Here is a 144,179-nt window from a genome sequence, read left to right as displayed (position 1 = left end):
AACAGCGAATTACATTATTTTGCTACTACTGTCACTTGCAAAAAAGAAGAGGTAAAAAGTTCAAGAGAATAGAAAAATAAGATGACAACCTTTTAGTACACTTGCTGATGATGATGATGCAGCACAAATAGGTTGTACTACTACTAAGACTACTACTACTACTGAAGTGCTCAGTAGCCTATGCCACTTCCAATATTTATTTGTTTATTTTATTTGTTTGTTTGGATCCCCATTAGTTCCAGCAAAGCTCCAGCTATTCTTCCTGGGGTCCACACAAGTCCACAAACACAATACACATAAATCAAAAATGCATTCATATATATATATATATATATATATATATATATATATATATATATATATATATATATATATATATATATATACACGAGGTCTGTTAGAAAAGTATCCAAGCTTTTTATTTTTTTCAAAAACCATATGGATTTGAATCACGTGTGATTGCATCAGCCAAGCTTGAACCTTTGTGCGCATGCGTGAGTTTTTTCACGCCTGTCGGTTGCGTCATTCGCCTGTGAGCAGGCTTTGAGTGAGGTGTGGTCCACCCCTCTCGTCTATTTTTTATTGTGAATAAATGTCTGAACAATTTGGAGCTTTGCTGCATCAATTTTTTCCAGAAACTGTGAGAGACCTCCAGGTGGACACCGTTCGGAAAATTAATATGGCTTTCAGGCACGATTTTATGTGGATTACACAGTTTAAGGAGTGATCCAGACGGTTTAAAGACCGCCCACAACTGCTGAGAGCGCGGCGCTCCCAGCCCCCATCGACAGGCTGACACCCCGCTGGAACAACCAGATCATTTCCAACGTGGCTTTGTTGATCCGGGACCTATAAACTATAAAAAACTATAACTATATGGTTAATCATTCATGAAAATTGTAAATAATAATGGACCTTAGGCAACTCCCTTGTGGCACTCCATATACTACACTCCTGGTGTTAGAGAAGCTGCCATTAAAAAACACTGTCTGTGTTCTGTTAGATAGGTAACTAGAACCAAGTCAGAGCTGATAGCTCAAAACAGTAACAAGCAAGTTTTTCCAATAACAAATCATGGTCAATGATATCAATGATATCATATATAAAGTATATGTGTGCCATGTTTGGCTCAGTTTTGCAGCACAAACATGTCTCTCCCTTTAACAACAACAACAACTACTACTACTACTACTACTACTACAGTGCTCAATAGCCTTGCTCATTCCCATTATGTCAGACAATATATGCACCAAGTTTGGCTCAGTTCTGCAGCACAAAAGTGCCTCTCCCCTTTACTAATACTACTACTTCTATTACTAGTACTACTGCTAAAGTGCTCAACAACCTATGTCACTCCCATTATGTCAGAGTATATGTGTGCCACAAACAAAGTTATCATGCAAAAATTGTATATTTTGGGACATTTAGAATGATCATACATTAATTACAATAATTATTGTACATTTGGCGAACTTCTGAAAACATACTTCACTTACAGAATTAAATTTGGGCTTTTTTAAGATTTTCTCCCCACTTTATCCAAAATCTAGTGTTCTGCATGTCAAATGTATTTTAAAAAATTGCAGCACTATAGATACTTAGTCCATACCTCATAGTCACTCTGATGAACTGAGCAATTTAAGCATCAGACCTATGTCCCCACCAAGTGGTGCTAAAATACGATTTGTTCAAGATCTAAAGTTATTAAAGTGGAGGGAGTTTGGTGAAATTCCCATTGTGACATAAACATATTCATTACTGGAGGCTGTTTTTCTTAAGAGACTAATTTATTGTTATGTTTGCAGAATGTGATCCTAAAAATAGTTTTGTGATGGGTATCATCATCACAGACTTTGACAAACCATTGACAAAAACTTCATTTGTCCCGGGATCCACAAATGTAACGATGTGTTCACATTATTGGTTGATGGTGACTGAATCTTATGACATAATGACCATGTGGTACGGTTCCCTGATGATGATCCAGCATGCAGATGCCTCAGTACTGAGGACATTGTTCTTCAACCCTAATCTTTGTAATTTAGCATGAAAATTTGAGATTTGATGGAAATCATCTTCTTCCTAGTATAATGTTAAAATTGGAGTAGAGGAGGATATGGGTGAGGATTTCATTAAATTTCTTATCACATACTGTAATGATAATACCCTTATTTCCTGAACAGCTATAAGCTTGTTATTAAGTTATTTCTGTGTCATATTCATGCGCACAGGATTGTCATAATAAAAATATTAGTATTTTTTCCAAACGCCAAATTTGAAAATGAAATATTTTCACTGTCAATTTGACACAAGCTCTTTCTAATGATTAATCAGAATTGTTCATGTTCCTACCAGATCATTCTGGTCTTATTTCTGGTAGGTTGTCGGGGTTCTATTACATTTCACAGAAGAAATAAATGAATGTTACAATTTTTTTAAGAAGACTTTTTCAAAATTGATATTTAATTTTTGTTTTTGAGACCTCCAGCATCTGGATTCCCCAAGAACCTACGCCAGGATTCTGTTTGAGGACTTCAGCTCTGCTTTTGACACGATCATCCCGGCCTTGCTGCAGGACAAGCTCTTTCAACTTCGTGTGCCCGACTCTACTTGCAGGTGGATCACTGACTTCCTGTCCAAAAGGAGGCAACATGTGAAGCTGGGAGGGCACATCTCCAACACATGGTCCATCAGTACCAGATCTCCCCAAGGCCGCATTCTTTCTCCTCTACTCTTCTCCCTGTACACCAACAGCTGCACCTCCAGCCACCAGTCTGTAAAGCTCCTGAAGTTTGTTGACGATACAACCATCATCCGTTCATCTCTGATGGGGACGAGAAGGTCTACAGATGGGAGATCGAGCAGCTGGTGTTTTGGTGCAGACAGAACAACCTGGAGGAGCTCAATGCCCTCAAGACAGTGGAGATGGTGGTTGACTTTAGAAAGAACCCAGTCCAACTTCCTTTGATGTCCTAGTCACAGACAATGAAATAAATCTGGATCACCTCATCCACATTGTCCACACAGGAGAAGCCCGCTGTCGCTGTGTGCATGGGTCATTGCAGGCCTGGCAGCATTAGACTTATTTCCACATCGGTCCTCATAAAAATAAATAAAGACAAAAATTTAAAAAAAAATCCAGTTCATATGACAACTTTGTGGCCAAACAGGACACATCCAGCCAGCCCATGCATAAAACTTAATTCCATTGGATGGAGCAGCTCCTCTGTGGTTGAACAGGACATGTTCTGCATGTGTGCACAGCTGGACTGTGCATGGACAGTATGTTCCACACGTTAAAGCTTAATTCCATTAGATGATGCTGCATCTCCATGGCCTGTCAGGATGCACAGGCAAAATTCTGTTTAATCCATAACATAGGGTATCAGTTAAAGCTCACAAACCTAGGACATAACACCACTCTTGAAGTCACTCTTGAGTCTTGAAATATTGGGGCAACATACCAAGCAGTCGGCGGGAAAATAAAAAAAAAATGTCCAGGGGAAATTTTTTCATTGAGCCAGCAATTTTTAGAGCAGTCGGCAAATCCGTAAACCAATTAATCCAATAACTATGGCGTCAGAGCTCCAGCAGTGGTCTTCTGAACTAAATGAAGACATCTAATCATAGTTTGTTACAAGGCTGAAAACAAAACATCACTACAATGACCAATTCTACATTAAACATAAGCGTGAATCATTTTTCTATATTATCCAAAGATAAAATAGGCTGAATTTTTGCAATATTCCATAAAATAATATAATAAGTGGGGCCAAAGATCATTCATTCATTTTCTAAACCCGCTTACTCCAAATAAGGGACATGGGGAACCTGAACAGGACACCAGTCTGTCGCAGGACGGGATCAAAGATCACCAAGATTTTTCCTATTATCAGTATTTATATAATGGCTGAGTGGATCCTTGTCATTTGACTGTTGCATTTGTGTTGCATTGTATTTAGAGTGCGGCTTGGTTCCATTTAAAGCGCAAGTTTGGTTCCATACATTTGGTACCATTGCACTCTGCACACACAAGCACGCGTGCACATCCTCATGCATTGGTGCATTACAGATGTCAAACGTTTCCTGTAGTTTTTCACCAGGTTTTCACACACTGCAGCAGGGATTTTGGTCCACTCCTCCATACAGATCTTCTCCAAATCTTTCAGGTTTGGAGTTTCAGCTCCCTCCAAAGATTTTCTATTGAGTTCAGGTCTGGAGACTGGCCAGGCCACTCCAGGACCTTGAAATGCTTCTTACGGAGCCCCTCCTTAGTTGCCCTGGCTGTGTGTTTGGGGTCATTGTCATGCTGGAAGACCCAGCCATGACCCATCTTCAATGCTCTTACTGAGGGAAGGAGGTTTTTTGTCAAAATCTCACAATACATGACCCCATCCATCCTCCCTTTAATACAGTGCAGTCACCCTGTCCCCTTTGCAGAAGAGCACCTCCCAGAGTATGATGTTTCCACCCCCATGCTCCACGGTTCGGACGGTGTTCTTGGGGTTGTTCTCATCCTTCAAACACGGCAAGTGTAGTTGATACCAAAAAGCTCTATTTTGGTCTCATCTGACCATATGACCTTCCCCCATGCCTCCTCTGGATCATCTAGATGGTCACTGGTGAACTTCAAATGGGCCCGAACATGTGCTGGCGTGAGCAGGGGGACCTTGTGTGCCCTGCAGGATTTTAAACCATGACGGTGTCGTGTGTTACTAATGTAATGTTTGTGACTCTGGTCCCAGCTCTCTTCAGGTCATTGACATGAATCATCCTTACCCCATGAGGTCAAATCTTGCATGGAGCCCCAGACTGAGGAAAACTGACTGTCATCTTCTGTTTCTTCCATTTTCTAATAATTACACCAACAGTTGTTGCCTTCTCACCAGGCTGCTTGCCTGTTGTCCTGTAGTCCATCCCAGCCTTGTGTAGGTCTACAGTTTTGTCCCTGGTGTCCTTAGACAGCAGAGTGTGTATGTGTGTGTGTGTGTGTGTATATACCTTCGAACACAGAGAAACTGGGGAGAGCTGACATTTTCCGTTTGGTATGCTTATGTATTTTGGGTCAAGGATGAACGATGCCAAAACTGAACATTGATAGGACAAATATTTTTGGAGTAATTATGGATGTTATGTAACAACAGTGAACAATGGATGTTGATAATTACATTCTGGACTCCAAATCATTATAGAAACTTTGCAGAATTTATTACCACCCTTAAAAAATGTCAGCTACCGATTTTATAAACACTGCCCAATCTAGAGCCCATGGATCCCCACAGGCAATGCGCTTGTTTCATATATAATGGGGTATATTTGGTTGACACCAGAAAATGTTTGAGATCTAATTTTAGAAAACTGGAAATTAGAGTAAACATGCTGACACCGAGCACCTGCTGCCTGCTGTCCAACACAGACCGAAACAGCATCACTCCGAAGTCCAGATCCTGTCAGAACTACTCAAACTATGAGCTTACCACACTACCGACTGACCTCCTCTTTGGAGAATAAATATTCTATTTGTGCTGTAACACTATTCTCGTCACAGGAGACAAAGCTGTGTGTTTTATAATCATTTCTTCAGCTCTTACTCGAAGCCCCCTCCTGTGACTGTGATAAAGTGAACAATGTGGCTGAAACTGTCGGTGCTGATTTGTTGTGAACCGTCTTATCTCGGTGCCTGCTACAGTCACAGCAGCATGGAGGTCGGCTGACACATGAGATGTGGCCCTTTTAAGGCTCTGGGGTTGGATATCGGGGAAGACTCAATTGGAGTAGCTCAAAAGAGGAAAGTATAAGTTTAGCTTTGTGACAAAACCGTGCCGTGACCTCAGCAGGCTATAGAACTCCTGTTCATTTCCAGTTCAGGTTTTTAGGCTCTGAACACTTACCTGAAGGTGAAAGCGGCTGTTGACAGTACTGGATAGGCTGCAAAGTAAACAACAGCTAGGTGTAAGGGCGGGGGGGAGTCGGCGTGGAGCATTTAAAAAATAAAAAGTCCACGAAAAGGAACACAGATAATTGCTGGTGTGCTTTTTTTATTAAACAGTAACTCAAGCTGGCAGTATTTAAAAAAAATGTGCACCAACAGCACAGTTAAGTCACATTTCACACTATTAATCTGTGGAATCTAAGACCTCATAAGCATCATGCATTTGAGAGCTGCGGTTGGGTGCAGCAGTATGTGCAGGTTAGCAGCCGCTGGAATGTCAGGAACATGCTGCAGTGTCGCCAGCCTATCAGTCAACAGACACTGAGTTTGACCGCTTTACCTTCAGCGAGCTGCCGTTGGGACAAACTGCTGCCTGCTTGTTAATCCCAGCTCAGAGTGCCACGGGGCCGTCTCATCTTGAAGTGAACCGGACCCTTAGGGAACGAGCCTCAGCGCCTGCGGCAAGTCCAAAAATAAAACGGTTGGCGTTCAAGACAGGGTTGGTGCAGCACATGGGGGTTTCCACGCCACCTGAGAGGACTGAGCTGCAGCTCCACAGGGAGGACGCTGTCTTCTCAACCACCTGCTGATAGTCACCACAGGGGACGCATCCGGTATCTAATGTTTGGCTTCGTCATATCTACAAGTTCAGCAAGCTGTTTTCATTGCAACGTGAAAATGGTGATAAAGGACCAACAGAACATCACCAACGTGTTCCACGTGAAGACACAAGTTACTTACTCAGCTTCTCAGTGGACTTAAACTCAGTCTAAACCAATGGCTGCTGGGACCTTTATAAACAATAAAACTTACATTTAGAGGAGTGCAGATGTCTTGAGCCTTCAGACTTTTTTTGAAATGTTCTGACAAATAACCCAACAGTCAGAGTAGCAACAAATGAAAGCAACAAGCAGTTGCCGTTTGTCACTTGATGGGTGCTCCTGGGATGTGACCAGCTAGTGCTTACTTGGCATTACCTGCACACACACACACACACCCCCCGTGACCCTTAGCATGCCCTGTTTGACTGTAAGGTGATATACACTTTGGATGATGCTGGTTTACGACACTCTTATTGGACTGGTTCCGACTTAGTTATCCAGTTTACTTGAGAGATTGAAAAGGCGTTACGCTCTGCGTTTGAACGACAAGTTTCCATGTACCTCGTGTCCGCACTGAAACGGGACAGAAAGCTTTCATTTTTTTCTGCTCCCTCTGATTGGAATGTCCTCCAGTCTGAACTGAAACTGTCTGGGTTAACTTCTGTGAATGCCTTCCGCTCTGTTTAAAGAGATGACAAATGGGATACTTTTGCACAATGCCTGTGTCTTTCAATCTGTTTTTTCCCGCACATCGTTACAACCCACAGTGACCAAGATGATTGTATTTTATTTGTTATTGATGTTCTCTTTATGATGTTAACCTGTCTATTATGACATGTGCTGCTGCCTTTCTTGACCAGCTCACCCTTGCAAGAGAGGTGTCGATCTCAGCGGGATTTTATCTGGTTCAATAAAGGTTATTATTATTATTATTATTATTATTATAACTGAAGTAAGCGGTTGAAGTTGAGTGAGTGAGTAGACATGCATTAATGTATGTGTAAGGTATATAAATTATATGCATAGTGTGATATGAATAATGACATTTGTGATAGAGTGAATAAATGCAAGAAGTCGCATCAGTGTCACACAGCCTCCAAAGTACAGGTGGATCCCCACATACACAGGAAGCACACAGCCACAAGAAAGCACTCCAGTGACCACAGCAGAGGACCACCAGGAGATAAGAAGTGACCCGGAGGAATGCAACCATGACCAGGTACGCTCGACTACCCAGCATGCTGGAGTAGACCAGCCCAACAAGCACAAGATACAGGAAACAGACACCAAATCCTGACAACAGACAAGTCCCCCAACTCCACAGAGATGGTGTACCTGAGAGCTGGCACCACTAAGCAGCTTTTTTAACTGGGTGCCATTTTTATAGGTGAAACGTGGGAGTTGTGACCCTTTGGAGCAAATAATTACAATTGAAATGACATGTTAGTTCCACCTAAAAACAACTCTGTATTCTGGTTTTATGCAAGTGTGCTCCCTGGTAAAAATAAATAAATAAAACAATCAAACTTTGTTCCACATTGTTCAGTGACTCTTTTGGTTTTGATACCTCCACATTCCTTCACAATGTTTACAGATGTTGTTCTGTAAGCTGTCACTGTACCAACTCACATAAACACGCAGGAATATGGAGTTACAATGTCTTTGCAAAACTGAGAAACAACCACCTCGTGGAGACAGGACACAATGGGTTTCAAAAGAGTAACAAAGGGAAGTTGTCAGTGTTGTCATAGTCATGATCTGCTTGTGAGAGAAACGATGTCAAGGTATTGAGGATGAACCAATATTTGGAGACAACATCTCTACAAACGACATTGACCTCCGTTAGCAGAAAAAAAGAGTACCTGGGATATCCACAAGTATTTTTTTTATTACAATATATATTACATTACAGCAGTATATGCTCTTGCACAGATAACAATGAAGAAATGGATCTCGTGTGGTGACACAGGAGAGATAGCTGCAAAGTGTAAATATATACTCAACAAAAATATAAACGCAACACTTTTGGTTTTGCTCCCATTTTGTATGAGATGAACTCAAAGATCTAAAACTTTTTCCACATACACAATATCACCATTTCCCTCAAATATTGTTCACAAACCAGTCTAAATCTGTGACCCAGCTATCTTAGCTAATTATAGGCCAATCTCCAACCTTCCTTTTCTCTCAGAAATTCTTGAAAGGGTAGTTGTAAAACAGCTAACTGATCATCTGCAGAGGAATGGTCTATTTGAAGAGTTTCAGTCAGGTTTTTAGAATTCATCATAGTACAGAAACAGCATTAGTGAAGGTTACAAATGATCTTCTTATGGCCTCGGACAGTGGACTCATCTCTGTGCTTGTTCTGTTAGACCTCAGTGCTGCTTTTGATACTGTTGACCATAAAATTTTATTACAGAGATTAGAGCATGCCATAGGTATTAAAGGCACTGCGCTGCGGTGGTTTGAATCATATTTGTCTAATAGATTACAATTTGTTCATGTAAATGGGGAATCTTCTTCACAGACTAAAGTTAATTATGGAGTTCCACAAGGTTCTGTGCTAGGACCAATTTTATTCACTTTATACATGCTTCCCTTAGGCAGTATTATTAGACGGTATTGCTTAAATTTTCATTGTTACGCAGATGATACCCAGCTTTATCTATCCATGAAGCCAGAGGACACACACCAATTAGCTAAACTGCAGGATTGTCTTACAGACATAAAGACATGGATGACCTCTAATTTCCTGCTTTTAAACTCAGATAAAACTGAAGTTATTGTACTTGGCCCCACAAATCTTAGAAACATGGTGTCTAACCAGATCCTTACTCTGGATGGCATTACCCTGACCTCTAGTAATACTGTGAGAAATCTTGGAGTCATTTTTGATCAGGATATGTCATTCAAAGTGCATATTAAACAAATATGTAGAACTGCTTTTTTGCATTTACGCAATATCTCTAAAATCAGAAAGGTCTTGTCTCAGAGTGATGCTGAAAAACTAATTCATGCATTTATTTCCTCTAGGCTGGACTATTGTAATTCATTATTACCAGGTTGTCCTAAAAGTTCCCTAAAAAGCCTTCAGTTAATTCAAAATGCTGCAGCTAGAATACTGACGGGGACTAAAAGGAGAGAGCATATCTCACCCATATTGGCCTCTCTTCATTGGCTTCCTGTTAATTCTAGAATAGAATTTAAAATTCTTCTTCTTACTTATAAGGTTTTGAATAATCAGGTCCCATCTTATCTTAGGGACCTCGTAGTACCATATCACCCCAATAGAGCGCTTCGCTCTCAGACTGCAGGCTTACTTGTAGTTCCTAGGGTTTGTAAGAGTAGAATGGGAGGCAGAGCCTTCAGCTTTCGGGCTCCTCTCCTGTGGAACCAGCTCCCAATTCAGATCAGGGAGACAGACACCCTCTCTACTTTTAAGATTAGGCTTAAAACTTTCCTTTTTGCTAAAGCTTATAGTTAGGGCTGGATCAGGTGACCCTGAACCATCCCTTAGTTATGCTGCTATAGACGTAGACTGCTGGGGGGTTCCCATGATGCATTGTTTCTTTCTCTTTTTGCTCTGTATGCACCACTCTGCATTTAATCATTAGTGATCGATCTCTGCTCCCCTCCACAGCATGTCTTTTTCCTGGTTCTCTCCCTCATGTTGTGAAAGTGTAGGAACACGGACCCACAACAGGGGGCGCAAATGAACGGACAATGGAGAAGGTAAATAACAAGTTTTACTGTTGTGAAACGAGCACAACCAATACAACAATCAACAATTTGGGATTAAGCCGAATTCTGCTGGTGTCGTGTGGGCAGGCTCGAAGGTAGGAGACGTCCGTCCGAGTCGAACCGGAACCACCCAGATCTCCTCTGCCACCGAACCCTGGAAATACTGGAACCGCCAAGTCCCGAAGTCCCAGGTGGCCACTGCCTCTGCTCGTCGGATCCGGTACTGCTGGCAAGAGAGAGCAACAAACACACAGGTGTGGATGCGGCTGCACCCAGTAACACGGAGAGGGAAGAAGCCGCCTCCACCTCTTGTCACGTTAAAACAGGAAGGTGAGTACTTATCCAAGCAATTGGCTTTCGGTAGTCAGCTGTCCTGAAAGGTTTAACACGTATTATCAAATATACAGAATATGCTGCAGAGTAGTTTACCTCTATCTCAAGGCGATATCTCGGCACTGAGGTGGAGACGCAGTCCTGCTGATATACCTCCGTGCTGAGTGGAACAGCTGTGTCCAGTGATGGGTGACAGCTGTCACCCTGGCTGCTCTCATGAGGCGGCAGCGCCCTCTGGTGCCTGGAGCCCACACTCCAGGCAGGGCGCCCTCTGGTGGTGGTGGGCCAGCAGTACCTCCTCTTCAGCGGCCCACACAACACCTCAGCCCCAACCAGTCCCAGCAGAAGACTGCCCCTCCCTGAGCCTGGTTCTGCTGGAGGTTTCTGTTGGGTATTTTCTCCTCCAAACATTCTTAAAACCTTTAACAAGACAAACAGAGTCAAAAAACACCAGTGAGACAGAAAGTCAAATTTAGCTCGCGAGGAGTGCAAACAGTCCGTACACGTAGTACCACTGAAAGCACTAAGGACTGTTGCGCCTGCTCACTCTTTTTATTAGGAAAACCTACCCACAGCGTGAAACTTGTCCTAAGGGGGGGGAGAACGCATGACAAGTTTCTTCAAGTAAAACAAACACATGCGTCAATAAGTGCAGCTGCGTGGAGAAACAGTTTCTTTCCTTTAATCTTATCATCAAAGGTCAGCACATCCCGTTCTTGCAGGCTCTTCTGTTGCACTTATCATCTGTTCTGCATCATAAATTCACAACAGTCAAGACTGACCTCAGCATACTTAAGACAAAGTTGAATAACAAGTACATTATCAGGGTTATTTTAAAGACAGACAGGTACAAAGCAGCACAATAACATTTTCATCAGAAAGAAGACAAAGGTACAAATGTTTAACAGTGATAACATATATATATATATATATAAAATCTTTAACAGTTTCTTCCTGTTAAAAGGGAGTTTTTCCTTCCCACTGTAGCCAAGTGCTTGCTCACAGGGGGTCGTTTTGACCATTGGGGTTTTACATAATTATTGTATGGCCTTGCCTTACAATATAAAGCACCTTGGGGCAACTGTTTGTTGTGATTTGGCGCTATATAAAAAAAATTGATTGATTGATTGATTGACTGATAGTGAGCACTTCTCCTTTGCTGAGATAATCCATCCCACCTCACAGGTGTGCCATACCAAGATGCTGATTAGACACCATGATTAGTGCACAGGTGTGCCTTAGACTGTCCACAGTAAAAGGCCACTCTGAAAGGTGCAGTTTTATCACACAGCACAATGCCACAGATGTCGCAAGATTTGAGGGAGCGTGCAATTGGCATGCTGACAGCAGGAATGTCAACCAGAGCTGTTGCTCGTGTATTGAATGTTCATTTCTCTACCATAAGCCGTCTCCAAAGGCGTTTCAGAGAATTTGGCAGTACATCCAACCAGCCTCACAACCGCAGACCACGTGTAACCACACCAGCCCAGGACCTCTACATCCAGCATGTTCACCTCCAAGATCGTCTGAGACCAGCCACTCGGACAGCTGCTGAAACAATCGGTTTGCTTAACCAAAGAATTTCTGCACAAACTGTCAGAAACCGTCTCAGGGAAGCTCATCTGCATGCTCGTCGTCCTCATCGGGGTCTCGACCTGACTCCAGTTCGTCGTCGTAACCGACTTGAGTGTCACGAAAAGTGCAAAATTTTCATCATGGCAGCATAAATTCATTTTAATTAACTCTGTGACGGGTGCACATAATTAATAGTGCAGCAGTGGGGTCGGGGTGGTTATGGTTAGGGTTGGGGGAAGGAGTAGTGTTAGGTTATGGTTAAGGTTAGGGTTGGGGGTAGGAGTAGGGTTAGTAATAGTGAGTTTAAAAAAAACCCCGTCACGAAAATTTTAATCATTTTGTGACGGGGGGACAAAAAAAAACACACAAAAAAAACGTGAGACTGGGCTAGAAATATTACTGTGCTGTTGATGAGATTCTGTGGTCTGACTAAGACCAGAGATGGGATGTGCCTTTTTTCATTGCTGTCCAGTACATTGATCAGGATATTATACAATATTGTAAAATACATTTTAAAAAATTTTAACGTGCAAATTTCTATATTTGTCATTGAAGCTGTATAAAGAGGTTGTTATGGGAGAAAACCTTCAACAGTAGTGTTCATTCCAGTTTTTTATGGTAATGTTTTGAATTTATCTCACCAGTGTGTCAGGACGGTGATGATTTTTGTCTCCAACTTGTGTCCCGATTCCAAAACTGAGGAAATCATGGCCAATTGATTAAAATAACAAGTAAAAATTGTGTTAGTTGCTATTATATGACCGCTTACAAACAACTGTAACTGATGAATGCAGAGTGTTGCTGGTTATTTCTAAAAATACACTGTTCACATTACATAAGTGTCCCATTACATAAGAGTTTGTGCGCACACACTGGCACTACTCCTGCTATGTGACCTTACTTTTGCACAATAGACGAGGTCAGTTTTGAAAAAAAAAAGTTAATCCTGGAGGCATTTTCTGTTTATTTATGGCATACAGGTTTTTTAGGGGTAATGAAGTGTGAAAAATCCAAATCTGCTGTATGCCAGGCTGAATTTTGAGTCACAATGTGTCAAAATTGAAAAAAATGCAAGATGGCAGCTAAAAATCATGAAATTATTGACAGGCACAACTCCTACACTGATTAACTTAGGCAAATAAGTTGATGGCATTTCTATCTTTAGTTCTATGTGTTTGTGACCTAAATCCATTGGTTGAGTTCTTCCATCATCTGTTTTTGGATATGGTGTATACATGGAAGACCTAAATGGATAGAAAAACGATGTCAAGCAGCGCTATATGACGCATTCCTTTTTGTTGTGATCGACGATGTGGGGGTCAGCTGTCGTTCCCATTTCTAATGCATTTGACTGAGGATAAATTGCAGATAGAAAAGTCAGTACTGTGGGTGACTTCAAAAGACAGTTCATGTCAGATATCATGTGACAAACTTGCATCTTTTGTCAAATGTAATCTGATCGACGCTTCAACCAGGTTTCAGCAGGCCAAAGTAACTGAATGGCTGAATGCAACTGGAAAGAAGAGCGGAGGCCTCATACAGTGAGGAAAATAAGTATTTGAACACCCTGTGATTTTGCAAGTTCTCCCACTTAGAAATCATGGAGGGGTCTGGAATTTTCATCTTAGGTGCATGTCCACTGTGAGAGACATAATCTAAAAAAAAAAAAAAATCCAGGAATCACAATGTATGATTTTTTAATAATTTATTTGTATGTTACTGCTGCAAATAAGTATTTGAACACCTACCAACCAGCAAGAATTCTGGCTCACACAGACCTGTCAATTTTTCTTTAAGAAGCCCTCTTATTCTGCACTCTACCTGTATTAATTGCACCTGTTTGAACCTGTTACCAGTATAAAAGACACCTGTTCACACACTCAATCAATCACACTCCAACCTGTCCATCATAGCCAAGCTGCAGTCATACTGGTATTTTGATTTCACTTTACACGTTATGAGGATCAGTTCACAGAAGTGAAATATTCTTTGGAGTATTCCACACTCTTAAACAAATTATTTGCTCAGTTTAAAAACAAAACAAAACAAACCCCTAAAATAGCAATTTACATGTTTTTTAAAGAAATTCTAACTTAGCCACTGAGTTCACACAAGACACTTATAGTCAGACAAACCCAAGTTTAGCAACGCATTTAATTAAGTGGGTTTGTATACTTCATTTGCTTTGTCCTCTACACTCTTAATTAATTTTAACAAATTTAATTTAAAGGTTTTGGTGTTATTAGTTAGTCAAGTTATTTAAGTTTTTCAAGCTTCTTTAGTTTGCCTCCATTCCACTCAGTAATGTTCATGCAAAACATTGCCTTCATTTTCTCTCTCTCTCTCTCTCTCTCTCTCACACACACACACACACACACACACTCTCTCTCTCTCTCTCTCTCTCTCTCTCTCTCTCTCTCTCTCTCTCTCTCTCTCTCTCTCTCTCTCTCTCTCACACACACACACACACACTCTCCCCCTCTCTCTCTCTCTCTCCCTCTGAAGGTGGTGTGAACATTGTAGTATGTACATAATGTTCTTTTGTCAATTGAAGAATTTTTCCATATTTTGAAAGAGTGTAAATTTGCTGATATTTTCTATTTTGTTAAGGTCAGTGTCATTGTGAACCCCAGGATCTGTTTGTCTGAAGATAATGGCAGTGCAGTACAGTTTGGTGTACTATGTGTGTAATTGGTGTCAAATGGTGAAATGTTCTTTGCTCAAGAACTTGAGTGTTGTATTTGATCCTGTTCCTTTCCAAAGTAGAAATGGGGCATAATATAGCTGTAAATGGTTAACTTTATCTGTAAAACTGCCGATTTTGAGAAGGACATGAAATGATTATTGTGGAATTGTAGTAATTTTCCGACTGTTCACTTGAATGCCTGTACTGGACAAGGCAAGGGAATCTATTTGCACAGCAGCCCCACCAAGACTGTTTTTCATCAGCCGCCAGTGGTCAGTTGCCTTCAAGGGGTCAGAAATTTGTTTGTCTCCAACTATCAACATGGATTGGTATAGCAGGAGGTGGTAAAATCACAAGTCAGAATTTCAATAGATCCACTTGGGAAATGATTCACAATATTAATACCAGCATTTTGGCATCAAAATTAATCCTATATCTTGAAAATAACCCCCCACCCCTTGAATGTAACAAAGTATGGTCTATTTTCAATTATTTGGCTATTCCACTATGTGTAAAGTTTGTCCATGCTCTTCAAAAACTTTATAAACACAAGTCTTTCACAAAGGTTTTATTTCAGTAACACTGTGCGAATAACAGAACTTAGGAGGAGGCCATGCTCTTCAAAAACCTTAAAAACATAAACCATTGTCAAAGGTTTTATTTCAGTCACACTGTGTGAATAACAGAACTTAGGAGGAGGTCATGCGCTTCAAAAACTTTCAAAACATAAACTATTGACAAAGGTTTTATCAAATTCTTTAGCCTGAGATCTTGGTTTTGGCTTGGCCATGACACTTGATTTACTACAACTTGCCATGCTGTGACTTGAAATTACATGTGTAATTGCATGATCACTGTAATAATATCAGTACTTAGTATGTAGCTTTTGTGACTTCTCTAAAACAAGTACTACCAAGTCAGGAGCATTATACGAGGTCTGTTAGAAAAGTATCTGACCTTATTATTTTTTTTAAAAAACCATATGGATTTGAATCACGTGTGATTGCGTCAGACAAGCTTGAACCCTCGTGCGCATGCGTGAGTTTTTTCATGCCTGTCGGTTGCATCATTCGCCTGTGAGCAGGCTTTGAGTGAGGTGTGGTCCACCCCTCTCAGCAGATTTTTATTGCGAATAAATGTCTGAATGATTTAGAACTTTGCTGCATCAATTTTTTTCCAGAAACTGTGAGAGACCTCCAGCTGGACACCGTTCGAAAAATTAATATGGCTTTCAGGGACGATTTTATGGGGATTAAACAGATTACGGAGTGTTACTGCCGCTTTAAGGACGGCCCACAACTGCTGAGAGCGCGGCGCGCTCCCAGCCCCCATTGACAGGCTGACACCCCGCTGGAACAACCAGATCATTTCCAGCGTGAAAGCTTTGTTGATCCAGGACCTCGTCTGACTTTCACAAAAAGGCAGAAGATGGCGGACATCAGCACTTATGTTTTGTACTTAGTCAGTTTAATGTACAATGGTTCATTTCAGGTCAGTTTGGTGTATAAATCTCATCGTTCCAGGCAGTGAGAGTTGTCAGTTGGCTGTTAGAGACAAAACAAAAACAGCTGATTTCAATAGACAATCAATGCAGCCAGAGTTAGTTATCATCAGGTGGCCAGTCGCCAAGGTACAAATTCTCGCCTTCAGTTTGGCCACTTCACCAGAAGTGACTGTATCTGCACCAACCCATAGTGTTATATGTTTGTTTTAGTTTAACTGTGATGTTGTATTGTGGTCAAGGTGATATCAAGTACAACATTGTAAGCCACGAATAAAGTCTGCTTCATGTCATCAGTGAAAGAACTCTTTTTTGACATTAAGAAGAGGCAGAAGTGATATCTTTATTGTCAATGAACATATTGAACAATGACTTATTGAAAGCAACTTCTGTAAAGTGTACAAGTTAAAAAAAAAAAAAGATGCAGACAATCAAACAAAGGCATATTGCACATGAAGTGCATGGGCATTCATGTCAACTATACTAAAGGTGCATATTAAGACTTTGAGCAGCCCACAAGAAGAAATTATATCTGAGTCTGTTGGTTAAAACATTACACATTTATAAGAACAAGTAAGACTGAGCATAAAATCCAAGTAAAACATACAAACCAGCAAGAAAATCTAAATTTCAATATAAGCAGTAAAAAATAAATAGGTTTAAAATTTGTTTTAAAACACTTAACTGGAGTGGACTTTTTAATGTCAGCCAGAAAACAAGCCATCACTGCAAAAGCTGATATCTAAGAAAGTTAAAAAAAAAAAAAAAAAAAAGTCTTGTTTAAAGAAAATTTGATGTAGGTTTTTTTCTAAATAGAAAAAAAAAATCTTGTCAAGCATTTTTATACATAAGAAAAAAATGCCTTATTTTAGGAAAATGCATCTCACTTTTTCTTAAGACGTTTTTCCAGCTAATATCAAGCTGTATTTAACCAGTAACAAGGAAAGGCAATGGATTTCAAATCATCCAAGCAAAGGACCAAGATTGTTTTCCTTATTTTAAGACTGAGGCTAATCTGAAAATAAGAATTCTGTCTAGTTTTAAGGCACATTTAGATTATTCTGTGACTAGACATTTTGCTAGTTTTGAGAAATCTAATCAAGTAAATTTTTCTTACCCCACTGGCAGATTTTTTGCTTGATACAAGACAATTTAACTAGATTTCAAATTATTTGTCTTATTTTGAGAGGAACAGATTTTGCAGTGCATTGGAATCTCTCTCTTCATTAAACCTCAAATAATCTGATCCCAGTGTTTCACCTGGGGTAAAGCGGCATACAGAATGACACAAGTGTCATTGGTACCGTGGGGGAAAAATTTAGTCAGCCCCTGATTGTGAAAATTCTCCTACTTAGAAAGATGAGAGAGGTCTGTAATTTTCAACATACGTACACTTCAACTGTGAGAGACAAAATGAAAATATCCAGGAAATCAATTGTAGGATTTTTACCTCTGTCAAGGAGGTTATGTTTTCGGTCGCGTCCGTTTGTTTGTTGGTTGGCTTGTTAGCAGGATTACTCAAAAATCCTCAACAGATTTCAAGGAAATTTTTTACCAGGGGTGTATCTTGGCCTAACTTAGAAGTCATTCAATTTTGGTAATGATCCGGATCCAATAATTTTTTAAAGATTCTTTATCATTGCAGGATAGGGCCAATTTCAACAGTTTTGCATCTAACTTCATGAAGATGGGTCACAAAGGCTGAACAAAAACTAAGTTATGACACAACAATAATTTAGCATTTGTTTCTCCTCATTGAATAAACTTATTAGAAAATTAAAAAAAAAACTTGTGTGGTTCATGCAGTTTCTCTTTATAAAAATACATTTGCTGAAGATCTAAGGGTTTAACCCTCTGGGGCCGACGCCATCATATACAATGGGTGAGACCAAGCTTTGCTAAATTATAAATAACTTTTTAATGATATGAGATAGAAACTTACTTTTTTGCTGAAAAGTTAACGCCGCAGACCTTCGAGCCACTGTCCACCATCTTTGTACTCCTTATAAAAGCTGTGTGATGACGTGAGCAATGTGAGTGTCCAATTGGAATTGGTTTACCATCATATGGTTTTATAAAATCCAATCGTAGGGCAGATTCACCTCATGTGACACACCAAAGATTGTTTTTTTTCGGAGTAATGTGTTACTAGTTGGCCCGTTTGAATAGCCCCCTGGCTGCACCAATGTGGCCTGCGCCATTACACACAGCAAAAGTGAACGTGAGCAGACGGAGAGCCTCTCATACAATCTCACATGCTCAAACAGTGTGTGAGTATCAGGATTGCTCGACTAGTTTTCCTGTGAATTTTACTGGATAAGCCTGTGGCAAGCTCTCTCGCTCCGGCGTAAAGCACTGTTTACCATATCAATGGAGCGAGGGGGGAGGTGCTCATCAAACTGAATGAGCCTCGAAGTTTGAAAGCTGCTTTCAGAGCAGGAGAGAACAAACACACAGTCAACTTCATAGTAGAAGTTTGTGACGTGACCTTTGTGTAATTGAAATTGTAACAGAAATTGCTTTGAGATGAAGACAAACAAAATAGACCATAGACCATTTTGAATATATTGTTCAAAATGGGCACTTGTGTTTATTGTTTGAAACTTTTTGTTGTACAGTCTTTCACACAAGAGCACAAATTACCTTTATAAGTGTCACAACAGTTGTTTATTGTAGTTTGCTGTGTGTTTTGAATAAATGTGTGTGGAAAATTATTTTTCGCTTTACTTTTTCCTTTTTTATTTCTGATTGTAAACCTTTATTACACTTATAAAACACAACTATAGCATATATATTTTGAAAGTACAGGTTGTCCTGAAAAAAGAGACATAAAACTTGATTGTGGGATGCAGGGAGAGCTGTTAACAGCAATAATAAAACATTTGTGCCAGGCGAGTGAACTGTCCAACAAATGCCCTCGGACCCCAGAGGGTTAACCACTGAATTTGAAACATGACGGTAGATGCGTGAAACGACGTGGAATAAGTCTCTTTGTCAAAGGTATTCCATGTGACTTCAGTGACCCTATGGCCTTGGTGGAGGTTTGCGCTCGCCGAGTGCTTATAGTTAAAGAATTTAATTGTAAATTATGGTGGAAAATAAGTATTTGGTCAATAACAAAAGTTCAACTCAATACTTTGTAACATACTTGTAATCTTTGTTGGCAATGACAAAGATTAGAAATGTAAGTCTTCACAACCTGGTGAAGACTTATGTTTCCTGTAAGTCTTCACTAGGTTTGCACACACTGTAGCTGGTATTTTGGCCCATTCCTGCATGCAGATCTCCTCTAGAGCAGTGATGTTTTTGGGGCTGTTGCTGGGCAACACGGACTTTCAACTCCCTCCACAAATTTTCTATGGGGTTGAAGTCTGGAGACTGGCTTGGCCACTCCAGGACCTTGAAATGCTTCTTACGGAGCCACTCCTTCATTGCCCGAGTGGTATGTTTGGGATCATTGTCATGCTGGAAGACCCAGCCACGTTGCATCTTCAATGCTCTCACTGATGGAAGGAGGTTTTAGCTTAAAATCTCACGATACATGGCCCCATTTATTCTTCCCTTAACACAGATCAGTTGTCCTGTCCCCTTTGCAGAAAAACAGCCCCAAAGCATGATGTTTCCACCCCCATGCTTCACAGTAGATATGGTGTTCTTGGAATGCAACTCAGCATTCTTCTTCCTCCAAACACGACGAGTTGCGTTTTTACCAAAAAGTTCTATTTTGGTTTCATTTGACCACATGATATTCTCCCAGTTCTTTTCTGGATCATCCATATGCTCTCTGGCAAACTTCAGACAGGCCTGGGCATGTACTGGCTTAAGCAGGGGGACACGCCTGGCACGGCAGGATTTGAGTCCCTCTCTGCGTAGTGTGTAGCCTTTGTCACTTTGGTCCCAGCTCTCAGCAGGTCCTTCTGTGTAGTTCTGGGATTTTTGTTTACCGTTCTCATGATCATTTTGACCCCACAGGATGACAGCTTGCATGGAGCCCCAGATCAAGGGAGATTATCAATGGTCTTGTATGTCTTACAATTGCTCCCACAGTTGATTTATTCACACCAACGTGCTTGACTATTGTAGATTCACTCTTCCCAGCCTGGTACACATCTACAATTTTCTTCCTGGTGTCCTTCGACAGCTCTTTGGTCTTGGCCATGGTTGAGTTTGGAGTCTGACTGTTTGATGCTGTAGATAGGTGTCTTTTATACAGATAACGAGTTCCAACAGATTCCACCATAGTTTACAAATAAATTCTTTAAAAATCCTACAATGTCTTTTTCTGGATTTTTTTTTTTCTCATTTTGTCTCTCACAGTTGAAGTGTACCTATGTTGAAAATTACAGACCTCTCTCATCTTTCTAAGTAGAACTTGCACAATTAGGGGCTGACTAAATACTTTTTTACCCCAATGTAAGTGGAAGAAGCTTAATGATAACAATGTCTAAGTCATGAAATAATAAAATTAAATAACGAATTCCCTTCAGCTGCTCCCTTGTTTTTCACTTGGGGTTGCCACAGCAGATCCAAAGTGCATCTGCATGTTAAATTGGCACATATTTTACACCAGATGCCCTTCTGACACAGCTCCACATTACATGGAGAGGGGTGGCAGGGGTAGGGTTTGAACTGGGATTCTTTAGCACTGAAAACAAGTACACTAACCACTTGGTCACCACTCCCATAAAATAATAAAATAAAATTAAAAAAATATCAAATTCATAAAATAATGAATACACATCAGAGGCTACAAATACGTTTTGCCCCACTGTAGTTTCCATCAATAATACCCAGTGCCCACATCCTTTAAATCACACGTCAACGTGTGCGCATCTGTGCACCTGGGAGCATGTTGGTCTTAAAACTAAGATGTAGTCAGTCAAGTGGTGTATTGTATGCAACTGGAATTGCATCAGGAAGGCATTCGGCATAAAACTTGTGCCTAATCCCAATGCAGAGTTGTGTTTGATCCGCTGTGGCAAGCCCATTCAAACTGGAGCAGCCGAAAGGCCAACAACAGCATTCTTTAACAGCTCAGCCATATTTACACCCATATGGCTTTGATTCACCGACTCTAGATTTTAAAACCCAGTGGTCATTGTCACTCTCCCCCCACTAAACCACCTGTGTAATTGCTGGCTCACGTATGTGACTGGCTTGATGTTTGGATTGTTAAAACATTTATACACACCTCGTCCTGATGCATGGGCACATGTACACTGGCTGTGCTGCACTAATGCACCTCGTTCTTGTGTCAGAATAATGAAAGCATGAACCTGTATGGTGATAATGGCAATTTTTTGCTGCACTGCTGATTTGCTGAGGCTTTAAACTGCACAGATCTTGGCACATACCATCTGCTGTCATCCTGTGTACCCACATTTTCATGTGATGGCGAAAACACGCCTGTGACTAATTAAGAAGGCAAATCTGCACTATGCACCCTATTGTGCACCCGGTTTATGCACATATGAGTTGGACACACCTAAAATGAATTTGTGCTCTCTGTAGTTCAGAGCCGTACTCCATTCTTTAAGATTCCTCTCCTTCTTCCCGTTTCATGCTACACAACATGAGGTTGTCTGAAAACAGTACACGCCGGAGACACTGGCCTTCAAACTCAGCCAACGGTTATGTCATTAGTGGAAATAAACTTTTCAAATGATTCATCTTACAGGGATTTTGGATTGGATGTTATTGGAGGTTCTTGTCTTGGTGTGTCATTATTGGGTACAGTGTAAGGCATTGTACCCCAAAGTGCAGGACTACTTAGTGTCCCTAGGGTGAATAAGAAGTCTGCTGGTCATAGAGCTTTCTCTTATCGTGCCCCTGTTCTGTGGAATGATCTCCCTGCGTCAGTAAAACAGATTCTGTGGAGACTTTCAAATCCAGACTTAAGATGCACTTATTTTCCCTTTCGTATGGCTAGCTGGCATAGTATAGTTCTACGCTTTTTACTCTTTTAATTCATTTTACTAAGAAATGGAGCGTGCCACTGCCTCAACTTTACCTAAATTCTGGGTCTTTTAGTGAAACTTAGGGCTAGTGGCTGGGGATCAACTTAGTATTTCCTGTTTTTCTTGTTGTTTAATGCTGACAAATTATACTGTACGTGGTGTGTCCATAAAGTAACAGTCCTTTTTATTTTTTTAAAAAACTATATGGATTTCATTCATATGCTTTTACGTCAGACATGCTTGAACCCTCGTGCGCATGCGTGTTTTTCCACGGCTGTCGGTGACGTCATTCGCCTGTGAGCACGCCTTGTGGAAGGAGTGGTCCCGCCCCCTCGTCGGATTTTCATTGTCTGGAAATGGCGGAATGAAAAGGACTTTTTTCCATCAGAATTTTTTCAGAAGCTGTTAGAGACTGGCACCTGGAAACCATTCGAAAAAGTTATCTGGCTTTTGGTGAAAATTTTACGGGCTTCACAGAGTATAAGGACTTTAACTACAGCTTTAAGGACCCCTTTAAGGACCCCTTTAAGGACGGTCGGTGCGCTGCGCCCCGAGCTGCGACGTCGCAGCACAAACCACTGGATCATTTCTAAGCTGATGGCTCTGTGGATACGAGACCGTCGTGTGCTCTTTCTCTGGTTATCACAAGAGCTGGACATCAGCCATTTTCCAGCAGATTTCACTTTTAACAAGAGATTTTGTCATGGAAAGCCGCGCGGAGGCTTTGCGCGTCACGACCGATTCGCTGATGAAGTGAGACAAAGGAACACCTCCGTTTCGGCGTGTTAGAGGACAAGTTTGGATATGTCCAGCTCTCCACAAGTTCTCTTATACTCACTCGACTGGTAAGCACTGAAAGCCAAGATAGACATGTCCAAACTTGTCCTCTGGTACGCCGAAACGGAGGTGTTCCTTTGTCTCGGTTCATCAGCAAATCGGTCGTGACGCGTGAAGCCTCCGCGCGGCTTTCCATGATAAAATCTCTTGTTAAAAGTGAAATCTGCTAGAAAATGGCTGATGTCCAGCTCTTGTGATAACCAGAGAAAGAGCACACGACGGTCTCGTATCCACAGAGCCATCAGCTTAGAAATGATCCAGTGATTTGTGCCGCGACGTCGCAGCTCGGAGCGCGGCGCACCGACCGTCCTTAAAGGGGTTCTTAAAGCTGTAGTTAAAGTCCTTATTCTCTGTGAAGCCTGTAAAATTTTCACCAAAAGCCAGATAACTTTTTCGAATGGTTTCCAGGTGCCAGTCTCTAACAGCTTCTGAAAAAATTCTGATGAAAAAAAAGTCCTTTTGGACACACCACGTATTTCTTGTCTTTCTGATGCCTGATTCTGTTTTTTCTCTGTGTTTAAGGTGCAGCTCCATCCAGAGATGGGTGTGGTATTTGTGCTGGAGACCCTCCTGTCCTGTGCACCAACAGCATTTCCTGTATATTCGTTTTGAATTGTTCTGTAATTTTTGTCTGTAGCATGCCCCAAGCAGAGGGTCACTCCTTTGAGTCTGGTCTGCTTGAGGTTTCTTCCTCAGGGGGAATTTTTCCTCATCACTGCTGCTCTGGGGGTTGTGAAGCGCCTTGAGGCAACTCTGTTGTGATTTGTCGCTATATAAATTTTTAAAAATTGAAAAATTATTTAATTTAAAGCACAATGTATCGTAAGTGACCACAAAACTTTGTTAAAGGGAAACTACGTACAGCATCAAGATAGAAAATCCGACTGCAATCTTGAAGGAACAAGGTGTTGTCTTTCCGTTCAGACGTTTGCCAGTACTTTGTAACGTGCTGAAAACCACAGCAAATCTTGAACGTCTGCTGTGGACACACCATTGACTGCTTGATGAAGTAGATTATACATACAGGCACACACACACACACATACAGAGTTTCCATTGTCTGGATGCAAAGCTGATGTGTAATACCCTCCCCATCCCCCCTCAACCTTCAATAGCCATAAATTTAGCAACAGAACCTTCTCAGCTGCTCCTTTCTAAAATCCGAGCCCTCCTCTTTCATCCACAGCATTTCATCCATCTCCTTCTCCAGGGTCATCGGTGTCCCCCACACCCCCTACACACACACACACACACACACATGCACGTACACTTTGCTGTCATCCTACAGCCAATAAAGGCCTGATGAGCTCAAATATCACTGGAACACAAGGACTTATTCTCTGAGCAGAGCGTGCAGATTCTTACAGACCTTCATCTTCACCGTCTGAGGAGCTTCTCTCCCTCTCTGAGGTAAGTCAACCACAGGCCGGCAGTGAGCCCCAAATCAGTCATCAGTCCTAAACAGCCTGTTTCTAACAGGATCTGTTTCTGACTTTAAGGCCAAATCAGATCTGGCTGCAGATTTATTGTGTTGGTGAATCTGGAGAAGAGCCTGAGGTGTTTTATGTCTGTAGACTCTGATCTCAGAAGGGATGTTCGGAATACGTGAACATGTTCTACAGCAGTTGTTGGACATTTGGGATGTCAAACATTTGGGATGGTTAGGTCTGGCTGAACAGGAGTCCAATTTCCTGAGCCTCGTTTGGTTGATTCATTCCTGCAATTTTTTTTTTTTTTTTTTAGGATGGAGCTCATTATTTGAAAGATGCAGTGAAACTGTAGAACTCTGGAGAACACAAATAATTTTATTTTAGCAGCGACATAAAATATCATCTGACACCGTAAAGCACTCCATGAAATTGGAGACACGACGTGCTTGACTCACACTGTTCAAATCCAAGGACACTGTGAATTCCAGCTATAAATGGAAATGAGATCAGTTTTGATCTCTTAAACTTATTTTTTATTATGTTTAAACCTCCATGGACTAATATTTTATTTAAATATTCATAAGGCCAGTTTACCAAACATCATGAATCTGCTCACCTTGAAATGGCATGCCGGTCCATAAGTATTTGAGCAGTGACACAATTGCTATAAGGTAGATTAACCAGTCATTTTTAAACATAATCCTTCCATTTTCAGAGTCTGTAATTTACTGGACAAACTAAATGTACAGATTACTGTTACCACAAACCATCAGTTTTGCAACCATTTGTTTTGTTTTTCACAAGTTAGGAGACCCCAAGGGAAAACAAAGGAACAGCCAAAGGGACTTACTATACTGAAAAAAACAAACCAACTTAAAAAAGTGTTAAAATTGGTAAAAACCTGAATTAATTAAGTTGTTTGAACCTAAGTTAGCAGGTTAGATCAACTCTAACTTAAGTTCAAGTAACTTAATTCATTCAGCTTTTAAAATTTGTAACGCTTTTTAAGGTGGTTCAACTATTGTCTTTTTTCGGTGTAGGAGGTGGATACATGAACATCTCCAAATCACTATATACAGCGAGGAAAATAAGTATTTGAACACCCTGCGATTTTGCAAGTTCTCTCACTTAGAAATCATGGAGGGGTCTGAAATTTTCATCTTAGGTGCATGTCCACTGTGAGAGACATAATCTAAAAAAAAAAAAAAAAAAAAAATCTGGAAATCACAATGTATGATTTTTTTAAATAATTTATTTGTATGTTATTACTGCAAATAAGTATTTGAACACCTGTGAAAATCAATGTTAATATTTGGTACTGTAGTCTTTGTTTGCAGTTACAGAGGTCAAACATTTCCTGTAGTTTTTCACCAGGTTTGCATACACATTTTGGTCCACTCCTCCATACAGATCTTCTCTAGATCTTTCGGGTTTGGAGTTTCAGCTCCCTCCAAAGATTTTCTATTGAGTCCAGGTCTGGAGACTGGCCAGGCCACTCCAGGACCTTGAAATGCTTCTTACGGAGCCCCTCCTTAGTTGCCCTGGCTGTGTGTTTGGGGTCATTGTCATGCATATTTCCACCCCCATGCTTCACGGTTGGGATGATTTTCTTGGGGTTGTTCTCATCCTCTAAACATGGTAAGTGGAGTTGATTCCAAAAAGCTCTATTTCTGGTCTCATCTGACCACATGCCTTTCTCCCATGCCTCCTCTGGATCATCCAGATGGTCACTGGTGAACTTCAAATGGGCCTGGACATGTGCTGTCTTGAGCAGGGGGACCTTGCTGCCCTGCAGGATTTTAAACCACGACAGCATCATGTGTTACTAATGTAATCTTTGTGACTTTGGTCCCAGCTCTCTTCAGGTCATTGACCAGGTCCTCCTGTGTAGTTCTCAGCTTTCTCAGAATCATCCTTACCCCACAAAGTGAGATCGTGCATGGAATCCCAGCCTGAGGACAGCATGCACATGCACGTGCCTCAGGGTGGAGTGTTGTATGGTCATGTCCGTCATAACACCGTACAGTTCTCTGGCTGTGACTTGCGGGTCCACAGAGCCCAACAGTTGCTGCTTGCAGCACCATGCCCACCTTTTTGAGTGGCACAAAGCACAAAGTGTCACTCTCTGTTTCTTTGTTCTGTGATTATTTATTTTATGTATTTGCTATGTAATTATGTATGTACTTATAGTAGTATTTATTTATATACTTGTCCTGGCTGTGGTCTCTGTGTTTTTAATTTAACACGTCATGTGCAGAGTCATCATTTCCACCTGTCAATGAGTTGCTGGCCGGTGATCAGCCGAGAGGTGCCTTGCCGTGCCATGCACGCTCAGACGTGGCTGGCCGGTCCGCATGTGATCTTGTCTGTACATAATTATCAGCATGTCATGCAGGTGGGCGACACACTCGCATGTCACATGTGTTGGGAGGGGGTGGGGGGTGTGACACACAGGCATGCCACATGTGTTATGGGGGAGGCACACTTCCATGACCATATCCCACATCTTTTTTGCCAACCTCTTTCTCCTTGTGCTTTTTTGGACATCTTTGTTCCACCACCAAGTCTCCTTGTCTTCCTTCCGCTATCCAGATGTCACACCCAGTAGCTTCCTAGCTGTCTCCCTCACCACATCTGCAGTATTTTTCCAGTTGTTCAAAATTGCTTCTTCTCCATTCAGTGTCTCACTCACCTGCTCACTGAATTTCACACAAGAGTCTTCTTCCTTTAGCTTCCACCATCTGATCCTTTGCTGAGCTCTCACTCAGTTCTTCTTCTTCACTTCTAAAATCATCCTGTCTATCTACACTCTCTCTTGCCACCACCTTACAGTCTCTAATTTCTTTTAGCTTGCATCTCCTCCACAGAATGCAGTCCACCTGGGTGCACCTTCCTCCACTCTTATATGTCACCCTGTGCTCTTCCTTTTTCTTAAAGTAGGTGTTCACCAGAGCCATTTTCATTGTTTTTGCAAAATCAGCTACAGTTGTATGCAAAAGTTTTGGCACCCCTGATAATTTTCATGATTTTCCTTTATAAATCATTGGTTGTCTGGTTCAGAAATTTCAGTTAAATATATCATATACCAGATGAAAACACTGATATTTGATTACAGAAAGTGTGCAATAATTATTTAAACAAAATTGGGCAGGTGCATAAATTTGGGCACCCTTGTCATTTTATTGATTTGAATACATGTAGCACTAATTACTCAAACACAAATTGATTTGTAAGCTCACTGACCCTTGACCTCCTTACGCAGGTGAATTCAATCATGAGAAAGGATATTTAAGGTGGCCATTTGCAAATGTTTCCCCTCTTTGTCTCTCTTCTAATGCAACATGGGAGCCTCTAAACAACTCTCAAATGACCTGACAACAACGATTGTTCAACATTATGGTTTAGGGGAAGGATACAAAAAAGCTATCTCAGAGATTTCAGATGTCAGTTTCCACTGTGAGGAACATAGTGAGGAAATGGAAGACCACAGGCACAGTACTAGTTTAGGCCCGAAGTGGCAGGCCAAGAAAAATCTCAGATAAGCTGAAGCAAAGGATGGTGAGAACAGTCATAGTCAACCCACAGACCTGCTCCAAAGACCTACAACATGATCTTACTGCAGATAGTGTCTCTGTGCATCGTTCAACTATACAGCACACTTTGCACAAGCAGATGCTGTAATGCAAAGGAAGTCTTTTCTGCGTACACACCACAAGCAGAGTCGCTTGAGGTATGCTAAAGCAGATTTAGACAAGCCAGCTTCATTTTGGAATAAGGTGCTGTGGACTGATGAAACTAAAATTGAGTTATTTGGACATAACAAGGGGCGGTATGCATGGCTGAAAAAGAACAGGAAAAACAGGATTTACTAAATATTGATGTATTTTTTTCTGTTGGGGTACCCACATTTATGTACCTACCTAATTTTGTTCAAAGAATTATTGCACACTTTCTGTAAATCCTATCAACTTCATTTCACATCTCAAATATCAGTGTGTTTGTCTGCTATATGATATATTTGACTGAAATTTCTGATCCAGATAACCAATAATTTATAAAGGAAAATCATGAAAATTATCAAGGGGGCCCAAATTTTTGCATACAACTGTACCATCCCACCCTGTTTGAAGTCCTCCACCATTGTTCCTTTGCCTAAACAGAACATCACCAGCCTCAATGACTACCGGCCAGTAGCACTCACCCCCATCATTATGAAGTGCTTCGAGAAACTGGTATGGAGTCATATCATTTCACGTCTGCCCTCCACACTCGACCCCCACCAGTTTGCCTACAGAGCCAACTGGTCCACAGAGGATGCCATTGCCACCGCTCTGCACATAACGCTGACCCATGTGGAGCAGCGGGGGAGCTACACTAGGCTGCTCTTCCTGGACTTCAGCTCGGCCTTTAACACCATTATCCCGAGCAGGCTGGTGAGCAAACTGAGGGATCTGGGTCTCCCCGACAGCACCTGTTTTTGGATTATGGACTTCCTGACGGTCTGCTCCCAGAGGGTGAGAGTAGGCCACCACCTGTCCTCATCACTGAGGACCAGCACCGGCTCTCCTCAGGGCTGTGTGCTGAGCCCCCTGCTCTACACCCTCTACACCCATGACTGCACCAACATGTCCATTAAGGTCCAGTCCTATCACCACTCTTTCAGGGTTGGGCACACTTTCCACCACCTCATCTAAATCACTTCAGAAATCTTCTTTATCCATCTCACAACCAACCTGTAGGGCATATGTGCTGATGATATTCATCACTCTTTCAATTTCCAACTTCACACTCATCACCCTGTCAGACACTCGCTTCACCTCCAACACACTCTCAACATACTCTTCCTTTAAAATGACCCCAGCACCATTTCTCTTCTTATCCTCACCATGAAACAACAACTTAAACCCACCGCCTATGCCCCTGGTCTAACTTCCCTTCCACTAGGTCTCCTGCACACACAATATGTCTACCTTTCTCCTGTTCATCATGTCAGCCAGTGCTCTGCTTCTACCAGTCATGCAGCCAACATTCAAAGTCCAGACTCTCATTTCCATCCATCCTTCTAGCTTTTCTCTTCTCCCACTTTGTCTGAACATGTTTTCCTCCTCTTATTCTTCTTTGCCCAGCAGTATCCCAATTTCCACCGGCACCCTGTTGGGCAACAGCAATGGTGGTGGAGGCTGTTAACCCAGGCCTAGACCGATCCAGTGTGAAAATTCAATTTGTTATCTGCATCTTTAATTTTGGCACTTTTTACACCAGATGTCCTTCCTGGCGCAACCCTCCTCATTTATCTGGACTTGGGACCAGCACTCAGAATGTCCTGGCTGCACACTCCATGTGGCTGAGTTTTAATGTATATTTTACATTATATCTTAAACAAATATGTCCCAGTCACTCTCATATTTGAAACTGAGGTGCAGACTGGCACTCACTATCGCCTGACAAAGTTTGATCCAGATCTGATCCGGATTACGGATTTTGTGGACATTTGAATTTAATATTGAAAAGTCCATTTGGTGTACATTTTGCATTATATTGCAATACAAAATGCCTCAATCACTCTCATTTGTGACAGTGCAAACTGGCACTCTCAATGAATAGACATAGTTTGATCCACATCTGATCCGCATTGTGGATTTAGTGGCTATTTAATTTTAACATTGACAAGGCCTTTTGATCTATATTTTGTATTACATTTTACCTTATGAAAAGTCACCTCTAACAGGACTTTCATCTTGAAAATTTTTTCCAAGGTAAAAATTTGTGGAATTGGAAACTAATGTTGGCGGAGATTTGCACTCTATGAACATGATGCTATAGTTTATTTATTTATTGTTGTTATTATTATTATTTCAGCTCCATTGTGGTAATGTACAGAGGAGAAATCAATCAATCAATTCAATCAATCAATTTTTTTATATAGCGCCAAATCACAACAAACAGTTGCCCCAAGGCGCTTTATATTGTAAGGCAAGGCCATACAATAATTATGTAAAACCCCAACGGTCAAAACGACCCCCTGTGAGCAAGCACTTGGCTACAGTGGGAAGGAAAAACTCCCTTTTAACAGGAAGAAACCTCCAGCAGAACCAGGCTCAGGGAGGGGCAGTCTTCTGCTGGGACTGGTTGGGGCTGAGGGAGAGAACCAGGAAAAAGACATGCTGTGGAGGGGAGCAGAGATCGATCACTAATGATTCAATGCAGAGTGGTGCATACAGAGCAAAAAGAGAAAGAAACAGTGCATCATGGGAACCCCCCAGCAGTCTACGTCTATAGCAGCATATCTAAGGGATGGTTCAGGGTCACCTGATCCAGCCCTATAAACTATAAGCTTTAGCAAAAAGGAAAGTTTTAAGCCTAATCTTAAAAGTAGAGAGGGTGTCTGTCTCCCTGATCTGAATTGGGAGCTGGTTCCACAGGACAGGAGCCTGAAAGCTGAAGGCTCTGCCTCCCATTCTACTCTTACAAACCCTACGAACTACAAGTAAGCCTGCAGTCTGAGAGCGAAGCGCTCTATTGGGGTGATATTGTTGTGTGGGCCGCTGAAGAGGAGGTACTGCTGGCCCACCACCACCAGAGGGCGCCCTGCCTGGAGTGCGGGCTCCAGGCACCAGAGGGCGCTGCCGCCGACGAGAGCAGCCAGGGTGACAGCTGTCACCCATTACTGGACACAGCTGACTGCACTCAGCACGGAGGTATATCAGCAGGACAGCGTCTCCACCTCAGTGCCGAGATATCGCCTTGAGTTTAAGGTAATCGCCTCTGCAGCATATTCTGTGTTTTTGACAATACTTGATAAACCTTTCAGGACAGCGGACTATTGGAGACCAAGTGTTTGGATAAGTACTCCCCTTTCCTGCTTCAGTGTAACAAGAGGTGGAGGCGGCTTCGCCCCTCTCCATCTACTGGGTGCGGTCGCATCCCTACCTGTGTGTTTGTGCTCTTTTCCGCCAGCAGTACCGGATCCGACGAGCGAAGGCAGTGGCCACCTGGGAATTCGGGACTTGGCGGTTCCAGTACTTCTGGGTTTCGGTGGCAGAGGAGATCTGGGTGGTTCCGGTTCGACTAGGACGGACGTCTCCTACCTTCGGGCCTGCCCACACGACACCAGCAGATTTCGGCTTACACCTCCAAATTGTTAATTGTTGTATTAGTTGTGCTCATCTCACAACAGTAAAACTTGTTCTTTACCTTTCTCCATTGTCCGTTCATTGCGCCCCCTGTTGTGGGTCCGTGTACCTACACTTTCACAACAGATATGGTACTACGAGGTCCCTAAGATAAGATGGGACCTGATTATTCAAAACCTTATAAGTAAGAAGAAGAATTTTAAATTCTATTCTAGAATTAATAGGAAGCCAATGAAGAGAGGCCAATATGGGTGAGATATGCTCTCTCCTTCTAGTCCCCGTCAGTACTCTAGCTGCAGCATTTTGAATTAACTGAAGGCTTTTTAGGGAACTTTTAGGACAACCTGATAATAATGAATTACAATAGTCCAGCCTAGAGGAAATAAATGCATGAATTAGTTTTTCAGTATCACTCTGAGACAAGACCTTTCTGATTTTAGAGATATTGCGTAAATGCAAAAAAGCAGTCCTACATATTTGTTTAATATGCGCTTTGAATGACATATCCTGATCAAAAATGACTCCAAGATTTCTCACAGTATTACTAGAGGTCAGGGTAATGCCATCCACAGTAAGGATCTGGTTAGACACCATGTTTCTAAGATTTGTGGGGCCAAGTACAATAACTTCAGTTTTATCTGAGTTTAAAAGCAGGAAATTAGAGGTCATCCATGTCTTTATGTCTGTAAGACAATCCTGCAGTTTAGCTAATTGGTGTGTGTCCTCTGGCTTCATGGATAGATAAAGCTGGGTATCATCTGCGTAACAATGAAAATTTAAGCAATACCGTCTAATAATACTGCCTAAGTGTAGCATGTATAAAGTGAATAAAATTGGTCCTAGCACAGAACCTTGTGGAACTCCATAATTAACTTTAGTCTGTGAAGAAGATTCCCCATTTACATGAACAAATTGTAATCTATTAGACAAATATGATTCAAACCACCGCAGCGCAGTGCCTTTAATACCTATGGCATGCTCTAATCTCTGTAATAAAATTTGATGGTCAACAGTATCAAAAGCAGCACTGAGGTCTAACAGAACAAGCACAGAGATGAGTCCACTGTCCGAGGCCATAAGAAGATCATTTGTAACCTTCACTAATGCTGTTTCTGTACTATGATGAATTCTAAAACCTGACTGAAACTCTTCAAATAGACCATTCCTCTGCAGATGATCAGTTAGCTGTTTTACAACTACCCTTTCAAGAATTTTTGAGAGAAAAGGAAGGTTGGAGATTGGCCTATAATTAGCTAAGATAGCTGGGTCAAGTGATGGCTTTTTAAGTAATGGTTTAATTACTGCCACCTTAAAAGCCTGTGGTACATAGCCAACTAACAAAGATAGATTGATCATATTTAAGATCGAAGCATTAAATAATGGTAGGGCTTCCTTGAGCAGCCTGGTAGGAATGGGGTCTAATAAACAAAATGACAAGAAAAGTGTAACTGTCCAACTACTTCTGGACCTGACTGAATATAAATAAGTCCTACCTTTATGTCACCTGTCAGTGTGGGCAGCGACACATATTCCATCGTCCATCTTCTATATCCGCTTACCCCAATTAAGTGTCACGGAGGGCTGAAGCCTATCCCAGCCGACACAGGGCGTGAGGCGGGGTACACCCTAGACAGGCCACATATAGACAGACAAACACATTCACACCCGCACGCACACCTATGAACAATTTAAAATTACCAATCCACCTAACCTGCCTGTCTTTGGATGTGGGAGGAAGTCAGATCACCTGGAGGGAACCCATGCAAACATGGGGAGAACACACAAACTCCACACAGAAAGACCCCAGGTGGCAAGAAATCATATGGCCTTCTTGCTGTGAGGCAACAGTGCTAACCACTAAGTCACCATGCTGATATGGCATCATGTTTCAGAATTTACCTTAGAGTGTCTGATTTTGAAATAACTTCTGTTGTGCCTTTGTACATTTCCCAAGTATGCAATTATATGTGCCAAAGTATGTCAAAAAAATTTTGGATGTAATTTTAGTTTGAGGGTTTTCAGAGGAATAGCATGTAGTTGATGTGTTGCTGTTCTGAGTCACGCTTAACGTATCATCAGCTATTCTTCTTAGTACATGAAAAGTAGACACTGAATTTTTGAGGTGTGGGTTTCACAGGTCAGTGACCACTTCAGCTGACCATAAAATAAACCCAGCTAACAAAATAAAGTGCCCAAAACCTTAGAAGAACATTTGTCAAATGTTATCAGAGCATTAGCTGTAAGGTTCTCAGAACATTTCAAAGGAAAGTTTCTTTTGGTTCCCAGAGCGTTTGATAGTAATGTTAGCACAAATATTTTGAGAGTGTTAGGCCAAATACTCTAGAACATTTTTAAGGAAAGTTTCTTTTTGGTTTCCAGAACATTTCACAATAATGTTAGCACAAACATTCCCAGAACGTTAGGCTTAATGTTCTTAAAATGTTTGTGCTTGGACTATATAAAAGCAAAGTCCCTACAACTGCTCTCTTGTATTCATTAGGGATCGGTACAGCAGATCTAAGGTGGGTCTACATTTTGATTTGGCACAAGTTTTACACTGGATACCCTTCCTGATGCAACTCTGCATTACATGGAGAAATGTGGCAGGGGTGAAGTTTGAACCAAGAACCTTCCGTACTGAAGCCAAGCACACTAACACTAACGTTTGATAGTAACGTTAGCACAAATGTTTTGAGAATGTTAGTTCTAACATCTTAGGAATGTTTTTAAGGGAAGTTTCTTTTTGGTTTCCAGAACGTTTGACAATAACGTTAGCACAGACGTTCCCAGAACATTAGGTCTAATGTTCTCAAAATGTGCTTGGACTATATAAAGTAAAGTCCCTACGGCTGCTCTCTTGTTTCCATTAGGGGTTGGCACAGCAGATCCAAGGTGGGTCTGCATTTTGATTTGGCACAAGTTGGCAATAACGTTAGCACAAAGATTTTGAGAACACTAGATGCAACATTCTGAGAATGTTTGTAAGGAAAGTTTCTTTTTGGTTCCCAGAACATTCTGGTAATGTTACCTAAAGTCATAGCCTAGTCACTGAAAGAAATTTGGAGTAAGAAAGATGGTGAAACTAGAATTAATATATTTGTCAAATTTCCTTCAACTATAAACATGGCTTGTCAATATATATAAAAGAAAGTAATACTGTTTGGAAAATGTTCCAGAAACATTTCTGACCACCATAACCAAAATATAACCAATATATAACCAGGGGAGGTGAAGGTCTAGAGGGGTAAGTATTGGGCTTGAGACCAGAGGATCCTCGGTTCAAATCCCAGCCTGACAGGAAAATCACTAAGGGCACTTGTTCAAGATCCTTAAACCCCTAGTTGCTCCGGGTGTGTATGAGTACCTTGTATGGCAGCACCCTCACATTGGGGTGAATGTGAGGCATTATTTGTAAAGTGCTTTGAGCGTCTGATGCAGATGGAAAAGCGCTTTATAAATACAGTCCATTTACCATTCATATAACGTTACCAAAACATTATGCGTTAGCTGGGAAGTGTTCTATTCAAAAGGTAGCTCATCTTACCACTATGAATCCCTCTAAAGATCCTTGCTTTGATGTTTTGTTATTTGTTTTTTGATTAACTTCTCACAAAGCTGTTGAGAGAGCAAGTTGTAAGAAATAGAAGGTTGTGAGTTACTTTGCTGCCATGTTTCTTTAACAGTTTTGGTGTGTGTAGTGTGCTTCACTGATGTGTGGTTTGTAGAAACTAGATGAATAAATAAGTCCACTTTACCACTAAACATTGGTATGTTTGTATGTAATTATGTAACTGTGACCAGAATCTATAAAAGTCCAAAATGGTTTCCAGAACTATTGAAGTACAAGGACCCAAAAACCATTTTTGTTCCTGAACTGCAATTCCTAATCCATGAAAAGGTATATCAGGTATATCTTCTATTATACATTCTAATTCTAAGGTAGAACCATGTTTTAGTTCCTATTCCAGATGAGCTACTCTCCGATGGTTCAGGAACTACTGGTTGGAACTACAAAGACTGTCAATGTTCCTGTCAATGTCAATGCTCCAGTTCAGGCTGACACTGACAAAACAGTATGACAACACCAAGTTTACAGGCATAAACCAACAGTCATTCATTGAAAAGTAAAAACACAACTGTCAATTAACAAGACACATAAAGCAAGAAGCACAATGCAAAAAGTCTTTCGGGGTTCAATCCTTCCATCCATTTTCTAAGACTGAGACTATAAACATGAGGATGGTGTATGCAGTGAGCGTCTGTACATGATTGTCAGGTATGCAACGCACCAAAAGGCTGTATACCCGATGCACTTTATATTGGCATTGGTACATAAGTCAAGACAGATTCATGTATTGATGTGTTAGACAGCTAGTCTATTTCTCCACTTGTGTTTGCCTATGGTTCTGTGACATTATACACCAGACTGAAGAATTCAAAATAACCTGAGTGACATGAAAATCTACAGGGCTGAATTTTGTTCAAAGAATATTGCATTATTGGTTTATTTCAAAATTGAGCCGATTATATATTCTATTACTTGTACTTTAGTTTGGGTCATGGCAGGGCCGTGAACCCCTTCCTGAGACAGTTACATAGTTAAACAATCAAGAAATCAAATTAATTAATCAGTTCAAAAACTATGCCACTGCACAATATATATCCCAATCAGTGTTAAATGCAAGATACATCAATACATACATTCATATGTATGAATGTATGTATGTAGGCAGGATGATAGCAAAATGAGCCATATTGTAATGCTTAATACTCAGGAACCGTAATTCATACAGCCTTTTGCAACCCCACATCTGAAAGATAATCTTTCACTGTGTGTCGTAGGGTGTAAACTTTGCCAGGGTGCTATATATAGCCCAATGAATGTTAGATGCAAGATACATTGATATATTTGTACAGAGCGGAAGATGATCCCCCAAAAAAAAAAAAAAAAAAGATCCATACTGTAATGATTAAAACTCAGGAACCACAATAGATACTTCCTTTTGCAACTCCACATCTGAAAGATAATCTTTTACTGTCTGTAGTGTGAGCAAAGCAATGCACAGCGGCGCAAAGCTCGCTCATAGTACACTGAGTCCCAAACAGGAAGTGCCAAATTTGAGTCCACAGTGAAACAGGAAATGTCAAACACTTCCTGGATCAACACTTCCTGGATTGACAGACGAGATCTCGTGGAATCTCATGGGAATATAGTGGCAAGTTCACACTGAAACAGCAAGTGCCAAATTTGAGTCTACAGTGAAACAGGAAATGTCAAACACTTCCTGGATCGACACTTCCTGGATTGACAGACGAGACCTCGTGGAATCTCATGGGAATACAGTGGCAAGTTCACACTGAAACAGGAAGTGCCAAATTTTGAGTCCACAGTGAAACAGGAAATGTCAAATGTTGAACACTTCCTAGCATGGGTGTAGCTTGAGTGGAGGTCAGGGTTGTACTGGACTCCCCTGAAATCTGATTGGACACAGATGATTGACATGTTACGGCACCATACGTCTGGTTGAAAAGAGCTGCATTTTGAAACATACTGACACATATTGACTGCTCTCCTGTACAGTAGTGAGTGCTGTGTACCACAAAAAGTTCTAATCCACCTTAGTAGAAGAAGAAAAATGTTTGTCTTAGATTTGAACTGAACATGTTGTTTGAACCACAGACTAATAATGACACCAAAGTTATAACCCTAATTCTAGTGAAGTTGGGACATTGTGTGAAATGTAAATAAAAACAGAATACAATGATTTGCAAATCCTCTTCAACCTATATTCAGTTGAATACACCACAAAGACAAGATATTTAATGTTCAAACTGATAGACATTTTTGTTTTTGTGCAAATATTTGCTCATTTTGAAATGGATGCCTGCAGCACATTTCAAAAAAGTTGGGACACTGGCAACAAAAGACTGGGAAAGTTTATTACAGCTGGTTGCCTTGAGTTTTTATGAATTTCTAGGTTTTTTGTTTAACCCCATGTGTATTGTATAGCCCGGCCCCAAGAACCCGAATGGTTTTTGGGTCAGACGGTCAAAGGCCAAAAACACTGTAGGTATTTGTAGCTAGGGATGAGAATTGACAAAATGTATTAATATTAAACACATTATCCATACTGCTTATCAGTTAGACTCTAGTTTTGTGGGAAAAACCAACTGTCAGTGCAGCTGCTTCTCTCGTTTCTATGTGCAGAGTTTGATGTCATGATGCCAGATGTGACATCATGACATGTACATTTTTACAATGCCTAAGTGTCAAAATAACATGTCAGCATTGATAAAAGGAACTGATCATGTCGATTCCAATTAATTCTCATTTCTCACTGATAAACTGGTTCTGAGAGTAAAAAAAACATATGTTGGTCCAAATTAGTATGTATGTTATGTAGCATGTCCCCAAATTCCCTATTGACTTTTTGGGGTCATAAAGTCAAAGGTCAAGTGCAGTGAAACAGGTGGGCTGATAAACTCATGATATATTTTGGGTGCAGTTGCATCAAGCCTGTTGACTTTGAATTATAAGGTCAACGATGTGTTTTCCCCCTAAACAGGTGCATGTTCATTCTGCTGTACAGTATTTGCCTGATTGTTAGAACTTATTGTGCATGTTACACAGCTAGACTCCAACAACCCTGTTTAAAGTCTCTATATTTACCCTGGTGCTGAGGCGTAATGTGCTCGTTCCATAGTGCCTATTTTTAAAATTATATATATATATATATATATATATATATATATATATATAAGCATGTGTAACAGAAAGTGATCGATTTTTCAACAATCTGTATTTCTTTCTCATTTCTACAATCATGCTCTCATGTTACAGTAACACAACAGGCCAGACGCTTTTTTCCTGGGGCATATATGGTTACAGATTATGCAGACATTGTTGTAGTTCAGATGCAATAACACAAAAAGCAATGTCTAAAGTATTCTTAGTGTAAAGCAATGTTAAAATGTTGAAGTATTTGAATATATTACCTCTTTTTATGAAACAAATAGAGGTACTCCATAATTGTCCGGTTTCGTATAGTTTCAAATTTTTTTGTGATGCTGAGAATCTAGCAGTTTGTAATTTTTTTCATTATTATTTTCAGACAGTTAAGACTTTAAATGATAGTTTAACTTGGTATGAAACAGACTATTAACTATATGCTTTGCTTTTTTCCAGATTGCATATGAATAATGAATGATGTCCGATACAAGAACACAGACCTCCAAAGACACTGCCCCTCCTTCAAAGTTAAAAAAAAAACATTCATTTAAATTTCATACCATGAATTCTGTCGCATGCTATACATATTTGCGGGAGTCATATTTTTCTACATAAGAAGAAAACTATTTTGATAAGTATGAGACTAGACAATTGTTTCATAAAAAGAGGTAATATATTCAAATACTTCATCATTTTAACATTGTTTTACACTAAGAATACTTTAGACATTGTTATTGTGCTGTTGCATCTGAACTACAACAATATTTGCACAACATGTAACCTTATATACCTCAGTGAATTTTGGTGTTTTTGCCTTGCGAAAAATGATTATAGGGTCTGTCTATTTGTTGTGTGAAAACAGGTGGAGCATCCCAAAATTTTCAATGTTAACATTCGATTTCATTAATAGGACACTCAAAGGCTTCAGAAAAATATAACTTCATAGAGTTATGGGGGGTGTACATATACCCATGTTGGCCTGCGGACGAGAAAACACATCTTCATATCTTCTGATCACTTTGGAACCTGTTTTGAAAGTTACTCTGAAACCAATCATAAAGTCAGAAGTGACACTGATTATTTTTAGATGTTCAGGCCCGGTCACACGGCACACGGCGTTAGCTGAACAAAGGAAAAAAGTCACAAACCCACAAATCGTCGAGAAAAAGTGGACGAATGAGCTGGCAATTCTCCCATCACCGATAAGCCTGCGAGTGCAGAGCGCATAGAAGAACAAAACAAAACCAAAACTAACTAAAGAACAAAGAAGCAAATGGCAACCTTGACGCTGTGATCATTTCTGCAGCGAATCTGTGCTCTCCACAGCCACCTGCAGCTGCGTTGTCTTGACAACAGGTTCACTACAACGTGTGCACACATGCACGTTGCAGCCAGAGATGGCTGCAACGTGCCACAATTGTTTCTGTATGAAACGTTGCTTTTCATCCCACACATGGACGAGTCACGTTCAGTTCATCTGATCTTTAGTTATTGATCCATTCAGATATTGTCAACGTTCGTGCAAGACATCGGACTTGGAGGTTGGACAAAGTTGGACGACAATCAAATGGAACACTGACAGTACGGGAAGTATGCAAACGATGAGGAACCATCAAGACAGAAAGCAAAGTGGAATACGGATGAATTGATGTTGTTGTCAGGATCCGTTCACATTTTTCAACAGTTTGAAAATTCTGACAAAGCCCCAACTGCAGGAACGAAGCTGGACGATGGTTAAACGATGTCTCCGAAAGTCAATATAAGTCCAGATTTCTTGTTTCGTTTTGGCTTCGGTGTTCATCGTTAGTGCCGTGTGACCAGGGCTTAAAGTTCAGAGCTACATTTAGCCGTAAGATGTGTGATTATGACTTCATGTGGACGTCTTGGAGGTACGGGACTTCTGAACAGTGATGATTTGCTGTATCTTCCCTCCACCTGCCAGTTTCTCTCTGTCCATCAGATGAGTTGCTCTTTCAATTCTGCTCACACTAGCATTTCGACTGAAACCTGTTCTCTGTTGGCTGAGGACGCGCTCCTGCCCTTTGGGTTCCAGTGAAGCATTTTTATTTTCTCAGAGAGCTTCTCGGCATTCAGTGTCCACATGCTGAACAGATGAAGTGACCATCCACTGAATTTACAGACTGCTGACACGTTGCTATGCACTGAGTGAATTCTGGACACACAGAGGTGAAACGGCTCATTCAGTAGAGGCTGATGGTGATTGGTTGTTGGTGTGCAGAGGATCCTCCTGCAGGGCACAGGATTAAAGGTGCTATTTCCTCCGCTGATGGGAAGAAATGTGAGCCAGAGATAATCCTCTGAGTCCTCTGCAGCTGTGGTCACTGCTAAGTGTGAAAAAGTCATCCAAAGACAATTCATATAGAAAGTTAAATACGATATACTGTGTACAGGATATAATATACAGTCATTTAAACATGGACTGGTGAGACTTCACTTGTCCTTAATTAGGTCTTCAGGGTCTTATTAACTTATTTATATCTCATTTTCCAGAGTACAAGTCGCACCTTTATCCTGCATTATCAGCTCTTTAATTTGGGATTTTTGGGCATTGTTGTAGTGTACTTTTATTATTAGCATTTTTTTTGTTTTACCACTCACGCACTCACTCATCTTCAACCGTTAATCTGGGATTGGGTCACGGGGGTAAAAGCTCTCGCAGGGGCCCTCCTTTCCCAGGCCACATTGACAACCTCCGACTGGTGGATCCCAAGGCGTTCCCAGGCCAATGTGGAGATTTAATCTCTACACCTAAATCCTGGGTCTCCCCTGGGGTTTCCCAGCAGCTCTACTCCGAGCTCCCCACGGATGACCGAGCTTCTCACCTTATCTCTAACTTTTTCACCATTTGAGTTTATTTTAGTACCTTGATTCCTGGGAAAGCCCTATATAAATACTTTTTTTAAATAAATATTATGAATAGCAAATGTGTGTTTCTTTTTTCATTGACTATATACATGCATACACACAAACACACACACACACACACACACATATATATATATATATATATATATATAAGATTAGATTAATTAGATTAACACATGTTAATCTAATTTATTAACTTATTTCAAAGAACTTAATTCATGTAGGTGTTACCAATTGGCATAATTCAATTAAGCTGGCTCTTTTTTCATTTTATGCACAATTTGTCATTGCTTTTTGGCACTTGACAGACAGGCATAAAATTGGAACCTCCATCCAATTTTGGTGGTGTAGGTAAATCCATAACAGAAAAATGAGAGTGATTTGGGCACTTTTGATCAATCAGTTCAATCCTTCGTAAAAATGTCACAATGATATATGAAAAATTGTGGGTTACAGGCTGTTCACAAACAGACAAACAAACAAAAAGGGGTGAAACTTTGAGAGGTCAAAGAGCAGTAACAGGGTGCAGGCAATGAGCAGGGTGGGCACAGTTACTACCGGGGTGTGGCTCTCTGTTGTGGGTTGGTAGGGAGAACCCTGAGAAGGCTATAACTCCTTCAGAGTTGTTTGGCTGTGCTGGTGGCTTCCCTCACTTATGTCCCCCTTGCATGGTCACTCCACAGCAAATTTATCATTGACTAAAGTACTGTTTGTATTTCTTAATTATCAGTGTAGAAGTTACATGGAAATGTTTTTGCAACCATTCTGACTTTTCATTTTAAAAAAACATGCAAGTGATGATTTGTGTTAAAAATAAAGCTTATATTTTTTGTTTGTTGTTAATTTAGTTTGTTATGGCCTCTGAAAATATAGGGACTATGTACAGTTGTACTCATAAGTTTACATACCCTGGTGGATTATTATTATTTTTTTTTATTTTTTTTTGGCCATTTTTCAGAGAATATGAATGACACAAAAACTTTTTCCCCACTCATCATTCGTGGTTATGTGAAGCCATTTATTGTCAAACAACTGTGTTTACTCTTTTTAAATCATAAAGACAACAGAAAGTACCCAAATGACCCCGATCACAAGTTTACATACTCCAGTACTTAATATCGTGTGTTGCCCCCTTTAACACCAATGACAGCTAGGAGTCTTTTGTGGTAGTTGTGGACGAGGCTCTTTATTTTCTCTGATGGTAAAGGTGCCCATTCTTCTTGGCTAAAAGCCTCCAGTTCCTGTAAATTCCTGGGCTGTCTTGGATGAACTGTACATTTAAGATCTCCCCAGAATGGGTCAATAACACTGAGGTCAGGAAACTGAGATGGCCACTCCAGAACCTTCACTTTATTCTACTGTAGCCAATGATAGGTCGGCTTGGCCTTATGTTTTGGATTGTGGTCAAGTTGGAATATCCAAGTACATCCTGTGCGCAGCTTCAAGGCTGATGAGTGCAAATTTTCCTCCAGTATTTTCTGATGACATGTTGCATTGATCCTGCCATCAGCAATCCACCTCTGTGTTTTACAGTAGGAAGGGTGTAACTTTCATCAAATCAAATCAAATCAATTTTATTTATATAGTGCCAAATCACAATAAACAGTTGCCCCAAGGCGCTTTATATTGTAAGGCAAAGCCATACAACAATTACGGAAAAAAACCCAACGGTCAAAATGACCCCCTGTGAGCAAGCACTTGGCGACAGTGGGAAGTAAAAACTCCCTTTTAACAGGAGGAAACCTCCAGCAGAACCAGGCTCAGGGAGGGGCAGTCTTCTGCTGGGACTGGTTGGGCTTGAGGGAGAGAACCAGGAAAAAGACATGCTGTGGAGGGGAGCAGAGATCAATCACTTATGATTAAATGCAGAGTGATGCATACAGAGCAAAAAGAGAAAGAAACACTCAGTGCATCATGGGAACCCCCCAGCAGTCTAAGTCTATAGCAGCATAACTAAGGGATGGTTCAGGGTCACCTGATCCAGCCCTAACTATAAGCTTTAGCAAAAAGGAAAGTTTTAAGCCTAATCTTAAAAGTAGAGAGGGTGTCTGTCTCCCTGATCCGAATTGGGAGCTGGTTCCAGAGGAGAGGAGCCTGAAAGCTGAAGGCTCTGCCTCCCATTCTACTCTTACAAACCCTAGGAACTACATGTAAGCCTGCAGTCTGAGAACGAAGCACTCTATTGAGGTGATATGGTACTATGAGGTCCCTAAGATAAGATGGGACCTGATTATTCAAAACCTTATAAGTAAGAAGAAGAATTTTAAATTCTATTCTAGAATTAACAGGAAGCCAGTGAAGAGAGGCCAATATGGGTGAGATATGCTCTCCTAGTCCCTGTCAGTACTCTAGCTGCAGCATTTTGAATTAACTGAAGGCTTTTCAGGGAACTTTTAGGACAACCTGATAATAATGAATTACAGTAGTCCAGCCTAGAGGAAATAAATGCATGAATTAGTTTTTCAGCATCACTCTGAGACAAGACCTTTCTAACTTTAGAGATATTGCGCAAATGCAAAAAGCAGTCTTACATATTTGTTTAATATGCGCATTGAATGACATATCCTGATCAAAAATGACTCCAAGATTTCTCACAGTATTACTAGAGGTCAGGGTAATGCCATCCAGAGTAAGGATCTGGTTAGACACCATGTTTCTAAGATTTGTGGGGCCAAGTACAATAACTTCAGTTTTATCTGAGTTTAAAAGCAGGAAATTAGAGGTCATCCATGTCTTTATGTCTGTAAGACAATCCTGCAGTTTAGCTAATTGGTGTGTGTCCTCTGGCTTCATGGATAGATAAAGCTGGGTATCATCTGCGCAACAATGAACATTTAAGCAACGCTGTCTAATAATACTGCCTAAGGGAAGCATGTATAAAGTGAATAAAATTGGTCCTAGCACAGAACCTTGTGGAACTCCATAATTAACCTTAGTCTGTGAAGAAGATTCCCCATTTACATGAACAAATTGTAATCTATTAGATAAATATGATTCAAACCACCGCAGCGCAGTGCCTTTAATACCTATGGCATGCTCTAATCTCTGTAATAAAATTTTATGGTCAACAGTATCAAAAGCATCACTGAGGTCTAACAGAAAAAGCACAGCGATGAGTCCACTGTCTGAGGCCATAAGAAGATCATTTGTAACCTTCACTAATGCTGTTTCTGTACTATGATGAATTCTAAACCCTGACTGAAACTCTTCAAATAGACCATTCCTCTGCAGATGATCAGTTAGCTGTTTTACAACTACCCTTTCAAGAATATTTGAGAGAAAAGGAAGGTTGGAGATTGGCCTATAATTAGCTAAGATAGCTGGGTCAAGTGATGGCTTTTTAAGTAATGGTTTAATTACTGCCACCTTAAAAGCCTGTGGTACATAGCCAACTAATAAAGATAGATTGATCATATTTAAGATCGACGCATTAATTAATGGTAGGGCTTCCTTGAGCAGCCTGGTAGGAATGGGGTCTAATAGACATGTTGATGGTTTGGAGGAAGTAACTAATGAAAATAACTCAGACAGAACAATCGGAGAGAAAGAGTCTAACCAAATACTGGCATCACTGAAAGCAGCCAAAGAGAACGATATGTCTTTGGGATGGTTATGAGTAATTTTTTCTCTAATAGTTAAAATTTTATTAGCAAAGAAAGTCATGAAGTCATTACTAGTTAAAGTTAAAGGAATACTCGGCTCAATAGAGCTCTGACTCAGCCTGGCTACAGTGCTGAAAAGAAACCTGGGGTTGTTCTTATTTTCTTCAATTAGTGATGAGTAGTAAGATGTCCTAGCTTTACGGAGGGCTTTTTTATAGAGCAACAGACTCTTTTTCCAGGCTAAATGAAGATCTTCTAAATTAGTGAGACGCCATTTCCTCTCCAACTTACGGGTTATCTGCTTTAAGCTGCAAGTTTGTGAGTTATACCACGGAGTCAGGCACTTCTGATTTAAGGCTCTCTTTTTCAGAGGAGCTACAGCATCCAAAGTTGTCCTCAATGAGGATATAAAACTATTGACGAGATAATCTATCTCACTCACAGAGTTTAGGTAGCTACTCTGCCCTGTGTTGGTATATGGCATTGGAGAACATAAAGAAGGAAGGAAGGTCATGTGGTCAGATGAGACTAAAATAGAGCTTTTTGGAATCAATATCATCCTCTGGGGGTGCTCTTCTGCAAAAGGGACAGGGCGACTGCACCGTATTGAAGGGAGGATGGATGGGGTCATGTATTGCGGGATTTTGGCAAACAACCTCCTTCCCTCAGTAAGAGCATTGAAGATGGGTCATGGCTGGGTCTTCCAGCATGACAATGTCCCCAAACACACAGCCAGGGCAACTAAGGAGGGGCTCCGTAAGAAGCATTTCAAGGTCCTGGAGTGGTCTGGCCAGTCTCCAGACCTGAACTCAATAGAAAATCTTTGGAGGGAGCTGAAACTCCAAACCTGAAAGATTTGGAGAATATCTGTATGGAGGAGTGGACCAAAATCCCTGTTGCAGTGAGTGAAAACTTGGTCAAGAACTACAGGAAATGTCTGACCTCTGTAATGGCAGACAAATGTTTCTGTACCAATTGTTAAGCTCTGTTTTTCTAGGGGTCAAATACTTATTTTATGCAATAAAATGCAAATTAATTAATTAAAAATCTTACAATGTGAATTACTGGATTTTTTTTTTTTTTAGATTCTGTCTCTCACAGTTGAAGTGTACCTACGATAAAAGCCACAGCCACACCTTTTTTTTTCCAGAGAGTCCTGTATTTCAGCTGAAGTTATTTGTGGGTTTTTCTTTGCATCCCGAACAATTTTCAGATCACACGTGAGGATGGTTACCTTTAGTAGCCATTCAAACCCATTTGTGTCCACTTGTGTGCATGGTATCAAGCCAAAATCACCAGGATATGTAAACCTTTGATCAGGGTCATTTTGTTAGTTTCTGTTGTCATTATGACCTAAAAAGAGTCAACGCAGTTGTTTGACAATAAATGGCTTCACATTAACCACTAACCATGAGTGAAAAAAACTTTTTGTGTTATTATTCATATTCTCTGAGAAATGGCCAATAAATCAAAAATTCTGCCAGAGTATGTAAACCTATGAGCACAAATGTATATGAGTAAACATGGTTATAATGCCAAAATAATGTGATATTTTTGAATTATAGCTAAATGTCTCCACTAGAAGCACATATTGACTGTTGTACTTCAACTCCAGAGGGACCATTATATAAATGGCATCACTGTCCAACCGCTCATCACTCTGACTCCAGAGGCTTCTTTGTAATCCTCTGTAGAATGCTGCCTGGCTTTGCAACATATCTGTGTAATGAGCATAGTTGTGGCTTTGCACACTGCTTATGGTGTGTAGTACTGTCACTGTGGAATATTAACAAAATATTTCACTTTTTGTAGTTGAACTATAATGAAAGCAAGATATTACACAAGAACAATACATGAAACCTAATGCTGCATTTACACATAACGACGACAAGTCACGAATGGCATGAAGTACACATTCTTGGCCGCTGATCACGCATGTGATGATTCGGGGCAGAGGCGTCAGGTGTCCTCAGGAACTGCTGCAACCTGTTACCACGCGTTACGATTAATGGCACGTGTTGCTGGAGAATTATCAGGAACCATTACGCACGGTCAAGAATAGTGTTCCGCGTTGTTGCACACTATTGCGCGTAACAGCGCATCGTTAAGTTCTGTCATGTTGTGAAAGAGGTGAATTGTCTCCACACACACACACCCATATTACCATATACCCATATACCTCACTAAGAAATAAGGTTACTCAAATTATGCGAAAGGTTAAAGCAATTTTTTTCATGAATATCATTTCTGAAGCAAATGGAAATTCCAAAAAATCTGGCAAAGTTTAAATAAATTAACGGGGAAGGATAAAAAAGCAAAACAAGAAATTGAGCTAAAAATGAACAATATTGCTGTGACTGATCCACATCTATTGACAAATGAATTTAACAATTATTTCCTCAATTCTGTGAGGGAAATAAGTGAATTATTTCCATCTCCTGATCTCAAACCAAGGTCTATTGATCTCACACAGCCTGTTTTTAATTTACGTGAAATAACAGGGCTGGAAGTGTCCAAAATTATTGGTTCACTAAAAAATTCGAAGGCTAAAGACATTCATGGACTAGACACTCATCTCCTAAAATTATGCAAAGAATCCCTTGTTGCACCAATAACACACATGGTTAATTTATCACTTAAACAGAGAGTTGTCCCATCGTCCTGGAAACTGGCCACAATCACCCCAATTTTTAAATCTGGTGACAGTTCAAATATATCCAATTATCAACCAATCTGTATACTTCCAGTCATTTCCAAGGTTGTTGAGAGATGGGTAGCAAATATTATAAATGAACATTTAAATTATAGTCCCTTTAATCTACATGCTATGCAATTTGGGTTCAGAGCAAACCACTCCACTGAATCAGCAAACAGCTTCTTTAAAGTTTTTGACCGAAAACCTAATTCTTTTCATGTATGTAATATTTTAAACAAGTACAATCTTTTCAATTTTGAAAATGTTATAAATTTTAAGTATGTGTGCTTCATTTATAAAGTGCTACATGGACTAGCCCCACCTCCAGTGTCTACATTGTTTAAACCTAAGATTTCAAGTGGCCTGAGAACCAGGGCCTCCTCCAGAGGAGACTGTGAGGTCCCCCACAGGAGAACAACTTTTGGACAGAACACTCTCTCTGTGAGGGCCACTAACATCTGGAACAGTCTTCCTCTACACATACGGGAGAGCCCTACATTGATCAGGTTTAGAGCTCAACTCAAAACTATGGCTGAAAACAAACCAGTCATGTGACCACTAGACTTTTAACATTCTCTTATATATATATTTTATATATTGTATTTTATATATTATATATTTCCTTTCTTATGTATTTGCCTGCCTAGGGACTACAGATGAAAACTAGCTTTGTAGCTATAATCCGGCATATTTACATTTGTTTTTATACTGATGTTCATTAATGTGCATTGTCCCTATTCAAATAAATAAATAAATATTCATCCAACCGAATTCAGATCGCTCCAGTTTTTCAGAAGAACTTTGTGACTGCATGCATAGTTGGGCTCTGTGCCATGGAGTGGCGCAGAGAGGAAGAGGAGGACAGAGCCAGATGCGTGGCTTCATGCGGCTCTCGTCTCACGCATTTTCCCAAACATCAGGCACATGCAGCAGGTGGAACACCTGCAGGAGTGCGCTGAAGAGCACTGAAATTAGACTTTTAGCCGACTTGGTGTCAGCAATCAAACTGAATGCAGTGCAGCAGGGTTTAATTGTGTGCGCGCTTCTTCCTCCGCCGGACTGGAGGAGGTGCAGAGATGTCTGGCTGCACGTGAGTCTTCTCTCGCTCCTCTGGTTCCTCTGGCTCAGACTCATTCTCCCACTCATCGGTTACAACAGCAGGTGGAACACCTGCAGGAGCATCCTGAGGAGCTTCAGCAGGAACCGTGGAAAGACATTTGGAGCCAATTTTAATTGTGCGCACTTGACAGAAAACTGATTTGTCGTGGCGCACAGTGAAATGTGACGCCGCGTTACAAGTCGTGTTAAAACTTGACAGTTTCCGTGTCACTTCGTAATAACGCGTGACAGTTTGGGCTTCAAGAACCATCACAGGAACCACTACGAACGTTGTCACGTTCTATTAAGGATCAATACTCATCAAGACGGATTAATACGCTCAGTTGCGACCTCCACGACGTGAGACGAAATGAGGGTGGTGTGTGACATTCGTGGAAGATTTTTTGACAGGCAAAAACATGCTCCACAAATATCAAGAATATCACGCACCAACACGCACTATTATGAAACCTATTCAGATGCGTTAAGTCACATTAAGAATGTCAGGAATGTGTCACGAATGACAGAAAAATGACATTCGTAACACGTCTTGGTTATGTGTAAACGCACCTTAAGATGGGCAGTGTTCAGTATAGTAGAGGACCTAGGTGAGACATGTATGCACATAATTTAGCAGAGAATAACTCAAGTGTTCTAGACTACTATGATCCCAATAAACAACTTGGGATATGTGCCGAAATCTCTAAACGGGACAAACAATCCGAAAATGGCCACACCCTTTGTCGTCCCAAGTGTTACTTCAAATACAGCTGTATTTTCTAAACTGCAGCAGTTACAGATTTCCCAAGGCATTCAAAATATTCAGAATGACCAGAACATGTTTGGGTGGGTCATAGACAGTGGTGGACACAGTTCCGATAATCCAATAACAGATAATTATCGAAGATAATGTTTTCATTATCGGATTATCTTTTTAGATAACTTTCAAAACCATTATCGGACGAATTATCTTCCGGTTAACTTTTGTCCGATAACTTTTAGACCGATAAACAAAGCTTAACAGCAACAAGCGTTTCTAAAATTTAAAATCAGTTCAGCATCTATCTGTTAAAAGTTTTGTAACAGATATACAGTTATACCCTTTGCAAACAGAAGAGAGCTGCTTGCATCTCTATCCTCTGCAGATAAAGGAGAAGTGGTCAAAAAAAAAAAAATTTCCTTTAACACCATACTGATATGCTGGCAATATCACCTATGTCATCCAGAGGCATACATTTTTAACTTATGGTTCAAATTTTAACCAAACTAATTTTGGACAAGTTATTTAAAATTACTGTCATGTCTGAAGTTTTATAAAGTGAAAATATCAGATATATGTTTTAGTTTTAAAGTAATGTGCTAATTTTTAAGGTTTTGTGAGCACATGCTGAGCCAAGCAGTGCATTATGGGTAGGATGATGTAATCTCACGGGCAGTTTTTGCAGTGTGTTTCTCCCCTTAACCACTACTACTAGCACTACTACTAATACTAAAGTGCTTGACAGCCTGTCACTCCCTGTATGTCAAAGTCTAAATATGACAAGTTTGGCTAAATTATGCAGCACAAAAGTGTCTCTACCCTTAACTATTACTACTACTAGCACTACTAATACTAAAGTGCTCAATAGCCTATGTCACTCCCTGTATGTCAAAGTATAAATGTGACACATTTGCCTCAATTCTGCAGCACAAGAGTGCACTGCAAAAACTGATATCTAAGAAAGTAAAAAGATTTGTTTAAAGAAAATTTGACTTATCTTTTGTCTAAATAGAAAAATAATCTTGGCGAGCATTTTCTACATGAGAAAAAAATGTCCTATTTTGGGAAAATGTTTGCTAATTTGAGAATTCCAACCAAGCAAATTTTTCTTACCCCATTGGCAGATTTTTTTGCTTAATACAAAACAAATTGGCTAGATTTAGGATTATTTGGCATATATCATATTTGGCTTATTTTGAGAGGGGCAGTTTTTGCAGTGTGTCTCTCCCCTTAACTACTACTACTAGCACTACTACTAATACTAAAGTGCTCAATAGCCTATGTCACTCCTTGTATGTCAAAGTCTAAATATGACAGGTTTGGCTCAATTCTGCAGCACAAAAGTGTCTCTACCCTTAACTATTACTACTACTAGCACCAAGGTTTGGTAGGATTACTTTGAAATGTAATCCAAAAGTAATCATTTTATAAGTAATCCAAATGTATGTACATACATACATTTAATCCACATGTATTCTTTCAAAATAATCCTACCCAACCTTGACTAGCACTACTACTAATACTAAAGTGCTCAACAGCTCAACACTCCCTGTATGTCACAGTCTAAATATGACAAGTTTGGCTCAATTCTGCAGCACAAAAGTGCCTCTACCCTTAACTATTACTACTACTAGCACTATTACTAATACTAAAGTGCTCAATAGCCTATGTCACTCCCTGTATGTCAAAGTCTAAATATGACAAGTTTGCCTCAATTCACAAAAGTGTCTCTAGCCTTAACTATTACTACTACTAGCACTACTACTAATAGTAAAGTGCTCAATAGCCTATGTCACTCCCCGTATGTCAAACTATATGTGTGTCAAGTCTGGCTCAATGGTGGCAGCTGCAAAACTGCAAAGTACAAAACAAAGTCAATCAAAGTGGACAGGACAAAAACAGAGCAGTCACACAGAACTAGTGACGAGGTGTCTGAGGCCAACTTTACCACACGGCGAGTGGAACAGTCTGGCCTCAGCCACGTCTTAAGTACATGCTGCTAATTGCTAACAGGTGTGTCACAGCCACAGATGTTTCTCATGAGCAGCTCCACTGGAGGAAAAAACACAAGAGGGAGGAGAGGAAACCAGGAATAGACCTGACCGCAACTCCAAATCACAATAATGCATGAGCACAGCCAATATTGCATTCATTGGAATGCCCATTTCAATGAAATGTCTGATTTCATCACAAACAAAAAAAATAATCATAAATACCTCACCTGTGTTTGTCCTGTACAAATCCTTTTCTCATTGATTAAATGTGTTCCTTGCTAGCTAATGTCAAGCGCGTCCGTCGGAAAGTTGTATAAATGCTCAAAACCTTGAGCAGACATCAGACAGAGAACTTTCCCGATGGTTACATATTTGTTTTATCCTGTCCTTTCAAATTGATGTTATGTGACTTCTACCAGCACACACTGATGTCATCACACATAAGATGCGGAAGAGACGAGGAAAAAACTGTGAAAACTCATCACTGTTTGCTTTTTACAATGAGCTGGGGCCATGAAATCATTTAGTTTTAGAGTGTTTAATAAACTTTAATGAAAATAAATAAATTTAGGGTGTTTCACCAATTTTCATCAAAAAAGGAGGTGGGCTGATGTTTGAGGAGGGCATTCCATTACGCAGATAAAGTATTATATTATACACTCAACAAAAATATAAACGCAACACTTTTGGTTTTGCTCCCATTTTGTATGAGATGAACTCAAAGATCTAAAACTTTTTCCACATACACAATATCACCATTTCCCTCAAATATTGTTCACAAACCAGTCTAAATCTGTGATAGTGAGCACTTCTCCTTTGCTGAGATAATCCATCCCACCTCACAGGTGTGCCATATCAAGATGCTGATTAGACGCCATGATTAGTGCACAGGTGTGCCTTAGACTGCCCACAATAAAAGGTCACTCTGAAAGGTGCAGTTTTATCACACAGCACAATGCCACAGATGTCGCAAGATTTGAGGGAGCGTGCAATTGGCATGCTGACAGCAGGAATGTCAACCAGAGCTGTTGCTCGTGTATTGCATGTTCATTTCTCTACCATAAGCCGTCTCCAAAGACGTTTCAGAGAATTTGGCAGTACATCCAACCAGCCTCACAACCGCAGACCATGTGTAACCACACCAGCCCAGGACCTCCACATCCAGCATGTTCACCTCCAAGATCGTCTGAGACCAGCCACTCGGACAGCTGCTGAAACAATCGGTTTGCATAACCAAAGAATTTCTGCACAAACTGTCAGAAACCGTCTCAGGGAAGCTCATCTGCATGCTCGTCGTCCTCATCTGGGTCTCGACCTGACTCCAGTTCGTCGTCGTAACCGACTTGAGTGGGCAAATGCTCACATTCGCTGGCGTTTGGCACGTTGGAGAGGTGTTCTCTTCACGAATGAATCCCGGTTCACACTGTTCAGGGCAGATGGCAGACAGCGTGTGTGGCGTCGTGTGGGTGAGCGGTTTTCTGATGTCAATGTTGTGGATTGAGTGGCCCATGGTGGCGGTGGGGTTATGGTATGGGCAGGCGTCTGTTATGGATGAAGAACACAGGTGCATTTTATTGATGGCATTTTGAATGCACAGAGATACCGTGACGAGATCCTGAGGCCCATTGTTGTGCCATACATCCAAGAACATCACCTCATGTTGCAGCAGGATAATGCACGGCCCCATGTTGCAAGGATCTGTACACAATTCTTGGAAGCTGAAAATGTCCCAGTTCTTGCATGGCCAGCATACTCACCGGACATGTCACCCATTGAGCATGTTTGGGATGCTCTGGACCGGCGTATACGACAGCGTGTACCAGTTCCTGCCAATATCCAGCAACTTTGCACAGCCATTGAAGAGGAGTGGACCAACATTCCACAGGCCACAATTGACAACCTGATCAACTCTATGCGAAGGACATGTGTTGCACTGCATGAGGCAAATGGTGGTCACACCAGATACTGACTGGTATCCCCCCCCAATAAAACAAAACTGCACCTTTCAGAGTGGCCTTTTATTGTGGACAGTCTAAGGCACACCTGTGGAAATGGTGATATTGTGTATGTGGAAAAAGTTTTAGCTCTTTGAGTTCATCTCATACAAAATGGGAGCAAAACCAAAAGTGTTGCGTTTATATTTTTGTTGAGTGTATATTAATTATTGTAAATTAAATATTAGAAGATTTCACTTCATTTGTATGAAGTAATGTGGAATTGGAACATGGAAGGGTATCCGGCGTAAAACTTGTGCCAAATCAACATGCAGAGCTACCTCGGATCTGCTGTGGTGACTCCCGAGTGAAAACAAGGGAGCTGCAGAAGGGACTAATAAGACCAAAAAGGTTTACAAGTTGAACACCCCTGCCACACACACACACACACACACACACACACACACACACACACACACACACAGTGATATAGAAAAGTACAGTCTGGCAGGAGATCTTCAGTGACACACGCTAGTGAGAACAGAATGCCAGGAAAAGATCTAAGATGCCAGATGTCAAAAACAAACTGCTAATGATTGAATACAAAAGTGAATAATGAACACATATAAACCAGACGTTCACTTGTGAAATGGTACAAATAATGTTAATTAGCATTTAAGATGCTTCTTTTTTACCTTGCTCTTTATCTTGATGCTTTTTTAATGCACAATGAGTGAAGAAGGAGAAGAAACAGAATTGTTAGTGGATTTACTGGGCCGCTGTGTGCTGAACAACCATCTTATTAATGTGTTTATAAGGAAAGACACGTCGACAGAATTTGTGTTCAAGTGGTGGGCAGCTTTGATATGTTTAATTTATGTAGTTTTACTTGCCATGGATTATTGGTGCAAGTGTGAATGACGTCTCTGGTCTGGCGCTGTCAGTGTCTGTGTGGCAGCCGCAGCACTTTGTTGGAATCTATTGAATTCTGATTTTATTATTTGTATTTATGGCATTTTTTTTAATTATTAGGGTGGTCCCCCCCCCCCCCCCCCCAAAAAAAAAAAAAAAAAGACGTCAACTTTTTCATGGTGCTTTTTCATTTTTTGATTCTTTTAGGAGACAAAATAAATGGGGTAAAATTTCATGAGATTTTGAAAAATATTAACCACTGCCACCCGGCCCCTGTTTTTTGTGACGTGCAAGTGACATTTTGAGTTATGGACTGGATACCTGCCTCATAGGTTGCATTTTTGAGGCATTCAACATCAACATGGACTTCCTGATCAAGGACCCGTCAGAGTGGGAGGATGACCCATCATTCCAGTCATCACAACAGGTCCTGGATAACATTGCTGCTGTTAATGATTTTACTGAGCGAGGAGTTGCACTTATCCAGGATTACAATCAGATCCGGGTGAAGGATGAACAGCAGCGCCAATATGTGCTGCAAGTTTTTGAGTGGCATTAAGATAAGATAAGAAAGCCTTTATTCATCCCTCAATGGGGAAATTGATGTCGGTTCCCAGAGGAGAAGAAAATCTGAACCAAACGCCACTCCCCGTGACTGTTTGTTGTTTTACAGTGACATGTAATACTTTTTTTTAATCTCTCCTGTATGGTTAGGTATAAGGAGAATTCAATTGGTGTTTTATTTGTGAACAGGTACATTACTATTGTTGGTTTGCACTAATATGCTCTACTACTGCAATTTCCACCCCGCGTGCGGCAACGGCTAGAATAGTCGTATCGAAATAAAATTTTTCACAAAACATTTTCTCATCAAGATGAACAATTTTGTCAGAAAGCACTTTAACAAAGTCACATTTTTATTTTTGGCATTCTATAGAGGACCACCCAAGTCATCATATGCCTAAATGTTGCTGGTGGTTGTGAGTTTTCTCTTGTTTCTTTGGTAATGACAGTGGTTTGGGATATATGTGATGTCAATTTGTCATGTTCCATTATGTGACATTGTGTTTACTATGGAGAGATAGCCAAGGTGTAAAATGCAAAGCCCACCACTAGTTGGGACCTATGCCATTAAGAGTTGACTAACTTTGCAGTTTTTTGTTTGTTTGTTTCCTTTTTGTACATTAGGTAAAAAAAGGAAAATGATCTACTTTTAGCTTTTGTCACAGGTTTCCTCATATGTCAGTATGATTAATACCATCCACCACATTGTAAATGGTTACCCATCGTAGAAGTGCAACTTTAAGTCTTTCTGGTTGAAACATTTATGTCAGATCACACCACCTCCTTTTCACGGTGTCACCACTATTTTACAAACACTCTGAACTCATCGGGCTTTTCTTTCTCCCTCAGGTGCAACTCCTGCTGTCAACATGTCGGACACAGAGGACATGTAAGTGAACGTCTGTTTGAGTTTTAATTGTATGAAAGGGATGTCAGCACTGAGCACACATTTCACTCCTGAATGTCTGTTCTGTTTCAGAGAACCTGTCGAGGGTAAGTGACCACCTTTTTGGGACATACAACAAAACTATGTGATGAGATTTTTGGTTTAACAATGTCAGATTTGTTTTTCAGTTTCACTTCATACAGTGACTGAGTGGGAAAAGGTGTTTAAGCAGCACAAAGATGGATGTAACCTGATTTTAAAACCTTCAAATAAAAAAACACTTCCTGATACTTTAAGCTCTGTCACATTTGGGTGTAATTGTACATAAATCCAACTGTGAAATTCTGTAAGATAGATCATAAAGTCATTGCTTCTTCTTTTTTACATCGTCACCAACTTAATATAATGCTGCACACTTGTACAATCTAGGCCTGGAAATATTGGCACCCCTATATTTTAAGTACAGAATTTAAAAGGTGTTAAGAAATAAATGTAAAAATTAAAACTCTGTTCTTAGAATTCATGGGTGTCAGTACTTCTGACCAAGAATGTAAAACCCTGTTCTCACTTTCATGTATATGTATCCTAAAAGGTTCCAGTCTGTAACCTAGACAAACTGGCATGTAAAGATTACTTCTTCTAATTGAGATTTTAATGCCAGTTTGCAACTTGATGGTGCATTAATGCCACAAACTGGGAAAGGTAGTGTATCAGCAGACTGACAAACATCATACAAAATCAGTAAAAGCTATTACTGTTGAAGGGAGATCTAACAGTTAGACACCTCCTTCCACAGTGCACCCTTCAGTATGTCCAAACTAAGTCCACCAATGCACAGACCCTTTTGAGCTTCTCCTTTCTACTGCTTGTCTAATCTGAGCACTTGATCTTGATCTTCATCAAACAGTATGAAATTCATCTTAGACATCGGCAGCATGTCTTCTGTGAAATCTAGGTGAGATCAGTGCATTTCGTGGTCTCTGCATAGGATAAACTGAGTTTATTGTCCAACTTGTCAATGTTCACCCTGTTTACTCACCACCTCCCCCACCCCTTAAGCAGTGCTGTGGGGTCTTCCACAGTTGCAACGCTGCCCGTGACCATGGTCACCATGCCATCTCCCACACTGCTGTTTGTGCCAACATGCAGCAGAAACGTCCAAATTGCTGCCACGTAAACCACCTCAGTGGGGGTTGCACATTAGGTACACCTTAGCTGGTAATGCGTCAACTTCAAACCCATTATAACCGATCTGTCCATCCTCTGTCTGTCCGCTATCATTCACAGCCTGTAAGCTCCAACCACCTTAACATTTTTAACATTATCTAGAAGTTGTTCAGTTGTTATTGCCTGTGAAATATGAGAAATAACCCCTTTCATCATCAAACTTCTAATTCGATCAGTGCACCTTGCCAAACATTAGCACTTATCACAGTCAGGGTTGTAGTCTTCAGTGCACATGCATTAATTTGGAGGTACCCAGATGTACAACACACTGCCCAAGCAGTTTCAACATTAGCAAAATATCATACTGTCTCCAAGCAATAATCTCATTAACTTTTCTAACAATATTTTTTAATATTTCACAACATTTACTCTGTGAATTGGCAACCTGACACATCTATTTGCCAACTTCACAAATCAAAATCCACACCTTGTAGGGTTGCTGTCATAATGCAATACTACAACCCCTGGCAAAAATTATGGAATCACCAGCCTCGGAGGATGTTCATTCAGTTGTTTCATTTTGTAGAAAAAAAGCAGATCACAGACATGACACAAAACTAAAGTAATTTCAAATGGCAACTTTCTGGCTTTAAGAAACACTATAAGAAATCAGGAAAAAAAATTGTGGCAGTCAGTAACGGTTACTTTTTTAGACCAAGCAGAGGGAAATAAATATGGACTCACTCAATTCTGAGGAAAAAATTATGGAATCACCCTGTAAATTTTTAATCCCCAAAACTAACACCTGCATCAAATTAGGTCTGCTCATTAGTCTGCATCTAAAAAGGAGTGATCACACCTTGGAGAGCTGTTGCACCAAGTGGACTGACATGAATCATGGCTCCAACACGAGAGATGTCAATTGAAACAAAGGAGAGGATTATCAAACTCTTAAAAGAGGGTAAATTATCATGCAGTGTTGCAAAAGATGTTGGTTGTTCACAGTCAGCTGTGTCTAAACTCTGGACCAAATACAAACAACATGAGAAGGTTGTTAAAGGCAAACATACTGGTAGACCAAGGAAGACATCAAAGCATCAAGACAGAAAACTTAAAGCAATGTCTCAAAAATCGAAAATGCACAACAAAACAAATGAGGAACAAATGGGAGGAAACTGGAGTCAACATCTGTGACCGAACTGTAAGAAACCGCCTAAAGGAAATGGGATTTACATACAGAAAAGCTAAACGAAAGCCATCATTAACACCTAAACAGAAAAAAACAAGGTTACAACGGGCTAAGGAAAAGCAATAGTGGACTGTGGATGACTGGATGAAAGCCATATTCAGTGATGAATCTCGAATCTGCATTGGGCAAGGTGATGATGCTGGAACTTTTGTTTGGTGCCGTTCCAATGAGATTTATAAAGATTACTGCCTGAAGAGAACATGTAAATTTCCACAGTCATTGATGATATGGGGCTGCATGTCAGGTAAAGGCACTGGGGAGATGGCTGTCATTACATCATCAATAAATGCACAAGTTTACGTTGATATTTTGGACACTTTTCTTATCCCATCAATTGAAAGGATGTTTGGGGATGATGAAATCATTTTTCAAGATGATAATGCATCTTGCCATAGAGCAAAAACTGTGAAAACATTCCTTGCAAAAAGACACATAGGGTCAATGTCATGGCCTGCAAATAGTCCGGATCTTAATCCAATTGAAAATCTTTGGTGGAAGTTGAAGAAAATGGTCCATGACAAGGCTCCAACCTGCAAAGCTGATCTGGCAACAGCAATCAGAGAAAGCTGGACCAGATTGATGAAGAGTACTGTTTGTCAGTCATTAAGTCCATGCCTCAGAGACTGCAAGCTGTTATAAAAGCCAGAGGTGGTGCAACAAAATACTAGTGATGTGTTGGAGCGTTCTTTTGTTTTTCATGATTCCATAATTTTTCCTCAGAATTGAGTGATTCCATATTTTTTTCCCTCTGCTTGGTCTAAAAAGTAACCGTTACTGACTGCCACAATTTTTTTTCCTGATTTCTTATAGTGTTTCTTAAAGCCAGAAAGTTGCCATTTGAAATGACTTTAGTTTTGTGTCATGTCTGTGATCTGCTTTTTTTCTACAAAATTAAACAACTGAATGAACATCCTCTGAGGCGGGTGATTCCATAATTTTTGCCAGGGATTGTAGAAAATCTGGTCTTGTGACAGTTGGCAGAAAATCAGCAGTGGTCAAATCTGGTCAATATTTCAGCGAGTTTTTAAAGTGGAAAGCCACCAAGACACCCAGACAACCCAGAAGAAGTTATAGGCTTATGTGGCTATGATTGGAGAAATTGTGCACAGTGCATGTTTTGCATTGTGTATCCCCAGTTATACAGCTTCATGATGAAGTGGTATAGAGGAGAATTTTCTTAAAAAGAAGACCTGAAAGTTTAGCTACAATTTGCCCAAAGGTACATCTGAGATTCAACCCTAGATCTGATGTTTTGGTGAAAGAAAATCCTCGTCTATATCACTTCATAACTGGAGATACAAACTGCAAAACATGCACTATGCACTCCTTCTTGCACAGTCATTCAGTTTTTTGAGAACTGTACTCCATACAGATTTACCATAGAGTGCCATACTGTGTGTATATTTCTTCAAAATTGACATAAATAAGGTCCAAGATATATTCAGTGACTTGGAAATGTTCATGTATCCATCCCCTGACTTGTCTGAAGAAAACTGGCAATAAAACTGATTATTTACAGGTATTATACCAAAGCATTCAATTACTTATGCAACCCATCATCTTGGCTTTTATATTTTTAATTAATTTATAAGTTGTAAAGATTTGCCTTGAGTTTGAGTTTAAGGAAGATCATTTTGTATTTTTTTTTTTTTTTTTTTTTTTTTTTTTTGTATATGTCTCAGCAATCCAACAACCACTCCCCACACCATCACTTTCCTTAGCCTTATCGCTACACTAAAAAGCACCGTGGGTGAAAAACACCCATAACTCACTCATTGTGCTTCCAGCCATATGTGAAAATTACTGTTGCACACAAATGTGCTCAAGCACACAGTTTGATAACGCAATGCACCATAGAAATGCAAAGAGTTAACAAAGAAAGTCAGAGTTTACAAGAGAAAATAAGACATTTTCAAACATGTTGAAATCCAGCCATATTTAATAAAACAAGACCGCAATGCAATAATGGAATGTCTCAATTCACCACATTCACCCTCCTGACTCGCTAAGGTTTTCCAAGGTAAGAATAAGGTTTGAAATCATGTGTTTGTGGGATGCATATCCATGACTTTGAGAAGGGGGTTTAATAAGTCAGTTTAAATCTGACTTGGTACAACATTATCCTTTGAATATGTCTAAATGCAGTTTCATGTGATATCGCCTCTCCCAAAATGTGCATTTCAACTAAACAATTTGTTGAAAACACTCATTCATGAAATAAATCATTAATTACTTCATTTGATTATTCATTAAAAGCAAAATATTTGTAAAAGATAGACAGAACTTGAACTCAGTCAGAAATGTCAGCGCAAACATCCCAGTGCACTGGGATGTTTCTTAAATTTAAAATAAGATACTTAACATAAGGATCAAATATAAGTAATTTCATGGTGTAAAAGATGATAACTAATAAAATATCAACACAGGAGAGAGGCCAGAGTTAGATCTAGTTCCAGAAATTTTGTATCCACTCTCCGTCATGTGTTAGGTTCATATTTATTTGGACATTGACAAAATTTTTATTTTCAATAATTAGGACTTTATTTTTGAAAGCAAATAATAGACTTTATTGATTGAAAGCAAAGAATAAATAAAAAATACATAGTGCAACCTATCAGCGTAAAGCAATTGTGTCCAAATCAGGTGAACAATGGAGAAGCTGAGAAATGCTAATATTTGATGTTATGCACTTTTCTCATGAAAATAAGTTAATTATCATTATCTCAAGATAACAAAGCTCATTTTCTCATGACAATAGGTATATCTGTCTGTCCTTCTTTCCTTCCTTCTTTCTTTCCTTCCTTCCTTCCATTTTTTTTGAGATGTTTAATATTCCATTACTTGATATATTGTTCCATTGCAGCTACAGTACAACCTTTTTGACTTATGGGTGATTACTCTTTTAAGAAGTAAGAGGAGAAACTAACTCAGTCCTTATGCAATAAAAGTGATATATATATATAATGTAATCCAAAAGTAATAAGATTACAAGTAATCCAAAAGTATGTACATACATACATGTAATCCACATGTATTCTTTATATATATATATATATATATAGTGCGCACAAGCACTCTTTGACTATTAATAAAATATCGCTTAATACAAAATTATGATGTAAAACAAGATGTGCAATATAAAACACACATTAACAAATACAGATAGAGTTTACCATTACCAGATCAAAAAGAATATTTAACATCGCATCCCTTTTTTTCTTTGCAGCATTTGACCACTGGATGTCACTGTCACAAGAGCTGTTTTCAACACAACAAAAGATCAAATATTTTTTCTGAATTAATGCTTTCTTTATTTGTTCCCTTTTAAACATTCCATATATGTCATCACTGGCCTTATTATCTCAAGAAGATTTGATAACTTAACTCCATATCATGGGAAAATGAGCTTTTTTTAAATCTTGAAATCACAAAATAATTAACTCGTCATAATTCCATTAACAATAATTGCATGTATGGCCAGTCCCAGGTACCACAGACCAGTGAAAGAATTTCAATATTTTTTAGTTTGTGGTTGACAATTGGTTATAGAACTGTTTCATAATCAGGTGTGTGCTTCTCCCCCATTATTTAAAACTGACCAGTCAGCAAAATGTCTGGAGTTAATTTTGAGTGTTATATGTTCCTTTAAGTTTTGTTGAAAGCGTGAATAAGAAATGGAAACAGTGTTGCCTGGTATGGTCAACCTGCCTGTAGCAGAACATCCTGAAACTCTGAATGATTGTTTGCAAAAGAGTCTAGTGAGGGAAGACAAAAACAGCCATGGCAAATAGGAAATTACAGACTTAAGTGGCTGTGACTGGAGAAGCTCGATATATAAAACATCAGAACTCTATTGGATGTTGCTTCACTGGTCACAGCTTCATGATGGCGTGAAACAGAAAAACTTTGTAACAGCAAAAACATTTCAGTCTGAGAGAAGCTCCAAGAGGTAATTCTAGTCTTGATTGTATGCGTTCTTTTAAACAACCATGAAGCTGTGAACAACTTCTTCTGGACTGGATTAATACCTAAGATGGCAAAAATAAAACCCTCTATGCTCTGTATCTATGTACTGTTATAATCCTCCAATTTCCTTTCATTATACATGAGAAACATTTGGGTTTGAAAGCAAAAGATGAATATGAAAAGATCGTTTTAAATATCGGCTTTTATTTCCTGGCTGGTGTTTATATTCATATATATAGATAGATAGATGTATACAGATATCTCTCTATGCATATATAGATAGAGAGATAGAGCTATTTATCTATATATTTGTCTATCAACAACAGATTATTTGATGTTGTTAAAAATAAATGCAATTACATTCTTGAAAGAAATGCTCTACAGTGTAATTGTATTTTAGCAGATGCACGTTAGCCATGCATTTGAAATGCATTATGAGATATGAAATGCAAATTCAGTTTTCAAATGTACTGTGAATAGAAATTCTTTTTAAAGCAAAAATTGTGTCTGCATTTTGAAATGCATATTGTAATAGACGCTTAAGAACTACTACTAACCCCGTGTCCATCTTTTTTGAAATCTTACTGGATTTCCACCACAATTTAAAAAGGCAACACAAATTCCACAATACGTTCATCAATTTTACATTGAGAGATGTTTTGTGAAACCTCTAATAAATGTCACCTTGATATCTTTATAAATTTTTGGGATGTTTCAATGTATGTACAGCAGTAATGTTGTAAATTCAGAAATGACACAATTTCTATTTGTTTTTGTTGTCCTTGTGTTTTCCTCAAAACTGAAGATGAGGAAGGTAAAGCTGACTGGTTCAACACTGAAAGCCTTTCTCTACTGTACTAATTGGTCAGCTGCTTGTTATTTCACTTAACCTGAAGTGTTTGTCACTGACACCTGCTCTTTACAGGAAATGGTAACAACTATGCAACTTGACTGTGACTCTAATTTGAAGTTTTAATTTAAAAAGAAAAAAGAGGTCTGTAAAATGTTAAACAGGTGATATCACTTTAAAACATCAGATAAATTCATTATCAATTAAGAATCATATATTTGTAAATGCTTCACTGTGTGACTAAATGAATGTTTCATGAACATTTTCTCATATGGTGATTTAGTTAAAAGGGCAGGTGAGATGTTTTTTAAGTAAATAAAAAAAACACTCAGCTGTCAAACACCTCCAAGTTAAGACTGACTTTTTCCAGAGTGATGATTCAAATCACATGGTGAAGAAAAAAATGTGCCTGAACTTCAGGTTACGTACATTTTTATTCTTGGCATGTGATGATGTTTACATGGTCATATATAAATGTTACATTCTGTAAATGCAACTGTCATTAATCTCATTCACACAATGGCCATATTTTAAACAGTGGAGGTGGAAAACGTTTGAGATAAATTGTGGAAAACTGGAGATAAAGACAATACAAACTAAAAACTTTGATTATTGATGGAACACAAGTTAGCTCTGTTAAACTGTGCTCATTAGTTTTCTTAATTTTAGCTACACGATTGTAAATACAATAATGGGAAATTATTACAATCTCTGTATTAAAACTGAGCATTACAATTGATTTTACCACTTGCATCCCCAAATGTTCATCAACTGTATGTATCTGTTTGTTGGCAGATTAGAGTTCTACACACAACATGTTCACTTCCAAACACTAAATTCTATACGATGTTTCATTGAACAATCTCTTCTACATCCATTACTGCAAAGTTCTGGATCAAATCTGGTGGTCAGGTCAGGTGTGGGAGTACGTGCTGGTTAGAGGTGGGAGGATCGATTCTAATATCAATAATATCGATACCAACGCTGGTATTGATATTGAATGATCCTCGTGTAAAAAGATCGATACTCAAGCTTTTTTTCTCTCTTGCACACACTGACTGCTGCGCACGCAGATTCATCAAAGTCTACTCTCTGTCTGTAAGAGCAGCGCTGCACTGTGTCACACAGCACGGAGCAGCACACCCTTGTATTGTTGTTTGTCAGCCCTCTACCTCAGGAGATTTTGTTTTAAGTTGTGTTGAGTGATATTTTTAACAAAATGTTGATTGTGATAATAAAGTATTTTGTTGTCACTTACAATGTTTGGCGAAATTCTATCCTAGGTCTTTTGGATCCTTTGGATCTATGAAGCTTAAATATGAAAAAGTATTGGTATCGGTATCAATATCGGCAATACTGGGCCTGTATTTACTTGGTATCGGATCAATACCAAAATTCCCGGTATCGCCCACCTCTAGTGCTGGCACCACATTCACCAGAGTCCTGGATGACAACCATACCAGCAAACAAGCGGTCCATCCCCACCTCCTGAAAGTTATCGATCTCTACAAGGAGACATGGTCATCCCCTTTGGTCTTTTCTTGTTAATCAGGTCCTCAATACTAGGCGGGTTCCCATTGCCCTCCAAACTGCGCAATTTGGAGTTGTGATTTGAAAATATGCTGAGTGGAAATAAATGTATTTAACAAAAAATGAATTTATTTTAAAACCTCTGAAATATCTCTAAAAAGTTTCACAATCATGATGTAACATACTTTTGGTCACATGACATACAGAAAGTGTCACGTGGCATTCTAAAATACGTGGCACAGCACGTAGGGATGAAGTAGCTGATGGCGAGCTTGTTAAACATTATAAGAGATGACATTATGACACTACATTTTTAAGAAAAACAATGAAAAGCCAATTTTTAGCCGGATTTACCGATCCATCACCATGACCTTTGGAACTACAATTCAAGCGAGAGCCTCACTAGAGGATGAGAGGACAAAACCCAACACTGCCATTCAATCTGTAATGGAAACACTGTTGGTTTGCAATCATTTATTTGTTGACGTTCTGAAAATATCACTAAACTTTTGTGCAAATCTGTAATGGAAACCCAGCTGCTGAGGCACCTGTTTCTCCAACACACTTTTCACTGCACAGATCATCATAAACACCATAAATCATTTTGTGCTATGAACTCTAATCCTTATGGTGTACAGGAATCTGCTGCAATGTGTTAATGGGTTTGATTAAAACAGCTATGTTGCCTTTTCCAAAGATTTTTCTCGAGCTTCTCGGACACTCAAGACATATACACAATAACAAGATTTGTTCTTTAATTTCTACTGATTGGTCTGTTCTTGCTTTGCTGGATCTAGTTGCTGTAAACAATCGCAAAAAATCTTTACCACAATTTGTCAAAGTTTTTATTTTTACAAGAGGGTTTGGTCATCTAATCTTGCACTTAATCTCCATTCACACTGTCTTTTCTCATCCGATCTAGTGAATATATTTTATATTCAGGAACATCCATTTGCTGAGATTTGAGCAACATTTCAGAATAAATGTATTAAATGTTCATATGAAGTGGCTTTGTGAGAAACAGCAGCACAGAAGCAGATGTTCTCTGGGTAGATTTTTTTCCACCCTGCCTGTTGAAAATGGCTACTGTGTGAATAAGGTTACCTGTTGTCTCATCATCATGTTTCTCTCTCTGTTCTCCAGCAGTGCTGTCCCTTTGCTCACACATCCGTCTCTCCTCTGTCACTAAAGTAATCTCTCACTTTTAGTTTCTAATGGCTCTATCATGTCTGTGATCTTCATTAACGGCCTTCTGCGACACCCACCCGCTCCCTGATGGTTTATTGGTGCATGCTGCGTGGCCGTAGACCAGGAGGAGATAGTAGAAGTAGAAGTAGCCCCTGAGGCGGAGGCCAAGGTAGAAGCAGAGCCAGAAGTAGAGCCTGAAGCAGAGGCAGAGCCTGAGGCAGAGGCAGAACCAGAACCAGAGCCAGAGCCAGAGGAGGAGGTGCAGGAGGTGGTTCCTGAGGAGGAAGGTACGTGGCATGGGCAGTGAGTTCACCCTTCTCCTACAAGACCTTCAGAACTTTGATCTGTAGGATAGTCAGTCGTGTCATCAATATGCTGCTAAAACTATTCTGCCTGACAAGACAACGAACTCAATGTAAAACATCATAGCATTACCGATGTTTTGTTTTTTTTTTCATTTTCTGCATTTGTGCTTATAACATACGTACATTAACCACAATCATCAGCAACTACAACGGTTTAGCCAAAGGTCCGAATGGCTGACATGCTCGTATGACCACAAAGTGAAGCTCGTCTGTGTAAACGCCATGGGATAAATACCACAAGTGCATACTGCCAAGAATGTATGAATGTGACTTCAGTTTTTGTTGCTTGATTTCAAAACACTATAGATAATGTGGTACTCACAAAAATGAGACACAAATTCTAACTTCATGTGATCTAAACATTGTTCATGCTTTTCTTTATAAGTTTCTATCCAAAGAGGCAGTATAACACTGAATTTTGCGTGCGTGCGTGCGTGTGTGCAGGCAGAGTAGCATCTGGACCAAAGCTCATCAAAAATTATCCGGCTTTAAACCATGAAAATAAAATGGTATAAAATATCTTTTACTGTCAAAAATACACTTTAAAAAAAGAATGCATTAAGATAGCAATCCGCAAGGATCTTTTTAAGTGATCGCAATTCACCCATTACTGTGCAAATGCTATGAAACATTAAAAGTCAGACTTGATTTGCTTTGTCCTCTCCAGTCTTAATTAAGTTGAACCAACTTCATCAAAAGGTTTTAGTGTTATTAAGTAGAGAAGTTTTATTTGTTATTTTACTTCCATTCTACTCACAAATGTCCATGCAAATTATTACCTTCATCTTTTATTTATGTATTTATTTATTTTTTTACTTATTTCACATAAGTCACAATGAATTACATGTTGCAATTACAGTTTTATGAACAAACTTCATTTTAAATTCCTTGTCAACCTAGGTCAATTTTTTTAACTTTGCATCATTTTTTAACATTTTGCAAGTTATCAACTTACTAAAATATGAAGAAAAACCTCATTTTGTTTGAAAATACTGTTCATCTGAAGTTGTACAAAGTAACCCCATGAAGCATTTTTTTAGAGTGACTCCTGCTGTGCTGGTGTCACCTCCACTAGAAGTATTGAAAAACTCAATACTAAAAATCATTGTCTTGTCAGACAGATATTTTTACAGTTCACTAATCTAGTTTCCCTTTAGCCACGTTGAGCCTTTTGCACTGCAGTTACCTCCACTTCATCCATGCCCAGTGTGACAACAGCCATGGATCTGAACGGTACAGAATGTGTACAGTTTCCAATACTTCACCAGCAGATGTCTTCTTAAATGGACTGCATTTATATAGTGCTTTCCATCTGCATCAGATGCTCAAAGCACTTTACAGTAATGTCTCACATTCACCCCGATGTGAGGGTGCTGCCATACAAGGCGCTCACTCCACACCGAGAGCAACTACGGGATTAAAGGCCCTCAGTGATTTTCCAGTCAGGCTGGGATTTGAACCAATGATCTTCTGGTCTCAAGCCCAGTGCCTTACCCACTAGACCAACACCTCCCCTAAAGGTGATGGTCTTCTTATTTCCTTTCATAAATAAAATGATTGAGTTCCATTTTGTTTTAATTTTAACACAACACCCTGTGTACAGTCATTCCTACCCATGACATTTATATGTTCAATAGATGCTCTACTGAAGGACCATGCTAGAACAAAACATGACCTCAGTGCAAAACATCTGCCAACCTTAAACTAGATGTAGAAAAGGCAACCCATCACATAGCAATAATACAGCCATAGTTACATTTCTTTGACTCATCATTATTTCTTCATTACATTAGGTTATTAGCTACATAAAAAAAATACCCATTCTTTACAAGGTTTACACAGCATACATGGTCCCTGTGAAATAATCACTTCACTTAATGTAAAATTACTGTCAAGTCTGGGAACTTATGCTGGTGCCGTGTTTTGGCACATCCATGACACCATGAAACCTTCCCGGGTGCTCGATGGCAACCACCCTGGCAGACATCTGGTCCATTCCTACGTCTCTAAAATAACCATCTATCTGATGCAGCCAGGTGAAACGTGGGAGTCCCCTTGGCCTTCTCCAGCTACTGGGATCCTCAACACTCAGGCACCTGCATGCTGAATCATGCACAGAGAAACATGCCACATGACCAAAATGTCAAAGCTGATGCTCCCTCACATTGCAAGTGATACTCCTTATCTTAGTGACCACTCGTTTGATACAAAGTTATTCCAACAGTACCGAAGGATCCTCCAAAGACACCTAGTACCAAAGAAATTCAGTCTTTGGTTAGTGGTTAGCACCAAAGACTCACAATCATACAGCAAGACAGGCAGCACCACGACCTGCAAGACTTAGAACCTTCTTTCAAGATACTGGCATTGCCAAACACCTAATATGCCAAATTACCAACCATCCATATATTTATAACCTGTTTATTCCAGTTAAGGGTCACTGGATGACGTGTAACATTACCATCAATCAGTTCAAACTCATGAGGCTAATGAGAAGTCATGGTCCCCAGAAGAAGAACACACAATTTCTGGTGATGTTGTTACCTTTTCTTTAGGGCCCCTTCACACATAGTACGAATAAGCACAAATCAGGGCAGATCACGGCGGAACAGCTCGTATGAGAGAACCACAAAAACATTGAGCCGATGGGCAGGCGTGAACGAACCTGCTGCAATGGTGTCACGCACGTGACGGTGTCGTGCGAGCAGGAACACAGTGTGAGCAGCTGGGACGTGGTGCACTGCATAGCGCCGCTGATGTGGAGAGCAATAAATTAAAAACCAGCTGTATAAGTAGTGAATATCACTGGGTTGATATAACAGGGGAAGCAATACAGAACCCCACAGTTAAATAACACTGGTTAATTAAAAAAATAAATGCCACACATGGGATTCAAACCTGCAATTTACAAAAGCTCTGATTACTAGACAGAAACTTTGCCACTGCACTACAATCACTACAAACGGCATTTGTTATGGCATATCTCTGCTGATACGTGACTGAAAGTGGCGTATTTGTCGCATTGTTGGCTTGTCATATAGTTCTGCGCCGCTCACAGGACACGTGTGTCCTGAAAGACAGACATGACATTCAGATCGCCTCTTGTGTGTCCATGTGAACTGACGGTCCATTTCTCCAGCCCATCGCAAAAACGATATATGTTTTTATGTATTTCCACGTGAGGACAGCAAGCACACACACACACGCACATGTCCGTCAAAACACGGTATGTGTTCTGCAGCTGTGACATCCAGGACTAGAGAAGTCTGTTGATAGCCAGCCATGTCCCTGTCCGTTCAGCTTCAGCGCACAGACCAAGGTGTCACTCGGTGATCAGATGAGAGGCGCCTCGCCTGCAGCGGGGCATGCAAACCACACGGACGCATGTGTTGGGGGCGAGAGTGTGGAGCGTGCAAAACACATGCATATGTTTTGTGGGGGGAGCCAACACTCTGACAGGCCACATGGGTACTCAGCAACTCCACAGTCACAGTGGGGGAACTTAGACAAATTTCACCGCCAGCTCAAAAGTGATTGTCTGCTGACTGTTTTCGTGCTGACAGCATGAATGGGCACACATTTTCTAAGTGCCAAGCAAACAGTGTTAGATGTTTGTGTTTGTCATCTGGAATTTGGCCGACACCTGCCGCGAGAGGGAACAAATGGGCTCTCACAGCGCACACCATGTCTTTCAGCCGCTGATGCACGCAAATAGTTGTAGCAACAGGTGTACAAGGTGTTGTTACGATTTTACACGTATTGCATACGATTCCTGCTTCATGCGCAATTCATGCGCAATTCCACCACATTCATACTATGTCTGAAGGGGCCCTTAGTTTCTCCAACTTGGGAAAAATAACAAAACCAAACAGGTTACCATGACAAATAGCACACCCTTGATCCCCAGAAAACCAGCCCTTTCATTTTAGTTTTTCTATTTGTATCCTCCATCAAGCTGTTTAAATACAACATGAAACTCCTTTATTATTTAACCCCCAAAAGAGGAAGATCTTCACTATGTTGTTGCCATCCAACGGTACAGTTCGTCCAGAAAGTATTCACAGTGCTTCACTTTTCCACGTTTTGTTATGTTAAAGCCTTATTCTGAAATGGAGTAAATTAATTTTTTCCCTCAAAATTCTACTCACAACACTCCATAATGATGAGTTTTTTTTTTTGCAAATTTATTAAAAAAAAAAACTAAGAAATTACATGTACATAAGTCAATCAATCAATTTTCAATCAATTTTTTTATATAGCGCCAAATCACAACAAACAGTTGCCCCAAGGCACTTTATATTGTAAGGCAAGCCCATACAATAATTATGTAAAACCCCAACGGTCAAAACGACCCCCTGTGAGCAAGCACTTGGCTACAGTGGGAAGGAAAAACTCTCTTTTAACAGGAAGAAACCTCCAGCAGAACCAGGCTCAGGGAGGGGCAGTCTTCTGCTGGGACTGGTTGGGGCTGAGGGAGAGAACCAGGAAAAAGACATGCTGTGGAGGGGAGCAGAGATCGATCACTAATGATTAAATGCAGAGTGGTGCATACAGAGCAAAAAGAGAAAGAAACAGTGCATCATGGGAACCCCCCAGCAGTCTACGTCTATAGCAGCATAACTAAGGGATGGTTCAGGGTCACCTGATCCAGCCCTAACTATAAGCTTTAGCAAAAAGGAAAGTTTTAAGCCTAATCTTAAAAGTAAACCACAACAAAGTTGCCTCAAGGCGTTTCACACAAGTAAGGTCTAACCTTATCAACCCCCAGAGCAAGCACACAGGTGACAGTGGTAAGGAAAAACTCCCTTGACAATACCAACATACAGGAAATTTCTGGAGTCCATGTTGGTGTCCAGGATGGGAGGCTGGCTAAGGAGGGGAGGAGAAGGGTTGGGGGGTTCTGGATGGTGTCGCACCTCAAACAGAGAGAAAATAAAGCAGAATCAGGTGGCTGAAAGACTACAAATAAAACATCATTTGTCAGCATCAAGCAACAAGAAAACAGAAGAAATATTAAGGTGATTGCTGGCCACTAGCCCTAAGCTTCACTAAAACACTCAGACTTTAGATAAGTTGAGGCCGCGGCCCACTCTGTTTACTAATAAAATGAATTTAAAAGGGTAGGAAGCATAGTACCATACTATGCCAGTATGCTGGCCTTACAAAAGGGAAAATAAGTACTTCTTAAGTCTGGACTTGAAAGTCTCTACAGAATCTGAACATCTCATAAATCAGATTCAGGTCTGGGCTCTGACTGGGCCACTCAAGGACATTTACAGAATTGTCCTGAAGCCACTCCTTTGATATCTTGGCTGTGTGCTTAAGGTCATTGTCCTGCTGAAAGATGAACCGCTGCTCTAGTCTGAGGTCAAAAGCCCTCTGGAGCAGGTTTCATCCAGGATGTCTTTGTACATTGCTGCATTCATCTTTCCCTCAATCCTGACTAGTCTTCCAGTTCCTGCTGCTGAAAACATCCCCACAGCATGATGTTGCCACCACCATGCTTCACTGTGGGGATGGTACCTGGGTTCCTCCAAGCATGATGCCTGGAATTCATATCAAAGAGTTCAATCTTTGTCTCATCAGACCAGAGAATTTTTTTTTCTTGATGGTCTGAGAGTCCTTCAGGTGCCTTTTGGCAAACTCCAGGTGGGCTGCCATGTGCCTTTTACTAAGGAGTGGCTTCTGTCTGTGACCACTCTACCATACAGGCCTGAATGGTAGAGTGGATTGCTGCAGAGATGGCCGTGCTTCTGGAAGGTTCTCCTCTCTCCACAGAGGAATGCTGGAGCTCTGACAGAGTGATCATCAGGTTCTTGGTCACCTCCCTGACTAACGCCCTTTTCCCTCAAACACTCAGTTTAGACGGGCGGCCAGCTCTAAGAAGAGTTCTGGTGGATCCGAACTTCTTCCATTTACAGATGATGGAGGCCACTGTGCTCATTGGGTCCTTCAAAGCAGCAGAAATGTCTTTCCCAGATCACAAATCTTTTCCCAGATTTGGGTCTCACGACAGTCCTGTCTCTGAGGTCTGTAGACAATTCCTTTGACTTGATGCTTGGTTTGTGTTCTGACATACACTGACAACTGTGGGACCTTATATGTAGACAGGTGTGTGTGTCTTTCCAAATCATGTCCAATCAACTGAATTACCCCAGGTGAACTCCATTTAAGCTTGTGAAACATCTCAAGGATGATCAGTGGAACCAGGATGCAACTAGCTCAGTTTTAAGCTTCATGGCAAAGGCTGTGAATACTTACATACATGTGATTTCTTAGTTGTTTTTTTATCTTTAATAAATTTGCAAAAATCTAAAAAAAAAAAAACCTTTCTTCACATCGTCATTATGGGGTATTGTGTGCAGAATTTTGAGGAAAAAATATGAATTTCATCCATTTTGGAATAAGGCTGTAACATAAAATGTGGGGAAAGTGAAGCGCTGTTAATACTTTCCAGGTACACTGTATTTTGAGTTTTCTTGAACAGATTTGATCATAGTTTTAGTTCTGTTGTCTTGTTCCAATGAGAAGATGAAATTTGTGATAAAATGCCCCATTGTCACGTCACCATCCGTTTCGGCTAACAGGCAATCAAAAGATAGTATTTTGGTTTGTTTCCAACTTGTGTGCACAATGTCATATGTGTGGTTTGCTAGAAGATGTGAATGTGAATGTTGGATTGGAGAAGAAGAAATCCAGCTGCCTTTACATGAATGATTTGTTCTGTCCCATGTGGTCCTCTGAGCATGTTCATGTCTCATTTTATTACTAATGACCACTGTCAGTGGGAGCATTTTGGCAAACGCATCATGTTACACAAAAATGCAGAATGGATGCTAACAGAGTGGACGTTGGGGACTTTTCCCAATCATGTAAAAGCTTTTCTTCATCTCCATTCAGTCAATCATCTGCAACTTTCTTTCTATGTATATATGAAAATTGACACTGGTAAACTGCTTGAAACCATTTACATTGGGGTCTGTGAAAGAAAGCATCCTCAGTTTTACAGTTTTTCATTCCCCCAAATATCTGTGCTCTGTGCAAACTGTATTGACATGTAGATGGAGTCACTACAGAAGTCCTGTGGGTTATTTATGTTACACTTGTTGAAGTAATGCTTACCCGCATGCGGTTTTGCGCTGTTTATGGAGCAGCAGCAGAAAGTTTGTTAAACTGCTGCTGATTGTTAGGAGAAAAAACCTCAACACCATACTGAATTCATTTGTCTACCAAATTCTTATGTAGGTCAAGAGGATTTACAAGTAATCATCTATTTAGACAGTCAACAATGTGTGAATGTCACTGAATAAAAAAAGATTTTTGCTCATGCCTTCTGAATTTGTGTGTATGAACATTTTTAACATGACATATTGCACAAGTATCTTATTCACCTTCTTCCTCATCTCTTCTGCAACTTCTTTTGACTTTCGCATTGTATGTTACTGGGTGACACATTTCTGACAACCTCAAACTGCTGAAGCAGTTCTACCATTAAGACTCAGGAGGAAAACGATTTGAATATTTATTCCATAAATAAAATTGTACAAATGAGATAGTCTTTGTTTTGGGGCTGTCCCCTTTTCTGATGAGGTTGGAGTATAATCCACTCGAATCCTGCCGTCGGAAGAAGGCATGGGCGGAGCCTACTCTGTAATGCAACGAAGACGCGCACATCCAAAACACATAAAAAGGCGTGCTGCACCAAGACAAATTGTACCAAAAATAGAAACCAAATGATCCGCACAACCACAGCGCTCCAATACAAAAAAGGTTTTATTGAACAAGACGTAACATTTCAGGCAGCCTGCCCTTCGTCAGAAGGGAGGGATATCAAGACGAAGGGCAGGTTGCCCAAAACATTACGTCTTGTTTAATAAAACCTTTTTGTATCGGAGCACTGTGGTTGTGCGGTCATTTGGTTTCTATTTTCGGAGCCTACTCCGTGGCATCGGATGGGGACCAACTGGTGGTGGTGGGGTAGAGGAGGGTGGCAGCGCAGAACCGTGACAAAGAAGGATGCAGGAACCAGCAAAGGCGACACTAAGAGGAAGCAGAGGTGAGGCCAGTAACAGGTAGGGATGAATGAGAGGCAGCAGAGCACAGAGGAACGCCTGGAAGCATCTAGGAGGCGGCGGGGTGAAGGAGGCAACGCCTCAGACAGCGTCTGTAAACAGGCACAAGGTGAGTGAGGATTGCCATCTATAACTCACTTCAGCACTTCCTATTGGTCTCCACTGATCTGAAATTAAGAACAGCTGCTTCTGATGAGCCAGCAGGTGATATTTATTCGCAAATATGAGAGCTAAAACCTGACTCTTCCTGGTAGAACCTGGGCTTCGCTTCAGTTCTGTTTAACTGATTACTGTACTTGACTAAACAGGGCTAACTGGTGGGTTTCAATGCAGAACCTTCTTACTATGAGTCAAGAGTGCTAACCACTGCTGTTGAGATGTGCAGAAATTAGAATATAAATATTAAGAATATACCCATCCATATCTGAGAGTTATCTTGGAGTCATACACATGCACACTACTCTTCAAAATAAATCCTTACAGTTTTAGAAAAAACATGCCTTTATTATTACTAGATGAATAACATGACCTGGACTTCTGCAGTCACTGCATATATGTACAGTGAGAATATGAAGACCCCAATCTGGTAAATGTGCTACGCTTGCATTATAAAGAGGACAGGAACAGGCTGCCCAGGCTAATGATGTCTGTTCTGCTCTTGCTTCGGACGCTTGCTGCATGCAGAGGCCTATGACGAGGAAGGTATGTGCTTTGGATTCTTCTGTGTCTTCTGATTTGATGTGTATCTGTTCAGTTGTTTTTTCACATCCTCCTATGGTTTTGCAGTGATTCAGTCCCGAGGCCTGAGCTGTTGACTATTAAATTCATGCAAGCACATGTTTGCTGTTTAATGGCCTTGGCAGGCCAGTTTAGTAAGATAGATGTAGCTTCCCTGATGAAGAAGATGAAGGATGAAGAGTTTCTGAGTCATGGGTCCCACATCTCATCTTTGCTTCTTCTCTTTTTTGCATGAATGTGTCCTGCCATTGGAAGAGGGAGATCAAGATGGTAGTTTGTATTTCCTGTTGCGTTGCTGCACTTTGCCTGCATTTCTCTGTGTTTGTTGTTTTTGTCATCGTTTCATTTTGGGGGTTTTTTTGCTCATTTGTTTTTGTTGGGTTTTTTTTGTGTGGTTGTTTTGTTTTGTTTTTTGAATAAGTTCCAGGAGAAAATTCCTCCCATTAGTGCTTCTGTCTTGAAAATGATTAACAGAATAATTATATGATCAACACCTTTACACCCTAGCTGTGAAAGTTTTCATAAATAAATATAAATTATGAAATAATTTATGTGATGCACCATGGCAGCATATATTGATAACATTAATACTTCAATGTTTCTGATTATAATCGTTGATTTACTGACTAATTCACTAAAAATTTAACATTGTGTCATTAAGAAATATATATCAGGTAACAGCTTTCAGTGGCCTCATTCAACAAAGCTTTACTTTAAAACATGGTAAAATAGTTCTTAAAAGCAGTATTACACTGTTGCAAGAATAAAATCACAATTTTATGAGAAAACGTCACAATATGAGAATAAAGCCAACATTACAGGACAGGTTGTGTCCTGTAATATTTGCATGCATTTTTTAAAAAACCTACTGGAGTGAAAAAAAAGTTGAGGAAAAAAGTGAAGGCAACTGGCTGCACATTTGCTTAAATGGTTTTACTTTTGTTGTTTCTTTGAATAATTATAGTGTCCCTGTCACAAAAACCAATATAAATTCCTAAATATGGAGGCTATCATACACTAATATGAAGAGAACTGAAAAAGACAGCAGGTGAACAAAACAGGAGAGAGATGTGTCTCATTTATCCTGATCTCTGAATGCTGGATTGGTCACAACCAAATCAAATCAAAATCAAATCAATCAATCAAATCAAATCAACCAAACCAAATCAAATCAACCAGGTCTGTGATAAAAGTAACGGACCTTATTATTTTTTTCAAAAAACATATGGATTTGAATCACGTGTGATTACATCAGACATGCTTGAACCCTCGTGGGCATGCAAGAGTTTTTTTCACGCCTGTCGGTTACGTCATTCGCCTGTGGGCAGTCTTTGAGTGAGGAGTCGTCCACCCTCTCGTCGTTTTTTTTTCATTGTTTAGGAATTGCTCAGAGACTGCTGCTTTGTTTGATAAAAAAATTTTCAAAACTGTAAGGCACAACTGAGTGGACACCATTCGATAAATTCAGCTGGTTTTCGGTAAAACTTTTAACGGCTGATGAGAGATTTTGGTCTGGTAGTGTCGCTTTAAGGACGGCCCACGGCGCCTGACGGCGATCTGCGCTTCGAGGCGGAAGCGTCTCGCCGTTTCAAGTTGAAAACTTCCACATTACAGGCTTTGTTGACCCAGTAAGTCGTCAGAGAACAGAGAACTTTCAGAAGAAGTCGGCATGAGGAGTTTATTCGGACATTCCATTGTTAACGGACATTTTGTAATGAAAGAACGTGCGGGCAGAGTCGCATGTCGGGCCGGACCCGACCACGGGGTCGCGACAGGAAAAACACCTCCGTATTGGAAACATTAACGGGCAAGTTGGAACATGCCCAAGCTGTTAAACAATTTCTCAGTTACTCGCTTGTTGAAAGCCATCAAAAGCCGCCTGAATTTTACAAATGGTTTTCAATACGGAGGTGTTTTTCCTGTCGCGGCGCACACAGATTCGCCGAGTTGTCACGGAAATGACTCGGCGAATTGCGCGCACGTCTTTCATTACAAAATGTCCTTAAACAGTGGAATGTCCGCATAAAGTCCTCATGCCGGCCTCTTCTGAATCTTCTCTGTTCTCTCACGACGTCCTGGGTGAATTAAGCCTTAAATTAGAATGTTTTCAGGTCGAAACAGGCCGACGACGGCGCCTGGAAGCGCTGCGCAACGTCCCGCTCCGTGGGAAGTCCTTACAGCAACAGAAACACCCCATAATCTCTCATCAGCCGTTAAACTTTTCACCGAAAACCAGCTTAATTTCTCGAATAGTGTCCACTCAGATATCCCTCACAGGTCCAGAAAAAATGTTGATAAAGCAACGCACACCGTCCGCAGCGGCTATTCAGACAAAGAGATTCCGACGGGCGGGGTGGAGCACTCCTCACTCAAGGCCTGCCCACAGGCGAATGACGTCACCGACATGCGTGAAAAAACTCACGCATGCGCACGAGGGTTCAAGCTTGTCTGATGTAAAAACATATGAATCAAATCCATTTATTTTTGAAAAAAATTAAAAGGATCGCTTTTTTCATCACAGACCTCGTATGTGACACGATCAGAAGTGTGTGATCCACCATGCTGTTTCAACCCAAGGAGACAGTTCAGATGTACATTTGATGTCTTGAAAGTGTTCTGTTCATTTTGATGATGTGAGAAAGATCAAACATAGCATTGACTATTATGTGCTTTTCTCCAGTGGAGGGTTACAGTAATTAAATTGTATAACCAACTAAAACTACAGCTCAGGGACATTTCTAAGGATATAGATGTGTAAAGGGTGGGCCAATAAAATGTTACCACTTTTTGATCGTACACAAGTTTTTGAAATGAGAACTTATTCGAAAATGTTATTTACAGACTTGTAACAGAAGCATCAAATTAACATTTAATACCAAAGGTTCCCACTTGTCTCTTGTTTTCTGCACAATTCAATATTTGATGAAATGTTCAATCCACACTCAGCTTCTTTGGATTACAGCTGCAACATGCACATTGAAGTTTGTGATGATATATATACATATATATATATATATATATATATATATATATATATATATATATATATATATATATATATGTATGTATGTATGTATGTATACTTTGTTCTCATAAAATTGTGACTCTTTTCTCAAAAAAATGTAATTTTATTCTTATAAAGGTGTTTTTTCCCCCCAAAAAATGTCTGTAATGTTGAATTCAGCTGTCATTTTCCCAGCAGTGTTAACATTATAAATTTATGGCCTGCATTATTAAGTTCTTCAAACAAGCCCGAATTAGGCCGCTGTACATAGAAAGTGTTGATAAAACATCCTTACTTACATTATGATGATCTGATGGAAGCCTGAAACAACCTGCAAATGTAACTTCTTCACCTGGATCACATCCCGATTAACCAGCAGTCCCCTTAATTTGTACCTCCCGCCATGTTTGGGGTTTCTAACAATCCAATATGTTTCTTCTGTCCTCCCTTTTTGTTCTTGTTTTTGATGCTGAAAAAGAAGAGAAACCAAAGTTTAAGTACGTATATTTGTTTTCTGTCAACTGTAGTTTAAAGATCAGATTTTCTTTTGATATCTATAAACAAATTGATACGTCTTTTTCAGACCCACTGCACCAAAGATCCCTGAGGGTGAGAAAGTGGATTTTGATGTAAGTTGATGTTTGTTGGAGCTGTTTCAAAGAGTTTTACATCAGTTTAAAACAAGTGAGGAGGAGTAACAGGAAGACAGAGGTCGGGAATGAGGATGAGAGGAACAGTAGTAGCCAGTAAACCAGTATTGATTAGTATGTCTAGTATTTATTTTGTGTAGCTATATTTATATTTATACTTGCAAACTGTTTTTCTTTTTTTCACTTTTGATACTCTGTGTGCTAGCCTATCCCAGCTGTTATAGGGTGTGAGGCAGGGTACACCCTGGACAGGACGCCAGTCTGTTGCAGGACACGACTTCACGCAACAAGAAGCAAAATTAATTTAATCGGTGCGTTATTTATTTCTAAGGCACACAAGGCATTAAGATGCACAGCTAATAAACTAATTAATGTTACTATACCAGGCACAAAATGTGAGTAAACTGCTTCTTTAAGCCACTGAACAGACCATCATATGTGCAGTGCAGTTCAACATTTGACATCTCTTTTGGGTCAGATTCGTAAAAGTTATAATAAACTCACCTGTAAGTTTTCTTCTTCAGTTTTTGCACAGGCCTCTTACATAATGAGTTCTCCTTGTAGTTTCACATAGTCCAAACAAGTTTTTTTTAACAAAAAAGGTTATTTTCAAATGATTTTCCTTCTTGTTATTCAAGAGCGTGGTCTTCCACATAAAAAACATTATTTCTTAACAACAAACAACAAAGAAGGTTGTTTTTTGTTCTTCACGTGTTTCTTCTTTACACTACTTCTTTAGAAGAAGAAACTAGCCTCTGCTAATACATTAGGCTAAGTGTTTGCAACAACTCTTTCATGATCGGATGAAGATTGGATTTTGTTCAAGGTCTCAATGCAAATTGTAGAGTCTGCTGTCATATTCAGGTTCCTCGTTTAATAACTGACTGGATTGTCACACATGGATTGAACGATTTGAGCCCATTAGCACAGCGGAAAACTCTGGTTTAGTTGTAAAGTTCTTTGAATGAGGAACATTTCCCAAAGTGACTGACAGTGGTCCACAGGAAAGGTGAGTCCAGTGTAAACCGTGTCCTGGCGAGATGTCATTCCTGTCAAGAGGCCAACCACCACGCAACTGCGCATGGTGCGTGCATGCGCAGTTCTCTCCACCCTCCACCCAGACTTTCACACCCCCCACTCCCCGTCGAGTTATGTGCTTCTCTTTACCATGCAACTGCGCACGTGCAACTAATAGTTTTTATTTACAGGTTTTTCATATTACGATAATATCACAAAAATTTATAAACATTGTACAAGTTTAAAGGGGCTTTAAAATGCTGGAAATCACAACAGTACATTTTACTGGTTAAGAACGCTTATCTTTTACGAGCGAGTACATTTACACATTACTGTGTTCAGATGAACAATTTATACATTTATTTGCCCGTTAATATAAGCTAACTTCCCAGCTAACAATGTGACGTTGCCACAACGTTGCTGGAATGTTGCACAGAAGTTGCAACTGCGTTGTGTTGCAATGTTGTAGCAACGTGAATTGTAGACTCCCCACAATGTTGCTGCAAAATTGTCAGCAACGTCGCTGCCAACGCTGTAGCAACGTTGTGGGGAGTCTACAAATTCCACGTTGCTACAACGTTGTCAGCAACCTTCCAGCAACATTGCATTTACGTTGTGTGTTACCTGGGTTTGCTCAAGAATCATTCAGTGAATTGAAAGTGATAGTGAAGCGCGACGGTGCACAACTCGGCGGGGTTAGGTTCATCCTGACCTACGGAACTGTCGCTTTATGCGACGAGGCACACAATTTGACAAGACTCCACGTCTCGACAGAAACACTGCGCCATTTAACTGTTATCATTTACGTTCTGTTTCTCTGCTGTCCACTGCAGCACCGCGCGTGAACAGAATGTCCATGAGCCAGTCATCAATTTTGACCTAATCGGTACCACTGAAGGTGACTAAACGACACTTAGAATCCAGCCTCCGTGACCATGGCCTACACAAAAATGTATGATAGCCATCCAAGGGTGGTAGCTGTAGCCAGGTTGGGGTCAATGAAGAATTACATAGAGGTCAAAATTTTAAAATGCTCCAATCACGTTGAAAACTATATCATATTATTTGTCTGATCATAACAATTCCAAAAAAGTATAGTTGTACTATCTATGATGGAATGTTCTGAGGTTATTGGGAAAAACGGCAAAAATGGTGGCAAGGTCAATTTCAGTTTGTACAGGGGTCAAAAGTTACTAAGTTGCTAAATTCAGTAAAAAAAATAATGCAAATTATTGTTTGGGTTAATAGGGATTTGCACCATCTGTCATGCGTAGTTATCATGTTACAGGTAATATATGTCACATGTCATAGAATCCAATAGATGTTGACCTTGTTTGACCTTTATCTTGGAGACCAAACATTCAACACAGTCAAAACTATTCAGTTATTAATCCTTTTATTTCAACCAATAATTTGCATCATTCTGTACTGAAATGGGAGCAACTTTAACTTTTGACCCCTGTACAAACTGAACTGACCTTTGTCACAATTTTTTCTGTTTTTACCCCATAACTCCAGAACATTCCATCACAGATAGTCCAAACTATAGCTTTTTGGAATCGTTATTACCAACAAGTACTGTGATATAGTTTTCAACATGATTGGAGCATTTTTAAAGTTTGACGTCTGTGTAATTCTCACTGACCCCTACCTGGCTACAGCTACCACCCTGAGATTGCTATCATACATTTTTGTGTAGGCCATGATACACTGAGGCTTGGATTCTCAGTGTTGTTTAGTCACCTTAAGTGGTACCGAAAACCTGCTTGGCCCGTGGACTAATTTAGTCAATTGTTGTTTACTCAACGCATTTTTTCATATTTGGCTGATCTCTGGAGCCGACAATCGACAAAGATATATATAACAAACATGTAGACACACTGCTTTATTGATGAATGTCCACAACCGTCCGCTGTGAGGATTTCAGGAACAGCAAGGTTGTTTCAAACACATGTCCTTTGCCATTTCTTGCTGATTACGGCCTATGCCTGAAATTGCAGGCGAAAAAAACCGGTTTGGAGTAGCGATAGTCAATAAGGAAAGGATTATTCTCATATCAATTTCACAACAATATCTTGTTTGTTATTGAGATAATCTCTTAGAGGCAGTCAACCCTTTCCTCCACCTCTCTGAGGACTGAGGTGGAGAAAGGGTTTGAGGTGGGCTTCATAGATAATTGGCAAAGCTTCTGGGGAAAACCTGGTCTTGTTAGGAGAGACGGCATCCATCCCACTTTGGATGGAGCAGCTCTCATTTCTAGAAATCTGGCCAATTTTCGGTAAATCCTCCAAACCGTGACTATCCAGGGTTGGGACCAGAAGCAGAGTTGTAGTCTTACACACCTCTCTGCAGCTTCTCTCTCCCCTGCCATCCCCTCATTACCCCATCCCCGGAGAGAACGTGCCTGCTCCAGACCACCAATACCAGCAAAAATCTATTAAGCATAAAAATTCAAAAAGAAAAAATAATATAGCACCTTCAACTGCACCACAGACTAAAATATTTAAATGTGGTCTTTAAACATTAGGTCTCTCTCTTCTAAGTCCTGTTATGTAAATGATATAATAATTGATCAACAGATTGATTTATTCCTGCCTAACAAGAAACCTGTTACAGCAGGATGATATGTAGTTTAAATGAGTCAACACCCCCGAGTCACACTAACTGTCAGAATGCTCGTAGCATGGGCCGAGGTGGAGGATTAGCAGCAATCTTCCATTCCAGCTTATTAATTAATCAAAAACCCAGACAGAGCTTTAAGGTCATTGAAAGCTTGACTCTTAGTCTTGTCCATCCAAATTTGAAGTCCCAAAAACCAGTTTTATTTGTTTGTTATCTATCGTCTCTCCTGGTCGTTACTGTGAGTTTCTCTGTGAATTTTCAGCACTTTTGTCTGACTAGTGCTAGCTCAGATAAATAATTATAGTGGGCGATTTTAACATCCACACAGATGCTGAGAATGACAGGCCCTCACACTGCATTTAATCTATTATTAGACTCAATTGGCTTTGCTCAAAGTAATGAGTCCCACCCACCACGTCTAATCAGATCTTAGATCTTGTTCTGACTTATGATATGGAAATGAAGACTTAACAGTATTCCCTGAAAACTCCCTTCTGTCTGATCATTCTTATAACATTTACATTTAACTCTGATGGACCTACCCAGCAGTGGGGAATAGTTTCATTACACTAGAAGTCTTTCAGAAAAGCGCTGTAACTAGGTTTAAGGATATGATTCCTTCTTTATGTTCTCTAATGCCATATACCAACACAGTGGCATAGTAGCTACCTAAACTCTGTAAGTGAGATAGAGTATCTTGTCAATAGTTTACATCCTCATTGAAGACGACTTTGGATGCTGTAGCTCCTCTGAGAAAGAGAGCTTTAAATCAGAAGTGCCTGACTCTGTGGTATAACTCACAAACTCGTAGCTTAAAGCAGATAACCCGTAAGTTGGAGAGGAAATGGCGTCTCACTAATTTAGAAGATCTTCACTTAGCCTGGAAAAAGAGTCTGTTGCTCTATAAAAAAGCCCTCCGTAAAGCTAGGGCATCTTACTACTCATCACTAATTGAAGAAAATAAGAACAACCCCAGGTTTCTTTTCAGCACTGTAGCCAGGCTGACAAAGAGTCAGAGCTCTATTGAGCCGAGTATTCCTTTAACTTTAACTAGTAATGACTTCATGACTTTCTTTGTTAATAAAATTTTAACTATTAGAGAAAAAATTACTCATAACCATCCCAAAGACGTATCGTTATCTTTGGCTGCTTTCAGTGATGCCGGTATTTGGTTAGACTCTTTCTCTCAGATTGTTCTGTCTGAGTTATTTTCATTAGTTACTTCATCCAAACCATCAACATGTCTATTAGACCCCATTCCTACCAGGCTGCTCAAGGAAGCCCTACCATTATTTAATGCTTCGATCTTAAATATGATCAATCTATCTTTATTAGTTGGCTATGTACCACAGGCTTTTAAGGTGGCAGTAATTAAGCCATTACTTAAAAAGCCATCACTTGACCCAGCTATCTTAGCTAATTATAGGCCAATCTCCAACCTTCCTTTTCTCTCAAAAATTCTTGAAAGGGTAGTTGTAAAACAGCTAACTGATCATCTGCAGAGGAATGGTCTATTTGAAGAGTTTCAGTCAGGTTTTAGAATCCATCATAGTACAGAAACAGCATTAGTGAAGGTTACAAATGATCTTCTTATGGCCTCAGACACTGGACTCATCGCTGTGCTTTTTCTGTTAGACCTCACTGCTGCTTTTGATACTGTTGACCATAAACTTTTATTACAGAGATTAGAGCATGCCATAGGTATTAAAGGCACTGCGCTGCAGTGGTTTGAATCATATTTATCTAATAGATTACAATTTGTTCATGTAAATGGGGAATCGTCTTCACAGACTAAGGTTAATTATGGAGTTCCACAAGGTTCTGTGCTAGGACCAATTTTATTCACTTTATACATGCTTCCCTTAGGCAGTATTATTAGACGGCATTGCTTAAATTTTCATTGTTACGCAGATGATACCCAGCTTTATCTATCCATGAAGCCAGAGGACACACACCAATTAGCTAAACTGCAGGATTGTCTTACAGACATAAAGACATGGATGACCTCTAATTTCCTGCTTTTAAACTCAGATAAAACTGAAGTTATTGTACTTGGCCCCACAAATCTTAGAAACATGGTGTCTAACCAGATCCTTACTCTGGATGGCATTACCCTGACCGCTAGTAATACTGTGAGAAATCTTGGAGTCATTTTTGATCAGGATATGTCATTCAGAGCGCATATTAAACAAATATGTCGGACTGCTTTTTTGCATTTACGCAATATCTCTAAAATTAGAAAGGTCTTGTCTCAGAGTGATGCTGAAAAACTAATTCATGCATTTATTTCCTCTAGGCTGGACTATTGTAATTCATTATTATCAGGTTGTCCTAAACGTTCCCTGAAAAGCCTTCAGTTAATTCAAAATGCTGCAGCTAGAGTACTAACGGGGACTAGAAGGAGAGAGCATATCTCACCCATATTGGCCTCTCTTCATTGGCTTCCTGTTAATTCTAGAATAGAATTTAAAATTCTTCTTCTTACTTATAAGGTTTTGAATAATCAGGTCCCATCTTATCTTAGGGACCTCGTAGTACCATATCACCCCAATAGAGCGCTTCGCTCTCAGACTGCAGGCTTACTTGTAGTTCCTAGGGTTTGTAAGAGTAGAATGGGAGGCGGAGCCTTCAGCTTTCAGGCTCCTCTCCTGTGGAACCAGCTCCCAATTCGGATCAGGGAGACAGACACCCTCTCTACTTTTAAGTTTAGGCTTAAAACTTTCCTTTTTGCTAAAGCTTATAGTTAGGGCTGGATCAGGTGACCCTGAACCATCCCTTAGTTATGCTGCTATAGACTTAGACTGCTGGGGGGTTCCCATGATGCACTGAGTGTTTCTTTCTCTTTTTGCTCTGTATGCACCACTCTGCATTTAATCATTAGTGATTGATCTCTGCTCCCCTCCACAACATGTCTTTTTCCTGGTTCTCTCATTCAGCCCCAACCAGTCCCAGCAGAAGACTGCCCCTCCCTGACCATGGTTCTGCTGGAGGTTTCTTCCTGTTAAAAGGGAGTTTTTTCCTTCCCACTGTCGCCAAGTGCTTGCTCACAGGGGGTCGTTTTGACCGTTGGGGTTTTTCCGTAATTATTGTATGGCTTTGCCTTACAATATAAAGCGCCTTGGGGCAACTGTTTGTTGTGATTTGGCGCTATATAAATAAAATTGATTTGATTTGATTTGATTTGTTTCACATTCAGTCTAATTACACTTCTTATTCTTCTTCTTTGTCTTTCGGCTGTTCCCGTTAGGGGTCGCCACAGCAGATCAATCGTTTCCATCTCACCCTGTCCTCTGTAGCTTCCTCTGTCACACCAACCACCTGCATGTCCTCTCTCAGTACATCCATGAACCTCCTCTTTGGTCTCCCTCTTCTCCTCCTGCCTGGTGGCTCCATCCTCAGCATCCTTCTCCCTATATACCCTGGGTCCCTCCTCTGCACATGTCCAAACCATCTCAATCTCGCCTCTCTGACTTTGTCTCCAAACCGTCCCACCTGAGCTGTCCCTCTGATATGTTCATTCCTAATCTTGTCCATTCTTGTCACTCCAAAGAGAATCTCAACATCTTCAGCTCTGCCACCTCCAGCTCTGCCTCCTGTCTTTTTGTTAGTGCCACTGTCTCTAAACCATACAACATAGCTGGTCTTACTACTGTTTTGTAAACTTTCCCCTTCACTCTTGCTGATATTCTTCGGTCACAAATCACTCCTGCCACCTTTCTCCACCCACTCCACCCTGCCTGCACTCTCTTCTTCACCTCTCTACCACACTCTCCATTACTTTGAACAGTTGACCCCAAATATTTAAACTCATCTACTTTCAACCACTTCTACTCCTTGTAACTGCGCTATTCCACTGGGCTCCCTCTCATTCACACACAATGTACTCAGTCTTGCTTCTACTGACTTTCATTCCCCTTCTCTCCAAAGCATATCTCCAATTCTCCAGACTAGACTCAACGTGCTCTCTACTCTCACTACAGATCACAATGTCATCTGCAAACATGATAGTCCATGGGGACTCCTGTCTGATCTCATCTGTCAACCTGTCCATCACCACTGCAAACAAGAAAGGACTCAGAGCTGATCCTTGGTGTAATCCCACCTCCACCTTGAATGAGTCTGTCATTCCGACTGCGCATCTCACCGCTGTCACACTATTCTTGTACATGTCCTGTACTACCCTAACATACTTCTCTGCTGCTCCAGACTTCCTCATACAATGCCACAACTCTTCTCTTGGCCTCATGCAGTGCAACACATCTCCTTTGCATCATCCGTGAAGAGAACACCTCTCCAACGTGCCAAACGCCAGCGAATGTGAGCATTTGCCCACTCAAGTTGGTTACAACGACGAACTGGAGTCAGGTCAAGACCCCGATGAGAACGACAAGCATGCAGATGAGCTTCCCAGAGACGGTTTCTGACAGTTTGTGCAGAAATTCTTTGGTTATGCAAACCGACTGTTCCAGCAGCTGTCCGAGTGGCTGGTCTCAGACGATCTTGGAGGTGAACATGCTGGATGTGGAGGTCCTGGTCTGGTGTGGTTACACGTGGTCTGCGGTTGTGAGGCTGGTTGGATGTACTGCCAAATTCTCTGAAACGACTTTGGAGACGGCTTATGGTAGAGACATGAACATTCAATACACGAGCAATAGCTCTGGTTGACATTCCTGCTGTCAGCATGCCAATTGCACGCTCCCTCAAATCTTGCGACATCTGTGGCATTGTGCTGTGTGATAAAACTGCACCTTTCAGAGTGGCCTTTTATTGTGGGCCGTCTAAGGCACACCTGTGCACTAATCATGGTGTCTAATCAGCATCTTGGTATGGCACACCTGTGAGGTGGGATGGATTATCTTAGCAAAGGAGAAGTGCTCACTATCACAGATTTCGACTGGTTTGTGAACAATATTTGAGGGAAATGGTGATATTGTGTATGTGGAAAAAGTTTTAGATCTTTGAGTTCATCTCATACAAAATGGGAGCAAAACCAAAAGTGTTGCGTTTATATTTTTGTTGAGTATAAGTCCACAAACACACAATGTAACTCTTTCTGTCCTTCTCTGTACTTTTCCAACAGTATTCTCAGAGCAAACATTGCATCTGTAGTGCTCTTTCTCGGCATGAAACCATATTGCTGCTCACAGATCTTCACCTGTTTTCTAAGCCTAGCTTCTACTACTCTTTGCCATAACTTCATGCTGTGGCTGATCAGCTTTATGCCTCTGTAGTTACTGCAGCTCTGCACATCCCCCTTGTTCTTGAAAATAGGAACCAGCACACTTCGTCTCCACTCCTCAGGCATCCTCTCACTTTCCAAGATTTTATTAAACAATCTGGTTAGAAACTCTACTGCCATCTCTCCTAGACATTTCCATGCCTCCATTGGAATGTCATCTGGACCAACTGCCTTTCCACTCTTCATCCTCTTCATAGCAGCCCTCACTTCTTCCTTGCTAATCTCTTTTAATTCCTGATTTACTCTCACCACATCATCCAGCCTTTTCTCTCGCTCATTTTTTTTATTCATCAACTCTTCAAAATATTCCCTCCACCTTCTCAGCACACACTCCTCACTTGTCAACACATTACCATGTGCATCTTTTACCACCCTAACCTGCTGCACATCCTTTCCAGCTCTGTCCCTTTATCTGGCCAATCGGTACAAGTCCTTTTCTCCTTCCTTACTATTCCACTTCTTGTACAGCTCACAATATGCCTTTTCCTTTGCTTTTGCCACTTCTCTTCTCGCCTTACGCCGCATCTCCTTGTACTCCTGTCTACTTTCTTCATCTCTCCGACTATCCCAAAACTTTTTCGCCAACCTCTTTCTCCTTATGCTTTCCTGGACCTCTTCATTCCACCACCAAGTCTCCTTGTCTCCCTTCCACTGTCCAGATGTCATACCCAGTACTGCCCTAGCTGTCTCCCTCACCACATCTGCAGTACTTTTCCAGTTGTCCAGAATTACTTCCCCTCCAACTAGTGCTTCTCTCACCTGCTCGCTAAATTTCACACAACAGTCTTCCTCCTTCAGCTTCCACCATCTGATCCTTTGTTGAGCTCTCACTCTCTTCTTCTTCTTTACCTCTAAAGTCATCCTACAAACAACCATCCTATGCTGTCTAGTGACACTCTCTCCTGCTACCACCTTACAGTCTGTGATTTCTTTTAGCTTGCATCTCTTATAAAGAATGTAGTCCACCTGTGTGCACCTTCCTCCCCTCTTATATGTTACCCTGTGCTCCTCCCTTTTCTTAAAGTAGGTATTCACCACAGCCATTTCCATCCTTTTTGCAAAATCAACTACCATCTGTCCTTCCCCATTCCTATCCTTGATACCATATCTACCCATTACTTCCTCATCATCTCTGTTCCCTTCACCAACATGCCCATTGAAGTCTGCTCCTATCACCACTCTTTCATGCTTGGCACACTTTCCACCACCTCATCTAACACACTCCAGAAATCTTCTTTCTCCTTCATCTCACAACCTACCTGTGGGGCATATGCACTGATGATATTCATCATCACCCCTTCAATTTCCATCTTCACACTCATCATCACCCTGTCAGACACTCACTTAACCTCCAACACACTTTTAACATACTCTTCCTTTAAAATGACCCCAACACCATTTCTCTTCCTGTCCTCACCATAGTACAACAACTTGTACCCACCGCCGATGCTCCTGCTCTTATTTCCCTTCCACTTGGTCTCTTGCACACACAATATGTCTACCTTTCTCCTCTCCATCATATCAGCCAGCTCTCTCCCTTTACCAGTCATACTACCAACATTCAAAGTCCCCACTCTCATTTCCACCCTTCTAGTTTTCTTCTTCTCCCGCTGTTCGTGGCAACGTTTTCCTCCTCTTCTTCGTTGTCTTCGCCCAGCAGTAGCCCAATTTCCACCGGCACCCTGTTGGGCAATAGCACCGGTTCTTTTTTACATTTCTGCACTGTTCGCTGTGTCAGACAAAGGATCCCAAATGAGATTTTGTTCATTGCTCATTCAAGGAAGACGTTGAGGTGGACATGTTCATGTCCACCACCACTGAGTTTTACAGGGTGTCCCAAAAAAGTGCCACAAAAATAAAGCCATAGAAAATCTAGACACTTTTGGATACTAATATCTGTCTTATGTCATCTTGATGCATATCTCAGGAAATTGCATCTCTGGTGTTCATTTCTAATATCACCTCAGTTTGTAATTTGTAAATTTTGCCATTCACAAGATGTGCTCAATATGTGCACCGCTCCTCCGGTTCGTCCAGATCTCCCTTTGTTAACATTGTGAACAGTTCTATCAGTTTTAAACTGTTTTACTATCCTTAATGTTGTCTTTCTGTCTGGAGTTTTTCTAACTGCAAAATGATATTGATATTGTCGTTGGGTTTGCGCGATCGAGTTGGTCTCAAAGTAGAATTCCATCAGTTTTCCTTTTTGCTCGATTGTAAGCTCCATCCTCATTGGATCAGACTCAAACTGCATCAGAAGAAATTCCTCATATGTATCTTGATGTCTGGGGGAAAAAATAGCCGTTGCAGAATTAGAGTCAAATGATTTTGTGGCACATTTTTGGGGGACACCCTGTATAAGAAAAGCATGCACACACATGGGGTACATGTGCATTTTTCTAATGAAAAGAATGCGGATGTATATTTCTGGTTTTATGTGTACACTTCATTTTATACATGAGGCAGCTGTTCTGATTTGTCAGGATTACTCATGATTTGTCAGTGGCTACAATCTCTTCTCTAATTCCTGCAGGACATCCAGAAGAAACGTCAAAACAAAGACCTGATGGAGCTGCAGTCCCTCATCGATGCTCACTTGAATGCAGGAAGAAAGAGGAAGAAGAACTAATCGCTCTCAAAGCGAGAATCGTGAGATTTTTACCCCAAATAAAGCTCATCAGTCACACATTGGGGTTTCTGTGAGCTCAATAACTGCTGGTTTCAAAGAGACGACATCAGTGCCAACTGATGGGAATACAATTTAAAAACCACAGCACCAGTTTGATTTGTGCACCTTTTTGGTTTGTGTGTTCAGGAGAAACGTCGCTCTGAGCGAGCCGAACAGCAGAGAATTCGTGCCGAGAAGGATAAGGAGCGGCAGGCGAGGCGTGAGGTACGCAGTAGAATTACACAAGTACCGATTCACTTGGATCACTGAGCCTGACCCTGTGACTAAGATGTGATCTCCGTTAACCTGGAACCTTTTGATCCTCAACCTGCTGGTAACACCAGACGCTGCGCATGAATGAAAATGACATCTGCTACTCCTCTACAAATGACCTGTAGAATATTATTAAAACACACCCCAGTCTATGTGCTTCGACTTTAACAAGCAGCTGGTAGACGTTCCATAACTTATTATGATGCATGATGCAGTAGCACCACATTTCAAAAATACATGCGTCTGATAGCCTGGTGTGAATTATATGCATTTTCTTCCTCTTTATGTTGCATTCTTAGATAGATGCAACTAATACATTCATTCATTCATTGTCTATACCTGCTTAATCCAATCAAGGGTCACAGAAGGGGTGGTGCTGGAGTCTTTCCCAGCAGTCATAGGCTGTGAGGTGGGATACACCCTGGACAGGACACCATTCACACACACACTCACACGTACAGTCAATTTAAAGTTGCCACTTGCAAATAATACATATCACCCAAAAATATAGCATGTCTTTATTTAAACATTTAGAGATATTTTTAATAAGAAAACAAGTCAAACATTTGGACACATATAGGTGAGTTCAGCACTCAAAGACTTCATGGCTGACAATGTTTTAATCATGTTTCAATATGATCAGGATTATTACAGAAACTGAACTTATCCTTTGAAATCTGTTTTCATAAATTTGATTTTAATAGTGTGCCGCAACCAACTCAGTGGGTCCTAAAAGTCAGCATATTGTGGTTGCTAGTCATGCATATTATGGTGCTCAGGATGTTCTATTTTTACATTCTGTCACATCTTGTGAATCATGGAAGGGGTAATAATAATAATGATGATAATGACCTGTGAAGAGGGACTGTCACGGAACCAGGCTATAAAGCCCCCTCGCTGTGAATGACATCATGAAGTAATGTAAGCAGTTATTACTGAACTATAACAGGCTTTGGTCATAAACACAGTATGCAGTACAAAACAGAGGGCAGGATTTGCAATTAGGCAGGAGTAACAAGATAGAGGCCAGGATAAGCTCAGGACACTGGTTACAGGTTATCTGGTTACAGTCTTTCTGAAACACAACAGTTGGATAAATAATATTTAGAGCCAAAGTCAAAAATTCAAGGGCACCCTAAAAAAAATAAATAACAGTCTTCACAAGGGCACTGCAGGAGGGATTTTTGGGAAGTATACAGCAGGTCATGAACATAGAACAGCCCAGTTAAGGTGGCAGTGTCCATAAGCACTTTCATAGGTCAGAATACACCACAAAAGTGTAAACACAGGAGTAAATGGAACACTATGATGTTCATGTAGGAACACTGGAGATAAACTCACTAGGAAACACTGGGGGACTGAGGAGAAAATAGCTGTACTTAAGACATTAAGCAAAACTCAGAGGTGGAGAAATCTAGCAAGGGTCAAGAACATGAGAATATCTAATACTGCTAACAGTCATGGGGAAAACTACCTCTAAAAAGGAAACTGCTGTCTCAACTAGAAAAATTGATGTAACAATTTGCATAGATTTTTTGAAAGGAGCTGTTGGGTTACAGCTTTATCATTTTGAACGTTTTCTTTTCTTTTTTGGAGTGAGCATTTTTATTGGAGCAGTCTGAAAATTGACTGGAGCGAGAAGCGATAATGAATGGAGCAGACTGCTGTAACTGAGCTCCACTGAAACTTACGTGGCGTCAAAAGTCACAGATGTAACGCACACCCAGAATCCGATCCCACTGAATCACATTTCAAACCACCTATGAATTCTGTTCCCCATCACAAAGTGTAACACAAAACTGTTTTGAAGCATTTTTAATGTCAGACATGGATTGGGTTGGCATCTCAACAACTGTGTGTTTGGAAACCAAAACACAGCAGAAACGGCAGCCTATCAATGAGTGTGAGGCATATTCTACTTCTGCATCAAAATTAAATACTGAAACTACAGTGAAAGTGTAAGAGTCTACAACTTCCCCTGGACGGGACGCCAGTACGTCCCCAGTGAAGGCTGGTAGCACTTTACAAACTGGGTGGGCTGGGACAATGGAGATAAAATGTTGTCTCCAAGCGCCACACAAAAGTGCCCCATTTCCATGCCACATCCACAAACTCATCGATATGTTATGGTTAGAGTAGGAAAAAGGGACGATTATAATAGCAAAATAAAAAAATAAAAAATGTGACATGAAAATTGGCAACTTTTCGTGACCGGGGCACAAAAAAAAAAGTGAGACTGGTCTGGTCTACCTTTCCATAGTGTGCCTTAATTGAGAGAGTGGCGCCATAACGAGTCGAAAAAAAACAGTCACAGGACTAATGGTGCACTCTTGGGTTCAAATAGCGTCCACTGTTAATCTAGCTGCATGTACACTCCAGCTATTTATTATTCGCTGAAAATGACAGGTTGTTGGGCATTTGGATGCACAAATAGACACACCAAGGCTTCAAGACGTAACAGATTCCCTTCAGATCCGAACAGAAGAAAAATTGGGAAAATAAGTCAGCTGTGTGGGATGGAAGCGACGTTCATCAAAGCTTTGAGAGGTAAATTTATCTTCAGTCCCATGTACCGTAAACTCACCTAAACCATCATTGTACTAAACAGATATTTACAGTCACCGGAAAAAATAGTCCCAAAGTTTTGTATTGTCCATCTAAGAAACACCGTATATAACGGATTTTGTACCACGGGATTTCACTCACATCGGATCAAACTGTCCCATCCAGTCACAATGTATTTCCATTAAACCCCTCACATGTGGGACCGGATTCATTCTTGATTAAAAGACCGACCTTTTTTTTTTTTCCACACCATGTTCAGACTCGAAGCAGTTAAATCAGACACAGCAAAAGGCTGTACTTTGACACTTTGCTGCTTTCAATCCTTCATCTGCCATCATGTTCTAACAGTTTTTACAGTGCGCACACTGATTACAAATGGATCAGAAAAGTCTGCACATTTACAACACGAAGTCAGAAAAAGATGAAATTGTACAACTTATTGGAGGTGATGATTGTAGAACGAAAAGCTTGTTGAGGGTCAAATTAGTCCAGAATAAAGAATAATCCAGAGATGGAGAACTTTAATGGCCCAGTCACACGGCACACCACGATTCCCGAACGAAGGGAAAAAGTAAAAAAGTCACAGTTCGTTGAGAAAAGGTGGACGAAAGAGCTTTATCACCGAATAGCCTGCGAAGCAAGAGCGCAAAAGGGATGGAAGAGGAACTTAACAAAACTGAAGCTCACGATCTTGATGCTTTAAACGACATGCGCCTGGAGCCACAGCTGGAGCAGTGTGTGTCTGCATCTCTGTGTTCCAGGACTCGGCGCTGGGACACAGCCCATAGTGCCTGAGTCCTAGAGAAACTGCAAACAGAAGCTGTGGAGATCTATGTGCACGTCGGTGGACCCACCTGCTTTGGTTCCTCGTCCAGAACAAAAGAGGGATCATCTCCTCATCATCAGAATCCTCACTGTCTGTCGACACGCTGCGCACTCCGTCTTGCTCCAATTTAAAGAAAAACCCTCTGGTGTGCCGTGGTCACTGCTGTATCACTGTATTACGTTACAAAAACTGAACAAACAATTAAAAACACCAAGAACGACAGCAAAACGAAATACGGACGAATTGAGGTTTTCGTTGCCCTTTGTTCAAATTTTTTGACAGTTTAAAAATCCTGACAAAGCGCCAGCTGCAGGAACAAAGCTGCGTGAAGGTTAAATGATGCCAACGAAAGTCCTGATTTCTTTGTTCATTCGGGCTTCATTGCCCTTCGTTAAGTGCCATGTGACTGGGCCATAAAACTGTCACGCACGTCAACATCATGTCACAGAGTTACAGAGCTGCAGCTGGATAAATCAGGCTTTAAATTAATTAAATAAATCATCAGAAATTGTAAATTTATGTAAATTTGATATCTTAACTATGTTTATATTTATTTTGATAGCACCTGTATCTGGATGTGTTGCTGTATGTGATTAAATGATTTTAAAAAATGTTGAAAACATTAAAGGGTTATTCAATAGTTCAGTGCAGTTGGACCCAAAATGGCTCCATGTTCTGAGTTGACACCACTCTCTCAATTAAGGCACTCAACCTAACCCTAACCCTAACCCTCGACCACCACCCCCCCCCCCGTCACCCCACATTTTTTGCCCCTGTCACAAAATGAATTTTTGACCCTGTCAAGAAAAGCGCCCCCATTTTCATGCGCCCCTCACAAACCCATAGATTAAGGTATTTTTCGTAATGCCGCCATGAACTGCCGTGAGACTGGGTTAGCATAAAACTCTTCACGAGCACTCACAGTAACAAAACATTAAAGAAGTACCCTTTCGTCTGAACCTCTTCCTTTATTTTCTCTAACGTTTTGACACTTGTCTGACAGGCTGAGAGGCTCAGAAAGGAGGAGGCTGAAGCCCAAAGAAAGGCTGACGATGATCACAAGAAGAAGATAGCTCTGTCCAGCATGGGATCAGGAGGGTTCACCAGCCAAAGCAAAGGGTAGATAAACATCAGTGCCTTTGTCACCATCATGATTTCCCAAATTTTTTTGAGCCTAACAAAGTAAGCATTCACATTTTCATACGTGCTATAAAAACAGCTAATTTCTTCTTCATTAAGACGCTTGAGCTTCCAGAACATGGTAGCTTGTTATAAATGAGTTGTTCTGGAGCTGATTTGCTGGCTGCACATTTCCAGCTTGACCAGAGGAGAGGGAAGAAGCAGACTGAAAGAGAAAAGAAGAAGAAGGTTCTGGCAGAAAGATGCAAACCTCTGAACACTGAAAATTTCAACGAGGACATGCTGAGGTGACATACAGAATGCAAACCTGTTTTACACAACACTTTTATCATGTGTATGTTTTTAATTCTCCACACTGAAACAGCAAAAGATATGAGTCCCAAACCCACAAGTCTTTGTGCAACAGTTTTTAATTTAGATAACATTTTACTCCTTGAAGGACACATTATGTCCTTTCACTCTTCTTAAATAAGACATTGGCATTCTTCAAAGCCAACGTGATACAAACAACTCTACTAAAACAATAAGTAGAAGGCGCATTCAGAGAGTGCAACACCCACATCACATTTATGCAAATTCATTCTTTGATTCAGTGATACAGTAACATGTGGTTCTGTGTGACTTCGGCATTTGATCAAGTGTTAAATAATTCTAACTTTGATTTTGAGGGTCGCCCACATTTAAAGATCATGTGACCAATAACAAGGTGATATATTAGTTCATATGAACAAGGTTGGGTAGGATTACTTTGAAAGAATACATGTGGATTACATGTATGTATGTACATACATTTGGATTACTTGTAATCTGATTACTTTTGGATTACATTTCAAAGTAAGTAGTCCTACCCAACCCTCCATATGAGTGTTTAAGAGTAACCACAGGCATATTTTTAACTTACTCCTTGAAAGAACCATTGTATTGTACATAACAAGGGGGAGAAGAAGTAAGTCCCGTAAAGGACCTGAGGCCCATCAGGCACATGCTTAACACCCCAACCCCACCCACCCCCCCAATACCACGAGGCATGTAAAGTCGACAACTTCCCCTGGATGAGACGCCAGTCCGGTGCAGGTCACGTCCCCAGTGAAGGCTGGTACCATTTACAACTGGGTGGACTGGGACAACAGAGATAAAGTAGTTTCTCCAAGCACACAAATGGAATTGCACCTTGATCTGTACATTGGTAGTCCCTCTCTCTGCACTGTACATAAGTATTTGGTTAAATTTTGACCTTGGCCTGTGATCTTGACTTCTGAACAATTTTCACAAAATCAAATAATTTTGTCATTGAATGGTCCTCCTTTATACCATCAAGTTTGGTCCAAATTGGATCAAAATTGTTCAAGTTATTTTATTCCACCATGGACAAATGGAAAGACACAGGGGTCAGAAAACACCAAGGATAGCTGTAAATATCTGAGCAATACCATACAGTACATCGTTCTAGTTTCCTTCCTCGACTTGGACATGGAGTCATTGGGTTCAGTATCTTCCTCGAGGACACAAATTCCCAAGCCACACCTGGGAACTGAACCTGTCACATAGTGGAAACCTGCTCGAGCAACGCTATTGTTACCCTCTGAGTGTCTGGAGAGTTGTGCAAGAAGTGAACATGTGTGTGCTCATAGTTATGAGCAGGATCTGAATTTCACAAAGCTGAAGAGGAAAGAGGATTTAAAATTTAAGTTATGAGTGAAAAGAGAACAGCGACACTGTAAAAACAATGTGGCTCTCAGCTGCAGACAGCACTGAATATGAGCTCTTTCATTTTGTCAGGGAAAAGGCAAAGGAGCTTTGGGATTGGCTGCACAGCTTGGAAGAAATTAAGTACGACGACGAAGAGAAGCTGAAGCGACAGAGATATGAGGTTAGACATGTGCGCACACCAAACTGAAGTAAGACTGTTGAAGTGCTCTGTGATGTGATGGAGCGCCTCTGCTGGTAAAAAGCAAGTCAGCTTTGGCCACACCAGATCACACGCAGTTTGGAAGCATTAAAAACATTTATAGAGATGAGGAATTTCTTCCTGAAATTTCACATTTACAAGGCTTTATTTGATTTCTTTAGCTTGTTCATCTTGCAGCTTTAAAGTTGAACTTCAAAATATATAATTTTGCTCTGTGTTTCAGGTCATTTCTCTGAGAAACGCATTGACGAGATGCAGAAACAGTAAGTGAATCCACCTGAACCCCAGAGAAAAAGACCATTTGAACTTTACTTTAAAAGCGTACCGCCTTTAGGTTTTTTTAAGATTTAAGTCAGAAAAAGAATTTTCTTTGTCACCATTTTAATTTTATTTAATTAGCCTTTAAATAGGGGATTCTTAATATGACATTGCCATCAAAATTCACATCGTCTACAAAAAATTCTAAATAGATCCCCTGAAGGGAAAATTTTCAAAGAACATATGGCCATGAACTATGTTCGGTAGCGACCGTAGCAGTGTCATAGATCATGTGGGGGCTTCCCCTGACTTGTGTGAGGGTTGCTGGGAAGCACATCGCGACAGCCAATCAGAATAGAGAGGCACACTGACGTCAACTGGCTGGCAGACCAACAAAATGAACAAAGATAGTGGAAAACCCCTACAACAGCTTATTTCTGTATTAATCAAATATGTTTTTCATATATTTTTATAACCACCACAATTTAAAAAGGCAACACAAATTCCACAATACGTTCATCAATTTTACATTGAGAGATGTTTTGTGAAACCTCTATAAATGTCACCTTGATATCTTTATAAATTTTTGGATGTTTCAATGTATGTACAGCAGTAATGTTGTAAATTCAGAAATGACACAATTTCTATTTGTTTTTGTTGTCCTTGTGTTTTCCTCAAAACTGAAGATGAGGAAGGTAAAGCTGACTGGTTCAACACTGAAAGCCTTTCTCTACTGTACTAATTGGTCAGCTGCTTGTTATTTCACTTAACCTGAAGTGTTTGTCACTGACACCTGCTCTTTACAGGAAATGGTAACAACTATGCAACTTGACTGTGACTCTAATTTGAAGTTTTAATTTAAAAAGAAAAAGAGGTCTGTAAAATGTTAACAGGTGATATCACTTAAAACATCAGATAAATTCATTATCAATTAAGAATCATATATTTGTAAATGCTTCACTGTGTGACTAAATGAATGTTTCATGAACATTTTCTCATATGGTGATTTAGTTAAAAGGGCAGGTGAGATGTTTTTTAAGTAAATAAAAAAAACACTCAGCTGTCAAACACCTCCAAGTTAAGACTGACTTTTTCCAGAGTGATGATTCAAATCACATGGTGAAGAAAAAATGTGCCTGAACTTCAGGTTACGTACATTTTTATTCTTGGCATGTGATGATGTTTACATGGTCATATATAAATGTTACATTCTGTAAATGCAACTGTCATTAATCTCATTCACACAATGGCCATATTTTAAACAGTGGAGGTGGAAAACGTTTGAGATAAATTGTGGAAAACTGGAGATAAAGACAATACAAACTAAAAACTTTGATTATTGATGGAACACAAGTTAGCTCTGTTAACTGTGCTCATTAGTTTTCTTAATTTTAGCTACACGATTGTAAATACAATAATGGGAAATTATTACAATCTCTGTATTAAAACTGAGCATTACAATTGATTTTACCACTTGCATCCCCAAAATGTTCATCAACTGTATGTATCTGTTTGTTGGCAGATTAGAGTTCTACACACAACATGTTCACTTCCAAACACTAAATTCTATACGATGTTTCATTGAACAATCTCTTCTACATCCATTACTGCAAAGTTCTGGATCAAATCTGGTGGTCAGGTCAGGTGTGGGAGTACGTGCTGGTTAGAGGTGGGAGGATCGATTCTAATATCAATAATATCGATACCAACGCTGGTATTGATATTGAATGATCCTCGTGTAAAAAGATCGATACTCAAGCTTTTTTTTCTCTCTTGCACACACTGACTGCTGCGCACGCAGATTCATCAAAGTCTACTCTCTGTCTGTAAGAGCAGCGCTGCACTGTGTCACACAGCACGGAGCAGCACACCCTTGTATTGTTGTTTGTCAGCCCTCTACCTCAGGAGATTTTGTTTTAAGTTGTGTTGAGTGATATTTTTAAACAAAAATGTTGATTGTGATAATAAAGTATTTTGTTGTCACTTACAATGTTTGGCGAAATTCTATCCTAGGTCTTTTGGATCCTTTGGATCTATGAAGCTTAAATATGAAAAAGTATTGGTATCGGTATCAATATCGGCAATACTGGGCCTGTATTTACTTGGTATCGGATCAATACCAAAATTCCCGGTATCGCCCACCTCTAGTGCTGGCACCACATTCACCAGAGTCCTGGATGACAACCATACCAGCAAACAAGCGGTCCATCCCCACCTCCTGAAAGTTATCGATCTCTACAAGGAGACATGGTCTCCCCTTTGGTCTTTCTTGTTAATCAGGTCCTCAATACTAGGCGGGTTCCTTGCCCTCCAAACTGCGCAATTTGGAGTTGTGATTTGAAAATATGCTGAGTGGAAATAAATGTATTTAACAAAAAATGAATTTATTTTAAAACCTCTGAAATATCTCTAAAAAGTTTCACAATCATGATGTAACATACTTTTGGTCACATGACATACAGAAAGTGTCACGTGGCATTCTAAAATACGTGGCACAGCACGTAGGGATGAGTAGCTGATGGCGAGCTTGTTAAATTATAAGAGATGACATTATGACACTACATTTTTAAGAAAAACAATGAAAAGCCAATTTTTAGCCGGATTTACCGATCCATCACCATGACCTTTGGAACTACAATTCAAGCGAGAGCCTCACTAGAGGATGAGAGGACAAAACCCAACACTGCCATTCAATCTGTAATGGAAACACTGTTGGTTTGCAATCATTTATTTGTTGACGTTCTGAAAATATCACTAAACTTTTGTGCAAATCTGTAATGGAAACCCAGCTGCTGAGGCACCTGTTTCTCCAACACACTTTTCACTGCACAGATCATCATAAACACCATAAATCATTTTGTGCTATGAACTCTAATCCTTATGGTGTACAGGAATCTGCTGCAATGTGTTATGGGTTTGATTAAAACAGCTATGTTGCCTTTTCCAAAGATTTTTCTCGAGCTTCTCGGACACTCAAGACATATACACAATAACAAGATTTGTTCTTTAATTTCTACTGATTGGTCTGTTCTTGCTTTGCTGGATCTAGTTGCTGTAAACAATCGCAAAAATCTTTACCACAATTTGTCAAAGTTTTTATTTTTACAAGAGGGTTTGGTCATCTAATCTTGCACTTAATCTCCATTCACACTGTCTTTTCTCATCCGATCTAGTGAATATATTTTTATTCAGGAACATCCATTTGCTGAGATTTGAGCAACATTTCAGAATAAATGTATTAAATGTTCATATGAAGTGGCTTTGTGAGAAACAGCAGCACACAAGCAGATGTTCTCTGGGTAGATTTTTTTCCACCCTGCCTGTTGAAAATGGCTACTGTGTGAATAAGGTTACCTGTTGTCTCTCATCATGTTTCTCTCTCTGTTCTCCAGCAGTGCTGTCCCTTTGCTCACACATCCGTCTCTCCTCTGTCACTAAAGTAATCTCTCACTTTTAGTTTCTAATGGCTCTATCATGTCTGTGATCTTCATTAACGGCCTTCTGCGACACCCACCCGCTCCCTGATGGTTTATTGGTGCATGCTGCGTGGCCGTAGACCAGGAGGGATAGTAAAGTAGAAGTAGCCCCTGAGGCGGAGGCCAAGGTAGAAGCAGAGCCAGAAGTAGAGCCTGAAGCAGAGGCAGAGCCTGAGGCAGAGGCAGAACCAGAACCAGAGCCAGAGCCAGGAGGAGGTGCAGGAGGTGGTTCCTGAGGAGGAAGGTACGTGGCATGGGCAGTGAGTTCACCCTTCTCCTACAAGACCTTCAGAACTTTGATCTGTAGGATAGTCAGTCGTCGTCATCAATATGCTGCTAAAACTATTCTGCCTGACAAGACAACGAACTCAATGTAAAACATCATAGCATTACCGATGTTTTTTTTTTTTTTTTCATTTTCTGCATTTGTGCTTATAACATACGTACATTAACCACAATCATCAGCAACTACAACGGTTTAGCCAAAGGTCCGAATGGCTGACATGCTCGTATGACCACAAAGTGAAGCTCGTCTGTGTAAACGCCATGGGATAAATACCACAAGTGCATACTGCCAAGAATGTATGAATGTGACTTCAGTTTTTGTTGCTTGATTTCAAAACACTATAGATAATGTGGTACTCACAAAAATGAGACACAAATTCTAACTTCATGTGATCTAAACATTGTTCATGCTTTTCTTTATAAGTTTCTATCCAAAGGCAGTATAACACTGAATTTTGCGTGCGTGCGTGCGTGTGTGCAGGCAGAGTAGCATCTGGACCAAAGCTCATCAAAAATTATCCGGCTTTAAACCATGAAAATAAAATGGTATAAAATATCTTTTTACTGTCAAAAATACACTTTAAAAAAAGAATGCATTAAGATAGCAATCCGCAAGGATCTTTTTAAGTGATCGCAATTCACCCATTACTGTGCAAATGCTATGAAACATTAAAAGTCAGACTTGATTTGCTTTGTCCTCTCCAGTCTTAATTAAGTTGCCAACTTCATCAAAAGGTTTTAGTGTTATTAAGTAGAGAAGTTTTATTTTGTTATTTTACTTCCATTCTACTCACAAATGTCCATGCAAATTATTACCTTCATCTTTTATTTATGTATTTATTTATTTTTTTACTTATTTCACATAAGTCACAATGAATTACATGTTGCAATTACAGTTTTATGAACAAACTTCATTTTAAATTCCTTGTCAACCTAGGTCAATTTTTTTAACTTTGCATCATTTTTTAACATTTTGCAAGTTATCAACTTACTAAAATATGAAGAAAAACCTCATTTTGTTTGAAAATACTGTTCATCTGAAGTTGTACAAAGTAACCCCATGAAGCATTTTTTTAGAGTGACTCCTGCTGTGCTGGTGTCACCTCCACTAGAAGTATTGAAAAACTCAATACTAAAAATCATTGTCTTGTCAGACAGATATTTTTACAGTTCACTAATCTAGTTTCCCTTTAGCCACGTTGAGCCTTTTGCACTGCAGTTACCTCCACTTCATCCATGCCCAGTGTGACAACAGCCATGGATCTGAACGGTACAGAATGTGTACAGTTTCCAAATACTTCACCAGCAGATGTCTTCTTAAATGGACTGCATTTATATAGTGCTTTTCCATCTGCATCAGATGCTCAAAGCACTTTACAGTAATGTCTCACATTCACCCCGATGTGAGGGTGCTGCCATACAAGGCGCTCACTCCACACCGAGAGCAACTACGGGATTAAAGGCCCTCAGTGATTTTCCAGTCAGGCTGGGATTTGAACCAATGATCTTCTGGTCTCAAGCCCAGTGCCTTACCCACTAGACCACCTCCCCTAAAGGTGATGGTCTTCTTATTTCCTTTCATAAATAAATGATTGAGTTCCATTTTGTTTTAATTTTAACACAACACCCTGTGTACAGTCATTCCTACCCATGACATTATATGTTCAATAGATGCTCTACTGAAGGACCATGCTAGAACAAAACATGACCTCAGTGCAAAACATCTGCCAACCTTAAACTAGATGTAGAAAAGGCAACCCATCACATAGCAATAATACAGCCATAGTTACATTTCTTTGACTCATCATTATTTCTTCATTACATTAGGTTATTAGCTACATAAAAAAATACCCATTCTTTACAAGGTTTACACAGCATACATGGTCCCTGTGAAATAATCACTTCACTTAATGTAAATTACTGTCAAGTCTGGGAACTTATGCTGGTGCCGTGTTTTGGCACATCCATGACACCATGAAACCTTCCCGGGTGCTCGATGGCAACCACCCTGGCAGACATCTGGTCCATTCCTACGTCTCTAAAATAACCATCTATCTGATGCAGCCAGGTGAAACGTGGGAGTCCCCTTGGCCTTCTCCAGCTACTGGGATCCTCAACACTCAGGCACCTGCATGCTGAATCATGCACAGAGAAACATGCCACATGACCAAAATGTCAAAGCTGATGCTCCCTCACATTGCAAGTGATACTCCTTATCTTAGTGACCACTCGTTTGATACAAAGTTATTCCAACAGTACCGAAGGATCCTCCAAAGACACCTAGTACCAAAGAAATTCAGTCTTTGGTTAGTGGTTAGCACCAAAGACTCACAATCATACAGCAAGACAGGCAGCACCACGACCTGCAAGACTTAGAACCTTCTTTCAAGATACTGGCATTGCCAAACACCTAATATGCCAAATTACCAACCATCCATATATTTTATAAACCTGTTTATTCCAGTTAAGGGTCACTGGATGACGTGTAACATTACCATCAATCAGTTCAAACTCATGAGGCTAATGAGAAGTCATGGTCCCCAGAAGAAGAACACACAATTTCTGGTGATGTTGTTACCTTTTCTTTAGGGCCCCTTCACACATAGTACGAATAAGCACAAATCAGGGCAGATCACGGCGGAACAGCTCGTATGAAGAACCACAAAAATTGAGCCGATGGGCAGGCGTGAACGAACCTGCTGCAATGGTGTCACGCACGTGACGGTGTCGTGCGAGCAGGAACACAGTGTGAGCAGCTGGGACGTGGTGCACTGCATAGCGCCGCTGATGTGGAGAGCAATAAATTAAAAACCAGCTGTATAAGTAGTGAATATCACTGGGTTGATATAACAGGGGAAGCAATACAGAACCCCACAGTTAAATAACACTGGTTAATTAAAAAAATAAATGCCACACATGGGATTCAAACCTGCAATTTACAAAAGCTCTGATTACTAGACAGAAACTTTGCCACTGCACTACAATCACTACAAACGGCATTTGTTATGGCATATCTCTGCTGATACGTGACTGAAAGTGGCGTATTTGTCGCATTGTTGGCTTGTCATATAGTTCTGCGCCGCTCACAGGACACGTGTGTCCTGAAAGACAGACATGACATTCAGATCGCCTCTTGTGTGTCCATGTGAACTGACGGTCCATTTCTCCAGCCATCGCAAAACGATATATGTTTTATGTATTTCCACGTGAGGACAGCAAGCACCACACACACGCACATGTCCGTCAAAACGGTATGTGTTCTGCAGCTGTGACATCCAGGACTAGAGAAGTCTGTTGATAGCCAGCCATGTTCCTGTCCGTTCAGCTTCAGCGCACAGACCAAGGTGTCACTCGGTGATCAGATGAGAGGCGCCTCGCCTGCAGCGGGGCATGCAAACCACACGGACGCATGTGTTGGGGGCGAGAGTGTGGAGCGTGCAAAACACATGCATATGTTTTGTGGGGGGAGCCAACACTCTGACAGGCCACATGGGTACTCAGCAACTCCACAGTCACAGTGGGGGAACTTAGACAAATTTCACCGCCAGCTCAAAAGTGATTGTCTGCTGACTGTTTTCGTGCTGACAGCATGAATGGGCACACATTTTCTAAGTGCCAAGCAAACAGTGTTAGATGTTTGTGTTTGTCATCTGGAATTTGGCCGACACCTGCCGCGAGAGGGAACAAATGGGCTCTCACAGCGCACACCATGTCTTTCAGCCGCTGATGCACGCAAATAGTTGTAGCAACAGGTGTACAAGGTGTTGTTACGATTTTACATGTATTGCATACGATTCCTGCTTCATGCGCAATTCATGCGCAATTCCACCACATTCATACTATGTCTGAAGGGGCCCTTAGTTTCTCCAACTTGGGAAAAATAACAAAACCAAACAGGTTACCATGACAAATAGCACACCCTTGATCCCCAGAAAACCAGCCCTTTCATTTTAGTTTTTCTATTTGTATCCTCCCATCAAGCTGTTTAAATACAACATGAAACTCCTTTATTATTTAACCCCCAAAAGAGGAAGATCTTCACTATGTTGTTGCCATCCAACGGTACAGTTCGTCCAGAAAGTATTCACAGTGCTTCACTTTTCCACGTTTTGTTATGTTAAAGCCTTATTCTGAAATGGAGTAAATTAATTTTTTCCCTCAAAATTCTACTCACAACACTCCATAATGATGAGTTTTTTTTTTTTGCAAATTTATTAAAAATAAAAAACTAAGAAATTACATGTACATAAGTCAATCAATCAATTTTCAATCAATTTTTTTATATAGCGCCAAATCACAACAAACAGTTGCCCCAAGGCGCTTTATATTGTAAGGCAAGCCCATACAATAATTATGTAAAACCCCAACGGTCAAAACGACCCCCTGTGAGCAAGCACTTGGCTACAGTGGGAAGGAAAAACTCTCTTTTAACAGGAAGAAACCTCCAGCAGAACCAGGCTCAGGGAGGGGCAGTCTTCTGCTGGGACTGGTTGGGGCTGAGGGAGGAACCAGGAAAAACATGCTGTGGAGGGGAGCAGAGATCGATCACTAATGATTAAATGCAGAGTGGTGCATACAGAGCAAAAAGAGAAAGAAACAGTGCATCATGGGAACCCCCCAGCAGTCTACGTCTATAGCAGCATAACTAAGGGATGGTTCAGGGTCACCTGATCCAGCCCTAACTATAAGCTTTAGCAAAAAGGAAAGTTTTAAGCCTAATCTTAAAAGTAAACCACAACAAAGTTGCCTCAAGGCGTTTCACACAAGTAAGGTCTAACCTTATCAACCCCCAGAGCAAGCACACAGGTGACAGTGGTAAGGAAAAACTCCCTTGACAATACCAACATACAGGAAATTTCTGGAGTCCATGTTGGTGTCCAGGATGGGAGGCTGGCTAAGGAGGGGAGGAGAAGGGTTGGGGGGTTCTGGATGGTGTCGCACCTCAAACAGAGAGAAAATAAAGCAGAATCAGGTGGCTGAAAGACTACAAATAAAACATCATTTGTCAGCATCAAGCAACAAGAAAACAGAAGAAATATTAAGGTGATTGCTGGCCACTAGCCCTAAGCTTCACTAAAACACTCAGACTTTAGATAAGTTGAGGCCGCGGCCCACTCTGTTTACTAATAAAATGAATTTAAAAGGGTAGGAAGCATAGTACCATACTATGCCAGTATGCTGGCCATACAAAAGGGAAAATAAGTACTTCTTAAGTCTGGACTTGAAAGTCTCTACAGAATCTGAACATCTCATAAATCAGATTCAGGTCTGGGCTCTGACTGGGCCACTCAAGGACATTTACAGAATTGTCCTGAAGCCACTCCTTTGATATCTTGGCTGTGTGCTTAAGGTCATTGTCCTGCTGAAAGATGAACCGCTGCTCTAGTCTGAGGTCAAAAGCCCTCTGGAGCAGGTTTTCATCCAGGATGTCTTTGTACATTGCTGCATTCATCTTTCCCTCAATCCTGACTAGTCTTCCAGTTCCTGCTGCTGAAAAACATCCCCACAGCATGATGTTGCCACCACCATGCTTCACTGTGGGGATGGTACCTGGGTTCCTCCAAGCATGATGCCTGGAATTCATATCAAAGAGTTCAATCTTTGTCTCATCAGACCAGAGAATTTTTTTTTCTTGATGGTCTGAGAGTCCTTCAGGTGCCTTTTGGCAAACTCCAGGTGGGCTGCCATGTGCCTTTTACTAAGGAGTGGCTTCTGTCTGTGACCACTCTACCATACAGGCCTGAATGGTAGAGTGGATTGCTGCAGAGATGGCCGTGCTTCTGGAAGGTTCTCCTCTCTCCACAGAGGAATGCTGGAGCTCTGACAGAGTGATCATCAGGTTCTTGGTCACCTCCCTGACTAACGCCCTTTTCCCTCAAACACTCAGTTTAGACGGGCGGCCAGCTCTAAGAAGAGTTCTGGTGGATCCGAACTTCTTCCATTTACAGATGATGGAGGCCACTGTGCTCATTGGGTCCTTCAAAGCAGCAGAAATGTCTTTCCCAGATCACAAATCTTTTCCCAGATTTGGGTCTCACGACAGTCCTGTCTCTGAGGTCTGTAGACAATTCCTTTGACTTGATGCTTGGTTTGTGTTCTGACATACACTGACAACTGTGGGACCTTATATGTAGACAGGTGTGTGTGTCTTTCCAAATCATGTCCAATCAACTGAATTTACCCCAGGTGAACTCCATTTAAGCTTGTGAAACATCTCAAGGATGATCAGTGGAACCAGGATGCAACTAGCTCAGTTTTAAGCTTCATGGCAAAGGCTGTGAATACTTACATACATGTGATTTCTTAGTTGTTTTTTTATCTTTAATAAATTTGCAAAAATCTAAAAAAAAAAACCTTTCTTTCACATCGTCATTATGGGGTATTGTGTGCAGAATTTTGAGGAAAAAATATGAATTTCATCCATTTTGGAATAAGGCTGTAACATAAAATGTGGGGAAAGTGAAGCGCTGTTAATACTTTCCAGGTACACTGTATTTTGAGTTTTCTTGAACAGATTTGATCATAGTTTTAGTTCTGTTGTCTTGTTCCAATGAAGAAGATGAAATTTGTGATAAAATGCCCCATTGTCACGTCACCATCCGTTTCGGCTAACAGGCAATCAAAAGATAGTATTTTGGTTTGTTTCCAACTTGTGTGCACAATGTCATATGTGTGGTTTGCTAGAAGATGTGAATGTGAATGTTGGATTGGAGAAGAAGAAATCCAGCTGCCTTTACATGAATGATTTGTTCTGTCCCATGTGGTCCTCTGAGCATGTTCATGTCTCATTTTATTACTAATGACCACTGTCAGTGGGAGCATTTTGGCAAACGCATCATGTTACACAAAAATGCAGAATGGATGCTAACAGAGTGGACGTTGGGGACTTTTCCCAATCATGTAAAAGCTGTTTCTTCATCTCCATTCAGTCAATCATCTGCAACTTTCTTTCTATGTATATATGAAAATTGACACTGGTAAACTGCTTGAAACCATTTACATTGGGGTCTGTGAAAGAAAGCATCCTCAGTTTTACAGTTTTTCATTCCCCCAAATATCTGTGCTCTGTGCAAACTGTATTGACATGTAGATGGAGTCACTACAGAAGTCCTGTGGGTTATTTATGTTACACTTGTTGAAGTAATGCTTACCCGCATGCGGTTTTGCGCTGTTTATGGAGCAGCAGCAGAAAGTTTGTTAAACTGCTGCTGATTGTTAGGAGAAAAAACCTCAACACCATACTGAATTCATTTGTCTACCAAATTCTTATGTAGGTCAAGAGGATTTACAAGTAATCATCTATTTAGACAGTCAACAATGTGTGAATGTCACTGAATAAAAAAAGATTTTTGCTCATGCCTTCTGAATTTGTGTGTATGAACATTTTAACATGACATATTGCACAAGTATCTTATTCACCTTCTTCCTCATCTCTTCTGCAACTTCTTTTGACTTTCGCATTGTATGTTACTGGGTGACACATTTCTGACAACCTCAAACTGCTGAAGCAGTTCTACCATTAAGACTCAGGAGGAAAACGATTTGAATATTTATTCCATAAATAAAATTGTACAAATGAGATAGTCTTTGTTTTGGGGCTGTCCCCTTTTCTGATGAGGTTGGAGTATAATCCACTCGAATCCTGCCGTCGGAAGAAGGCATGGGCGGAGCCTACTCTGTAATGCAACGAAGACGCGCACATCCAAAACACATAAAAAGGCGTGCTGCACCAAGACAAATTGTACCAAAAATAGAAACCAAATGATCCGCACAACCACAGCGCTCCAATACAAAAAAGGTTTTATTGAACAAGACGTAACATTTCAGGCAGCCTGCCCTTCGTCAGAAGGGAGGGATATCAAGACGAAGGGCAGGTTGCCCAAAACATTACGTCTTGTTTAATAAAACCTTTTTGTATCGGAGCACTGTGGTTGTGCGGTCATTTGGTTTCTATTTTCGGAGCCTACTCCGTGGCATCGGATGGGGACCAACTGGTGGTGGTGGGGTAGAGGAGGGTGCAGCGCAGAACCGTGACAAAGAAGGATGCAGGAACCAGCAAAGGCGACACTAAGAGGAAGCAGAGGTGAGGCCAGTAACAGGTAGGGATGAATGAGAGGCAGCAGAGCACAGAGGAACGCCTGGAAGCATCTAGGAGGCGGCGGGGTGAAGGAGGCAACGCCTCAGACAGCGTCTGTAAACAGGCACAAGGTGAGTGAGGATTGCCATCTATAACTCACTTCAGCACTTCCTATTGGTCTCCACTGATGCTGAAATTAAGAACAGCTGCTTCTGATGAGCCAGCAGGTGATATTTATTCGCAAATATGAGAGCTAAAACCTGACTCTTCCTGGTAGAACCTGGGCTTCGCTTCAGTTCTGTTTAACTGATTACTGTACTTGACTAAACAGGGCTAACTGGTGGGTTTCAATGCAGAACCTTCTTACTATGAGTCAAGAGTGCTAACCACTGCTGTTGAGATGTGCAGAAATTAGAATATAAATATTAAGAATATACCCATCCATATCTGAGAGTTATCTTGGAGTCATACACATGCACAATACTCTTCAAAATAAATCCTTACAGTTTTAGAAAAAACATGCCTTTATTATTACTAGATGAATAACATGACCCTGGACTTCTGCAGTCACTGCATATATGTACAGTGAGAATATGAAGACCCCAATCTGGTAAATGTGCTACGCTTTGCATTATAAAGAGGACAGGAACAGGCTGCCCAGGCTAATGATGTCTGTTCTGCTCTTGCTTCGGACGCTTGCTGCATGCAGAGGCCTATGACGAGGAAGGTATGTTGCTTTGGATTCTTCTGTGTTCTTCTGATTTGATGTGTATCTGTTCAGTTGTTTTTCACTCCTCTCTATGGTTTGCAGTGATTCAGTCCCGAGGCCTGAGCTGTTGACTATTAAATTCATGCAAGCACATGTTTGCTTGTTTAATGGCCTTGGCAGGCCAGTTTAGTAAGATAGATGTAGCTTCCCTGATGAAGAAGATGAAGGATGAAGAGTTTCTGAGTCATGGGTCCCACATCTCATCTTTGCTTCTTCTCTTTTTTGCATGAATGTGTCCTGCCATTGGAAGAGGGAGATCAAGATGGTAGTTTGTATTTCCTGTTGCGTTGCTGCCACTTTGCCTGCATTTCCTCTGTGTTTGTTGTTTTTGTCATCGTTTCATTTTGGGGGTTTTTTTGCTCATTTGTTTTTTGTTGTGGTTTTTTGTTGTGGTTGTTTTGTTTTGTTTTTTTGAATAAGTTCCAGGAGAAAATTCCTCCCATTAGTGCTTCTGTCTTGAAAATGATTAACAGAATAATTATATGATCAAACACCTTACACCCTAGCTGTGAAAGTTTTCATAAATAAATATAAATTATGAAATAATTTATGTGATGCACCATGGCAGCATATAGTGATAAACATTAATACTTCAATGTTTCTGATTATAATCGTTTGATTTACTGACTAATTCACTAAAAATTTAACATTGTGTCATTAAGAAATATATATCAGGTAACAGCTTTCAGTGGCCTCATTCAACAAAGCTTTACTTTAAAACATGGTAAAATAGTTCTTAAAAGCAGTATTACACTGTTGCAAGAATAAAATCACAATTTTATGAGAAAACGTCACAATATGAGAATAAAGCCAACATTACAGGACAGGTTGTGTCCTGTAATATTTGCATGCATTTTTTAAAAACCTACTGGAGTGAAAAAAAAGTTGAGGAAAAAAGTGAAGGCAACTGGCTGCACATTTGCTTAAATGGTTTTACTTTTGTTGTTTCTTTGAATAATTATAGTGTCCCTGTCACAAAAACCAATATAAAATTCCTAAATATGGAGGCTATCATACACTAATATGAAGAGAACTGAAAAAGACAGCAGGTGAACAAACAGGAGAGAGATGTGTCTCATTTATCCTGATCTCTGAATGCTGGATTGGTCACAACCAAATCAAATCAAAATCAAATCAATCAATCAAATCAAAATCAACCAAACCAAATCAAATCAACCAGGTCTGTGATAAAAGTAACGGACCTTATTATTTTTTTCAAAAAAACATATGGATTTGAATCACGTGTGATTACATCAGACATGCTTGAACCCTCGTGGGCATGCAAGAGTTTTTTCACGCCTGTCGGTTACGTCATTCGCCTGTGGGCAGTCTTTGAGTGAGGAGTCGTCCACCCTCTCGTCGTTTTTTTTCATTGTTTAGGAATTGCTCAGAGACTGCTGCTTTGTTTGATAAAAAATTTTCAAAAACTGTAAGGCACAACTGAGTGGACACCATTCGATAAATTCAGCTGGTTTTCGGTAAAACTTTTAACGGCTGATGAGAGATTTTGGTCTGGTAGTGTCGCTTTAAGGACGGCCCACGGCGCCTGACGGCGATCTGCGCTTCGAGGCGGAAGCGTCTCGCCGTTTCAAGTTGAAAACTTCCACATTACAGGCTTTGTTGACCCAGTAAGTCGTCAGAGAACAGAGAACTTTCAGAAGAAGTCGGCATGAGGAGTTTATTCGGACATTCCATTGTTAACGGACATTTTGTAATGAAAGAACGTGCGGGCAGAGTCGCATGTCGGGCCGGACCCGACCACGGGGTCGCGACAGGAAAAACACCTCCGTATTGGAAACCTTAACGGGCAAGTTGGAACATGCCCAAGCTGTTAAACAATTTCTCAGTTACTCGCTTGTTGAAAGCCATCAAAAGCCGCCTGAATTTTACAAATGGTTTTCAATACGGAGGTGTTTTTCCTGTCGCGGCGCACACAGATTCGCCGAGTCGTCACGGAAATGACTCGGCGAATTTGCGCGCACGTCTTTCATTACAAAATGTCCTTAAACAGTGGAATGTCGGCATAAGTCCTCATGCCGGCCCTCTTCTGAATCTTCTCTGTTCTCTCACGACGTCCTGGGTGAATTAAGCCTTAAATTAGACTGTTTTCAGGTCGAAACAGGCGACGACGGCGCCTGGAAGCGGCGCAACGTCCCGCTCCGTGGGAAGTCACTTTACAGCAACAGAAACACCCCATAATCTCTCATCAGCCGTTTAAACTTTTCACCGAAAACCAGCTTAATTTCTCGAATAGTGTCCACTCAGATATCCCTCACAGGTCCAGAAAACATGTTCATAAAGCAACGCACACCGTCCGCAGCGGCTATTCAGACAAAGAGATTCCGACGGGCGGGGGTGGAGCACTCCTCACTCAAGGCCTGCCCACAGGCGAATGACGTCACCGACATGCGTGAAAAAACTCACGCATGCGCACGAGGGTTCAAGCTTGTCTGATGTAAAAACATATGAATCAAATCCATTTATTTTTTGAAAAAAATTAAAAGGATCGCTTTTTTCATCACAGACCTCGTATGTGACACGATCAGAAGTGTGTGATCCACCATGCTGTTTCACCCAAGAGACAGTTCAGATGTACATTTGATGTCTTGAAAGTGTTCTGTTCATTTTGATGATGTGAGAAAGATCAAACATAGCATTGACTATTATGTGCTTTTCTCCAGTGGAGGGTTACAGTAATTAAATTGTATAACCAACTAAAACTACAGCTCAGGGACATTTCTAAGGATATAGATGTGTAAAGGTGGGCCAATAAAATGTTACCACTTTTTGATCGTACACAAGTTTTTGAAATGAGAACTTATTCGAAAATGTTATTTACAGACTTGTAACAGAAGCATCAAATTAACATTTAATACCAAAGGTTTCCCACTTTGTCTCTTGTTTTCTGCACAATTCAATATTTGATGAAATGTTCAATCCACACTCAGCTTCTTTGGATTACAGCTGCAACATGCACATTGAAGTTTGTGATGATATATATACATATATATATATATATATATATATATATATACATACATATATATATATATATATATATATATATATATATATGTATGTATGTATGTATGTATACTTTGTTCTCATAAAATTGTGACTCTTTTCTCAAAAAATGTAATTTTATTCTTATAAAGGTGTTTTTCCCCCAAAAAATGTCTGTAATGTTGAATTCAGCTGTCATTTTCCCAGCAGTGTTAACATTATTAAATTTATGGCCTGCATTATTTAAGTTCTTCAAACAAGCCCGAATTAGGCCGCTGTACATAGAAAGTGTTGATAAAACATCCTTACTTACATTATGATGATCTGATGGAAGCCTGAAACAACCTGCAAATGTAACTTCTTCACCTGGATCACATCCCGATTAACCAGCAGTCCCTTAATTTGTACCTCCCGCCATGTTTGGGTTTCTAACAATCCAATATGTTTCTTCTGTCTCCCTTTTTGTTCTTGTTTTTGATGCTGAAAAAGAAGAGAAACCAAAGTTTAAGTACGTATATTTGTTTTCTGTCAACTGTAGTTTAAAGATCAGATTTTCTTTTTGATATCTATAAACAAATTGATACGTCTTTTTCAGACCCACTGCACCAAAGATCCCTGAGGGTGAGAAAGTGGATTTTGATGTAAGTTGATGTTTGTTGGAGCTGTTTCAAAGAGTTTTACATCAGTTTAAACAAGTGAGGAGGAGTAACAGGAAGACAGAGGTCGGGAATGAGGATGAGAGGAACAGTAGTAGCCAGTAAACCAGTATTGATTAGTATGTCTAGTATTTATTTTGTGTAGCTATATTTATATTTATACTTGCAAACTGTTTTTCTTTTTTTCACTTTTGATACTCTGTGTGCTAGCCTATCCCAGCTGTTATAGGGTGTGAGGCAGGGTACACCCTGGACAGGACGCCAGTCTGTTGCAGGACACGACTTCACGCAACAAGAAGCAAAATTAATTTAATCGGTGCGTTATTTATTTCTAAGGCACACAAGGCATTAAGATGCACAGCTAATAAACTAATTAATGTTACTATACCAGGCACAAAATGTGAGTAAACTGCTTCTTTAAGCCACTGAACAGACCATCATATGTGCAGTGCAGTTCAACATTTGACATCTCTTTTGGGTCAGATTCGTAAAAGTTATAATAAACTCACCTGTAAGTTTTCTTCTTCAGTTTTTGCACAGGCCTCTTACATAATGAGTTCTCCTTGTAGTTTCACATAGTCCAAACAAGTTTTTTTTAACAAAAAAGGTTATTTTCAAATGATTTTCCTTCTTGTTATTCAAGAGCGTGGTCTTCCACATAAAAAACATTATTTCTTAACAACAAACAACAAAGAAGGTTGTTTTTTGTTCTTCACGTGTTTCTTCTTTACACTACTTCTTTAGAAGAAGAAACTAGCCTCTGCTAATACATTAGGCTAAGTGTTTGCAACAACTCTTTCATGATCGGATGAAAGATTGGATTTTGTTCAAGTCTCAATGCAAATTGTAGAGTCTGCTGTCATATTCAGGTTCCTCGTTTAATAACTGACGTGGATTGTCACACATGGATTGAACGATTTGAGCCCATTAGCACAGCGGAAAACTCTGGTTTAGTTGTAAAGTTCTTTGAATGAGGAACATTTCCCAAAGTGACTGACAGTGGTCCAACAGGAAGGTGAGTCCAGTGTAAACCGGTGTCCTGGCGAGATGTCATTCCTGTCAAGAGGCCAACCACCACGCAACTGCGCATGTGCGTGCATGCGCAGTTCTCTCCACCCTCCACCCAGACTTTCACACCCCCCACTCCCCGTCGAGTTTATGTGCTTCTCTTTACCATGCAACTGCGCACGTGCAACTAATATTTTTATTTTACAGGTTTTCATATTAACGATAATATCACAAAAATTTATAAACATTGTACAAGTTTAAAGGGGCTTTAAAATGCTGGAATCACAACAGTACATTTTACTGGTTAAGAACGCTTATCTTTTACGAGCGAGTACATTTTACACATTACTGTGTTCAGATGAACAATTTATACATTTATTTGCCCGTTAATATAAGCTAACTTCCCAGCTAACAATTTGACGTTGCCACAACGTTGCTGGAATGTTGCACAGAAGTTGCAACTGCGTTGTGTTGCAATGTTGTAGCAACGTGAATTTGTAGACTCCCCACAATGTTGCTGCAAAATTGTCAGCAACGTCGCTGCCAACGCTGTAGCAACGTTGTGGGGAGTCTACAAATTCACGTTGCTACAACGTTGTCAGCAACCTTCCAGCAACATTGCATTTACGTTGTGTGTTACCTGGGTTGCTCAAGAATCATTCAGTGAATGAAAGTGATAGTGAAGCGCGACGGTGCACAACTCGGCGGGGTTAGGTCATCCTGACCTACGGAACTGTCGCTTTATGCGACGAGGCACACAATTTGACAAGACTCCACGTCTCGACAGAACACTGCGCCATTTAACTGTTATCATTTACGTTCTGTTTCTCTGCTGTCCACTGCAGCACCGCGCGTGAACAGAATGTCCATGAGCCAGTCATCAATTTTGACCTAATCGGTACCACTGAAGGTGACTAAACGACACTTAGAATCCAGCCTCCGTGTACCATGGCCTACACAAAAATGTATGATAGCCATCCAAGGGTGGTAGCTGTAGCCAGGTTGGGGTCAATGAAGAATTACATAGAGGTCAAAATTTTAAAATGCTCCAATCACGTTGAAAACTATATATTTATTTGTCTGATCATAACAATTCCAAAAAAGTATAGTTTGTACTATCTATGATGGAATGTTCTGAGGTTATTGGGAAAAACGGCAAAAATGGTGGCAAAGGTCAATTTCAGTTTGTACAGGGGTCAAAAGTTACTAAGTTGCTAAAATTCAGTAAAAAAAATAATGCAAATTATTGTTTGGGTTAATAGGGATTTGCACCATCTGTCATGCTTAGTTATCATGTTACAGGGTAATATATGTCACATGTCATAGAATCCAATAGATGTTGACCTTGTTTGACCTTTATCTTGGAGACCAAACATTCAACACAGTCAAAACTATTCAGTTTATTAATCCTTTTATTTCAACCAATAATTTGCATCATTCTGTACTGAAATTGGAGCAACTTTAACTTTTGACCCCTGTACAAACTGAAACTGACCTTTGTCACAATTTTTTCTGTTTTTACCCCATAACTCCAGAACATTCCATCACAGATAGTCCAAACTATAGCTTTTTGGAATCGTTATTACCAGACAAGTAATGTGATATAGTTTTCAACATGATTGGAGCATTTTTAAAGTTTGACGTCTGTGTAATTCTTCACTGACCCCTACCTGGCTACAGCTACCACCCTGAGATTGCTATCATACATTTTTGTGTAGGCCATGATACACTGAGGCTGGATTCTCAGTGTTGTTTAGTCACCTTAAGTGGTACCGAAAACCTGCTTGGCCCGTGGACTAATTTAGTCAATTGTTGTTTACTCAACGCATTTTTTCATATTTGCTGATCTCTGGAGCCCGACAATCGACAAAGATATATATAACAAACATGTAGACAACACTGCTTTATTGATGAATGTCCACAACCGTCCGCTGTGAGGATTTCAGGAACAGCAGGTTGTTTCAAACACATGTCCTTTGCCATTTCTTGCTGATTACTGCCTATGCCTGAAATTGCAGGCGAAAACCGTTTGGAGTAGCGATAGTCAATAAGTAAAGGATTATTCTCATATCAATTTCACAACAATATCTTGTTTGTTATTGAGATAATCTCATTAGAGGCAGTCAACCCTTTTCTCCACCTCTCTGAGGACTGAGGTGGAGAAAAGGGTTGAGGTGGGCTTCATAGATAATTGGCAAAGCTTCTGGGGAAAACCTGGTCTTGTTAGGAGAGACGGCATCCATCCCACTTTGGATGGAGCAGCTCTCATTTCTAGAAATCTGGCCAATTTTCTTAAATCCTCCAAACCGTGACTATCCAGGGTTGGGACCAGGAAGCAGAGTTGTAGTCTTACACACCTCTCTGCAGCTTCTCTCCCCTGCCATCCCCTCATTACCCCATCCCCGTAGAGACGGTGCCTGCTCCCAGACCACCAATAACCAGCAAAAATCTATTTAAGCATAAAAATTCAAAAAGAAAAAATAATATAGCACCTTCAACTGCACCACAGACTAAAATATTTAAATGTGGTCTTTTAAACATTAGGTCTCTCTCTTCTAAGTCCCTGTTAGTAAATGATATAATAATTGATCAACATATTGATTTATTCTGCCTTACAGAAACCTGGTTACAGCAGGATGAATATGTTAGTTTAAATGAGTCAACACCCCCGAGTCACACTAACTGTCAGAATGCTCGTAGCAGGGCCGGTGGAGGATTAGCAGCAATCTTCCATTCCAGCTTATTAATTAATCAAAAACCCAGACAGAGCTTTAATTCATTTGAAAGCTTGACTCTTAGTCTTGTCCATCCAAATTTGAAGTCCCAAAAACCAGTTTTATTTGTTGTTATCTATCGTCCTCCTGGTCGTTACTGTGAGTTTCTCTGTGAATTTTCAGACCTTTTGTCTGACTTAGTGCTTAGCTCAGATAAGATAATTATAGTGGGCGATTTTAACATCCACACAGATGCTGAGAATGACAGCCTCACACTGCATTAATCTATTATTAGACTCAATTGGCTTGCTCAAAATGTAAATGAGTCCACCCACCACTTTAATCATATCTTAGATCTTGTTCTGACTTATGATATGGAAATTGAAGACTTAACAGTTTCCCTGAAACTCCCTTCTGTCTGATCATTTCTTAATAACATTACATTTACTCTGATGGACTACCCAGCAGTGGGGAATAAGTTCATTACACTAGAAGTCTTTCAGAAAGCGCTGTAACTAGGTTAAGGATATGATTCCTTCTTTATGTTCTCTAATGCCATATACCAACACAGTGCAGAGTAGCTACCTAAACTCTGTAAGTGAGATAGAGTATCTTGTCAATAGTTTACATCCTCATTGAAGACGACTTTGGATGCTGTAGCTCCTCTGAGAAAGAGAGCTTTAAATCAGAAGTGCCTGACTCTGTGGTATAACTCACAAACTCGTAGCTTAAAGCAGATAACCCGTAAGTTGGAGAGGAAATGGCGTCTCACTAATTTAGAAGATCTTCACTTAGCCTGGGAAAAAGAGTCTGTTGCTCTATAAAAAAGCCCTCCGTAAAGCTAGGGCATCTTACTACTCATCACTAATTGAAGAAATAAGAACAACCCCAGGTTTCTTTTCAGCACTGTAGCCAGGCTGACAAAGAGTCAGAGCTCTATTGAGCCGAGTATTCCTTTAACTTTAACTAGTAATGACTTCATGACTTTCTTTGTTAATAAAATTTTAACTATTAGAGAAAAAATTACTCATAACCATCCCAAAGACGTATCGTTATCTTTGGCTGCTTTCAGTGATGCCGGTATTTGGTTAGACTCTTTCTCTCAGATTGTTCTGTCTGAGTTATTTTCATTAGTTACTTCATCCAAACCATCAACATGTCTATTAGACCCCATTCCTACCAGGCTGCTCAAGGAAGCCCTACCATTATTTAATGCTTCGATCTTAAATATGATCAATCTATCTTTATTAGTTGGCTATGTACCACAGGCTTTTAAGGTGGCAGTAATTAAGCCATTACTTAAAAAGCCATCACTTGACCCAGCTATCTTAGCTAATTATAGGCCAATCTCCACCTTCCTTTTCTCTCAAAAATTCTTGAAAGGGTAGTTGTAAAACAGCTAACTATCATCTGCAGAGGAATGGTCTATTTGAAGAGTTTCAGTCAGGTTTTAGAATCCATCATAGTACAGAAACAGCATTAGTGAAGGTTACAATGATCTTCTTATGGCCTCAGACACTGGACTCATCGCTGTGCTTTTTCTGTTAGACCTCACTGCTGCTTTGATACTGTTGACCATAAACTTTTATTACAGAGATTAGAGCATGCCATAGGTATTAAAGGCACTGCGCTGCAGTGGTTTGAATCATATTTATAATAGATTACAATTTGTTCATGTAAATGGGGAATCGTCTTCACAGACTAAGGTTTAATTATGGAGTTCCACAAGGTCTGTGCTAGGACCAATTTTATTCACTTTATACATGCTTCCCTTAGGCAGTATTATTAGACGGCATTGCTTAAATTTTCATTGTTACGCAGATGATACCAGCTTTATCTATCCATGAAGCCAGAGGACACACACCAATTAGCTAAACTGCAGGATTGTCTTACAGACATAAAGACATGGATGACCTCTAATTTCCTGCTTTTAAACTCAGATAAAACTGAAGTTATTGTACTTGGCCCCACAAATCTTAGAAACATGGTGTCTAACCAGATCCTTACTCTGGATGGCATTACCCTGACCGCTAGTAATACTGTGAGAAATCTTGGAGTCATTTTTGATCAGGATATGTCATTCAGAGCGCATATTAAACAAATATGTCGGACTGCTTTTTTGCATTTACGCAATATCTCTAAAATTAGAAAGGTCTTGTCTCAGAGTGATGCTGAAAACTAATTCATGCATTTATTTCCTCTAGGCTGGACTATTGTAATTCATTATTATCAGGTTGTCCTAACGTTCCCTGAAAAGCCTTCAGTTAATTCAAAATGCTGCAGCTAGAGTACTAACGGGGACTAGAAGGAGAGAGCATATCTCACCCATATTGGCCTCTCTTCATTGGCTTCCTGTTAATTCTAGAATAGAATTTAAAATCCTTCTTCTTACTTATAAGGTTTTGAATAATCAGGTCCCATCTTATCTTAGGGACCTCGTAGTACCATATCACCCCAATAGAGCGCTTCGCTCTCAGACTGCAGGCTTACTTGTAGTTCCTAGGGTTTGTAAGAGTAGAATGGGAGGCGGAGCCTTCAGCTTTCAGGCTCCTCTCCTGTGGAACCAGCTCCCAATTCGGATCAGGGAGACAGACACCCTCTCTACTTTTAAGTTTAGGCTTAAAACTTTCCTTTTTGCTAAAGCTTATAGTTAGGGCTGGATCAGGTGACCCTGAACCATCCCTTAGTTATGCTGCTATAGACTTAGACTGCTGGGGGGTTCCCATGATGCACTGAGTGTTTCTTTCTCTTTTTGCTCTGTATGCACCACTCTGCATTTAATCATTAGTGATTGATCTCTGCTCCCCTCCACAACATGTCTTTTTCCTGGTTCTCTCATTCAGCCCCAACCAGTCCCAGCAGAAGACTGCCCCTCCCTGATCATGGTTCTGCTGGAGGTTTCTTCCTGTTAAAAGGGAGTTTTTCCTTCCCACTGTCGCCAAGTGCTTGCTCACAGGGGGTCGTTTTGACCGTTGGGGTTTTTCCGTAATTATTGTATGGCTTTGCCTTACAATATAAAGCGCCTTGGGGCAACTGTTTGTTGTGATTTGGCGCTATATAAATAAAATTGATTTGATTTGATTTGATTTGTTTCACATTCAGTCTAATTACACTTCTTATTCTTCTTCTTTGTCTTTCGGCTGTTCCCGTTAGGGGTCGCCACAGCAGATCAATCGTTTCCATCTCACCCTGTCCTCTGTAGCTTCCTCTGTCACACCAACCACCTGCATGTCCTCTCTCAGTACATCCATGAACCTCCTCTTTGGTCTCCCTCTTCTCCTCCTGCCTGGTGGCTCCATCCTCAGCATCCTTCTCCCTATATACCCTGGGTCCCTCCTCTGCACATGTCCAAACCATCTCAATCTCGCCTCTCTGACTTTGTCTCCAAACCGTCCCACCTGAGCTGTCCCTCTGATATGTTCATTCCTAATCTTGTCCATTCTTGTCACTCCAAAGAGAATCTCAACATCTTCAGCTCTGCCACCTCCAGCTCTGCCTCCTGTCTTTTTGTTAGTGCCACTGTCTCTAAACCATACAACATAGCTGGTCTTACTACTGTTTTGTAAACTTTCCCCTTCACTCTTGCTGATATTCTTCGGTCACAAATCACTCCTGCCACCTTTCTCCACCCACTCCACCCTGCCTGCACTCTCTTCTTCACCTCTCTACCACACTCTCCATTACTTTGAACAGTTGACCCCAAATATTTAAACTCATCTACTTTCACCACTTCTACTCCTTGTAACTGCGCTATTCCACTGGGCTCCCTCTCATTCACACACAATGTACTCAGTCTTGCTTCTACTGACTTTCATTCCCCTTCTCTCCAAAGCATATCTCCAATTCTCCAGACTAGACTCAACGTGCTCTCTACTCTCACTACAGATCACAATGTCATCTGCAAACATGATAGTCCATGGGGACTCCTGTCTGATCTCATCTGTCAACCTGTCCATCACCACTGCAAACAAGAAAGGACTCAGAGCTGATCCTTGGTGTAATCCCACCTCCACCTTGAATGAGTCTGTCATTCCGACTGCGCATCTCACCGCTGTCACACTATTCTTGTACATGTCCTGTACTACCCTAACATACTTCTCTGCTGCTCCAGACTTCCTCATACAATGCCACAACTCTTCTCTGGCCTCATGCAGTGCAACACATCTCCTTTGCATCATCCGTGAAGAGAACACCTCTCCAACGTGCCAAACGCCAGCGAATGTGAGCATTTGCCCACTCAAGTTGGTTACAACGACGAACTGGAGTCAGGTCAAGACCCCGATGAGAACGACAAGCATGCAGATGAGCTTCCCAGAGACGGTTTCTGACAGTTTGTGCAGAAATTCTTTGGTTATGCAAACCGACTGTTCCAGCAGCTGTCCGAGTGGCTGGTCTCAGACGATCTTGGAGGTGAACATGCTGGATGTGGAGGTCCTGGTCTGGTGTGGTTACACGTGGTCTGCGGTTGTGAGGCTGGTTGGATGTACTGCCAAATTCTCTGAAACGACTTTGGAGACGGCTTATGGTAGAGACATGAACATTCAATACACGAGCAATAGCTCTGGTTGACATTCCTGCTGTCAGCATGCCAATTGCACGCTCCCTCAAATCTTGCGACATCTGTGGCATTGTGCTGTGTGATAAAACTGCACCTTTCAGAGTGGCCTTTTATTGTGGGCCGTCTAAGGCACACCTGTGCACTAATCATGGTGTCTAATCAGCATCTTGGTATGGCACACCTGTGAGGTGGGATGGATTATCTTAGCAAAGGAGAAGTGCTCACTATCACAGATTTCGACTGGTTTGTGAACAATATTTGAGGGAAATGGTGATATTGTGTATGTGGAAAAAGTTTTAGATCTTTGAGTTCATCTCATACAAAATGGGAGCAAACCAAAAGTGTTGCGTTTATATTTTTGTTGAGTATAAGTCCACAAACACACAATGTAACTCTTTCTGTCCTTCTCTGTACTTTTCCAACAGTATTCTCAGAGCAAACATTGCATCTGTAGTGCTCTTCTCGGCATGAAACCATATTGCTGCTCACAGATCTTCACCTGTTTTCTAAGCCTAGCTTCTACTACTCTTTCCCATAACTTCATGCTGTGGCTGATCAGCTTTATGCCTCTGTAGTTACTGCAGCTCTGCACATCCCCCTTGTTCTTGAAAATAGGAACCAGCACACTTCGTCTCCACTCCTCAGGCATCCTCTCACTTTCCAAGATTTTATTAAACAATCTGGTTAGAAACTCTACTGCCATCTCTCCTAGACATTTCCATGCCTCCATTGGAATGTCATCTGGACCAACTGCCTTTCCACTCTTCATCCTCTTCATAGCAGCCCTCACTTCTTCCTTGCTAATCTCTTTTACTTCCTGATTTACTCTCACCACATCATCCAGCCTTTTCTCTCGCTCATTTTTTTTATTCATCAACTCTTCAAAATATTCCCTCCACCTTCTCAGCACACACTCCTCACTTGTCAACACATTACCATGTGCATCTTTTACCACCCTAACCTGCTGCACATCCTTTCCAGCTCTGTCCCTTTATCTGGCCAATCGGTACAAGTCCTTTTCTCCTTCCTTACTATTCCACTTCTTGTACAGCTCACAATATGCCTTTTCCTTTGCTTTTGCCACTTCTCTTCTCGCCTTACGCCGCATCTCCTTGTACTCCTGTCTACTTTCTTCATCTCTCCGACTATCCCAAAACTTTTTCGCCAACCTCTTTCTCCTTATGCTTTCCTGGACCTCTTCATTCCACCACCAAGTCTCCTTGTCTCCCTTCCACTGTCCAGATGTCATACCCAGTACTGCCCTAGCTGTCTCCCTCACCACATCTGCAGTACTTTTCCAGTTGTCCAGAATTACTTCCCCTCCAACTAGTGCTTCTCTCACCTGCTCGCTAAATTTCACACAACAGTCTTCCTCCTTCAGCTTCCACCATCTGATCCTTTGTTGAGCTCTCACTCTCTTCTTCTTCTTTACCTCTAAAGTCATCCTACAAACAACCATCCTATGCTGTCTAGTGACACTCTCTCCTGCTACCACCTTACAGTCTGTGATTTCTTTTAGCTTGCATCTCTTATAAAGAATGTAGTCCACCTGTGTGCACCTTCCTCCCCTCTTATATGTTACCCTGTGCTCCTCCCTTTTCTTAAAGTAGGTATTCACCACAGCCATTTCCATCCTTTTTGCAAAATCAACTACCATCTGTCCTTCCCCATTCCTATCCTTGATACCATATCTACCCATTACTTCCTCATCATCTCTGTTCCCTTCACCAACATGCCCATTGAAGTCTGCTCCTATCACCACTCTTTCATGCTTGGGCACACTTTCCACCACCTCATCTAACACACTCCAGAAATCTTCTTTCTCCTTCATCTCACAACCTACCTGTGGGGCATATGCACTGATGATATTCATCATCACCCCTTCAATTTCCATCTTCACACTCATCATCACCCTGTCAGACACTCACTTAACCTCCAACACACTTTTAACATACTCTTCCTTTAAAATGACCCCAACACCATTTCTCTTCCTGTCCTCACCATAGTACAACAACTTGTACCCACCGCCGATGCTCCTGCTCTTATTTCCCTTCCACTTGGTCTCTTGCACACACAATATGTCTACCTTTCTCCTCTCCATCATATCAGCCAGCTCTCTCCCTTTACCAGTCATACTACCAACATTCAAAGTCCCCACTCTCATTTCCACCCTTCTAGTTTTCTTCTTCTCCCGCTGTTCGTGGCAACGTTTTCCTCCTCTTCTTCGTTGTCTTCGCCCAGCAGTAGCCCAATTTCCACCGGCACCCTGTTGGGCAATAGCACCGGTTCTTTTTTACATTTCTGCACTGTTCGCTGTGTCAGACAAAGGATCCCAAATGAGATTTTGTCATTGCTCATTCAAGGAAGACGTTGAGGTGGACATGTTCATGTCCACCACCACTGAGTTTTACAGGGTGTCCCAAAAAAAGTGCCACAAAAATAAAGCCATAGAAAATCTAGACACTTTTGGATACTAATATCTGTCTTATGTCATCTTGATGCATATCTCAGGAAATTGCATCTCTGGTGTTCATTTCTAATATCACCTCAGTTTGTAATTTGTAAATTTTGCCATTCACAAGATGTGCTCAATATGTGCACCGCTCCTCCGGTTCGTCCAGATCTCCCTTTGTTAACATTGTGAACAGTTCTATCAGTTTTAAACTGTTTTACTATCCTTAATGTTGTCTTTCTGTCTGGAGTTTTTCTAACTGCAAAATGATATTGATATTGTCGTTGGGTTTGCGCGATCGAGTTGGTCTCAAAGTAGAATTCCATCAGTTTTCCTTTTTGCTCGATTGTAAGCTCCATCCTCATTGGATCAGACTCAAACTGCATCAGAAGAAATTCCTCATATGTATCTTGATGTCTGGGGGGAAAAAATAGCCGTTGCAGAATTAGAGTCAAATGATTTTGTGGCACATTTTTGGGGGACACCCTGTATAAGAAAAGCATGCACACACATGGGGTACATGTGCATTTTTCTAATGAAAAGAATGCGGATGTATATTTCTGGTTTTATGTGTACACTTCATTTTATACATGAGGCAGCTGTTCTGATTTGTCAGGATTACTCATGATTTGTCAGTGGCTACAATCTCTTCTCTAATTCCTGCAGGACATCCAGAAGAAACGTCAAAACAAAGACCTGATGGAGCTGCAGTCCCTCATCGATGCTCACTTTGAATGCAGGAAGAAAGAGGAAGAAGAACTAATCGCTCTCAAAGCGAGAATCGTGAGATTTTTACCCCAAATAAAGCTCATCAGTCACACATTGGGGTTTCTGTGAGCTCAATAACTGCTGGTTTCAAAGAGACGACATCAGTGCCAACTGATGGGAATACAATTTAAAAACCACAGCACCAGTTTGATTTGTGCACCTTTTGGTTTGTGTGTTCAGGAGAAACGTCGCTCTGAGCGAGCCGAACAGCAGAGAATTCGTGCCGAGAAGGATAAGGAGCGGCAGGCGAGGCGTGAGGTACGCAGTAGAATTACACAAGTACCGATTCACTTGGATCACTGAGCCTGACCCTGTGACTAAGATGTGATCTCCGTTAACCTGGAACCTTTTGATCCTCAACCTGCTGGTAACACCAGACGCTGCGCATGAATGAAAATGACATCTGCTACTCCTCTACAAATGACCTGTAGAATATTATTAAAACACACCCCAGTCTATGTGCTTCGACTTTAACAAGCAGCTGGTAGACGTTCCATAACTTATTATGATGCATGATGCAGTAGCACCACATTTCAAAAATACATGCGTCTGATAGCCTGGTGTGAATATATGCATTTTCTTCCTCTTTATGTTGCATTCTTAGATAGATGCAACTAATACATTCATTCATTCATTGTCTATACCTGCTTAATCCAATCAAGGGTCACAGAAGGGGTGGTGCTGGAGTCTTTCCCAGCAGTCATAGGCTGTGAGGTGGGATACACCCTGGACAGGACACCATTCACACACACACTCACACGTACAGTCAATTTAAAGTTGCCACTTGCAAATAATACATATCACCCAAAAATATAGCATGTCTTTATTTAAACATTTAGAGATATTTTTAATAAGAAAAACAAGTCAAACATTTGGACACATATAGGTGAGTTCAGCACTCAAAGACTTCATGGCTGACAATGTTTTAATCATGTTTCAATATGATCAGGATTATTACAGAAACTGAACTTATCCTTTGAAATCTGTTTTCATAAATTTGATTTTAATAGTGTGCCGCAACCAACTCAGTGGGTCCTAAAAGTCAGCATATTGTGGTTGCTAGTCATGCATATTTATGGTGCTCAGGATGTTCTATTTTTACATTCTGTCACATCTTGTGAATCATGGAAGGGGTAATAATAATAATGATGATAATGACCTGTGAAGAGGGACTGTCACGGAACCAGGCTATAAAGCCCCCTCGCTGTGAATGACATCATGAAGTAATGTTAAGCAGTTTATTACTGAACTATAACAGGCTTTGGTCATAAACACAGTATGCAGTACAAAACAGAGGGCAGGATTTGCAATTAGGCAGGAGTAACAAGATAGAGGCCAGGATAAGCTCAGGACACTGGTTACAGGTTATCTGGTTACAGTCTTTCTGAAACACAACAGTTGGATAAATAATATTTAGAGCCAAAAGTCAAAAATTCAAGGGCACCCTAAAAAAAATAAATAACAGTCTTCACAAGGGCACTGCAGGAGGGATTTTTGGGAAGTATACAGCAGGTCATGAACATAGAAACAGCCCAGTTAAGGTGGCAGTGTCCATAAGCACTTTCATAGGTCAGAATACACCACAAAAGTGTAAACACAGGAGTAAATGGAACACTATGATGTTCATGTAGGAACACTGGAGATAAAACTCACTAGGAAACACTGGGGGACTGAGGAGAAAATAGCTGTACTTAAGACATTAAGCCAAAACTCAGAGGTGGAGAAATCTAGCAAGGGTCAAGAACATGAGAATATCTAATACTGCTAACAGTCATGGGGAAACACTACACTCTAAAAAGGAACTGCTGTCTCAACTAGAAAAATTGATGTAACAATTTGCATAGATTTTTTGAAAGGAGCTGTTGGGTTACAGCTTTATCATTTTGAACGTTTTCTTTTCTTTTTTGGAGTGAGCATTTTTATTGGAGCAGTCTGAAAATTGACTGGAGCGAGAAGCGATAATGAATGGAGCAGACTGCTGTAACTGAGCTCCACTGAAACTTACGTGGCGTCAAAAGTCACAGATGTAACGCACACCCAGAATCCGATCACACTGAATCACATTTCAAACCACCTATGAATTCTGTTCCCCATCACAAGTGTAACACAAAACTGTTTGAAGCATTTTTAATGTCAGACATGGATTGGGTTGGCATCTCAACAACTGTGTGATTTGGAAACCAAAAACAGCAGAAACGGCAGCCTATCAATGAGTGTGAGGCATATTCTACTTCTGCATCAAAATTAAATACTGAAACTACAAGGGAACGTGTAAGAGTCTACAACTTCCCCTGGACGGGACGCCAGTTACGTCCCCAGTGAAGGCTGGTAGCATTTACAACTGGGTGGGCTGGGACAATGGAGATAAAATGTTGTCTCCAAGCGCACACAAAAAGTGCCCCATTTCCATGCCCCATCACAAACTCATAGATATGTTATGGTTAGAGTTAGGAAAAAGGGACGATTATAAATAGCAAAATAAAAAAAATAAAAAATGTGACATGAAAATTGGCACTTTTCGTGACCGGGGCACAAAAAAAAAAAGTGAGACTGGTCTGGTCTACCTTTCCATAGTGTGCCTTAATTGAGAGAGTGGCGACATAACGAGTCGAAAAAAACAGTCACATGACTCATGGTGCCATCTTGGGTTCAAAATAGCGTCCACTGTTAATCTAGCTGCATGTAAATCCAGCTATTTTATTTATTCGCTGAAAATGACAGGTTGTTGGGCATTTGGATGCACAAATAGACACAACAAGGCCTTCAAGACGTACAGATTCCCTTCAGATCCGAACAGAAGAAAAATTTGGGAAAATAAAGTCAGCTGTGTGGGATGGAAGCGACTTCATCAAAGCTTTGAGAGGTAAATTTATTCTTCAGTCCCATGTACAGTAAAACTCACCTAAACCATCATTGTATAAACCAGATATTTACAGTCACCGGACAAAAATAGTCCCAAAGTTTTTGTATTGTCCATCTAAGAAACACCGTATATAACGGATTTTGTACAACGGATTTTCACTCACATCGGATAAAATGTCCCATCCAGTCACAATGTATTTCCATTAAACCCCTCACATGTGGGACCGGAGTCATTTCTGTGATTAAAAGACCGACCTTTTTTTTTTTTCCACACCATGTTCAGACTTGAAGCAGTTAAATCAGACACAGCAAAAGGCTGTACTTTGACACTTTGCTGCTTTCAATCCTTCATCTGCCATCATGTTCTAACAGTTTTTACAGTGCGCACACTGATTACAAATGGATCAGAAAAGTCTGCACATTTACAACACGAAGTCAGAAAAAGATGAAATTGTACAACTTATTGGAGGTGATGATTGTAGAACGAAAAGCTTGTTGAGGGTCAAATTAGTCCAGAATAAAGAATAATCCAGAGATGGAGAACTTTAATGGCCCAGTCACACGGCACACCACGATTCCCGAACGAAGGGAAAAAGTAAAAAAGTCACAGTTCGTTGAGAAAAGGTGGACGAAAGAGCTTTATCACCGAATAGCCTGCGAAGCAAGAGCGCAAAAGGGATGGAAGAGGAACTTAACAAAACTGAAGCTCACGATCTTGATGCTTTAAACGACATGCGCCTGGAGCCACAGCTGGAGCAGTGTGTGTCTGCATCTCTGTGTTCCAGGACTCGGCGCTGGGACACAGCCCATAGTGCCTGAGTCCTAGAGAAACTGCAAACAGAAGCTGTGGAGATCTATGTGCACGTCGGTGGACCCACCTGCTTTGGTTCCTCGTCCAGAACAAAAGAGGGATCATCTCCTCATCATCAGAATCCTCACTGTCTGTCGACACGCTGCGCACTCCGTCTTGCTCCAATTTAAAGAAAAACCCTCTGGTGTGCCGTGGTCACTGCTGTATCACTGTATTACGTTACAAAAACTGAACAAACAATTAAAAAACACCAAGAACGACAGCAAAACGAAATACGGACGAATTGAGGTTTTCGTTGCCCTTTGTTCAAATTTTTTGACAGTTTAAAAATCCTGACAAAGCGCCAGCTGCAGGAACAAAGCTGCGTGAAGGTTAAATGATGCCAACGAAAGTCCTGATTTCTTTGTTCATTCGGGCTTCATTGCCCTTCGTTAAGTGCCGTGTGACTGGGCCATAAAACTGTCACGCACGTCAACATCATGTCACAGAGTTACAGAGCTGCAGCTGGATAAATCAGGCTTTAAATTAATTAAATAAATCATCAGAAATTGTAAATTTATGTAAATTTGATATCTTAACTATGTTTATATTTATTTTGATAGCACCTGTATCTGGATGTGTTGCTGTATGTGATTAAATGATTTTAAAAAATGTTGAAAACATTAAAGGGTTATTCAATAGTTCAGTGCAGTTGGACCCAAAATGGCTCCATGTTCTGAGTTGACACCACTCTCTCAATTAAGGCACTCAACCTAACCCTAACCCTAACCCTCCAGACCACCCCCCCTCCCCCCGTCACCCCACATTTTTTGCCCCTGTCACAAAATGAATTTTTGACCCTGTCAAGAAAAGCGCCCCCATTTTCATGCGCCCCTCACAAACCCATAGATTAAGGTATTTTTCATAATGCCGCCATGAACTGCCGTGAGACTGGGTTAGCATAAAACTCTTCACGAGCACTCACAGTAACAAAACATTAAAGAAGTACCCTTTCGTCTGAACCTCTTCCTTTATTTTCTCTAACGTTTTGACACTTGTCTGACAGGCTGAGAGGCTCAGAAAGGAGGAGGCTGAAGCCCAAAGAAAGGCTGACGATGATCACAAGAAGAAGATAGCTCTGTCCAGCATGGGATCAGGAGGGTTCACCAGCCAAATGCAAAGGGTAGATAAACATCAGTGCCTTTGTCACCATCATGATTTCCCAAATTTTTTTGAGCCTAACACAAAGTAAGCATTCACATTTTTCATACGTGCTATAAAAACAGCTAATTTCTTCTTCATTAAGACGCTTGAGCTTCCAGAACATGGTAGCTTGTTATAAATGAGTTGTTCTGGAGCTGATTTGCTGGCTGCACATTTCCAGCTTGACCAGAGGAGAGGGAAGAAGCAGACTGAAAGAGAAAAGAAGAAGAAGGTTCTGGCAGAAAGATGCAAACCTCTGAACACTGAAAATTTCAACGAGGACATGCTGAGGTGACATACAGAATGCAAACCTGTTTTACACAACACTTTTATCATGTGTATGTTTTTTAATTCTCCACACTGAAACAGCAAAAGATATGAGTCCCAAACCCACAAGTCTTTGTGCAACAGTTTTTAATTTAGATAACATTTTACTCCTTGAAGGACACATTATGTCCTTTCACTCTTCTTAAATAAGACATTGGCATTCTTCAAAGCCAACGTGATACAAACAACTCTACTAAAACAATAAGTAGAAGGCGCATTCAGAGAGTGCAACACCCACATCACATTTATGCAAATTCATTCTTTGATTCAGTGATACAGTAACATGTGGTTCTGTGTGACTTCGGCATTTGATCAAGTGTTAAATAATTCTAACTTTGATTTTGAGGGTCGCCCACATTTAAAGATCATGTGACCAATAACAAGGTGATATATTAGTTCATATGAACAAGGTTGGGTAGGATTACTTTGAAAGAATACATGTGGATTACATGTATGTATGTACATACATTTGGATTACTTGTAATCTGATTACTTTTGGATTACATTTCAAAGTAAGTAGTCCTACCCAACCCTCCATATGAGTGTTTAAGAGTAACCACAGGCATATTTTTAACTTACTCCTTGAAAGAACCATTGTATTGTACATAACAAGGGGGAGAAGAAGTAAGTCCCGTAAAGGACCTGAGGCCCATCAGGCACATGCTTAACACCCCAACCCCACCCACCCCCCCAATACCACGAGGCATGTAAAGTCGACAACTTCCCCTGGATGAGACGCCAGTCCGGTGCAGGTCACGTCCCCAGTGAAGGCTGGTACCATTTACAACTGGGTGGACTGGGACAACAGAGATAAAGTAGTTTCTCCAAGCACACAAATGGAATTGCACCTTGATCTGTACATTGGTAGTCCCTCTCTCTGCACTGTACATAAGTATTTGGTTAAATTTTGACCTTGGCCTGTGATCTTGACTTCTGAACAATTTTCACAAAATCAAATAATTTTGTCATTGAATGGTCCTCCTTTATACCATCAAGTTTGGTCCAAATTGGATCAAAATTGTTCAAGTTATTTTATTCCACCATGGACAAATGGAAAGACACAGGGGTCAGAAAACACCAAGGATAGCTGTAAATATCTGAGCAATACCATACAGTACATCGTTCTAGTTTCCTTCCTCGACTTGGACATGGAGTCATTGGGTTCAGTATCTTCCTCGAGGACACAAATTCCCAGCCACACCTGGGAACTGAACCTGTCACATAGTGGAAACCTGCTCGAGCAACGCTATTGTTACCCTCTGAGTGTCTGGAGAGTTGTGCAAGAAGTGAACATGTGTGTGCTCATAGTTATGAGCAGGATCTGAATTTCACAAAGCTGAAGAGGAAAGAGGATTTAAAATTTAAGTTATGAGTGAAAAGAGAACAGCGACACTGTAAAAACAATGTGGCTCTCAGCTGCAGACAGCACTGAATATGAGCTCTTTCATTTTGTCAGGGAAAAGGCAAAGGAGCTTTGGGATTGGCTGCACAGCTTGGAAGAAATTAAGTACGACGACGAAGAGAAGCTGAAGCGACAGAGATATGAGGTTAGACATGTGCGCACACCAACTGAAGTAAGACTGTTGAAGTGCTCTGTGATGTGATGGAGCGCCCTCTGCTGGTAAAAAGCAAGTCAGCTTTGGCCACACCAGATCACACGCAGTTTGGAAGCATTAAAAACATTTATAGAGATGAGGAATTTCTTCCTGAAATTTCACATTTACAAGGCTTTATTTGATTTCTTTAGCTTGTTCATCTTGCAGCTTTAAAGTTGAACTTCAAAATATATAATTTTGCTCTGTGTTTCAGGTCATTTCTCTGAGAAACCGCATTGACGAGATGCAGAAACAGTAAGTGAATCCACCTGAACCCCAGAGAAAAAGACCATTTGAACTTTACTTTAAAAGCGTACCGCCTTTAGGTTTTTTTAAGATTTAAGTCAGAAAAAGAATTTTCTTTGTCACCATTTTAATTTTATTTAATTAGCCTTTAAATAGGGGATTCTTAATATGACATTGCCATCAAAATTCACATCGTCTACCAAAAAATTCTAAATAGATCCCCTGAAGGGAAAATTTTCAAAAGAACATATGGCCATGAACTATGTTCGGTAGCGACCGTAGCAGTGTCATAGATCATGTGGGGGCTTCCCCTGACTTGTGTGAGGGTTGCTGGGAAGCACATCGCGACAGCCAATCAGAATAGAGAGGCACACTGACGTCAACTGGCTGGCAGACCAAACAAAATGAACAAAGATAGTGGAAAACCCCCTACAACAGCTTATTTCTGTATTAATCAAATATGTTTTTCATATATTTTTTAAAGGTTAGTGAGAAATAAATACTTCAAAATCTAAAAATGCTGTTTTTGAAACCAGATAACATCTCTGAAGTGATTAACAAGACATCTCACACATATTAAGGTAACTTTGGGTAATTTCAAAACCTCATGCACACGCACTTCCTCCTGCAGACAGAATTAAATGGAAAATAAAATATTTGTTGTGGAATTCCACACAGGTAAATATGTTCTCTTCATTGAAATGAGCTGTAATTTTGTAACATGTTACAAAAATAATTCAACATTATAATGCTTGGGTTTCAGTAGAAATTAAATTTTGTCCATTTTGTGAAATTTAAAAGGCTGTCCAGCTTTAAAGTTAATAGAATAATAATAGAATAAGTATTTCAGTGGTCTCCTTAAAAAGAAAAAAATTAATAAGCAACAACACAACTCGTTGCATTTTGTGCTTCAAGACGTTGATTAGATTGAAGCTGCGTTCACATGTCAAGTTAAAAACGTACATCGCGTGGTCTCTGAGTCCTCTGATGTGTGCACAAAGTCACAGAAAGTAGCTTCCATTGGCTTTTCAAAACAACAGAAACCCTTCAGCTCTGTGCAAATCAGATGAAAGCTGTTCTAAGTGCTGAAACCAAACTACCATGGCATTCAGTGGAGGCATTCCTCTGCCACAGCTGAACAATCATAGCTCTGTGTAGTTTTTCTGTACAAAATGATCAAAACTAAAAAAAACATCCTGGTGAGAACCCTGTATTTGTTTCAGAAATCTAGTGGATTAGAATTTAGATAACGATCATGAAAATAAATTCCGTCTAAGATATCTAATCGTGCTATCAGAATAATGATTACTTTATTAGCAAACTAGAAAAATTAAGAGAAAATATGTATAATCTGAGTAATATTAAATCCTATCTACTGATAAGAAATAAAATTATGAATAAGAAAAACATCAGGTTTAAATTTGAAGACGTAAGTATAAATAAGGTAAAGGATTACGTGCCTTAACTAAAGCACTCCCTCTGCTGAATCACCTCTAAATTATTTACACATTATTCACTTTGTGTGTTTTTAGGAATCCGCTAGCTTAGCGCAGCTACTAGCTCTTAGCCGGTTTAGCATGGCGGCTTCTCGTGTCTCTCCCGCACTTTTCTGCTCTGGGTGTGAAATGTTTAGTTATTCCTCGGCCTCCTTTAGCAGTAATGGTACTTGTAATAAGTGTAGCTTATTCGTAGCTTTGGAGGCCAGGCTGGGCGAATTGGAGACTCGGCTCTGCACCGTGGAAAATTCTACAGCTAGCCAGGCCCCTGTAGTCGGTGCGGACCAAGGTAGCTTAGCTGCCGTTAGTTTCCCTCTGGCAGAGCCCGAGCAGCCGGGAAAGCAGGCCGACTGGGTGACTGTGAGGAGGAAGCGTAGTTCTAAACAGAAGCCCCGTGTACACCGCCAACCCGTTCATATTTCTAACCATTTTTCCCCACTCGGCGACACACCCGCCGAGGATCAAACTCTGGTTATTGGCGACTCTGTTTTGAGAAATGTGAAGTTAGCGACACCAGCAACCATAGTCAATTGTCTTCCGGGGGCCAGAGCAGGCGACATTGAAGGAAATTTGAAACTGCTGACTAAGGCTAAGCGTAAATTTGGTAAGATTGTAATTCACGTCGGCAGTAATGACACCCGGTTACGCCAATCGGAGGTCACTAAAATTAACATTGAATCGGTGTGTAACTTTGCAAAAACAATGTCGGACTCTGTAGTTTTCTCTGGGCCCCTCCCCAATCGGACCGGGAGTGACATGTTTAGCCGCATGTTCTCCTTGAATTGCTGGCTGTCTGAGTGGTGTCCAAAAAATGAGGTGGGCTTCATAGATAATTGGCAAAGCTTCTGGGGAAAACCTGGTCTTGTTAGGAGAGACGACATCCATCCCACTTTAGATGGAGCAGCTCTCATTTCTAGAAATCTGGCCAATTTTCTTAAATCCTCCAAACCGTGACTATCCAGGGTTGGGACCAGGAAGCAGAGTTGTAGTCTTACACACCTCTCTGCAGCTTCTCTCCCCCTGCCATCCCCTCATTACCCCATCCCCGTAGAGACGGTGCCTGTTCCCAGACCACCAATAACCAGCAAAAATCTATTTAAGCATAAAAATTCAAAAAGAAAAAATAATATAGCACCTTCAACTGCACCACAGACTAAAACAGTTAAATGTGGTCTATTAAACATTAGGTCTCTCTCTTCTAAGTCCCTGTTAGTAAATGATATAATAATTGATCAACATATTGATTTATTCTGCCTTACAGAAACCTGGTTACAGCAGGATGAATATGTTAGTTTAAATGAGTCAACACCCCCGAGTCACACTAACTGCCAGAACGCTCGTAGCACGGGCCGAGGGGGAGGATTAGCAGCAATCTTCCATTCCAGCTTATTAATTAATCAAAAACCCAGACAGAGCTTTAATTCATTTGAAAGCTTGACTCTTAGTCTTGTCCATCCAAATTGGAAGTCCCAAAAACCAGTTTTATTTGTTGTTATCTATCGTCCTCCTGGTCGTTACTGTGAGTTTCTCTGTGAATTTTCAGAACTTTTGTCTGACTTAGTGCTTAGCTCAGATAAGATAATTATAGTGGGCGATTTTAACATCCACACAGATGCTGAGAATGACAGCCTCAACACTGGAATGGAAATTGAAGACTTAACAGTATTCCCTGAAAACTCCCTTCTGTCTGATCATTTCTTAATAACATTTACATTTACTCTGATGGACTACCCAGCAGTGGGGAATAAGTTTCATTACACTAGAAGTCTTTCAGAAAGCACTGTAACTAGGTTTAAGGATATGATTCCTTCTTTATGTTCTCTAACGCCATATACCAACACAGTGCAGAGTAGCTACCTAAACTCTGTAAGTGAGATAGAGTATCTCATCAATAGTTTTACATCCTCATTGAAGACAACTTTGGATGCTGTAGCTCCTCTGAAAAAGAGAGCTTTAAATCAGAAGTGCCTGACTCCGTGGTATAACTCACAAACTTGCAGCTTAAAGCAGATAACCCGTAAGTTGGAGAGGAAATGGCGTCTCACTAATTTAGAAGATCTTCACTTAGCCTGGAAAAAGAGTCTGTTGCTCTATAAAAAAGCCCTCCGTAAAGCTAGGACATCTTACTACTCATCACTAATTGAAGAAAATAAGAACAACCCCAGGTTTCTTTTCAGCACTGTAGCCAGGCTGACAAAGAGTCAGAGCTCTATTGAGCCGAGTATTCCTTTAAATTTAACTAGTAATGACTTCATGACTTTCTTTGCTAATAAAATTTTAACTATTAGAGAAAAAATTACTCATAACCATCCCAAAGACGTATCGTTATCTTTGGCTGCTTTCAGTGATGCCGGTATTTGGATAGACTCTTTCTCTCAGATTGTTCTGTCTGAGTTATTTTCATTAGTTACTTCATCCAAACCATCAACATGTCTATTAGACCCCATTCCTACCAGGCTGCTCAAGGAAGCCCTACCATTATTTAATGCTTCGATCTTAAATATGATCAGTCTATCTTTGTTAGTTGGTTATGTACCACAGGCTTTTAAGGTGGCAGTAATTAAACCATTACTTAAAAAGCCATCACTTGACCCAGCTATCTTAGCTAATTATAGGCCAATCTCCAACCTTCCTTTTCTTTCAAAAATTCTTGAAAGGGTAGTTGTAAAACAGCTAACTGATCATCTGCAGAGGAATGGTCCATTTGAAGAGTTTCAGTCAGGTTTTAGAATTCATCATAGTACAGAAACAGCATTAGTGAAGGTTACAAATGATTTTCTTATGGCCTCGGACAGTGGACTCATCTCTGTGCTTGTTCTGTTAGACTTCAGTGCTGCTTTTGATACTGTTGACCATAAAAATTTATTACAGAGATTAGAGCATGCCATAGGTGTTACAAATGATCTTCTTATGGCCTCAGACAGTGGACTCATCTTTGTGCTTGTTCTGTTAGACCTCAGTGCTGCTTTTGATACTGTTGACCATAAAATGTTATTACAGAGATTAGAGCATGCCATAGGTATTAAAGGCACTGCGCTGCAGTGGTTTGAATCATATTTATCTAATAGATTACAATTTGTTCATGTAAATGGGGAATCTTCTTCACAGACTAAGGTTAATTATGGAGTTCCACAAGGTTCTGTGCTAGGACCAATTTTATTCACTTTATACATGCTTCCCTTAGGCAGTATTATTAGACGGCATTGCTTAAATTTTCATTGTTACGCAGATGATACCCAGCTTTATCTATCCATGAAGCCAGAGGACACACACCAATTAGCTAAACTGCAGGATTGTCTTACAGACATAAAGACATGGATGACCTCTAATTTCCTGCTTTTAAACTCAGATAAAACTGAAGTTATTGTACTTGGCCCCACAAATCTTAGAAACATGGTGTCTAACCAGATCCTTACTCTGGATGGCATTACCCTGACCTCTAGTAATACTGTGAGAAATCTTGGAGTCATTTTTGATCAGGATATGTCATTCAAAGCGCATATTAAACAAATATGTAGGACTGCTTTTTTGCATTTACGCAATATCTCTAAAATTAGAAAGGTCTCGTCTCAGAGTGATGCTGAAAAACTAATTCATGCATTTATTTCCTCTTATTTCCTCTAATTACTGATTTTCAGCATGCATATAGAAAGAGTCACTCCACTGCCACAGCGTTGACTCAGATGTCTGATGATTGGCTCAGAGAGGTTGAAAAGAAGAATATAGTCAGAACTGTGTTTCTTGATTTCTCTTCTTTCGTGTTTGTATCATTGATCATGATTTGTTATTGGAAAAACTTGGTTACGGTTTTGAGCTATCTGCTCTTACTTTGGTTTTATAGTTATTTATCTAACAGGACACAGACAGTGTTTTTTAATGACAGTTTTTCTGGCACCAGAAGTGTTGTATGTGGAATGCCACAAGGGAGTTGCCTCAGTCCACTACTATTTACAATTTTCACAAATGATTTACCATATATTTTTTATAAAGTCAGTATAGTGATGTATGCAGATGATTCAACTATTTATACATCTGCAAGTTCGCATAATGATTTAGAAGTTGTTTTAAATATGGAACTGCATAAGGTAGTTGACTGGTTACGTCCAATAATCTAGTGTTAAATACAGTAAAGACTAACTGTATGATTATTGGCTCTAGTCATGTTATGAAAAATCCTGTATTAAACATTAACATTAATAATATGAGAATAAATCAAGTATATGAGACTAAGCTGCTGGGTGTTATTGTAGATTCAAATTTATCATGGAAAAAAATCATATAAATAATATTTTCTTAAAAATGGGCAGGGGTATATCGATTATGAGAAGACATGCAAGGTTTTTAAGTTGTCTAACATTGAATTATGCTATTAAAACATTATTATTAGTATATCCGGACTATTGCCCGGCAGTTTGGTCAAATGCCTCTGGAGAAATTATACATAAATTACAGATTATTCAAAATAGGGCTGCTCGTATAGAACTTAAGTGCAGTTATAGGACTAGCATCATTATAATGCATAAAAATTTAAACATGGCTATTAGTTAAAGATAGACTTTTATATTCACTGATTATTTTTACTGGTAAGATTATTGTCACTATGTTACCTTGTATTTTGTTTAGGAATTTTTCTTTCAGTTCAGAAAATCATAGATACATAACTAGACATGCCGTAGTGAGAAACTTTACGCTACCCGTGGCCAGAACTAATGCCATAAAAAACACAGTCATATTCAGCGGTATGAAGGAATGGAATTTATTACCCGACTGCATTAAACTCATTTCAAATGAATGTTTTTTAAGGAGCGTCTAAGGCTGCATCTGTTGGTATGATAAGCATTCTGGGTTTTGACCTTTGATCACATATAGACATTTTTTTTTATAGACTGACCATGTGTGATGATTAATTTAATTAGATTGGAATTTGTTTTTTTTATTCCGTCTTTTTATATATATTTTTGAATGTATTTTGATTTGTGTTTGTAAACTTGCGTGGACCCCAGGAAGAGTAGCTGCAGCTAATGGGGATCCAAATAAATAAACAAATAAACAAACACTTCAGTGTAAAGCTTAAAAAAAATGTGTTCAGGTTCTTTCAAACACTGTAATATTTTTACACTTTTTCTGTTAAAAAATTTTTTTTTTCTTAGAATATTATTGATAAAAACTTTTTTTTCTGTAGGTCCATGAGAGGACACTATACCCAGAAAAAAAATATATATTTTACGCTTCTTAGTCTTGAAAGTATCATGTCACAGGGCGGCTCATAGCCCATGACAAGAAGAGGGGAGGCGAGGTTTTGGCCAAACAAAAGGATTTTATTGTAAATAATAATTAACTTTAAACAAGAAATAAAGACAATGAGGTGTAACGTGTCAATATGTAACATGTATGCAATGCATGGGTGCGTGAACATGTATGTGCAAATATGACTGAGTGTAAAACCAAACCAACAAGATCTGGGGGAAAAAAGGTGATACCTACAAGAGTCAGCAGAGAGAGAGAATGTTGCTGGAGCTCTGCTTTAATAATGAGCCCCAGGTGACTCCAGTTAGACACGGCCGCCTCTGCCTGCAGGAGGAACCGCTCCTGCAGGGCAGAGGAGAGGCCATGACAATCATTAAGTATCATTACGTGTTACTGGGCAGGTCTGACTCTGTTTTGCATTTTGCACTTTGCAGCAGCAAGAAGGGAGCTGCAAGTCGCCGCAGAAAGTGAGCGTCTCCTCGATGCCAGTCAGGCCGGACACGGAGGAGCAGCAACCCGGAGCCTGACCGTATCCACAGCTTCAGAATCAAACCGTCAGCTGGATATCTTACTACCTGAGAGAAAAGTTTGGATGACTTTAGCTCCAACAAATAAAGGAATGTTTTCCAGCAGTGTTTGTGTAAATATCATGTGAGGCCAATTCAATAACGTGCCACATTCAGTTCAATAAAAAAAATACATCATTCTCAAACCGCTGTGATGAAGTTTGAGTTATCTGTTGGATAGACAGATGGATATATCTTCTTAAGTCTACAGTATAGCTATCTAAAGCAATGATGTGTTCTTAAACAGCAACTCCAGGGCCTTCCTTGATCAACACTGAGGAGAAAAAGTTCAAATTCTGTCTTACAAATAAACTTTAGAATGTGTGCAAGTACAAAAAATAAAAATCTGTATTTATCAAACTTGTGCATGCCAGTCTGGTGCATATCAGTAATTTGTCCCACATGTTCTAAATCATCAGGCTCATGCACATTTGTGGACATTTGCATTCAGAAACATCCTCAATTAACCATATATGGTAATAAAACATCCAATTAAGGCCCTGTCACACCCAGACGATTTAGTCAGTGTATGCCAGTTGTATTTAAAAAAAAAGGCTGGCATACGCTGGCATACTTCTAATAAGTTATGGGTAAGTTTTTTAATGTGTTCCTCACCAGAATGATGGCTGAGGCTGAGAGAGCGAAGAAATGTGAAACAAAGCTCAAGGTGTTTCCTGCTGAAGGTTGAAGCCACACAAAAGCTGCCATTTAGTTGGATACGATACATTTTATTGTCCCTTCCGGGAAATTTGTCTTGGACTCCAAAAGCTGCACAAATAAAACTGCCATGGCATAATTATATAACTCATGAATGTTGCACATAACTTAATACACACACCAATATTGCACACACCCCTTTTGCACAGCAGTCACACAGACGGTTCATGCATATTGCACATATCCCTAATACACACATCCATACTGCACATACCCCTAGTGCACAGCCGTCTCCCACATAGGATTAAAAGGAAAATGCTGACAATATCGTGAATGACTTCTTTGTCTTTCGGCTGTTCCCATTAGGGGTCGCCACAGCAGATCAATCGTTTGCAAACAAGAAAGGACTCAGAGCTGATCCTTGGTGTAATCCCACCTCCACCTTGAATGAGTCTGTCATTCCAACTGCGCATCTCACCGCTGTCACACTATTCTTGTACATGTCCTGCACTACCCTAACATACTTCTCTGCCACTCCAGACTTCCTCATACAATGCCACAACTCTTCTCTTGGCACCCTATCATAAGTTTTTTCTAAGTCCACAAACACACAATGTAACTCTTTCTGTCCTCTGTACTTTTCCAACAGTATTCTCAGAGCAAACATTGCATCTGTAGTGCTCTTTCTCGGCATGAAACCATATTGCTGCTCACAGATCTTCACCTGTTTTCTAAGCCTAGCTTCTACTACTCTTTCCCATAACTTCATGCTGTGGCTGATCAGCTTTATGCCTCTGTAGTTACTGCAGCTCTGCACATCACCCTTGTTCTTGAAAATAGGAACCAGCACACTTCGTCTCCACTCCTCAGGCATCCTCTCACTTTCCAAGATTTTATTAAACAATCTGGTTAGAAACTCTACTGCCATCTCTCCTAGACATTTCCATGCCTCCATTGGAATGTCATCTGGACCAACTGCCTTTCCACTCTTCATCCTCTTCATAGCAGCCCTCACTTCTTCCTTGCTAATCTCTTTTACTTCCTGATTTACTCTCGCCACATCATCCAGCCTTTTCTCTCGCTCATTTTTTTTATTCATCAACTCTTCAAAATATTCCCTCCAGCTTCTCAGCACACACTCCTCACTTGTCAGCACATTACCATGTGCATCTTTTACCATCCTAACCTGCTGCACATCCTTTCCAGCTCTGTCCCTTTGTCTGGCCAATTGGTACAAGTCCTTTTCTCCTTCCTTAGTATTCAACTTCTTGTACAGCTCACAATATGCCTTTTCCTTTGCTTTTGCCACTTCTCTTCTCACCTTACGCCGCATCTCCTTGTACTCCTGTCTACTTTCTTCATCTCTCCGACTATCCCAAAACTTTTTTGCCAACCTCTTTCTCCTTATGCTTTCCTGGACCTCTTCATTCCACCACCAAGTCTCCTTGTCTTCCTTCCACTGTCCAGATGTCATACCCAGTACTGCCCTAGCTGTCTCCCTCACCACATCTGCAGTACTTTTCCAGTTGTCCAAAACTGCTTTCCCTCCAACTAGTGCTTCTCTCACCTGCTCGCTAAATTTCACACAACAGTCTTCCTCCTTCAGCTTCCACCATCTGATCCTTTGTTGAGCTCTCACTCTCTTCTTCTTCTTTACCTCTAAAATCATCCTACAAACAACCATCCTATGCTGTCTAGTGACACTCTCTCCTGCTACCACCTTACAGTCTGTGATTTCTTTTAGCTTGCATCTCCTATAAAGAATGTAGTCCACCTGTGTGCACCTTCCTCCACTCTTATATTGTTGCCCTGTGCTCCTCCCATTTCGTAAAGTAGGTATTCACCACAGCCATTTCCATCCTTTTTGCAAAATCAACTACCATCTGTCCTTCCCCATTCCTATCCTTGATACCATATCTACCCATTACTTCCTCATCACCTCTGTTTCCTTCAACAACATGCCCATTGAAGTCTGCTCCTATCACCACTCTTTCATGCTTGGGCACACTCTCCACCACCTCATCTAATACACTCCAGAAATCTTCTTTCTCCTTCATCTCACAACCTACCTCTGGGGCATATGCACTGATGATATTCATCATCACCCCTTCAATTTCCAACTTCACACTCATCACCCTGTCAGACACTCGCTTAACCTCCAACACACTTTTAACATACTCTTCCTTTAAAATGACCCCAACACCATTTCTCTTCCTGTCCTCACCATGGTACAACAACTTGTACCCACCTCCTATGCTCCTGCTCTTACTTCCCTTCCACTTGGTCTTTTGCACACACAATATGTCTACCTTTCTCCTCTCCATCATATCAGCCAGCTCTCTCGCTTTACCAGTCATACTACCAACATTCAAAGTCCCCACTCTCATTTCCACCCTTCTAGTTTTCTTCTTCTCCCGCTGTTCGTGGCAACGTTTTCCTCCTCTTCTTCGTCGTCTTCACCCAGCAGTAGCCCAATTTCCACCGTCACCCTGCTGGGCAATAGCACCGGTAGCTCCGTTGTTAACCCGGGCTGCGACTGATCCGGTATGGGAATTCAATTCTGAGTCTGCATAGTTGGGTTGGCTTGTTTTACGCCGGATGCCCTTCCTGATGCACCCCTCCTCATTTATCCGGGCTTGGGACCGGCACTCAGAATGTACTGGCTGCACACCCCATGTGGCTGAGTTGTGAATGACAATGAATAAATACCACTGGATAGCAATGCCACCATGGCATTAATGCACAATCCTACTACCTATCCCAGGAACTATTATTTAAAACTCTGACGTGGGCACAAATGAGTTTTAAAGCGATTCAGTCTACAATGAGGGACTCTGTAGGAGTTCATACTCGGGGTAGAGGATGTGGAAAGGATCTGTCAAAGCTCGCTGTGCTTCTCTGAGAACAGACTATTCATACATGGACTGCAGGGAAGAGTTTTCAGTCCTCCTTACAACTTTCATGGCAGTCTTCACCAGACGAGCAAGCTTCGAGTTTAACTGGACAGAGAGATTACCGTACCAGGCTGACATCCCATACCTGATAATGCTTTCCAAAACAGCCTGATAAAACAGAAACAAGATGTTCTGATCAACCCTAAACACCCTGAGCCTGTGCAGAAAATACAGCCTCTGCTGTAAACGAGAGCATAAATGACTGACGTGTTTCCCAGCTAAACTGGTTATCTAAGTAAATGCCTAGATACCTGCAAAAGCTGACCTGATTGATTTCTTCATCATGGATTACGGGGGGGTGTTCACCAATAGAGCGAGGGTCAGTTACCATCTCCTCACTTTTCTTTACATTTATGGTAAGAAAGTTAGCATCACATCAGTGGACAAAAGACTGCACCTCGTTAAAGTACATTGATGGATCTGAGTCTTTGTAAAGAAGGCTGAGGATGGCAGTGTCATCAGAAAACTTAAAAACATGGTTGGCTAATGTTAGTATAAAGAGTAAAAAGGACAGGTGAACTGACACACCCCTGAGGTAGTTCACTCAGCTTGGGTGTAACTGTCAAAGAAAAAAACACTGTATGCATGGGAGAAAGTGACGAGTGAAGTTAATGTTGCTGGATCAGAGGAAACATCTCTATCAGAAACCAAAAAGAAATGGTTTGATATCACACTCGGTACCAAAGGAAAAAAAAAACAAAGCGTCACGGCATGTGGATGAGACAAATTTCCTGGAGGAGGATGCAGCCCAACAGAACTCATACCTTTGGACACACACATTGCCAGCATGATTGGAGAAAAAGTGCACTCAGCCATCACTGAGCATGGACACAGTGACACTCTGGCTATACCAGTGCACACAATAAAAAAACAGTGGGGACGACTACAGATTTGACAGTTGTCCAGAAAACACTCACTGACACCCTCCACAAAGACAGTAACCCACAGAAGGTCATTTCTGAAAGAGCTGGCTGTTCACAGAGTGCTGTATCAAAGCATATACATGGAAAGTTGACGAAGTGAAAAGCATGGTAGGAAAAGATGTACAAGCAACAGGGATGACTGCACCCTTGAGAAGATGGTCAAGTAAAGCCACGAGGGTAAGCTTCACATGGAGTGGGCTGGGGGGGGGGGGGGGGGGGGTTAGTGCATCAAGCGTGACCACGCACAGACATATCCAGGAATTGGTCTACAAGTCTTTCGTTCCTTGGGTCAATCTGCTCCCAAACCTGAAACAATGTCAGAAACATCTTTCCTAGGCCAAGGAAAAAAAGAACAGACTGTTGCTCAGTGATCCTAAGTCCTCTTTTCAGAGGAAAGTAAATGTTGCATTTTAATTGGAAATCAAGGTTCCAGAGCCTGGAGGAATGTTGGAGAGGCACAGAA

General features: G+C 40.5%; 2 protein-coding genes and 1 pseudogene across 4 annotated transcripts in view; 2 read left to right on the top strand and 1 right to left on the bottom strand.

Annotated features, from left to right (window-relative positions):
* The window catches only part of prr33 (proline rich 33), a 22,535-nt gene extending 16,137 nt beyond the window's left edge, over positions 1 to 6,398 (bottom strand). The window contains exons 1-2 of the mRNA XM_034163568.1: positions 6,273 to 6,398; positions 5,892 to 5,928 (exon numbers count right to left, since the gene is read on the bottom strand). The gene's annotated coding sequence lies outside the window, so the exon portion shown is untranslated. The remainder of the gene's footprint in view (positions 1 to 5,891; positions 5,929 to 6,272) is intronic.
* A 17,968-nt stretch (positions 6,399 to 24,366) lies between these two features.
* On the top strand, positions 24,367 to 97,093 carry LOC117504163 (annotated as a pseudogene).
* Positions 97,094 to 100,789: 3,696 nt separating this feature from the next.
* Positions 100,790 to 139,330, top strand: LOC117530372 (troponin T, fast skeletal muscle isoforms-like). 3 transcript variants are annotated; one of them, XM_034193242.1, is made up of 10 exons: positions 100,790 to 100,804; positions 113,184 to 113,202; positions 113,290 to 113,335; positions 124,749 to 124,865; positions 125,031 to 125,108; positions 129,569 to 129,685; positions 129,887 to 129,996; positions 131,489 to 131,579; positions 131,842 to 131,882; positions 139,051 to 139,330. In XM_034193242.1, exons 4-10 carry the CDS (start codon positions 124,782 to 124,784, stop codon positions 139,085 to 139,087), a joined length of 558 nt encoding a protein of 185 aa, XP_034049133.1. In that variant the 5' UTR covers positions 100,790 to 100,804; positions 113,184 to 113,202; positions 113,290 to 113,335; positions 124,749 to 124,781; the 3' UTR covers positions 139,088 to 139,330. The 3 variants fall into 3 exon arrangements, with proteins under 3 accessions (XP_034049133.1, XP_034049129.1, XP_034049121.1); XM_034193238.1 differs by lacking the exon at positions 100,790 to 100,804 and adding an exon at positions 109,635 to 109,649; XM_034193230.1 differs by lacking the exon at positions 100,790 to 100,804 and adding an exon at positions 109,937 to 109,956.
* Positions 139,331 to 144,179: the final 4,849 nt, after the last annotated feature.

The sequence above is a fragment of the Thalassophryne amazonica genome, chromosome 2 (assembly GCF_902500255.1).
Source record: "Thalassophryne amazonica chromosome 2, fThaAma1.1, whole genome shotgun sequence".
NCBI classification, from domain to species: domain Eukaryota; kingdom Metazoa; phylum Chordata; class Actinopteri; order Batrachoidiformes; family Batrachoididae; genus Thalassophryne; species Thalassophryne amazonica.
The sequence above is the reverse complement of the archived record's forward strand: the minus strand, read 5'-3'. Positions and strand labels throughout refer to the sequence as shown.

What these genes read in the sequence shown, in the direction of transcription:
- LOC117530372 (XM_034193242.1), top strand. Translation starts at nt 124,782, where the DNA reads ATGGAGCTGCAGTCCCTCATCGATGCTCACTTTGAATGCAGGAAGAAA. An exon ending in TCACCAGCCAAATGCAAAGG is followed by an intron (nt 129,686 to 129,886) that starts GTAGATAAACAT and finishes GCACATTTCCAG; the next exon opens with CTTGACCAGAGGAGAGGGAA. An exon ending in ATTGACGAGATGCAGAAACA is followed by an intron (nt 131,883 to 139,050) that starts GTAAGTGAATCC and finishes TGCACTTTGCAG; the next exon opens with CAGCAAGAAGGGAGCTGCAA.